Source organism: Dasypus novemcinctus, chromosome 24 (assembly GCF_030445035.2).
Source record: "Dasypus novemcinctus isolate mDasNov1 chromosome 24, mDasNov1.1.hap2, whole genome shotgun sequence".
NCBI classification, from domain to species: domain Eukaryota; kingdom Metazoa; phylum Chordata; class Mammalia; order Cingulata; family Dasypodidae; genus Dasypus; species Dasypus novemcinctus.
This window is the reverse complement of record NC_080696.1, coordinates 19,897,869-20,042,047: the sequence shown is the minus strand read 5'-3', so window position 1 is coordinate 20,042,047 and position 144,179 is coordinate 19,897,869. Positions and strand designations below refer to the sequence as shown.

Sequence of the window (144,179 nt, the reverse complement as noted above, 5' to 3'; positions counted from 1 at the left end):
AAGAAGGGACTAATATGTGAAAGTAAATATTAACAAGAAAATAAATAAACATAAAATTAGGTTTTAATGGAAATGAGGGACAAAAAAAGTAAAAGACAATGGCTAAATAGCAAAATGGCAGAAGACAGACCTGTACAATCAGTAGTGGCTCTAAATGTAAATGGATTAAACTCTACAGTCAAAAGATAGAAATTGGCAGAATGGATAAAAAAGTGTGTCCCAACTGTATGCTGCCTGCAAGAAACTTACCTTAAAGGCAAAGATTCATGTTGGTTGAGGGTGAAAGGATGGGAAAAATAACCAAAAGAGAGCTGAGGTAGCTATATTAATATTGGATAAAATTGACTTTAAGTCAAAAACAGTTACAAAGGACAAAGATGGTCATTACATACCGATAAGGGGGACAATTCAACAGGAAGGTGTAACAATTACAAATATATATGTACCTAACAGCAGAGCCCCAAATACATGAAGTGAATACTGACAGATTTGAAGGGAGAAACTGACAGTTCCATATTAATAATAAGAGGCTTTAACACTCTCAATAATGGGTAGAACATTTAGTCAGAAGATCAATAAGGAAGTACAGGACTTGAATGATACACTAAACCAACTAGACCTAACAGACATATATAGAATGCTGCACCCACTGAAAACAGAATGAACATGCTTCTCAAGTGCACATGAAAATCATTCTCCAGTATAGATCATATGTTGGTCACAAAACAAGTCTCAATAAATTAAAAAATATTGAAATTATACAATGTATTTTCTCTGACCACACTGGATAGAAGTTAGAAATAAATAACAGAGAGAGAAAGGGAAAATTCACAAATATGTGGAAATTAAACAACAAACTCTTAAGGAACCAATGGGTTAAAGAAGAAATTAGAGACAAAATTGGGAACCATCTTGAGTTAAATGAAAATGAAAATACAACATACCAAAATATTTGGGATGCAGCAGAAGCCATGCTGAGAGGGAAATTTATAGCTTGCATTTAAAAAAAGAATATTTCAAATCAGAGACCTAACCTCAAAACTGGAAGAACTAGAAAAAGAAGAGCACACTAAACCCAAAGCTAGCCAAAGGAAGGATATAACAAAGATTAGAAAAGAGATAAATGAAATAGAAAAAAAGAGAAGAGAAAAAATAAACAAAACCAAAAGTTGATTCTTTGAAAAGATCAATAAAATTAACAAACCTAACTAAACTGACAAATAAAAAAAGAGAAAGGATACAAATAATGAAAGTCAGAAATGAAAAGTGGAACATTTCAACCAACTCCACTGAAATCAAAAGGACTGTAAGTGAATACTATGTATAACTGTATACCAAAAAAATTAGATAAGCTATGAAATGGTCAAATTCTTAGAAACATACAAACTACCTACACTGACTCAAGAAAAAATAGTTCTTAACAAATCAATACCTAACAAAGAGATTGAATTAGTAATAAAAAACTTCACAACAAAGAAAAGCCCAAGACCAGATGGCTTCACAGATGAATTCTAACAAACATTCCAATAAGACTTAACAACATTTCTGCTCAAACCCTTTCAAAACATTGAAGAGGAGGGAACATTCCCTAAGTCATTCTACAAAGCCAACCTCATCCTCACACCAAAGCCAGATAAACATACTACAAGAAAACTACAGACTTAATATTGCTCATGAATATAGATGCAAAATCCTCAACAAAATACTAGCAAACCAAATTCAACAGCATATTAAATGAATTATACACCATGATCACATTTATCCCTGGCAAACAAGGGTAGGTCAACATGAGAAAATCAGTTAATGTAATGCACTATATTAACAGAATGAAGGGAAAAACCATATGATCATTTCAATTGATGTAGAAAAAGCATTTGAAAAAATACAGCAACATTTCTTGATGAAAACACTTAGAACACTAGCAAAAGAAGGAAATTAAAGAAGGCCAAAATAAATGGAAGGATATTCCATATTCATGAATAGCAAGACTAAATATAGTTAAGATATCAATGCTACCCAAAGAATTTATAGATTAAATGCAATCCTAATTAAAATTCCAACAGCCTTCTTTGCAGAAAAATAAAAGCCAATCATCAAATTTATATGGAAGAAGGGGCCTCAAATAGCTAGAGCCATCTTGAAAAAGAATAACGAAGTTGGAGAATTCACACCCAATCTTAAAACTTATTACAAAGCTACAATAATAAATATAAATAAATAAAATAAACACAAACACATACACAAAACCCAGCATGGTACTAGCACAAGGACAGACATGTAGCAAGGCTTAAGGGAATTCTTCGGACTGACAGAAATATACACTACAAAGTGAATCAAAAAAACATAAAGAAATAAAGACCTCTAGTAAAGGTAACCATATGGGTAATTATAAGGACCAGTAATATTGTATTATATTTTCAGTATGTAAAATGTCATATAAGTGGGAAGCAGATTCATCTCAACAGATAGAGTGCCCACTTACCACATGAGAGGCCCAGGGTTCAAACCCAGACCTCCTGACCCATGTGATAAGCTGACCCAAGTGCAGTGCTGATGCGCGTAAGGAGTGCCGTAAGGAGTGCCGTGCCATGCAGGGGTGTCCCCTGCAGAGGGGAGCCCCATGCGCAAGGAGTGCGCTCGATAAGGAGAGCCACCCAGTGCAAAAAAAGTGCAGCCTGCCCAGGAGTGGAGCCACAGACACGGAGAGCTGACGCAGCAAGATGACACAACAAAAAGAGACACAGATCCCAGTGCCACTGACAAGAATGTAAGTGGATACAGAAGAACACACAGCAAATGGACACAAAGAGCAGACAACTGGGAGGGGGGGGCGGGGAAGGGTAGAGAAATAAATAAAAAATAAATCTTTTTTTAAAATGTCATATAGGATCTAAAATGAAAACTCATAAAAAGTAATGGTAAATCTACGGTTTTGAATTTATGATGTATAAAGATATAATTTGTAACAAGTACAATGAAAAGGTGAAGGGACAAAGGAGTATAGATGACATTGCAATGATGGATACAGGCCATTATACATCTTGTCAAAACCTAAAAAAATTATATGGTGCAAAGTGTAACTCATAATGTAAACTACAGGCCATGGTTAGCAATACTTCAATATGTGTTCATCAATTGTAACAAATGTACCACACTAATGAAAGATGCTATTAATGGGGAAAAGGGTGGGAGGGGAAGGGAGTGAAGTATTTGGGAATCCCCTATAATTTCGATGCAAGAGCTATGTAATCTAAAGCTTCTTTAAAAATAATAATAAAATAAAATAAAGGACAGCATGAGGGATCCATGTGGTGATGGAATGTTCTGCATTCTCTTTGAATTAATGTCAATATCCTGGTTGTGAAATTATGTTATAGTTTTTCAAAATGTTTCTATTGGGGAAAACTGAGTAAAGGGTACCTGGGATATTTCTGGATTATTTCTTATAATTGTATGTGGTTCTACAATGATCTCAAAATAAAAAATTTGTTTGTAAAAAGAAAAAAGTAATGGTAAATCTATGGTTTTTGGACGTATGATGTACAAAGATATAATTTGTAACAAGTACAACAAAAAGGTAAAGGGACAGAGTTGTATAGAAACAATGTATGTGTATACTATTGAAGCTAAGGTGGTATTAAATGAAACATGACCATTACAAATTTAGGATGTTAGGAATTGGCCCATTGTAACCAAAAAAAATATATGAAAATTATATACAGGTAGAAATGAAAAAAGACTTAATATGGTACAAAAGAAAAAATCAGATACATATGAAAGTAGGCATTAGCAGAAGAATTGAGGATTAAAAAGGAATAATATTTACAAAGACCAAATAATAAAATGACAGAAGAAAGCTGTGCATTATCAGTAGTTGCTGTAAATGTAAATTGATTAAACTCTCCAGTCAAATGGCAGTTATTGGCAAAATGGATTTTGTTTCGTTCTGTTTTGTTTTTTGTCTTTATTTTTTTAATGTTACATTCAAAAAATGTGAGGTCCCCATATACCACCCCCCTTACCTGACTCCTCCCCCCATAACAACCACCTCCTTAATCATCATGAGACATTCATTGCATTTGGTGAATACATCTCTGAGCACCACTGCACCTCATGGTCAATGGTCCACACCATAGCCCACACTCTCCCACCACAGTCCACCCAGTGGGCCATGGGAGGACATACAATGTCCGGTTATTGTCCCTGCAGCACCACCCAGGACAACTCCAAGTCCTGAAAACACCCCCACATCACATCTCTTCCTCCCACTCCCTACCCACAGCAGCCACCATGGCCACTTTCTCAACACCAATGCCATATTTTCTTCAATTACTAATCACAATAGTTCATGAATAGAATATCAGTAAGTCCACTCTAATCCATACTCTATTCCTCCATCCTGTGGACCTTAGAATGGATGTGTCCACTCCACATCTACATCAAGAAGGGGCTTAGATTTCACATGGATGCTAGATGCAATTCTCCTGCTTTCAGTTGTAGGAACTCTTGGCTCCCTGGTGTGGTGGTTGACCTTCCTCACCTCCATGTTAGATGAGAGGGGTAAGTCCAATAAACCAGAATGTAGGAGTTGCAAGTCTGTTGAGGCTCAGGGCCTGGCTATTACATGGTCAGTCCAGAGATTTAGGTCCCCTGAGTATACACTAAACTCCAGCAACAACTAAAGTTCTGGTAAAAGTAACAGGAGAGACTTATGGACAAAGATCACATCTAAGTCTAGCTCCATCACACAAAAACATAATTTCCAAAGTAGGGGCCAACGGACATGGCACTGAAATCCATCTGCCATGCCAATAGAACCTGTGGGTCTCTGTAGCCCTTAGAAGAACCAGCACCTGGGGTTGTATCTACTTTATCTGTCTCTGGGACTCTGCTCAGGTGTGCATAAGGGCAACACCTCTGATAACCTCCTGGCTCTTTTTGGAGACTCATAGCCATATAAACACATTTGTCCTTTCCATTTCCTCCTTTTATTCAGGTCAAAAAGCATTTTTAACTCCTGGTATTATGTGTAGATTGAGATATTCTGCTGATCCGAGTTGACTCTTTTATTCAAGGTCATTTTCTAGTTACATCATCAGCTGGTACTTGGTAGTAATCCCTCAGCTCCAGGGAGGCTCATCCCCGGGAGTCATGTCCCATGCTGGGGGGAAGGCAACACATTTACATGCTGAGTTTGGCTTTGAGACTGGCCACATTTGAGCAACCCAGAGGCTCTCAGGAGGTAACTCCTAGGCACACTGCAGCTCTAGGCCTTGTTCTTATTTCAGGTGCATAGGCTCACAAGCATAATCATTAGTATCAAGGGCTCATTGCTGGACCTTCCCTCGTTTTTGGTCTTGCCATTGCACTTGGGGGATTGTTGCTGTTCCTTTAGGGACTGTGATAGAGCTCCCCTGGCTAGGAACTCAGCACTCCCTCAGTTGTTGGTTTTAATTGTAACAACTATGAAAATATCCAAACATTTTTATGTATCCTGGATATATGCCCTGGAGATCTCCCTGCCAACCATGTGTCCCCTGTCAATAACATCCCACACCAGTATTCATTCCCTGCCATTGTTGAACCTCTCTGTGACCCAAACTTCTTCAAAAGTGAAGCCCAATATATTACCAGGTTCCATTAATAGTAAAATGGAATGTAGTGATGAGTTTAAAGGTTAGATATAGAATGCATATTAATTTAGAAAAATTAAGATAAAAATAAATTGGGGTATCAAAAAATTTAAAAATGCAAAAGCTTTGTTTTTGATATTTTGCCTTCCATCGCTGCAATAAGTGTTGCCCTGTATGTAAATTGGCAAGGCAACTACTTCCATCTTTTCTTCAGTGTCTATAGCCTATCTTTTTCTTTTTTTCCTAATTATTAAGCTTATCTTCACAAAAGTTTTAGATCATAGTAATTCATATATACAAAGTACAGTACTCCCACATATCCAACATAAAACCCTTTTCCCTTCCACAGCAATAATCTTTTTACATATTCATACTATATTTACTGAAACTGATGTACAGATATTGAGACAATAGCTTTCAAACAAGGTAACATGTGGGTTTACATTGTGGTTTATATTTTAGACTGCACAATTTTCTAAATTTTTAGTTATCTTATGTTTTACATTATGATTTACATTTTAGCCTATCAGCCCCTATATATTTTTGGTGTAATTTAACATGTCTTATATCCATCCTTGCATAATCTTGTGGAACATTTCTATTACATTGGTTCCATCTATTCAATACCTCTTTCCCCCTCCCCTTAGGGCCCACAGTGACAGTCAATCTTCATTGCTTGAAGGGCCATGTTCAGAGATATTTGCAACAGTGTTGAGGGCTTGATATGCTCAATTGCCCTAATGCAGTGGGAGCCACCTTTTCTCTCGAGAGATACAATTTCCTCTATTTGAGAACATCAGTCCTCCCCAGGATGTGGGTATACCTTCACTCTCATCATATGGGTTTCTATCCAATGATATAATCCACTATGGCAAAATGAGCATCCACATATGAAATAAGTAAACCAAGTTGCCTCAGAGAGCTAGAGACTGGATGATAGGCTTAAAGGAAAATGGGAGGGTAGAGGAAGGATGTAAGCTGACACCTACATGGGTGAAATCTATGATAAGCTGGAGGTAAGTATTTGTACAAGGAAGGGATAAAACGGGGGAATAGGGTTACCTTTGGATGGGGCTTTGTGGGCTTGAGGGGGGCTAGGGATGGGAAGATGGGTAATATTGCCCAAGAAATTGGGGGGGGGGGAGGGCAACATACAAACATAGGAGATTGTCAGGTATTTGGTTGAGAGAACAATGCTGAGAAAAATTTTTTCAAAAATATAATAAGGAAGGTTACATGTCTAAGATGCTTAAAGGGGATAATCTGAGGCAAAATGGATCTTTTAAAAATAAATCATTACTAGAGACTCACTTTAAATTCAAAGTCCCAAGAAGGTTGAAAGTGAAAGAATAGAGAAAAATATACCATGAAAGAGTAATGAAAAAGGAAGTGGGACAGCTATACTAATATCAGATAAAATACTTTAAGTCAAAAACTGTTGCAAGGCACAAAGGAGGTCATTATACACTAATAAAGGGGTCAATTCAACAAGAACAAACAGCAATTATAAATATACATGCAACTCAAAATATATGACGCAAATATTCAGATTCAAAAGGAAAAATACATGACTCTACATTAATAGTAGGAGACTTTAATGGATAAACATCTGGATAAGGAAGAAGATGGATAAGGAAATAGAAGACATGAACAAGAGTATAAATCAACTAGACCTAACAGACATAAGTAGAACATTTCATCCAACAGCAGCAGAACACACACTCTTATCTCATGCATATGGGTCACTCTCCGGGACAGAACACATATTAGATCACAAAAAGTCTCAATAATTAAAAAAAAATACTGAAATCACACAATTTATCTTCTCTGACCACAATGGAATGAAGCTAGAAATCAATAACAGAGGGAGAACAGGAAAATTCATAAATATATGGAAACTAAATATGCACTTTTAAACAACCAATAAGTCAAAGGAGAAACCATAAGGGAAATTAGGAAATACCTTAAGGCAAATAAAAATGAAAACACAACATACTAAAATTTATGGGAAGTAGACAGTACAGTGCTGAAAGAGAAATTTATAGTTCTAAATACTTACATTTAAAAAGCAGGAAGAACTCAAATTAGAGATCTACCTACAACTGAAGGACCTAGAAAATGAAAAGCAAACTAAACCTACAGCTAGCTGAAAGAAGGAAATAGCAAAGAATAGGACAGAGATAAATGAAATAGAGAATAAAGAAACAATAGAGGATCAAGGAAACCTAAAGTTGGTTCCATGAAAAGATGAATAAAGTCAACAAACCATTAGCTAGAATGAAAAACAAAAAGGATGCAAATAACTAAAATCAGAAATGAAATGGAGGACATTACTATCAATCTCACAGAAATAAAAAGTACTCTAGGAGCATATATGAACAACTGCAAGCCAACAAATTAGATAACCTACATGAAATGGACAAATTGCTGGTAACATATAAACTACCTACACTGACTCAAGAAGAAATGGAAGAGCTCAACAGACCAAAAGCAGGTAAGAGACTGAATCAAAAACCCCCCAACAGAGAAAAGCCCAGGATGAGATGTCTTTAGTGGTGAATTCTACCAAACATTCCAAGATGAATAAATACCAATATTGCTCAGACTCTTCCAAAAAACTGAAGAGAAGGGAATACTCCCTAACTGATTCTATGAGGCCGATGTCACCCTTATATCAAAGCCAGATAAATATACCACAAGATAAGAAAATTACAGACCAATAGCATTTATGAATATAGATGCAAAAACCCTTAACAAAATACTAACAAACAGAATCTGACAGTGCATTTTAAAAATTATACAACGTGATTCAATGGGATTTATTCTATTAATTAATAAAATCAATTAATAGAGTGAAGGGGGAAAAAAACATGATCATTGACAAAATCTATTACCTTTTTTTGATAAAAACACTTAGAACACTAGATACAGAAGGAAACTTCCTCGGCATGATAAAGGGCATATGTGAAAAGCCCAGTTAACATCCTATTTAATGGTGAAAGACTGAAAGCTTTCCTTCTAAGATCAGGAACAAGACAAGGATGCCCACTCTCACCACATTATTCAGCATTGTACTGGAAATCCTTGCCAGAGTAAGAGGCAACAAAAAGAAATAAAAGGCATCCAAACTGGAAAGGAAGAAGTAAATCTTTCCCTACTTGCAGATGACATGATCCTATACATGGAAAATCCTGACAAGTTCACAACAAAATCACTAGAGCTAATAAACAAATTCAGCAAAGTGGTGGGGTACAAGATCAACACACAAAAATCAGTGATTTATAGATTCAATGCAATCCCAATCAAAATTACAATAGCCCTCCTTGCAGGAAAGGAAAAGAAAATGATCAAATTCGTATGGAAGGGAATGTGGCCCCAATTAGTCAAAACCATGTTGAAAGAGAATGAAGTAGGAGGATTCACTCTTCCCAATTTTAAAATTGATTACAAAGCTACAGTAATTTAAACAGTATGTGCTGGCCAAAGCATACACATATAGTCCAGTGGAGTTGAATGAAAAGTTCAGAAATAAACTTTCATATCTACGGTTAATTGATTTTTTTTCTCTTTTTTCCTTTTTTTTTTTTTTCTCCTATAGTCTCAAATAGAAGGAACAGAAGAGGCATGTGTAGAGACGTCACCACTGAGTCCAACTCTGTCACACTCAGCACAAATTCTGAAGTAGGGCCCACTGGCAAACTCCAGAGTTGTCTGCCATAATCATGGGACCTGGGTGTCTCCAGAGCCCTCAGGAGCTCCACTATTTGGGGTAGTATTTACTTTGGCAGTCTTTGAGACCCTGCTGAGACGTGCATTAGCATTACCTCTGGGATTACCTCCCAACTCACTTTGAAGTTTCTTAGCCATATAAATGCATTTGTCTTTACCTTTTCCCCCTTTTATTCAAGGCCTTTTTCCAGTTGCATCGCTAGTTGGTGCTTGGTAGTAATTTCTCGGTGTCAGGGAGCCTCATCCCTGTGAGTCATGTCCCACACTAGGGGGATGGTAATGCATTTGTATGCTGAGTTTGGCTTAGAGAGAGATCACATTTGAGCAACAGGGAGGCTCTCAGAAAGTAACTCTTAGGCACCTTACAACACTAAGCTAAATTGCAATTTCAAGAGCAAAGGCTCATAAGCATACCTGTCACTAATTGATTTCTGACAAGGGTGTGAAGTCAACTCAATGGAGAAAAAATAGAGCCTTCAACAAAGGGTGCTGGGAAGATTAGATTTTCAAATGGAAAAGACTGAATGTAGACCCCTACCTCACGTACAAAAATTAACTGAAGTAATGGATCACAGACCTAAACATAAGAACCAAGCCTATAAAACTTATAGAAGAAAACATAGGAAAGCACCTTCAGGACCTTGTGTTAGGTGATTTTTTAAAGACTTTATACCAAAATCATGAGCAACAAAAGAAAATTAGATAACTAGAACCTCATCAAGATTAAAAACAAGTCCATCAAAGAGCTTCATCATAAAATTAAAAAGACATTCTTTCTCCCAAAGAATGGGAGAAAATACTTGAAAAACACATATCTGATAAGGGTTTACTATCCAGAATATATAAAGAAATCCTACAATTCAACAACAAAAAGTCAAGCAACCTATTAAAACATAGGAAAAGACCTGAATAGGCATCTCTACAAAAAAAAAGATACACAAATGACAAAAAGCACATGAAAAGATGTTCAACATCATTAGTCATTAGGGAAAAGCAAATGAAATCCAAAATAAGATACTATTTCATACCCAGTAGAATGGCTACTATTTAAAAGAATGGAAACAAGTGTTGGAGAGTATATGGAGAAATAGGAGCACTAATTCACATTGGTTGGAATGTAGAATGGTACACCTGCTATGGAAAACAGTTTGGTAGTTCCACAGAAAGTTAAATATAGAATTACCATATGACCTAACAATCCCAATTCTTGGTAAAAACCTAAAAAAATTTAAAGCAGTGACTCAAACAAATATTTGTACACTGATGTTCATAGACACATTATACGTAATTGTCAAAAGATGGTGAGCTGGCCCACACAGAATGCTGGTCCATGCAGGAATGCAGCCCCTGTGTACGAGAGCTGCCCTGAGAGGGAATGTTGCTTCACACAGGGAAAGCTGCCTGACGCAGGAGTGCCAGCTGACATGGAGAACTGGTGCAGGAAGATGATGCAACAAGAGACACAGAGGAGAGAAAATAAGAAGATGTAGCAGAATAGGGGAGCTGAGGTGGCACAAGAGAGTAATCGCCTCTCTCCCACTCCAGAAGTTTCCAGGATCGGTTCCCAGAGCTGCCTAAAGAGAATAGAAGCAGACACAAGAATACATAGTGAATAGACACAGAGAACTGACAATGGGGTGGGGGGACTGGTGGAGAACATTTTTTAAAATCTTAAAAAAATTAATAAATATGTAAATGTATGTAATTCATCACCTTGACAGAATAAAGGAAAAACTACAAACATCTCGATCCATACATAAAAAGCATTTGACAAAATTCAATATCTATTCAAGATAAAAACTCTCAGCAAACTAGAAACAGAAGAAAACTTCATCAAACTGGAAAAGGGCACCTGCAAAAACTGTATAAATAAAATAGTACTTGATAGTGAAAGACTGAATGCTTTCCACCTGTTGTGATCTGGAAATGTATGTACTGCAGAAAGACATGTTCTTAAACTTCATTCCTGTGGGTGTGAATCCAATATAAGGAGGGCTTTCTGATGAGGTTTCTTCAGGTAAGTTGAGACCCGCCTCAATCAGAATGAGCCTTAATTCTATTACTGGAGTTCTTTTTAAGAGAATGAAATTCAGGGAAGCAGACTTGGCTCAATGGATAGGGCGTCCGCATACCACATGGGAGGCCCGTAGTTCAAACCCCGGCCTCCTTGACCCATGTGGAGTTGACACATGTGCAGTGCTGATGCACATAAGGAGTGCCCTGCCTCGCAGGGGTGTCCCCCGCATAGGGGAGCCCCACACGCAAGAAGTGTGCCCCGTAAGGAGAGCCGCCCAGCGCGAAAGAAAGTGCAGTCTGCCCAAGAATGGCACCACACACACGGAGAGCTGACACAGCAAGATAATGCAACAAAAAGAAACAGATTCCCGGTGCCACTGATAAGGACAGAAGCAGTCACAGAAGAACACGCAGGGAATGGACACAGAAAGCAGACAACTAGGGGGGGGAGGGGAAAGAAAGAAATAAAAAATAAATCTAAAAAAAAAAAAAAAAAATTCAGTCAGTCAGAGAAAAAGTCACAGAGGGAGTAGCCAGGAGCTGAACATCATTAGAACTCAGAAGAGAAGGGAGACAACCTTTTATGATGGTATGTATATTTGTTTTGTAAATTCACAACTTTTACTATACACTTATTGCTTATGTAAGTTCATGTATGAATAATACACTGTAACAAAATTTTATTTTAAAAATTGGGCAAAAGACTTGAATAGGCATTTTTCCAAAAAGGATTTTAAAAAATGCCTAAAAAGCACATGAAAAGATGCTCAACATCACTAGCTATTATGGAAATGCACATCAAAACTCTAATGAGATATCATTTCACACCCAGTAGAATACCTACTGTTAAAAAATAAAAGAAAATTGCAAGTAGGAATGTAAAGTGGTGAAGTTGCTGTGGAAGACAGTTTGTCAGTTCCTCAGGAAGCTAAATATAGAATTACGATATGATCTAGCAATCCTGCTACTAGGTGTATACCCAGAAGCACTGAAAGCAGGAACTCAAATAGATATTTTCCCACCAATGTTCACAGACATCACTGACAATTGCCAAAAGATGGAAGCAACCCAAGTGCCTATCAACCAATGAATGGATAAACAAAATGTGGTATATACATACAATGGAATATTATTCAGCTGTAAAAAAGGAATGAAGTTCTGATGCATGCAACAACATGGATGAACCTTGTGGCCATATGGAATGCTATCTAGCATTAAAAAGGAATGAAGTTCTGGTGGATGTGACAACGTGGATGAACCTAGAAATCATGTTGAGTAAAATAAACCAGACACAAGAAGATAAATATTTTATGGTCACTGATATGAACTAATCACATAAGCAAACTCATTGAGTTAGAATCTAGAATATAGGTTACTGGGATAAATTGGGGAGGTAGGGTAGAGATTGGGGAGCTGATGCTTATTTAGTGCAGAAATCCTATTTACTTGACTGTATTGGAATTGGATGGTGGTGATGATAGCCCATTATTGTAAGTGTATTTACAGTGTTGAATTATGTATGTGAATATGGTTGAAAGGGGGAGTTTTTGGGTCATGTATGTTACTAGAATGAAAGTTAGAAGATAAAACATGGATTGCATAACACAGTGATTCCTATTTTACACGATTATATTTAATAGTATAAATTTTACATGCTCTTTCATGAATTATAACAAATATATGACACTAATACAAGATGTTAATAATAGGATTATATATGGAGGAAAATACACCAAATGTAAACTATAGGCTATAGTTAATAGTACTATGTTAACATTCTTTCATCAATTGTAACAAAAGTACCACACTAGGGCAAAATGTTGATGATATGGGGGTCTATGGGAATGCTGTATTTTTTACGTGAGTTTTCTATAAACCTATAACTTCTCTAATTAAAATAATAATTTTAAAAAACATTATGCTAAGTGAAACAAACCAGACACAAAGTACTACATATTGCATGATTCCATTTATATAAAATGTAAATATAAATAAATCTATAGACACAAAACTGGATTAGTGGTTATGTAGGGCTGGGGAAGGATAGAGGAATTGAAAGGTGACTACTGAACGGTATTGGAATCTAAAACTCAGTAAAATAAAAATACCAAAATGGGAATGAGAAGCAGGAGGAACAAAATTATGCCAAATTTTTTGCTTAATAGAAGAGACATATATATAACATTTTCCTCTTGTCTCTGAAGATTGTTGACATAAAAGTTAAATAATGTTGAATTTAAAGCAGATTTAAGCCTTTTTGAGCACTGAAAAAGATAAATGAAAAATACACACAACATGCACTCACAGAACCATCTACAAATAGACAAAAAGAAATAAAAATAAAACCCAGAAAACAAAAAACAAAAGGACAGAAGACAAGATAGATCAATTATCATAATTATACTTAATTATAATAATTAAAAGACATTAAAAGAGAATTTTCTGATTCAGTAACAATAAGACACCAAAAGGCCAAAAGATCAGGCCAGGGTCTATCAGGCAAATTCAAAGAATAAGAAAGTAGGTATTGGAAAGCAGATGTGGCTTATCCAGTTGGATGCCTGCCTACCACATGGGAGGCCCTGGGTTTGGGTCCAGGTACTTCCTAATGAAGATGAACTGATGCCCGCACCCGCAATGAGCTAGAAGCCCACACCCACTGCAATTTAGCTTGACACTGCACCCCACTGCAACAAGCAGACACCTGAATAAGCAGATGCCACAAGCCAGTCGAAGCCACAGCCTGTGGGGAACAGATGTGGGAGGCCCCAAGTTCAGATCTTGATGCCTCCTGGAGAAGGCGAGCAAAGAATGAGAATTGGGGGGGGGGGATAAATTGAAACAGATAGATGATAGATAGATAGATAGATAGATAGATAGATAGATAGATAGATAGATAGATAGATAAAGTAAATTAATAAATCTCAAAAAAATAAAAAAATTTTAAAAGTAGGTGTACAATATTAATATCAAAGAGAGTGGAATTTAAGATAAACAGTAAATGAGCAAAGACTGTCAGAGCAGATAGAGTACAATTCAAATTAAATTATTTTCATGAACCTGTACTTTCTGAAAAGAATTGCATCAAAACAGATAAAATATATATATTTCTAGCTTCCATTTGCAAAAATAAATTCAAATTTTCATATGAACAACAGTGACAAAAGGTGGAATAGGAGTAGGGAAAGAATCTTTTAATAAGTTCTCCTTTACCTTTAATAGCTCAAGTAGGCAAAACATAACTATCATAGGTTAAAATTCCCTGGAAAAAGACTCTCAGAAAGATACTATATGCAAGAGGTTTACTGAGGAGTAATCTCAGGGACAACAGTTGTAAGGGAATGCAAGAGGTTTACTGAGGAGTAATCTCAGGGACAACAGTTGTAAGGGAATGGGAAAAGGAGAACTTGAACTGTATTGCAGTCACAACAAAGGCCTGTGCAGATCCTGCAAGAAACTCTGGAACTGGCAAGGCTCTGCAAAAAATTTTCCCTTTGAGGCAGTGAGTGCAGGCATTTGTATTCTCATCTATCAATCAGTCATTGACTGCAGACTGACCCCAGGGTGAAGCAGCTCTCTTCTACTGAAGACAATTTCTAGGGAGGGACTCAGCTCTGAGCAGCCAATATTCACTATGGTAACCAAGACTCTTATACTACTGTTCTCAACAAGGGGAGTGGGGTGGGGGAGGGGGGGCATAAGGGGGAGGGGAAGAAGGTGAAGGAGCCAGAATCACCTGAGGACCATTGGATCAGAATGGGAATGTGTAGAAGGTAGGAGAACTGGGCATAAATTCCCAAGGTTATTCTGATATGCTTCTTCCAAACCTGGTTGAAACTCTGAAACCAATCTGAATATCATTTAAAAGTTTGGTTTAAATTATATACATTATATGTTTTACTTTAAAAGCAGAATTCATCTTCACCAGCCTCTGTGGAATATTTATAAAATCCAATTGTATATTAGGTTACATAAAACATAGAAATACATTAAAAACATATTCTTTTACAGTGATGCATTAAAATAATCATAAATAATCATCAATCATAATAATATCATAAAACAAAAATTGGTAAAAAACATTTTTAAGCAGAGTCAAAAATAAAACTAAAGGTAAAAAATGCTAAATAGAAAAAGTTTTGACTATTAACAAAAGAGGTTCTAATAAGTAACAATCAGGGGGAAAAAAAGAACAAATGATATGAACAGGCAATTCAGAGAAATAAGAACTACTCAAGACTAAGAAACACATGGAAGATGTTTGGCTTCACTTAAAATTTGAAAATAAAACAATATTGGGAAGTGGATGTGGCTCAAGCAATTGGGCTCCCGTCTACCATACAGGCGGTCCAGGGTTTGATACCCAAGGCCTCCTGGTGAAGCAAGCTGGCCTGCATGATGAATTGGCCCATGAGAATTGGCCCACGTGGAGTACCGCCTCACACAGGAGTGCTGACCAACACTGCAAGATGACACAGCAAGATGACGCAACTAAAAGAGACACAGAGGAGAGACAATAAGAGACTTAGCAGACCAGGAAGCTGACAATAGGAGGAGGGGGGAGAAATAAATAAATAAATCTTTTTTAAAAAATCAACAGTATCAAGATACCATTTCACTTATCAGTTTGGAAAAGATTAAAATGATTGATAAAAACCATTATTGCCCATGAATGATGGGCAGTCCACTGCAGAGATGGGGAAAGAGACTCTAAATTGGACCATCTTCCTAGAGGTAGTTTGGCATTCGAATTAAAAATACATATACTTAGGGGAGCAGATATACCTCAAGTGGTTGAGCACCTGCTTCCCATATACAAGGTCCTGGGTTCAATCCCCAGTACCTCCTAAAAACAAACAAAGAAAAAGCCAGTTTTCATTGGGGAATGGATATAGCTCAGTGGCTGGGTACCGGTACCTGCTTCCCATGTACGAGGGTGTGGGTTCAATCCCTATTACTATTTAGCAGATGACTTGGCAATTCTACTTTTATGAATTTATCCCATCAGCTTTCTTTTCAGCTGAAATGCAATTTACAAATAGTAAAATTCACCCTTTCTAGTATGCAGTTGTGGGTTTTTTTTAAGATTTACTGTATTTATTTATTTCTCCTCACCCCTTGTTGTCTGCATTTGCTGTGTCTGTTTGTTGTGTGCTGGTCTTCTTTTTTTTAAGAGGCACTGGGGAACCGAACCTGGGACCTCCCATGTGCCTAATCACGTGAGCCACCTCCACTCCCTGCTTTGTTGTGTCTTTCATGTTTTCCTTTTTGTGTCTCTTGTTACATCATCTTGTTGCATCAGCTCACCATGCCAGCCTATTGCACCAGCCCATCATGCCACCTTGCTGTCTTGCTCATCTTCTTTAGGAGACACTGGGAACTGAACCTGGACCTCCCAGGCAGTAGGCAGAAGCTCAATCACTTGACCACATCTGCTTCCCTGGTATACAGTTTTCATAAACATATAGTCATAAAAGTCATATTATCATATAATACAGAACAGTTTCATTATCTTCTCACCCAAATTTCCTAATTTTAACTTTTTGTACTCAAACCATTCCCACTATTCCCTTAACCTTCCCTCTGCCTTGTTCTGTGTCACTATTGTATTGCCTTTTTCCAGAATGTTATATAACAGAATCATATAGGATATAATCCTTTTAGTCTGTCTTCTTTCACTTAGCAATATGTATTTGAGATTCATCTATGTTGTTGCATGTGTTCTTTTGTACAACAGTTTGTTTATATATTCCCCAGTTGAGGAATATTTCCAGTTTTTGACAAGTTATCTTTTTTCCTGTTTTGTTTTATGAATTGTGCATATCTAAGAATTGTTGCCTAGCCCAAGATTACAAAATTTTTCTCCTACATTTTCTTTTAGAAGTTTCATAGTTCTAGGTGTTACATTTAAGTCCCTGATGTATTTGGTGTTAATTTTTGCACAAGATGCATGGTATGAACCAAAGTTCATTTTATTGCATATGGTTGTTCACTTGTTCTAGTGTCATTTGTTGAAAAGACTATCCTTTCTCCATTGAATGGCTTCTGCATCTTTGTCAAAAAATATTGACAAGGTATATGTGGTTATATTTCTGGACTTTCTACTCTGTTCCATTGATCCATATGTCTATCTTTTCACCAATAGTGTGTTGCCTTGTTTTTAGTATGTCCTGAAATCAAGTAGTGTGTGTCCTTCCAACTCCATTCTTTTTTAAAAAAAATTGTTTTGGCTATTCTAGACCCTTTGCCTTTCTAAATGTTTAGAATAAGCTTGTCCCTTTCTACAAAAGTTCAACTGAGATTTGACTGAGACTGTATTGAATCAATTTGGGAAGAAATTATAATACCGAGTTTTCCAATCCATAAACACAGACCATCCCTCCATTTATTAAGTTCTTTGATCTCTTTCATCAGTGTTTTGTAGTCTTCAGGATACAGATCGTGCATATATTTTGTTATATTTATATTTAAGTATTGCCTTCTTGGGATATTATGAATGGTACCTTCTTAAAATTTCAATTTCCAACATTCACTGCTAGTTTATAGAAATATATTTGTTGTTTGTATATTGATCTTGCAGCTTATAACCTTGCTGAACTCACTGATCAGTTATAGTAGCTTTTTGAAGATTCTTACATAGACAATTTTATCATCTGCAAATATAGGCAGTTTTATTTCTCTAAGCCATATGCTTTTTTTTCTTGCCTTATTGCACTGGCTAGGACCTCCAGTACAATTTTGAAAGGGAGTGGTGAGAATGGACAACCTGGCCTTGTTCCCAATTCAAGAGAGAAAGTGTACAGTGTTTTATCATTAAGTTTGATGTTAGCTGCAGGTTTTTTGTAGATACCCTTTACCAAGTTGAGTAAGTTCCCATCTATTTATAGCTCTTCTGAGAGTTTTTAATCATGAATGGATGTCGAATTTTGCCAAATGCTCTCTCTCCATCTATTGAAGTGATTGCATGCTTTTTTCTCTTTAGTCTATTAATACGGAGATAAGCACATTGATAAATTTTTTTTTAAGGTACTAGGGTCAGGGATTGAACCCGGGGCCTCATACGTGGGAAGCCAATGCTTAACCATTGAGCTACACCAACTCTCCCAAATTGGTTTATTCATTTGTTTGCTTGTTTGGTTTTGCTTTTAGGAAGTACCAGGGATCGAACCCAGGACCTTGTACATGGAAAGCAGGTTCTCAACCACTTGAGCTACATCCACTCCCATTAATTTTTAAATATTAAACTAGCCTACTTGCTTATAATGTATTAAAAGGATTTAAAAAGAAGAACTAAAACTGCCCTTATTCACAAATATGATTGTGTGTGCAGAAAGTTCAAAATTATCTACAAATAAATTATTAACATTAATTAGTGAATTAGGAAAATTTCTGAATTTAAAGTATTTCTATACAACAATTTTTTAACAAATCAATTTATTGGTACATATTAATAAGTATGCAATTCATCCAAAGTGTACAATCAATGGTATTTGGTATAATAACAATGTTGGGCATGTATCACCTCAATCACCATTACAGCGTTTTCATTATTTCAAATGGAATATGAAATAATGAAAATTATTCATATTATTATTAATAATAATAAAAAAATCAAAATCACAAACAAGAAAATTCTTCACATGTCAATCTCTCTGGGATCCCTTGCTGTACATGCTGCTATTTCTGACTACTCCTGCACAGATATTAATTTATTAAATTTTATTGAAATATATTCATATACCATATAATCTCCCCAAAGTGTATAATCAGTGGCTTTTAGTATAATCACAATGTTGTGCATTCATCATCACAAAAATTTTAGAACAATTTTATTACTCCAATAAAAACTCCACACCCCTTAGCAGTCCTCCAGCCATAGAAAATCACTAGTCTAACATCGTCTTTATAAATTGATTTATATTATACAACTATTTTTATATATACCAGCAACAATTAGAAAATGAATCATTTTAATTATAACTTTTATAATTATATTTTAAATCATATTCCTAACAATGAATGTAACAAAAGATGTGTAACACCTTCACATAATAAACTATAAGATATTATTAAGTGACCTAAACAAATGTAGGAAAAAGTCATGTATATGGATTGGAAAATTCAACATCATAAATAAATCAATTCTTCCAAATTGATCTATAGAATCAATTCAGCTCCAAATAAAATCCCAACAAACTTTATTGTGGAAACTGACAAATTGATTCTAAACTTTACATGGAAATATATAGGGCCAAGAAAATAGCCAAGACAATCTTGAAGAAGAACAAAGCTGGAAGACTTAATTAGATGTGAAAATTTACTATAAAGTTGTAGTAAAATAAAACAGTGTGATATCAATGCATGAAATTGGACTAATGGGAAAGAACAGAATCTAGAAACAGACCCAAGCCTATATAGACATTTGATTAGTGACCAAGAAGGCATGGCAAAGTGGGTGGAGAAAGGATGGTCTTTCTAAGGTTCATTTTTACAAATCCATATTCATTAATAGAATTTGTCATGCTATATTATATAGAGCATAGCCTATCAGGGGGCAGAAACTGAATTTTACTCATATTCTATAATACCAGCTGTTAACACAAGTCCTGGCACAAAGTAGGTGCTATGTGGGATTACATGTCCAAAGAATGACTAGAACCCTGAGATATTATGTCCAAAGTCACATGTTTTAGGGGTTCCTGTATTCTTTCATTAATTGCTAACTAGGCAGTGATAAAGGGGGATGAGGGTAGGAGGATACTGTATCAATCAGTGATTTCTGAGCTTAATTCACCCGTAACACTACTGCAATTGCCACAACAAAAGAGAATACAACTGCCTCTTCTCATTTTTATACTCAAACTTCAGACCATATAACCCTTCTATGATTTCTTTCCCCTTTTAGTAATTTTTTTTTACCTACCAAAAATATGCTGGAGTAGAAGGGAAAGGAAAGAAGGCATCAGTAGTATAATTTGCTCTGCATCTCAGCTCTAGCTAAACAAGAATGTTCATTTTATAACTTCTCAGGGAACATGAGAAACAAAGTGTTCCAAAGCATGGGGAAAGCCCACAATGGAGTCATCTTTATCTTTTCAAGTAGGAAATTAATACTACGACTCTTCTTTCTGCAACTTATCACACACACACACACACACAGCCATCTTTCAGCTTCAGTGTGAGCACAATACCCATTATGTCGCAAAATGCAGAAGCAATTGTTCAGAAAGAAACAGATTTAGAAATAATCAATTTCTAAAATATACTTTAGATTAAAATGAAAAGCTAAGCAGAATTTACAGAGAAACCATTGTGAAGGTAATACACATATTGAAATTGGGGCCTTTTATATTTTTAAATTTTCAGTTTTCAGTTGCCAGTAGAGTTTCAGAATCTTTAGTATAGACAACATCCTACTCCTACTACCTACAGCCTTTCCCATGTTTTAAAGTACCATGCAATCTCATGCTGAAATCTGATTCACTAACCAAGAGGAATACATAATTATTCACCAGTATAGCAGTCCCTGAACAAGGCTTCATGATTTATTCAGACCTCTTGAAGGATAATAGAAACATTCTGATAGTGAATCAGATAAGAATATTTGATGTTGCCACATTATCTTATGAATATAGGCATAAACTAGAACGTGAAAGAGTAAAGTTGGAGTCATCACACTGTATTAACGTTTTAGACGTCTTTTCTTAGAAGCTATATCTGTTAATATCATGATTATACTTGTATAGCATTGTTTCATGTAGTATGTTTATTTCCATAGGAAACAAGACATAGTTCTCTTTCAATAATCAATGCATAAGTAAGTCAAATATAAGCTTGATAAGAGATTATGTAATAGAGTAGGTTCTATCAGGACTGTACAGTATTTGCTAAAATTTTTCTGAGTCCAGACCTGAGTGATTTAATTCCATTTGACAAGAAAAAAATATAGGGAAACAGATGTGGCTCAAGCAGTTGGGCATCTAATTGCCACATGGGAGGTCCCAGGTTCGGCTCCCAGTGCCTCATAAAGAAGACAAGCAAACAATGAGCTGACATGATGGGCTAGCATGGTGAGCTGGCACAACGAGATAGTGCAACAAGGAGACACAACAAGGAAACACAATGAGAGACACAGCAAGCAGCGAGCAGAGGTGGTTCAAACGATGGGAGGTCCTGGATTTGGTTCCCAGTGCCTCCTGAAAAAAGACGAGCAGACACCCACACAACAGACACAGAGAGCAGACTGCAAGTGCAAACAACAATGCCAGGGGGTGGGGAGAATAAATAAAATAAATCCTTGAAAAAAAAGAAAGAAAAAAATCTAATCCATGTTAATAGCACAACTCTTTTGGATTTCACTATTGGGTTTCTCATTTTAAGTATAGGAAGCCAGCATCTCTATTTTGATTTGAAGATGATTGCTCCTAATGTAAGTGAAAATTTGATCAACATTTTCCAGGAAAGCTGGACTAAGGGTTGTTACTTTCCTATTTTTAATTTTTGAGGTTTATATATTAGATTAGTTTTTAGTTCTCAATCCTATGAACTTGATCTAAGTGTGAAATTCCTGTTGATATCTCAGAAATCTCTGGTTTGGAATTTCAATAAGCAGAGAAACAGGATCAAAATGATGTATGCAGTGAAAGGTGCTTGAGTAATGCTTGAAAAAGGCGGCAAATTATTTGCACATAAAGAATTTTAAAAGGTGTAGTAGTATAAAAACAGTACAGAGTACTAACTCTCTAAAAACACATAACTTCAAATGGAATTCATAACTCAAGAACTTGGTATATGACAGTTTTTACAGAATGCAAAAATTAACCATATAGCATAGCATTAAATAGTGAAAACTAAGTAATATTTGATTCTTCAGGTCTCCCCAGGCAATCTTTCAGGTCTTCAAAATTAGTATTGGAGACTAATTTATCTCAGAACTAAATATGTTCACAAAGACGCATGTTAACTAATCTAAGTCAAGGAACCCACTGAAATCAAATGGTCATTTACACTCTCAACAAAACCCAGCACATCTAAGAAATTCTCCACTATGTCAGTTTCTACTTTGAAAGTGGTTTCCGAGAAAGATAGAAAATCTGAAAAGCAAGCAGTCAAGGGCAGTAACTGCTGCCTAAAGAAAAAAGAATAAAATTACTGAAATGATTGAGTGATTTCAGGGGGAAATGAGAAAATCACATATCGATGAATAGAATTTTCACAAAGGAAAATAGCCACAGTTTACCCAGGCCTTGATAACCACAATGATACTCAGCATTCTAGAAATAAATGTATTGCTGGCATTTGATTCACAGGACATTAGTAACTAAATCACCAAGTAATAGAAAACCTTGGAGAACTGAGGCATTATTGTTAGAGGAGTATAAGTACATCCATGTGGCAGAGGAAGTTATTTAAAATCTTTCTCAGCATAAACATCTGGACTATCAAGATGCCTCAGGTAAGGTGTGGTGATTTTGTTTTAAGGTGTCTTAAGGTGTTGGGTTGGTTCATTGTCTCAGCTGTTAACAACACAAATATCTTTGGGTATAAATAAACATTTGAGGGGAGTTAATTCTTTAACAGACCACTGCTCTACCTTTCAGTACTTGGAGGAACCAAGGATATGTAAAGGTATCTGCTTTGTGATTATAACAAGAATTCTGACTCCATTTTTTTGACATTTGACGTCTGTCAGCCTTTGAGCCTCATCCCTCCCTCTTCCCATCTGCCACACAACTGGTTAAGCTGATAAAAAATAGACTGAGTGCTTTTTACTTTGACACCAGGGGAAGATTCAAACCATGTAAGCATCTTCCCACACAAAGGAACTTTCACCCCCAGTCCCACTCTCTAACCACAGTGAAAATTCCCAGCCAGGCTCCTCTCCTCACTCTTACAAGCCATTTCAGACCCGGTTGATGGTGGTGGACTTGCTCTGTTCTCTCCAGAGACCTCAACAATGTAATAGATTAAACTTTTCATACCTTCTTGATGTGTATATGGCATCATCTTCTCAAAACCCTAAAAAAAGTTTGGGTGGGGGTCCATCCTGCTTCTGAAGAGTGGTTACAACAATAATTAACATATCACTATCGCCAAGCTTCTTTCGCCTTACACAGAAAAATCTAGGCCAATCAGTTAGTGGCTTAAAAATTATCAAGCTGGTATATATTTATGGTCAAGGCTGGACATTAAAGAATCATTCAACTTAAAGATAAGAGAATCACAGGTTTTACCTTTCATTCATTTATGAAATGTTTGGGGGCAATTGTGTGAACAACTGTGATGGTTTGAAGCTGTACATACCCCAAAAAAGTATGTCCTTAAAGTTAATCCTTTTCTGTGAGTGTGGACCTATTTTAGGTAGGATATTTTTTGTGAGAAGGATCTTAAGCTAAGATGCAGCATACCTCATTCAGGGTGGGTCTTAATCTTCTTAATGGAGTCCTTTATAAGAGAATGAAATTTAGAGAGAAAAAGCCATGAAAGCAAGAAGCTCAGAGTAACAAAACCTGGAAGAGAAGGGAGAGCCAGCATATGCTGCCATATGCCTTACAATGTGACAGAGGAATCCAGATCTCTGGTAGCCAGTCTTCAGGAAGAAAATATTGCCTCGAGCATTTTTCAGGTGCATGAAGATGTATGTACATTAATGTTCATGGGACTGTTGTTCACAACATCTGAAAATTGGAGCAACATGAACATCAGTCAATTAGGGTTTGGTGAGATACTCCATGTTATGATCATACAATGGCATTCCATGCAGCTGTGAATATTGACATAAATAAACAACAAAGTCTAAATTCTTTACAGTAGCACTCTATGTATCATCCCATGTAGGTAAAAATAATGCATAAAGTAGTTTAGCAGACCTCATACCAAATTTTAAAATGGCTGACTTTGGGGAGTTATGCCTTGGGAAAGAGTGCAAAATGAGGCATGACTAAATGCCCTTGGATCATTTGTACAGATGCCCCCCTGGAAGATTGAGATTGGAAAGGAAAATAGAGTGATAAAGCCTGCAGGTGAAATCAGCCTAGCCTCTGGTCCCTGCTGGCTGCTACTCCCAGTGCTGGACCATGTAGAGGATATAGGAAGAAGTCCCCAATTACAGTATTTCCTACAAATAAGGTATCATGAGCATGAGGAGGGTGGGTGACCTAACAGGAGGAGCTAGAGGCTTAAAACTCATTTTCATTCAGCACCACTCAGCTAGTTATTCCTGACTGTATTGCCTTCAGGAACAGGGAAGTGAAAGGGTCTGTTGTAATACTGGAGAGGTATTGTTAAAAAGTGCTCTGGGACTCTGTAAACCTCAAGGCTGGCTTAATGAGTTGTGCTCATTAAGCTCATTGTGCTTAATGAGGGAGTGGTAAGGAGGACTGCTCACTTTATTAGGGAGGGTGGAAAATGACAGCAAGGAAATGTCAAAGAGTGTTGAGACAGAGTCCCTTCAGAAGCACCTCCAACAAGGTGTTGATTGGAAGAGGAGAGGAAGGGGTTTGGGCAAACAAGAAACCACAGAGTATAGTGGAGGCAACCTGGAACCACCCTTGGCAAATGCAGTAATGGTCCTTATCTGCAGGCCCACCCCAACTTGCTGGAATCTGGTGCTTGTGGGTACATGGCAGAGTGGGAAGCAGCAGCAGTCCATATGTGACTATGCTCATCATGTGTCAGAACAGAGGTGAAAGTCTCCAAAGCCACAGAGAGCCAACCCAATGGGTAGCTTGAGAATAAGATTCACTGAGGAAGAGAACAGAATTGATCATGGATCCCCTGGATCAAGGTGAAAATTTTCTCTCATCCCTTTCCCCTCCACAGCCATAACAATCCCCAGGAAAGACTGACTTAGAACCCCAGACCCTGAAGATATGGGAAGGAGCACAGTTTCTAGTGCTTGGTGCACCATCCCTTCTCCCTGCAACCTCTGTCACCTCACCCAATAGAGACAAAATTTACCTACTGCTAAGTACGAAGTTGGAGAGACAAAATATCAGGATAGAATACAGGTCCTGCCAAAGGAACCAAAAAAGTCCAGTTTTGTTGTAGGTTGGGACAAGTAGGACCCCCATACCCCCCCTTTGTTTTTTAACTTTTTATTTTAAAATAATTTTAGACAGGACAGTTACAAAACTAATACAAACCCCATATAGAGACATACCTCTTTCTCCAGATACCGAGATCCTCCAATTTTAATTTCGTGCCACATGTGCTGTATCATTCTATCTATTCAACAGTCAACCCTATCTAGCCAACTATCTATTTATCAATCCGCTTTATGAATACCTGGAAGTAGGTTGTATACATCATGCTCCCTAGACACTTAACACTGACGTGGATACTTCCTAAGATCAAGGATATTGACTTATGTATCCACCTTAAGTGCAGTTATCAAGTTCAAGAAATTTAAGGGAATCTGTCCCCTGGCCCATATCTTGTTGCACACTCTACAACACAAACTTGGGCCAGGCAAGATGGAGTTAGATAAAAACAAAGAAATTTTTACTCTGAATTCAGGAAGCAACATCTCTACTTTCTCAGTAATATTTTATTCTTGAATATTTTTAAATGTTGAAACATCTTCTAGAAACTAGGAAGTAATAACGGGACAAGAGAAACTTGTGACAAGGTTAGCATACATGGTTACATTGTGATACCTGAAATATTTTCACACTGACAGGTTTAAACATGTTCATATTTTCATTTCATTTTACTGGCAACATAATTAGTTTCAAGATATAAGTAGTGAAAGTATTGATCCAAATATAATCTCTGTATTTTAGCTCTGAAATACAAAATATATATGTCAATGGCTCATAGTTGCCTAAGACATTAAATATGTATGCATGTATGTACATAAATATATATTTGTATACATACATACTAAAGAGCTCTGCTTTGTACTCTTTTGGCATGTCACAGCTTAAGTAGTGAAATGATGGCAGTGTTATGTCTTAACCACACTAATGAATTAAAATTTGTGAGATTTATAGACATACAGATAATGAAACACAAGAAAGTCCAGAAATTTTAGAAGCATAAATACATTGTCAATTGATTTTCAACCAAGATGAAAAGGCAGTTCAACAAATGCTGAAATAATTGAATATAGGAAGGAAAGAAGGGAGGGAGGGAGAAGAAAGGGAAGAAGGGAGGAAAGAAGTTAGATCCATACCTTCTTGCACCCTATACAAAAATTGACTAAAATGGATCATAGACCTAAGACGTAAAAACTTCAAATCTCTTAGAAAAAAGGATACAGGTGAATTTTGGGGGTTAAGGGAAATGTTCCTGATCTTGATTGTGGTGGTGGCTACATGACTATCGCATTTGTCAAAACTTGCAGTAGTGAACACTAAAAATGGGTGAATTTTAATATATGCAATTTATGGCTTAATAAAAATATTTTTAAAAGTATGTATTTGTATTAGGAAAGGATCAGTTTTCAAAAAACCTGTCAACTCTGCCACTAACCATAAAATGTGACTTGGACAAAAGCCTAAATTTTCTGGGCTTAGCTCTTTAATAAGCAAACTGAAGTCAAAATAAGTGGTTCCTGGGAAGCTGACTTGGTCCAGTGGTTAGGGCGTCCGTCTACCACTTGGGAGGTCCGTGGTTCAAACCCCGGGCCTCCTTGACCCGTGAGGAGCTGGCCCACACACTGCTGATGCACGCAAGGAGTGCCGTGCCATGCAGCGGTGTCCCTGCACAGGAGAGCCCCACGCACAAGGAGTGCACCCCGTAAGGAGAGCCACCCAGCACAAAAGAAAGTTCAGCCTGCCCAGGAATGGCGTCACACACATAGTGAGCTGACACACAAGATGACACAACAAAAGGAAACACAGATTCCCGTGCCGCTGACAACAACAGGAGCAGACAAAGAAGAATATGCAGCAAATGGACACAGAGAGCAGACAATGGGGGGGGGCGGGTTGGGGAGGGAAGGGGAGAGAAATAAATAAATAAATAAGTGGTTCCTGGAAGATGTAAAGTATATTCACAAAATATCTTGGATTGATTAGGATAAAGAAAATACTGAATTGGGAAGCAGATGTGGCTCAAGTTATTGAGCTCTCATCTACCATATAAGAGGTCCAGGGTTCAATTCCCAGGGTCTCCTGGTGAAGGCAAGCTGGCCCAAGCAGAGTGCTGGCCCGTACAGGGGTACTGGTCTGCACAGAGAGTTGACACAGCAAGATGATGCAACAAAAAGAGACACAGAGAAAAGACAATAAGAGACACAGCAGACCAGGGAGTTGAGGTGGCGCAAGAGACTGAGGAAGAGATGTTCCACTTAGGAAGGTCCCAGGATTGGTTCCTGGTGCTACCTAAAGAGAAGACGAGCAGACACAGAAGAACACACAGTGAATGGACACAGACAGGAGACAGCGAGCGCAAACAATGAGGGGGTGGGGGGAGAAATAAATACCTCTTAAAAAAAAGAAAATACTGAATTGCCTAAAATTCAGAAACCAGGAATTACATAAAATTCAGAAACATTTATTTATTTCAAAATGATGTTTCTTAAACCTTGAAAACAACTTTTAAAAGATTTGGTTTATTTTTCCAAACTTTGGACCATGAATATTTCTTCAAAATAAAACAATAAAGATGTAAACTAACCAAACAGGATCTTATCCTTTGCTTTTATCATTTAACAATAAAGTTTTTAGTGCAAAAGCAATGCAAAATAGCCATATTGTACACAAGATTTATGTTTTCAACAAGCTTGCTACATACAGCAGTTTCCTGGCAAGGGATATGAATTTTAAGACATCTTGAGCCTTTCTTTTCCCTGCACAAAAGTTCCTGCAGAAAGGGGAAGTAAGCCTCAAAGGATCTTGTGCCCCACAGGCACACCTGTGAGCAATGCCACTATAGCCCAGTACTACATCTACATACATATGCATCTTGCTATAAAGGAGTTCCAAGCCTAACCCTTACTGCAAACCTTAAATAGAGTTCAGGACATTGTAAATCAGTTTTCTCAAACACCATCACAATTATACATGGGTAAATGGATTTAAACTCTATTAGATAAAAATTTGGAAGAGAAGGACTTTTTCTCCTGGAGATTTAAAGGACACATTTCAGAGACTCAAAGAATGTCCATATTGGAAAGTAATTTCTCCTTTACTATAAATACCTGAGGAGTTGTCATTTAACTTCTGCTTTAACATACTAACCAAAGGGAACACAATATTTCATGTTCATGAAAAACTCAGTGGCATTCCCAAACCAGCTCCCAATTAAGAACAGATTTTCAAATTCATAGAGTACCACCTATATGTCCAACACTGTTCAATAATTTTGCTTGAAAGTTCTTATGTTGCATTAAGATCTGTCCACACAGAAATTTCATTAAAGGATCTTTTGTTATCAGAGAGGAAATTCATCCTCTCTTTCATGTTAGAATTCTCTATTTGAAAACAACTTAAATTTTCCACTTAAAAATTGTTAATAAGCCGATGATTCACAAAACAAAACAACAACAAAAAATAAAGCTCTTGAACAACCACACAAAATTCTATTGTCTAGTCAATAGTTTACTCAATGGCTACAAAATACTCAGCACATTTCAACTGTACCATGTAAAGAGCTTATAAGTTGTCACTCCCAACCTTATAACAAGCAAAAAGGGGAACAGACTGAAAAATCAGTGACTTTCTTTCGGCCCATTAGAGAACTGAGGAGGCAAGGCAAACCACCACCCTGAAATCTGCAGATGCAGATGAATCCAGAAAGTTAGAGCTAAGATCTACTTGACGGGAGCAGATACCACTAGAGCCAAAAACTAGTAGGAACATTTCAATGGTATATTTGATGAATTGCCGGATGCTTAGTGTGGACTAATTGTCTCGTTAGAATCTCTGGGGGCTGCAGTCTTAGGGATAGCCACACTTTTGTGGGTTTCACCTCTCAATTTTCATGGTAAAGAGCCAAGAAAGAACTCCTCAAGTCTCTGGCAAGGGGAGGGGGAAAAAAGCATTGTGAAATATACCCAGTAGCATCTTTCCAATGCCTACTCTCCACGGGGAAGGACTTTACCAGAGATTTATCTGACCTGGGGAAAGGGCATTTCTTCCTTTATCCTTCTTGCATCAGGAAAGAGGTGGAAGGGGCTATGAAACACTTGGGAAGATCACATCCAAGGACACAGGCCTACTAAAAGACTGAGATTTAATCATGGATTATAGAATACTTCCCCTCCCCCACACCTTAACCACCACATCAACAGAGCTCTAGTTTAATAACAGTGGATTACAACCAACAGATTTACAAGACAGAGACTCTTTAAGGAAAAACTCACACTAAAGGCCTATTTACCTCAGTTCTTTTATTGAATACATCATGTCAACTTTCAACAAAAAAATTATAAGACATGCTAAAAGATAAGAAAAACAATCTGAGGAGACAAAGCATCAGAACTAGACTCAGGTGTGATACAGATTTTGAAATTATCAAACAAGGAATTTAAAATAACTATGATTAATATATTAAGGGCACTAATGAAAAAAGAAAATATGCAAGAAGGCATGGGTAATGTAAGCAGAAATATGGGAACTCTAAGAAAGAATCAAAAGGAAATGCTAGAAATCAAAAACACTGTAACAGGAATGAAAATGTCTTTGATGAGCTCATCAGTAGACTGGACATGGGTTAAGAAAGAATCAATGAGCTTGAAGATATGTCAGCAGAAACGTCCCAAACTGAAATGCAAAGAGAAAATAGAATGAAGTGTAGAAAAACAGAACAGAATACCCAAGAACTGTTGACAATTTCAGGTAGGTAGGTAGGAAGGAAGAATGGAAAATAGGCAGATAGGCAGATAGATGATAGATAGATAGATAGATGATAGATAGAATAGAAGAAAGAAAGAAAGAAAGAAAGAAAGAAAGAAAGAAAGAAAGAAAGAAAGAAAGAAAGAAAGAAAGAAAGAAAGAAAGAAAGAAAGAAAGAAAGAAAGAAAGAAAGAAAGAAAGAAAGAAAGAAAGAAAGAAAGAAAGAAAGAAAGAAAGAGGGAGAGAAGGAGGGAGGGAGAGAGGGAGGGAGGAAAGAAGGGAGGGAGGCAGGGAGGAAGGGAAGCAGGCAGGCAAAGATGGCAAAATGTTAAAATTGGTGGATCTGGGTATCTGGGGTGGGGTGGGCATAGGTTCGAGTTCTCTGGATGGGTTTGTATCTTACGATTGTAACTGTCCTATAAGCTTGAAATTATTTCAAAATAAAGTTTAAAAATGGGAAAATATCTTGACACCTGGTAACCTACTATCCTATATACTGCTTAAGTTTGAAATTCAAACAAAATAGGACTAAACCTATTAAAGGGGGATAAGGGAGAGAGATGACTAAAACAACTCCTAGGTTTCTAGACCTGTCAGTCTATTTCATCACCTCTTGAACATCTTTCACATCTGTCCTTTCTTCTCCATTCCTATGGCTGCTGCTTTAGCTCAGACCCTCATCATTTCTTGTGTAGATTTTATAACAGCCTCCTAATTCGAAGTCCTGCTTCCAGTATTAGAATTCTGGAATTCATTCTCTATACTGATGCCAGTATGATTTTCTGAAATGTAAATCCAGTCTTCTTGTTCAATAGATAAAGTCCAAATTATTTAGCAGTGCATATAAGGCACCCCATGATCTGGTGCCTGCTTACTTTCCAGTCCCACCTCCCACTGATTCTCAATTTATATCCCATACTTCAGTTACACATAACAATTTGCCATTCCCTGAACATTTCTTGCTTTCTTGGGATTGACACATGGTAGACATTCACTAAATATTCATTGACTTAAATTGCTTCTGTGCCTTTAAACAGGCTCTTCTATCAGGAATATCATTCTCATCTTCTAACTCCCTGATCTATAAAATTCATCTCAAATACTTCATCAGCATGGTCACCTTCTTTGATCCTCCACAACCCACTTCCTCTCCTCAGACTGAGTTAGGGGCCTGAGATTCAGAAATTCATATTAATGAGTTTTTCTTTTTGAAATTTATAAATAATATTAAACTGCCACAGCCCTCTAACTCAGTTTTCTCATCTGTTTTAAAGAGCACATAGTACTTTTGTAAATAGAAGAACATTAAAGAGATACTAAAGTACTTATGTAATACCAAACTAGACAGGTAAAAAAATATTTTTAATGACTATATAGTATTGGTAAGAGATGTGAGTAGAAAAGGGCACATTATACACTGCTGACATAAATTGATATGGCCTTTTTGCAGAGCAATTTGGCAACCTCTGCCAAATTTATATTATACTTATCTTTTGATTCACTAATTTTACTTCTAGAAATCTATCCAATGGAAATATTTGTACCAAAACACAAAGGTCTGCACGTATGTTCACTGCAGCAATATTTGTAATAGAAAAAAAAGGAAACAGTCTAAATATTACTAAAACATCTCAATTTGAATTAGCCACATTTCAAGTGCACAACAGTAATATGTAGCTTATGGCTATTTTTTTTTTTTAAAGACTTATTTTTTATTTCTCTCTCCGCCCCATCCGTTCCCCCCCCCCCCGCCCCCCCGCATCTGCCTGTATTCTTGTCAGCTGCACCCGGAATCTGTGTCTCGTTTTGTTGCATCATCTTGCTGTGTCAGCTCTCCATGTGTGCAATGCCATTCTTGGACAGGCTGTGCTTTTTAATCATGGGGTGGCTTTCCTTTCGGGGCACACACTTTGTGTGTGGGACTCCTCTACACGGGGGACACCTGTGTGGCATGGCACTCCTTGTGTGCATCAGCGCTGCACGTGGGCCAGCTCCACATGGGTCAAGGAGGTCCTGGGTTTGAACCTTGGACCTCCCATGTGGCAGGAGGACGACCTATCCATTGAGCCAAATCCGCTTCCCATGGCTATTGTTTTAAGCAGGATAGCTCCAGAGCAGGGGTCAGAAACTATGGCCTGCAGGCCAAATCCTGTCCTGTATTTGTACGACTTAAGAACTAAGGATGGTTTCAAAGAATATATACATATCATAATGCCTGTATGTAAAAACAACTGTGAATGTATGTTCTAGATAAATAAAATTATAGAAAAATTTATACATATAGACATACTTAGAAAAACATATCTGTAAAGGCACACAGAAAAGACTTGATGATGATTACTTCTGAAGACTGGTGTGGGATTGGGTGTGTGTGAAGGCAATTTTCTTTTTACTCTAATAGGGGTTGACAAACACTTTCTGTAAAGTCAGGTAATATTTTAGGCTGTGGGCCATATGGTCTCTGTTGGTACTACTCAACTCTACTACAAAGGCATCAAGCAGCCATATATAAACAAGAAAAAAGTGTGGCTGTGTCCAAAAAATTTTATTTATGAGCGTTGAAATTTGACTTTCACATCATGTGCATGTGTCATGAAATGTAGTATTTATTTGAAAATTTTCAATCATTTAAAAATGTAAAAACCATTCTTAGTTCTTGAGTGGTACAAAAACAGGAGGACAGGATTAGGCCTGCAGGCCATAGTTTCTGACCCCTGCTCTGGAGCTATCCCGCTTAAAACAATAACCATAAGCTACATATTACTGCTGTGCACTTGAAATGTGGCTAATCCAAACTGAGATGTTCACAGAGTGAAAATTACCAAGATTTAATATTTTTAAAGTATACAATATCTCCTTAATAACTTTTATGTTTATCACATATTGAAATGGTAATTTTTTTTCAGTTGAATTCACTGTCAAGGTTGATCATACTTTAAGTTCTCTTCTATTACACCTATTAAATGAGATAAACACATAAAGCTCATGAAGGTGCCTAGCACATTAATAGATCAATAAATGTCAGTGGTTTTTTAACATTTTAGTCTAATCTCCACCTTACAAATGGAATGTGTTCTGAAAAATTCCTTCATAAATCAATTGTTTAGAATCTAGTATGCATTTTCTTTGAAACAATATAATTACATGCATATACATCCACACGCATATATAGAAAGACATATATAGACACACATAGATAAAGTTTCATTTCAAAGTACTGTTTCAAGGTCAGGACGTGGATGCCAAGAATAAGTTGCCTCTCTCTGTTAGAAAAGGGGTTCCTTGCCTAATTTCTAAAGCACCTACAACACTCTTAAATAATAACTTGGTAAACTCTTGGTTAATACAATTGTGTATGTTCATTCATTCCAGATCTTTTTGTTCTGGGAGATTATTAATATGGAAAGGAAAAAAACATAAGTAGGATAATATAATAATAAAATACCTTCATATATTTAAAGAGCTTTACGGGAAGGGACTAGACATAGTTTGTCATCACAGGGCTGAACTAGCACTAATACCTGCAAATTTAAGGTAACATATTTAGCTTCAGTACAAGGACTTTTAGTAACTAGACTATCCAAGAATGTTGTGGTTTTTATAGTTTTATGTGTTCTTTTATGCAGTGCATTCCTGAACTATCAGAAGGCTACAAACCTGGACCACATTATTCTGCTTCTTTCCCCCAAGAATTGAATTGAGCTGGTTTGGTGTTGAGGTCTCAAATTTTTGAGGAATTGCCTCTATAACAAATCTACTTTAAAAACTAAGGGGAGTAGATGTAACTCAAGTGGTTGAGTGCCTGTTTCCCATGTATAAGGTCCTGTGTTTGATCCTGGTACCTCCTAAAAACAAACCAAAAAAAACCCCAGTTCTCACTGGGGAGTGGATGTAGCTCAGTGGTTCAACACCTGCTTCCCATGTATAAGGTCCTGGGTTCAATCCCCAGTACCTCCTAAAACAAACAACAAAAGCAAACTAAGAACTCAATTTGCTATAGAGTTTATTAGGAACTTTATATCCATCCAGTGGTCACTATATGAAGACATCTCCCTCAATGCAATATTTCTCTTAGAGCAGAGGTTCTTAACCTTTTTTGTTCCACAGATCCCTTGGCCATTCAGGTGGCCTTACTAAGTCCACACTATACTATGTATTATTTAATAAATATATCATACCTGCACCAACACATCCCCATAAGAATAATGTTTTTTTGAATTTCAGTTCAAGCTCACAGACCCCTTGTTAAGAACCTGTGTTCTAGAGCTAAGTGTTAGGAAATGCTTATTTTCCTGTGGGAATTGATTTTTTTTCCTTCCTAAAAATAAAGAAAACGTAACTGGTTTTTTCATTTGATCACTAGGAATCTTTGAGCCAAGTTTGAGGTTCAACTACAGTAAGTTGGCAATCTTTGTAGCCTGCATTGTTGATGTTTTTTTTCACCCATGTCTTAACTCTCTACTTTTTGATAAACTCCTGATTTGTGAGGTCCTGATTCTTACTAAATGCTTAAAATAAACAAATGTATTTAAAAACTGCCTCATGTCTTTTACGAATCAAGGCAGAGAAATAATGAATGTATAATTAAGATTTTCTGCTTCACATAATTCCTGAGTATCTCCAAAAGCTACAAGACACATTTACAACTTACTTGCTTAAACACATGGAAAGGTGGTAATCTATATCTAGAAAGCTGAGGACAATTCCGGATTAGACAAGTATGAAATATGTTTGATTTTTATGAGTGTTTACCTTTATTCATTTATTGCTTATGTAGTTAAAGTAACTACATATAGATTGAATATACAAATGTTCTCCATTTCTCCTTTTGAGATGGCTATATAATAGACATCCCAATCTATTCCTTTATGATCCATGACCAATTAATCTCTTTGTGTCACATAAATATATTATTTTCCTGAGCAGAGCACTTAAGAAACGTAAGTACTAAACCTGGGTTTCATGTGAAAATGATTTCAGAGGGCACTGGAAACCCCAGGTTTCTCTTCAAACTTCTAATGTTTTTAAAAAGCATTTCCTAACCATTTCCACTACTCTTTTAATCTCTGCAAATCGTTGGTAAGAGCTGCATCAAGGCAGCCTTCTTCAATGATGCTCAGTCAAATATACACTACCACTGATTTTCCTAAAGAAAGACTGCATTTAAGAGAACCAGCTCTAGAAGAAATGATACACTAAACTATTGGTAGAAAAATGAAACTTCATATGTAAGATCTTTCAGACTATTTTGTTTATAATGATAAGCATATAATAATCAAATTATAAGACAATTTACTTATAAATCATTCCACTATCCAAATCCTAGAACTCATATACAGCATTCAACCTTAATATACCCTTCAGTTAAAGGTTTATTTATTCTACTGAAAAGTGAGATTTAAACAATTATAAATTAGGTCTCTTTTTTAACTGTACAAAAATTTTTTTACCTATTTCAGTTTACCATTTATTCGCATCATTAAATTGGTTTCATTTTTCTTGTTTTAGAACTTATTTTGGGTACATATGCTTTTTATTTTGGAAGAGGTGATTTAGCCCAAATGTTACATATTTCTTCTATTAGATTATTGTATATTTTAAAAGGCATACAACACACCTATGACAACTTGCTTTCATTTAACTAATTTTCCCAAACAATTCTCATTTCTCTGATTTGGCTTTTTGGTTGAATTTCAATAGCTTTTGAAATTTCTTTTCAGTATCATTCCTACATAATTTCCTCCACAGTGACAAAGTAAAAAAAGTTAAATCTAGTGGTTATTAGATTTATTAAAGAGCCAGATTCCATTATTAGTTTGCTTTACAAACTAGTATATTACAAACTAGATATTTGGGGGACAACAATTCATAATTTACAAGACCATTTAATAGGTTTGTTGTGGTTTAAGTTCTCATTTTATTATGTTTTTTGTTTTGCTTTGTTTTAAGAAAATGTTAAGACGTAAATTTTATCAGTCAAGTTCTCACGGGACTCACTGTCTGAATAAAACAGATTAACAAAATTATTTCATATTAAGGTTTTTAATGAAAATTATTGAACCAAAAACCAAATTGCTTAAAATCTACCAAAACTCATATTGATTCATGAGGTGAGCCCTAGTCTGTTTTTCCCTTCTAAGCACAATTCTCAGCCTAGAATTCAGACAGATAAAAATAAATATCTGTCAAAGATCCCATCAATATTACTAGTACACAGTAGGACCAAATTGGGCAATTATTCTCTAATTACATTACTTATAGTTATTTCTTCTAAAATGTATATTAGAAGTAAAACTTTATTACCAAATGCAACATTGGGTAAGTTGGTAATCAATTTACCAAAACCCCCAAAATAGGAGTTTCTCCTTCAAGAAAGTGATGGTAGTGAATAATACAATTACCTAGCTCAGGTATAAAGATGGATACATTCGTTGATAATTAACAATTGACAATTTATAAATGTAAGGTGATACACCTTTAAAGGGACTTGTAGGAGAGAAAAGACTACATTAAATTCACTGAACATTACAGATTTGGAAAAATCGAGGCCATGTGAGAACAAAGTTACAAAAGCATAGCATTTTAATTTTTAAAAAAGCTAGATGTATTCAGTCTAATCAGGTATGTGTGGAGACATGGTAGAACCTTTAGAACTAGCTTCTTACACAAAAATAATAAATGGAAATATGGTTTTGTTTAAAATTAAAAAGAGTCTTTTTCCCTATAAAAAGTGCAATTTAATGGCCTTCCAAAACTTGTAAAAAGCAATAATCTAAACATTTCAGAGATATTGTTTAATGGAAATGCCACTATATTCAGATACTAATATGCATACTCAGGAATAAATTTATTTGGAAATAAAAATCATATTTCAATATTGCTACTGTTTTCTCCATATCATACCCTTTAAAATTCTAATGAAAAAAAAACATAGAAAAATGTACATTTTTAGCTCAAGCTCAGCACCCTAGGGTGAGAAAATTGCTACGTATCTGTCAATTTTCATATTTTTACTCATTATACCTAATGTTATTCTCTACAATGACTGTAAAAACTAGTGTTACAACTAGGCCCTAGAAGGCACAGCTTCTAGTTAAATCTTTTTATAGGAACCACTCAATTGGGCCTCATTATTATGAAGATTTTAACAACAACATCTTCAACACCTATTATCTATTCTCACATTTTCCTAAGAATCATTTTAACTTAAAATGTATCTCTGAGCTGATTTCTTTGGTCAGAATTATCACTGGTCAGAAAACAGAAAAATATTTTCAAACTTAATATTTGAATCTCAAAAAAGGATGACAAAGACTTTTAAATGAGTAAATTGTAATTTTGTGCAGAAAATATTTATGAAAGCATTTTTGCGTCACGTAGAAATAACAAAGTCATATAAATATAAGTATAAAATTATCATAAGAGACTCAAAATAACTGAAATGAACATTTAAAACAAAAAGCTTTTAGGGGGATGAAAGAGAAATAATGAGACCCAGATTTCATGAACTGGTTAAATTACCAAAACTTTAAAAAAATAATTTAAATAACACTTTCATCTCTTTTGCAGTTTTGTTTCTTCTTTATAATCTCAAATTTAGCTACAAAATACTAGTGCCTGTGACATCTCTTTATTCCATCCCAAATGCAAAGTTGATATTTTAAAGCTACTTCCAGAAAATGGGAATTTTATTAAGCAAATCATATTTCACAAGTATTTTAAACTAACCACAAATGTAGCAAGGATCTCATTTCAAAAAAAACTTATATCCCCAAGTATAAGGCAGGAAGTTACATTTTCAAATATAGGTTGTCTTTATGAGGGGATTCAGAACACATTAGAAATCTGTCATCCTAGAAAAACAACAACATTTCCCTCTAAGCACCAACTGGAACTCCACTCCAAATTGGGTATGTCAGAAAAGGTTTCTCTGCTCCTCTCAGGCCCCTTTCTCTGAAGCTGTGTCTGACAAGAGCAAATCCCAACTCTGGGGAAGACTCCCAGAGTTCAGAAATTTTTTGCCAAATAATTTTGGCCCTAGGGTTAACACACACAGCAGAGATTGTCAGTAAATAACACATTTTGTCAGAGAGCCAAGTGATCCTACTGGAAAGCACCATATACCTGGGATCTATGAATCATTTGTCTAGGAAAATTTTCTGTGTCTGCCACAGCCTATTTATTAAGTCTTCAATGTTATGTCTGATATGTAAAACTAAAAAAAAAAAAAAAAACCACCTAAACTCTGAAAAAAGGTTCAGAACACTATATACAGCATGTTATCCCTAGTGTATAAAATAGAAGATGCTTCAAGATAACTAGCCCAGAAGAAACAGGTAACATTGATTGTCTCTGAGAAGGGTAGCTGGGAGGCTGGAAGGCTGGAAGAGGGAGGGACATTTCTTTCACTGAATTCCCTTTGGTAGTATTTGCATTTTTTGTAGAGTGTATCATTTTTAAGGAAAACAAAAGCCCAACAATAAAAAATTCCTGAGAAATACATTTCCTGTGAAACCAATTTTCTCAATCGTAGTTAAGAATCTACTGAGTATAATTCCCATATGTAATTTAGGCAGACAATAATCTGACGAAAGGAATTTGATGAAAAGCTTCAAAGGAATATCAATTGGATTGTTTTAATTTGTGCCTGCACGTAAATGTATATAACCATCCTCCCAGACCACAACTATTTTCAGAACCTTCTACATACATCCACATAGTAATTTCAGGATTTGGGCATGTGGTCTCTAGATCGTGAAACAAATAACAGATCGGGAGAAATGCTGAAATTGTGGGTTTTTTCCCCTCCAGAACTGTTCACCACCAATGAAGGAGTACTATTTAGTATATGAAGTTCCTAAGCAATCAGAAAGGGGCTCTCTGCAGAGAAACTCCAAACATGACAAAGTGCTCTTTTATCTCAAGATAGGAGCCTTCCAGATGTAAATGCACTTGTAACACGACCCAATACAATTGAAAAACAAAATAAGCAACAACTCGTTGTATAATCACTTCACGTGAATTGCGATACAAAGTTCTGTGGATAAAATTACATGAGATGAAATACATAGCTTGAACACAGAGCAAATAATAATCATCTGGAAAAATTATAATTATATACACATTTTCAGTTTGGATAACTAATCAATATGGAGATTATGATCATGGGTTTCATTTTTTTTTAATTGTTTGAACTTGAAAAATAAGATGTAATAAATAAAATGTAATATCAAGTGACTTTTCCACCCATAGATATTATAATACAACTATTTTCACTTACCCTGTGGTTTGACGAAACTTCGAAATGCAAGGCTTTCTACTATTTTTTTACATACGCAAATAAGTACATTTAACAATACAATTGTAATTGAACAAAAATCTTAAAAGCCAAGCTGCAGTTTTTAGAAGGATCCCAGCAACCGCTTAAATACATATAGAAATTCTCCTTGTGTGTTGTTAGTCAAAAAAAAAAGAAAGAAAAAAAAGTAGGTAGTGCCAGTGCAGGTAAGGCTGAAGGTTGAAGTAGCACAAGTGTTTCAAGTTCATGAAAGACCTGTAAAAGTAGCATCATGTTAAAACTGTAATACTAGTCTTGCTAAGTCAAAAACTGGTGTCTGCAAACAATTCATTAAACTTGCATTTTATTCTTTTAGTATTTAAAAATACTACTCTACAAAGTTGCCTGTTTATCACTTCCCTCCAAAAAGGGAGGGGGGCAAGTTCTTTAGCAAACTACACAGAAATGGACAAAACAGTGATTAAAAGAATAAGAGCAAAACCACGGAGGACATTCCAACCAAAGGGCTGAAGCGAAATAGGAAAAGGAGTAACACTGTCCTTGCCTTCAAGACATCATTTTTAAACACATCCTTTTCTTCCTTTCCTAAAACCAGTAAAACTTTGCTTAAGAAAGCACTCTCCTTATTTTTCTTTCTCCTGCCACTAGTCTCCAGGAAAACGTAAAAATTATATATTTTCTTCCAATTACCTTTTTACTGCAAGATTGTTTCCAAAATTTAGTCAATATGCTTTACAAACTACTTTTGTCTTATTCTTTGCCTTGTTGAGTATTTGGTGGAGTTCACAATGTCTAAATTCTTCCTGCTTGTGAATATAAATTTGCAAACTTTTAAAAACATCTGTCTATCGATGGTTTTGTATTTTTTCAAGAGAAACTACCATTTTCTTTCTATTTCTGTATCTAATTCATATTTCTTGAACAGGTTAGACTTGTCCAGCAACAAAAAGACCCATGGTAAAGAGCTAGAAATGTTTTGGATTTTCAAGGATATTTTCTCTCTCTTCTGTCTGATCACCATAGCGATAGAAAAATGAACCCCAAGATGATTTTTAAAGGAAAGGAGAGGAAAGAGGCAGACTGGGGAGGAGTGGAAAGGAGTGAGAAGGAGAGGGAAGGAGACGAAAGGAAGAGCAGAAGTTAGGAATAAAGGAAGGGAGGGAGGGAGACATTGGAAAGGAAAAGGAAAGCAGTAAAGAACTTTACAGGTACAAACTGAACAAAAAAACATTTTAGCAAATAAAAAGGCACTCTTTCCCAAGTTCAACTTCCACTCCCATAAAGTAAAAGCAGAATACTTACGAGTTAGCATCTGAGTATTTGAGAGTGTCTCTGTATATGTGTTTTCTCTCTTCTTTGGATTTGGATACTTTGAGCTAATTTGGAAGTGCCCGTTTGGTTGCCCACAAAATGATACTTAAGGGTCTAAAGATGCATAAATTAGGAAACGTTACAATGGGAGAGAACGGTCATTGTACCTCTTCTCTTTAGGCGCTCTTAGGACCCAAGAGCCTTTTTTTTTTTTTTTTTTTTCTTTAACGCTTTAGATGATGGACCGAATGCGGGGTTTGTAGCTGGAGAGGGTTAACCCTGCAAACCACCACTCCCGACTTGGCAGCACTGCTCCCCCTCCCCAATTATACTGGACCTTGGGTCGGAGTCACTTCAGGAATACTGGAGTAGGGATGGGGAAAGCGCGGAGTCCTCCACTCTAAGCCTAGACGCCGGCCTCCGAGTTTCTTATTAGTGGGGCTCGAGGGCTAGGGCAACTGCCTGGGACAGACGAGGGAAGGATGGAGGAAGCAAAGGGGAGTGAGCTTTTCAAGAAAAACCCAACTGCCCCCTTTACCTTTTTCGCCTCCATTATGGGGAGGAAGGGGGGGCCGAGAGAAAAAGATGTCAATGACCATTGTTTGCTCGTTTGGGATGTTGCTCCGCCCCCCGAGTCTGTCGTAAATCTGGCGCCGGACTAAAATAAACCCCAGATCCCACAGCTCGGGGGGCTTGCCGCGCCGCCGACACCTCGTCACAGGCGCTGCCGCCGCGGCCGAGGTGGCGGCGACGAGCGGCCGCCGCGTCCCGCCCGCGCCCGCCCCGGGCCCCCCTACCTGGCCGTCCGCCGAGCCATGTCGTTGAGCCCCAAGCACACGACGCCCTTCTCCGTGTCCGACATCCTGAGCCCCATCGAGGAGACCTACAAGAAGTTCGGCGGCGCCATGGACGGCGCGCCGCCCGGCCTGGGGGCGCCCCTGGGGGCCGCGGCCGCCGCCGCCGCCTACCGCGCGCCGCCGCCCGGCCCCTCCTCGCAGGCGGCGGCCGTGGCGGGCATGCAGCCGCCGCACGCCATGGCGGGCCACAACGCGGCGGCGGCGGCGGCAGCGGCGGCGGCGGCGGCGGCGGCGGCCGCCACCTACCACATGCCGCCGGGCGTCTCGCAGTTCCCGCACGGCGCCATGGGCGGCTACTGCAACGGCGGCCTGGGCAACATGGGCGAGCTGCCCGCCTACCCAGACGGCATGCGGGGCGGCGCGGCCGCGGCCACCGGCTGGTACGGCGCCAACCCGGACCCGCGCTACTCGTCAAGTGAGCGGGGCCGGCGGGCGGCGCGGGCTTTTCCCGCCTCAACCCGGAGCGCGCGAGGGGAGGAAGCGGGCCCGGGACCTCGACCCGGGGCTCGCTGGGCGTGTCAGGACCCCGGCGCGCGAGGGGTGTTGGGGTCCGGGGGCGCGAGGAGTCCTGGGCTCCTGGGCGCGCGGGGCGTCCTGGGACGCGAACCGAGGTGCGCGGGGGCTGCTGGGACCCGGCCCGTCGCGGGTGTGAAAAGAGCCGAAGGGCGGGCGCGGACTCCCGGCCGCCCCGGCGCTCACCGGTCGCCTCCCTCCCCGTTTGGGCCCCCTCCCCAGTCTCTAGGTTCATGGGGCCGTCGGCGGGCGTGAACGTGGCCGGCATGGGGTCGCTGACGGGCATCGCGGACGCCGCCAAGTCGCTGGCGCCGCTACACGCGGCCGCGGCGGCGCCGCGAAGGAAGCGCCGCGTGCTCTTCTCGCAAGCGCAGGTCTACGAGCTGGAGCGGCGCTTCAAGCAGCAGAAGTACCTGTCGGCGCCCGAGCGCGAGCACCTGGCCAGCATGATCCACCTGACGCCGACGCAGGTGAAGATCTGGTTCCAGAACCACCGCTACAAGATGAAGCGGCAGGCCAAGGACAAGGCGGCGCAGCAGCTGCAGCAGGAAGGCGGCCTGGGCCCGCCGCCGCCCCCGCCGTCGCCGCGCCGTGTGGCGGTGCCCGTGCTGGTCAAGGACGGCAAGCCGTGCCAGAACGGCGCGGGCACGCCGACGCCCGGCCCCGCAGGCCCGCAGCCGCCAGCCCCGACGCCGGCGCCCGAGCTCGAGGAGCTGTCGCCCAGCCCGCCGGCGCTGCACGGCCCGGGGAGCGGCCTGGCGGCCCTGGACGCAGCCGCCGGAGACTACGGCGGCGGCGTGCTGGGCGCCAACCTGCTCTATGGCAGGACGTGGTGACCGCGCGGGGACCCCGGGGCGGGGTCCTACCAGCGGCGCGAAGGGTCCGCGAGGAACTGCGAGAACAGATGGGGAGACGTGCGGAAAGCGACTTGTGTACGTGGTGATCCAGAGCGAACCTGCCACGGAGAGGGGCGTCCTGGGAACCTGAACCTCGGGGTGGGAGACAGCCACAGCCCAAGGGCCGAGGCTTTGAACTGCCGACTGCTCATTCCAGAATTTCTTACATTATGCGGAGAGCTGGCTGAGCCCACGTCCACCACGTTCCTAACCAAAGCTCTTAGAGTTTTAAAAGTTGGAAACTTTGTTGGTGTTTGTAGCTCTGAATATCAACCCAGCTTTAACAATGAATCCTTTTGGAAGTGGAACTTATCTTGGAAGATTGATTTTCGAAGGGTCCCCTCTTAAGTGCAATTTCATTAATGTTTGATTGAAAGTAAATTGAATCGTAGCTCAAGGTTGATCATGCACATAGCGACATTATTGCCATTTAGGTAATAAAAAAATGGGACAAAAGAACCAAAATACTGGTTATATGGGTTGACATAGCTTTTTAAATTTAATGCTAATTTCAAAATGTTTTGATGACTATTTGGCAAATGAGTGTTTGTATATTGCCCTAAGAGAATTTTTTTCCTAAGTTGTTGTTCATCATAGGGAAGAAGGTTTGTAAACTACCTTTTTTATGGAAACTGGTCTCCCAAAATCAACCGAGAAATTAAATACATTCCATCCTTCTGTAGACATGTAATTTACTCTCACTGAGAGATTTTCTTGTTTGAATTTGAATATCTGATACAGTAATAGGCAAGCAAGTAAAATTGCTAAAATCGACATCAGTTTTTTTAATCTGTTTGAAAGCACAGTCAGGAAGAAGAAAGAATAAGATGATTTATTAAATTGTAATCAGGATGTAAAGAACAGTAACTAAAATGCACATAAATTCCACTCATATTTAGAACTTAACGGGGACTGCACACCGATTTTGTTGGTGTTTTATTGTACAAACAATGTATTTACTCTTTAATATGTCAATTTATATTTCCTATGTTTCAAATCAATATTTAAATATAACTTAAAAGAACCTTAAGGTTTTTTTTTTCCTAAAAGTCAAGTGGCCATTTATTTTTCATTATAGGTGTGTGTGTGTGTTTTATTATTACACTAGTTGGCAAGATGTGACAATACAGCTCAGTTTACTAATGATTTAAATAATAGGTATTGAAGTGAAAATACTAAAAGGGAGCTGAAGAAAGTGAGCTCATAAAATTATGAAATTAAAGAAATAGCATGGATGAAGGGTGAATTATAAATGATCCAAACAAATAAGTTACTAGAAACCCCAAACCTTTTACATTTATGGTTTCAAAATTACAGTTTAGAAACAGTTTAGAAATGAAACATTTCTCTTCACTGAATATTTTTCTAAAAGTGCAAACTGAACCCTTAGGAAGGTGTTTTAGAAATTAAACATTCAATTTCTCTTAACTATATTATTTAATGGTAAATGTGTTATAAAAATAACTCGTTCCTTTGTAGGGAGAGGAAGGAATCTTAATTTAAAAAAGCAAGGGGGTTGCCTTTTACCAAGGGGGCTATAAATGTATTTTGGGGAAATGAGATATACTTTTTAAAACATTTTGCATAAGAAGAAAAATGGGGCAGAAAATAGTATGAAAATGATGTAATACTTCTACAGAATATTCTCTCAATTTGGATTTTTACATATAAATGGGATTGACTTTAGAAATGTTAACCAAGCCAGCATGCTTCTCTCTTAATGGTGTCCCCAACTTCAAAAATGCTTGTTTATGTTGATTTGATTTCACTGTAGTAGTACCAGAATTCTGAAATTTTACTTCTTGAAAATGTGTTCTAAAAATCCACTTGGATTGCAGTAAGGTTTTTTGTTTGTTTTTGTTTTTACAGCCCAATGCTAAGAAAGCAATAATAGCTCGTGGGTGAAGGGCTCCAGGTAACATATTTAAAGAAAATGAATCCTCTTGGACATTTTTCTTGATAATTTATTTGCAGAACAAAGATCTCCTGGACTGATGAATGCTATAAACAATAATATGTGCTCACTAAATAGAAACAATCTTCTTTATATAATATTTTCTCAAAGCGTATTTGGTATAGGCATATTTTTTTCCCCTTTCAACATTCCGTTAAATAGTGGAGGACCTAAGCCAGAAATAATTGCTGCAGAGGGCTTAACATTCTACACTCAGAGAAGTACTGAGTTTGTATGTGTATATCCTAATGATATGAAAAGGTTTTGATTCCTGAAACACGAAAATAGAAAATGTTTTTACTACAAAATTCCAGGTTCTGTTCATGCAAAATAAGGGCTTTCTCCTTTTCTTTTTTCTGCTTTTGCTATTAGTGTTTTGCAGATCTTTTATAAAAACACAAACAGTCTGACTAGGTGAAACTCATTAACTGAAGAGGAGGGATAAGTGTCTTCACAAACCACAAGGAGGACTGGCCGTAGGGTCTGAGTGGAACAAAGCCCCTCAAAGTTTACCAGGAGAGGCCACAGCAAAACTCGGTTTCAGAAATGCCAGTTCTGCAGATGTGATGTTTTCCTAACTGTTTTTGAGGTTTTGCAACAATCTAATTTATCTTTTCCAACTGAGGAGTGGAAACCAAAACCCAGAGTCAAAGTTGCAGAGAGGAACAGCAATGATTCCAGGTACTTTCTGTAATCTGTATTGGGATGTAAATGGAAGTATGTGTGTGTGTGTATATATACATGTGTGTGTGATTTTGAAGGATGCTTTGTATATGGGAGGGTGGAGGTGTAACCCAATTGTCTTCTATTTAAGGCTTTGCTTAGAACTAAAACCTAATGGCTAAAACAAGTAGTCAATCTTACTTCTAACAACACAGATGTTGTGTTCAAACTCTGTTCTGCTAGCAACTGTTTACTTTCAATTTAAAGTAAACCGGAGATTCAATCCTTTTCACTAAAAGCAAGCACCTTCCATAGACTTGCTTTGTTAACTGCGTTGAAGTCTGATTATTTAGACTTTCAGAATAAATTTGTGAACCATAATTATACATAGAAAAGACCCATCGATATTTGTGCATTGGAGAAAGTAACGCATTATGTAGTGGCAACAGAATTTTCAGACACAGTTGAAAACATGCATGATATTCTCTGGCTGTGTAACATAATTAAATTCTGTGGATGAAACACCACGTGTTAACTGATCCCAGTGTACTGAAACACTGCTATTTCCCATCCCAATACCCAGTGGGACAGGTGCTAGGATAGATTTTATAAAAATAAATTAACAGCCTTTTACTGTTAGTGAAAATGTGAGCATCTGGGGATGATTCAAAGAAGATGCCCAGACTGGGAATACACGCATCCATTCAAGAATTCACTCTGTCCCGTAAGTATTGAGATAATTTTGTGATCTCAAGATTGCTTTTATTTTATTATTTTAATGTTTAGAAGTAATAGAAACTTCTCGGCGAGGTTTTGGTTTGGTTTCTTCTTTTTGCTTTAGAATGTTTGTCTGCAATTGTATGAAATGCCTTTTATTTCAGTTTTTAAAATTCCTTGTAACCTCATTTCAGTGATTATTTGGGTCACTACTAATAAAAGTTTAACCACTAAATTCGCCTAAATCTAAATTGTGCAAACTGTTTCACAGTTGACCGTTTCCATTTCACACACAAAAATTAAAAGCTTGTTTTCTCTTGGCCCTCATTCTCTAAATAAGGAAAAATAAGCAACACAGGCATTCAAGTTGACCCGGAGTGGAGGAAAAATCTATCGAGAATGGGCTATTTGTCTTATTAGTTGGTTGTCCTTCCTCCTTGGTTTGCTACAGAGCAGTCGGTCGCCAGGAATAAAGCCGGACGAGATCTCGGCTCCCTTCCCCTTTTGGGGTGGGTAGGAAGAGACGACGGCCCAGGGGTTTGGGGTCAGGCTGCCACTCTGCCATCTGGGAGTGGGGAATCCGGGTTGAGCTTCGGAGAATGCACAGCTACTAGATGTCTGAGTATAGCTAAATTAGATTGCAGTCAGACTTCAGAACGTGAAACAGCAGCCTCGGAAGGAGGAACGTTTCGCTGTTTTTTCAGGTTCGGTGTTGGCATGCGTTGAGAAGCTGAGTCTGGGCAGGTTGAGAAGCTGCAGCGCTGCATCCAGGGACCCGAGAGACGACGGCACGACGCTGCGGGCTGGGCCCGGCGGCGCCGAGACGCGCAACCATCCCAGGGCCGGAGGTCGGAGCTTCCCCGCGCCCACCCTGCTCGTCGCCTCCCCCTCGCTGGGCTTTCGGGCCCGGACACGCGCCCTCCCCTCCCCCGGGCTCCAGGGGCCGAGCGCTTCCTGATCCCCGGAGGGAAGCTGTGGCCCGGCGCCCAGCACCGAGGCTCAGCACCCCGCGCGGCGCCCTAGGCCCGCAGCTCTCGCCGCCGCGCCCCGCCCCGCCCAGGCTGCGGAGCCGCTGCGCCCCGGGGCCCTGGGGCCCACGGACCCCGCCCCGTCAGGTCGAGGCACACCCGACCTCCAAAGCGGTCACGAAATACGCGAGCTCCGGACCCCAGTCCCGCCCGGCGCGCCTTGACCCGCCGCGTCCTCACGCTAAAATGAACTTATCAGTTATTACACCCAAATTGCCTTTGTAACGCTAAATGGTAATCTAACACCTGTATATAGGCGGCTTTGTGGTTAACCAAGTACTTTAACATACATTAACTCATTTGATCTTTCGAGGGAAGACAACTACTCATTAAGAGTCATTAACGCCACAATACAGTTGGCGCTGTTTCCAGGTGCTGAGATTTTTAAAATATCTTATGAAACCCCGTAAATGTGCCCTATTTAAAGATAACATAATGGAGTACAATTACTTAAAATTGGCTCTTTATTTTTTTACATCAGAATATTGAAAACAGTATGTATAGCTTTTAATAGAAATTTCTATTTCAAGCTAAAACATTTACTTGTTTATGTAGGACATTTCTCTGGAAGATGAAAAAGATACAGAGAAGGAATGATAGGAAGCAAGGGTGAAGGAACAGAGCCCTGAAGTGAGGGTTCAGTTACCTGGCAAGGCAGTCATAATTTCAAAACAATTTAAGCATTCATGGCAGCATGGAAAAGTCAAGCCAAAAAAACAAACTGTTATAGACAGTTTCATGATAACACAAAACAAAACAAAAGGTCTGAGAAAATATAAAGGATAGATGTGTGGGTTTGGGGTACTTTATGAAGCAATACACAAAGACATTTATGTCCTTGGAATTTACAATACTTTATTTAAGGTGGCTGTACATTAGTATTCAGAGGACAAACTATAGAGAAATTTTAACAGCAGAAGGCATTTATCACTTTGACGTGAAGTTAAGGTAATATATAATGTGTTAATTTCTAGAGGAGAGAGGATCTCAACAGTAAAGGACCCTGCTCTAGCTACTCACCCATCACTTAGAATGAACGCAATAGCTTCAAAGTAACTTCCCATTCAAGGTTAATGATAGGATTTTTCCCATGTTGACTAAGATCACCAATTATGCCTTAGCTGAATATTAAAGGAAAAATGTCCTACACCAGAGCACAGTAAACCTTTACATACAATCATAGACTAGGATGGAAAAATGAAAGCAGTGTGTCTAAATGTGCTCTGACAATCAAATGAGAATGCAAAGCAAACTGCTATGTGAACTCCAAATATAAATCTAAGGAATCATGGTATGCTTAATGGAAAAAAAAAAAAGTGCAAATTGAAATCTATTATGAAATAATGGAAAACATACGGTAAAGAATGTAGACTAATTAGCTGTAAGTTAAAACTTTCAACTTTTTCTTAAAGATTTAAAACAAGTCCTTAAAACTACAGCACAAGTATACATGAAATTTATGAAAATGTAAATAACTTATCATAAAGATTTTATAGTTAGCCAAATCAGTAGCTCACAAACACATATTAAAAAAAAATAAAAGCTTTTGTTGGGTTGTCTCACTGATTATATCCTCTTAAAAATCTCTCTCTTCATTGATCTGCTTTTGACATTAACTGTAGAAATGAATTATCTGTAAAAGCTGATTTTTAAAAAAGCATACTTGGTCAAGATTTTAAAGTTGAAACACTATTTAAAAATAAAAAATTGAAAAACAGAACACAAGAGACCAGAGAGTAAAAATTTTAACTTTTTTTTTTTTTTACTAAAGTCCAGAAATTTTTATAAGACAAGTACATTAATGAAATGTTTCCAAAGAAATACTGAACATATACACTCCAGTTGGCTGAGGGCTCCAGCACAAGAGGTCATACCTAATTCTTGTCATTAAAAATCATCATCAATCTTAGATGATCTAGAATACACTGTGTTTTGAAATCCACAGCTGGTTTGATTTTTAACCATAATGAAAAGCCAGTACCCCTACTTCATCAAATGTTTTACAAGCAATAAATTCAGATCCACTGTGTTATGCAACACATATCTTTGAAAGGAAACATAAAACAGTGAGATCAGATCAGTAGAAATATACACATTAAAAAGAAATACACAAAGTACTGTGATTTTATTAAAAACTACTACTTGAGAAAGAAATCTCCTTTCCACAAATAGCATAAAACTGTAGAACGATGAAAAGGATTTGGGAAGGCTTTACAAAAGCCTAATTCCAATTGTATCTTCCTGAGGGTGGTGGCAAAGGGTATTTCCTTCCATCTCTCGGATATCCCTGAAAATAAATGGGAAAAAAAAAAGTTTATTTTCTGGTTTAACACACCTGCAAAGAAATTAATTTTCTCTGTGGAAAAATACACGAGAAAGAAGCTAAATATGTCTTAAAAGTACAGCACATGGAAGGGTCTCCATAAGGAAGCAGTTTGATCCAAAGCTTGTTACAATACTTGTTTCAAAGCTGGACACTTGCACAAAAGCCACCACTGAAAACTGATCAAATAAAACACTCTTTAACAACCACTTAAAAATCTCCAAAAATGCACACGAATGAAATATAGTTACATGTTTTGTGCAAACAACATGTATAGAGAACAGTGATTCTCAATCTTCCCCACCATTCCCATCAGTAATTCAAGTCACATGATGGTAAGGTGCCCACATCCTATTTAGACATATTACACTAGGAAAGTGACTCTGCTTAACCAAGGCAAGAGCTTGCTAAGCTATGGCCTAATGAGCAGTTAATTGTAAGGGTTTTTTATTTAGCAATACACAGTAACACACTAGGTTATTACATAATTACTGGTGACATTTATAACATATTGCAGTATGCTGGCAAATAACAATTCTGTATACAACACAAGATGAATGTGTCAGCCCTCCCATCATAATTCCCTTCCTAGGCCTCTAGGGTTCTACAATGGACCCCCTTCCCACCCCTATTTTGCCACTCAGAGTATTAAAATAATTTAAATTATAATATGAATATGTGCAGACTCAAAGGTCACAATGTAGGCTAAGACCTTGTTTACTTAGATAAACTTCACTAAAACTATAGCAAAGTCATAATTCTGTTTTTAACAACACATTTGTAATTTAACAATGCTTCAAAAATTGATTCAATACAAAGTATCTCAGTGAAAAAGAGACTGAGAGAAAAAGACATATATATTTCTAAAAACTCCTGAAAGAATTATTAAATTTACCAATTGATTTATATCTTCTAAAGTAAATAAGGATTTTATTTCCCACAACAGCAGAGTTCCTTTAAGGGATGTTTTCTTCCTCTGAAGGAGGCATAAGATACAATGAGCTGGGGGGTGGGGTGGGGGGTCAGCAGTCCAGAGCAGTCAAAGCCCCTTCCCAGCACTGTTGCTAAACAGGATGAAGTTCAGGGTTTCAGTTTCTGACTTAGAAAATACAATGACTGGACTCACATTCCCCAAGGTTTCTTCCAGCTACGAATATGTCATCATTTAAAAAAAAAAAACTCATTATTTAAACTGCCTAGTCTCATCTCAACTCTAGTGGCATAAACAGTTTCAATCTAGTGGTAGGATTTTTAGAGCTCTCAGGTTAACAATATTGAAATCAAAATTCTATGAGCTTCTTTTAAAGAACTATAACAAAAATCCTCTTAAAACATATTAATTGCAATTAAGGCAACTATTTTCTTCCAAGGTGGACAGAGATTTTCAAGAACACACTAAGAAGGTGTAGAAAAGATTTTCCTTAACTACCAGAAGAAAGGACAGAATTAGGGATCTTACATAAAGGCAAATATCAAAGTTAGAAAATTAGCATGCAAAACACTGCAAAGAGGCCTGTAGGCAACACCAGGTAAGTGATTTAAAAGACACTTCACATCACTGCAGGCGCCAAACTCCATGACCACCACACGGAATCACAGCAATCCAATCCTGTTCTCTGGCAAGTATTCAATTAAAGTGCAAGGAAATAGTAGTCAGGTTGTCAAGTTGCTGGGGGAAATTCAGTCAAATAGATCTTGGTTTAAATGGCGCTAAAACTGGATGCTATAAAGAGAAGGAAATGAACTAAATGCATTCAATGGTATAGTTGCTTAAATTTGGTAGAAAAACATGTGGAAAATGACCAAATAGATTTCTTCTATGAGGGATGTCACCTGAATCAAGAGTGGAGATTTCTAAGATTAATAAAGACAACAGCTGAAAAGATAGATTCTTACTTTCAGCTTTCAGGAAATTATCATCTATTCTGGGGAACCAAGTTTCTATTAAAACAAAAGAATACTATCCTTAAACGGAAGAAACACATGTTTTGGTTACTGACTGTATTTGTGCTAAGTGTCACTGACTGCCATGATGTAAAGGGCTTTTGGGGTGCAAACTCTCCAGGATCTTCAAGGTATATCTATTTATGGTGAGGCAGGTACTTACCCTACACACATTTTTAGTAATGGACCAAAGTTCAGCTGAGCTACTATCTCAATATCTTACCTATAAATGTTTGTAAGGAAGTGCAGGGTCCCAAGAAGCAAGCTTAAGTACAAAATGAGCTTTTCATTCCACGACTGCACTTTATATTATTACCTGTCTCCCTCCACGATCATCACGTCTGGGTGGATACCCACCAGGTCCGGCTAGAAGCTGGTACTGGTTTGGCTGGAAGGCTGCATTTTGGGTTTGGAGCATACGGTTCCACGGGAGCAGAGGTTCAGCTCCAGGACCTCTGTGGAAAAGCATCGTGTATGCATTAGAAGTCAAGCCTGTTATACAACAAAAAGCCTGAAATTGGCTGGTATCATCTCCAAATTTTAGGACAATCCAATTTGTCCAGAATTGTCATAGGGGTTAGATACATAGTATCAGAACAGATTTTATGACTCTGATATCCAGGGTAATGTCTCCTATGTCCAGTAAGCTACATGTTTTGTGAAATACCACAGCATCTGTTTAAAAAGGGTGTTTAAACTCAGTTTAGAAGGCCTGATTTCTAACAATTTGGCTATTTTCAATTGTGAATTTTCCTTCTTAGTCACTTAAAGATTTGGACCTAAGATAACCAAGTGGGCTACATTTAAGATGCTGTCTATACAAAGAGTAAACATGTACAACATAGGAGAATGAGGCTTTATTTTCTAAAATGTCCAGACTCGTTCTTGGAGTCCATTCTTTCTAGTTAATTGCAGGTTGCAAATGAATTCTTACTGCTGAGTATTTTGAATCCAGGGTAGGGGACTTGGCTGTTTTTTCCCATCCATTATTCTGCTCAATATGTCAGAAGGTCTGATCGGGAGGAAACCTTTTCAAGTTCTATTGATGCAGCTTTCAATTGACCACGGTGACCTAGCAACATGAGCACTAATTGGCATGGGCTGACTGGCATTTGGTATACAGTTTACATGGGAACACAGATTCAACAGCTATTATAACCCAGTTTGCTGTCCCAGATTACTCGTCCAGAGAAATGTTTTAATTGTCTTCAAGTGCCTATTTTAACTTTGCAGATACAAAGCAACAGGTTTAATGTATTAAACCATAAGTTAATTAAAAACCATCCCATAAACAACGTAGCAAAGTTATTATCTTCTAAAGCAATCACAATTTAAGATATAACTTTCTCCTAGAGGCGTTTTTCTTAATTTCCATTTTATAGAAGAGTCATTACAAAGAATAAATGGAGGCAAATTTTTTTCCAGTATATTTTAACGACTTTGGCTCATTAAAGGTCAGGAAAGACTGCAATAAAATTTAAAATTTGCTGAAGTATTAACAAGCTGGTTTTAGTTACAGCCATTATCAGCATACCAATTTCACTACCTAGGTCTTAGAGTAAAAAAAAGCCAGGGAACAGATGTGGCTTAAGCTGTTGAGCACCTGCCTCCCACACAAGAGATCCTGGGTTTGGTTTCTGGTGCCTCCAAAACACCCAAAAACAAACAACAAGCAAAAACAAATGAAAAAAAACAAGTCAGGGAAGCCAATGCGGCTCAGTGGTTGAGCACTGGCTTCCCATATACAAGGTCCCCAGTTCAATCCCTGGCCTCTAGTTACATCAAAAAAAAAAAAAAAAAAAAAAAAGCCCCAAAGTTGGGTTCATTGGGTAATGCATTCTTCTCAAAGCTATTCAAGCCCAAATCCATCCTACCACCCCTCAATCTCCTCCCTTCAATTGGAGCTTGCTCTTTTCTAAAACAAAAACAAAAAACACACGCACAAGGTAATTATTTCTGTGTGATGATTTGACGAACAGTTCTCTGAAGAACTCTAGAGAGGTCAATGCTGTTCTTCAGTGGCTCAACCAGAGCTCTAATAATGTTACTGTAAGTGATTCAAACAAAGTTAAATATATGTATCTCAGAAAGAAAATGCATATATATATATAAAAGTATTTTAATTATTTGGGGTTATTTCTATAAATACTATTTTAGCAAGAATGCCTCATTTGTTTTAGCAAGAATAGCTCCATCTGAGGAGACAGGAATGGGCCTTTGCAGTCCCTGAAGGAGTGAGAGGTTAAGGTTGTGCTGTGACCAAGCAGGCTCATCAAAACTGGCGCCATTAACACAAAACTGAAATGCCAAAAATGCAACTCTTTTGTGGTATTAACTGATCAGTTTTTATTTTCGGTTTTATAATCATCAAACTCACTCAACTGAGTTTCAGGAATATCTGCTGGTATCAACAATACACATTATAAAAGTGATCTGAAAATGTTTTATGTCATAAAAATGGGTTAGGAACAGAGTTGCAGTTTAAAAACTGTTCTTTTCTCATGATTACTTAGGTTTTTGATTTTCCAAAACCTAAGATTTTCCAAGACTGACCATAATACCTGTAAGTTAAAAAATAAATGGTCCCTCTGCATATGGCTGGAAAAGAGAAGCCTCCACTGGCAAGAACACAGACAATGGAACAGAACTCCAGTGACCGAGAAAGCTTTGAGAGCCAGCCATCTCTGATTAGTCCTACCAATATTCTTAAACACTTTGTGTGGGGCGAACTTTGTGTGGGGCGAACTTTGTGTGGGGGTGAAGGAGGGAGCAGAAAGTGCTTCTTCTGAAATGTTCAATCAAATGAATGTTCAATCAAATGCATGTATGGACTATAAATACTATCATAGAGTAGGAAATAACAGGGTTCTCAACCAAATACTCGAAAAGGTACAGTGCACAAGTACTGAAAGCAAATCTGGCCCTAGTAAGAATACAACTACTTACTAGTTGTGACATCTCAGCAAAGTCGATATGGCTTACGGTAACATATAGTTTCTCCTCCATATCTTGTAAGGTCTGAATAGCTGGACTGACAAATGCCACAGAACTGAGTGATATAATACATTTGTTTATTTGCTAAAAGACTAATGGAAAATTTTAGGATAAATGAACTCAAATCTTGTTTTTCTTATTAAGAAAACAGTATATTTCTTAAATGACCATGACTCACAACTAATTAGAATTCTCTATGCTCCACAGTTAACTTCTGCTTAAAGGAGTGATTTTAAGTATCTAATTAAAGCTAAACTAACCCTCCCCCAACTCCCAAACTTGTCCCTAATCTGTTGGGTTCAAAAAGTCAGTCAGGTTAATACCAATACTCAGCTAGGGCAGAATAAGAATAACAAAATGACAGGTGTCAGGGCAAGGGAAGAGACAATGACAAAGATCTTAGGAAAACTTTTAATGTGTACAGAGGGAAGGAAAGGAAAATAGCCATTGGGGTTGAAGAAAAAGAGTCCTCAGAAGCAGGAAGGAGATCCTTCATTTCCTTTGTTTTCCCTAAGGTTTTACTATATATATTATGCTCAGAGAAAGATTCTGATAAGTTTTGTTTAAGTGAAAAGTTTCTTAGGAAAGGTATGGAAGACTGACCTCAGGGAAGCTACTGAACTTATGCAGGTCAATTTCCTCATCTGTAAAAATGTAAAATAACAGTATCTACTTCAAAGGTCGATGGAGGGAATAAATGAAGTTATGTTCATAAGAGCACTTTAGCACAGTGCTGACACTTGGTTAGCAGACAATAAATGTTGACCATTATTAACAAAGGAGAAAAGCGAGCAACAAGATGGGGAAAGAAAGTCTTAGAACCACACTTGACAAAAGTGATGCATAAAGTTATTTAATCAAATCTGGTGGTGCATAATTTAGGAAAAATTTAGCTCTTACTCATTTAATTGCTGTTTCAACATGGGGCTACTCTGAGGATAATGAAATAACTTTAGGGCTTTGAGCATTTATATTGAAAACAAAACATAAATACAGGCATTGCCAGTCATATTAAATTCGAAACATGGTTTACACTAAGTAGTGGATACTATTAATAAACATTTAAATAAAATGATTCATCTTCTTGTAGAAAACAACAAAATGAAGTTTTGGAGTCCAAAAATTTCAGAATTTTCTTAAAAGAGGAGCAGTGTTTATAACCCTGCTTATGAAAGAAAGTTAATTCATTTCAGAACATATCAGAGACTGCTAAAATGGCAGAGGAGAAGGGAACAAAACAGATTAGAACTGGGAAGGAAAAAAAGGAAGTCTTACTATGATGGGGTTCAATTCATTTTAGCATTTACTGATGCTGGCAAAACCAGCATGAAATGAGACATTCTAAAGCTGTCTTTTAAAAATTATTCTACAGATGTTAATGTAATTATTCATAACACGCCTAGCTGTCCTGTCATGTAGAGTCCATCTGACTTATGAGCATACAACTTATCAATGAAGGAACACATGTAAAACATCCCTTATTATTAAACCATGTCACATTCTTTCTATTCCATGGTACTTATTAGACTGCAGATCCCATAATCCTCTTCTGAGTCCCTTCTGCATTTAATTCAGTTCAGTCTTAAGTAGTTAAAGAAACTGTTTTCAGTGGCAACTAATAACTACTGACCTACAGTGACACTGCCCTACAATAGGCTTGTCAGCCCTGAAAAAGTTGTACCAAAGAAGCTGATTAGGACTTCAAGAGGTTTGTAGCAAGAATCAATGGTTGGTCTGTACTAATGCTGCACCACCAGCACAGAAATGATAAAAGTGAAACACCATTAGTTATGCCTCATTAAGCTGCACAATCCTTCTAAAAAGAAATTTGTTTAGCCTGTCCAAAACCTAATATAGTTTTAAGCTTTCTGTGTTACATTTTTCAGGGCACCTCAAAAGTGTTAATAAAATAAAGGCCAAGAGCCAAGAAAAGTAGGAAGGTCTATAAACATGAGTCTCTTAATTCAAAGTGTTAAGCATCTATTTTCCTAAAGGATAGGTACAAGAGAAATTGGGGTGGAGGGTGGGGGTGAGCACCAAGTATTTCAAACTATGGAGATTTAAGTTTCTAAAAATTCAATAAACCCCAAATGATGAGGTAGGGAAATGTCTGAAAATCATGTTTGCTTTAATATTACCTGTCAAATCTTTGCTGCTGGAAAAGGGGAGGAGGGCCTCGCCAGGAGTCCTGGGGCCTCATATCTGGAAAAGAAACAGGGAAGGTATAAACAGGGTTTTTTGTTTTTGTTTTAAAGTAATCACAATGCAGCTATCAACCACCCCCCCATGTTATTATTACACTTTCACATTTCTGTGTATGCATTCATATATTTTACATTTATATTTTAAATACTATGCAAAAGGAAGGATTTAAATTTTTTCCATTAATATGAAAAGAATGAATAGAAACCTTAATAAAGATCCTGAAACTTTTCTCTGAAACATGTAAACTGGAAAGGAGTGCTGACTTATCCAGCTCTCATGACTTCAAGTGGAAGCACATTCTCTTTCCAACAAAGGCCAGGAAGACATGTTAATGAAGGGACCACCCACTTTTCTATTGTTCTCTGATAGCCAAACCTCCCCTTAACACAAAGCTGAACTAGCAACATTACCTAACTACAAGAAACAATTAAATGGGTACTGTTCTTCCAAATAAATGGACTGGTACAAACAGGCTGGAAGAGCACCCAACCAAGAGCACTGGCAAAGGGGGCCAGCGCCCCCAGGAGTCTGGTGCACCCTACCCTCCCAGCACCTTGGTTGCCCTTCAGCAGGGGCTGAGTGTGACCTCATCTAAACAGCTAGTTCCAGAAGTAGTCTAATAAGTTCACTGCGTGAGGAGTAACCTCCTCCCAGACTCCCAAGACACAAGGACAACAAGGCTTACCATAATGTATTCAGGCTCACATTTTAATGGAAACACAAACTAGAAACATCCTTTTCAAAATTACTTTCTTAAAGGAAAGAAGAAATGAAAGCTTATCTCTGGTTAGAAACAAACAAACAAAAAGCAAATCTGGGTTATTTACAATTGTTTTTAAAAAGCAGAATTGTGCTTTTAAAAAAACCCACAAAGGAGACCATGGAAAAACAAGGCTGCACACATCTGGTTGCTCAAAATGCCTCCCAGAAAACGCCTGGCTCTTGCTCCGGGCTCCCTTCCCATGGTCTCACAGTAGAAAGGGTGCTGGCCTGCAGAAGGCCTTCCACAAGTGGACAAGCCACCCATGCTAGAGCCATGTGGCCAGCCCAACACACACTCACCCAGGGGCCCACATCTACCCCCTTCCTGGCTCTGCGGCCACTGCACCTGCTCTTTGGTCCCCAGCCTGCTCCCACCCTCCTCCCCGCTGCCTACAGGAGCATGCTTCCAAGCAGAATCCAATTTTGAAGTGAAAGGAGGGGTTCAGCTTTAATGGAGTCAAATGGTTTTCTTTATCTTTTAAAAATCAGATCAGGGAAGCGGACTTGGCCCAGTGGTTAGGGTGTCCGTCTACCACATGGGAGTTCCGCAGTTCAAACCCCAGGCCTCCTTGACCCGTGTGCAGCTGGCCCATGCACAGTGCTGGTGCGCGCAAGGAGTGCCCTGTCAAGTAGGGGTGTCCCCCGCGTAGGGAGCCCCACGTGCAAGGAGTGTGCCCCATTAGGAGAGCCGCCCAGTGCGAAAGAAAGTGCAGCCTGCCCAGGAATGGTGCCGCCCACACAGAGAGCTGACACAACAAGATGATGCAACAAAAACAAACACAGATTCCCGTGCCGCTGACAACACAAGCGGACAAAAGAGCACGCAGCAAAAAGACACAGAGAACAGACAACTGGGGCCTGGGGTGGAAGGGGAAATAAATAAATCTTAAAAAAAAAATCAGATCACAGGTGGTCAAACCAAGTAAAAGGCTGAGGTTTCTTGCTCCTGCAGATCTTCAGACCTGTAACAGGTATTCAAAATGCAAGTGGAATCTTAGGAAGCTAGATGCCACAGTTCACCCAAAAATGGGGATGAAAATCCCCTATTCCAGCCCTAAAATAACTTTTTATTACTACTACAAACTATACGCTATCAGGAAAATCGTAATATGATTAGAAGAGGTAAAACCAGAAATGCATGCAAGAATAGCAATCATTTCATCAGTATAGCTTATTTCTACTGAAACATTTAAGATACATTTATAAATATACTACATTAGTGTCAATGATTTATGAGAATGTAATTTACTGATAGTAAAAACCAGCATTTAAGTCACTTTTTCTGATAATTTGTTTGTTAAACTTGAAGTCCAATGGTTTATTCAGATCATATAAAAATTATTTTAGTAAGAACTGATTAAATGTTTCTAGAAGTATTTTAATGCCTTTCTATAAACAAAATTAGCTAATCTAACAAAAGTCAAAAGAAATTCACAAATTTCACTCAGACCCTATCTAGTTCTATATTTCGCATGCCCCAGAACCACAGTGGTCGCCCTGGAAACATACCCTTTTCAGCAAGAAGACTTAATTCTATGGTTCTGGTTCCATATTGTCTCTTTATACATGGTATAACCCAGAATACACACTGTCCTTGGTACTTAAAAAGCTCCCACCCTGGATCCCTACTAAATTTAAAATCGAATGGAGTGCTTGCTTCGGCAGCACATATACTAAAATTGGAACGATACAGAGAAGATTAGCATGGCCCCTGCACAAGGATGACACGCAAATTCGTGAAGCGTTCCATATTTTTCTTGGATTTTAAATGCGTGAAATAAACTTTACATTAAACTTGAAAAAAAAAATCGAATGGAGATGATTAAAATAAAAAGACACATCTATATTAAGAGAAACCTCCTGAAGCACTTTTTCTAATGCTTTTTTACAAATAAAGGCCAGAAAAGTGTATATTTTCTCTTAGAAATAGTATAAAAGGATGGAAATTTCCCATCGCAATCAGTAATACATATCATTAGAACCAAACATGCTACATGTTAAACACAACAATTGCTCTAAGTAGAACTTGAATGTAAAGTTCATTAAGCATAATGCTTTTTGTAGAAAAAGGGGAGTCCTATCCAACAGTCTACCTGTATTCCTGGAAGTGTCTGGAAAAGTGGCAAAAGTCCCTATTTCATCAATTCCAGAACATCAGATGCTTGCTTCCCCTCTTTACTGCATTCAACTATTTTTTGCCTCCAGAAGAACTGTTTTTCTCACATAAGCTCAGTACATACAACAAATCATAATTTTGTGTTAAGACCTAAGCAAATTTTCTAGGATTTTTTCCCCCTTAATTCTGTCACACCTTGCCTTCAAAAGTGTGTGTGTGGGGGGGAAAGGATCAAAGGCTACCTTTCAACAAATCTCTTCATATGTGCCTCTGAGCAATATATATAGCCTCTTAAGTATTCATAAAGCAGAAATATTTCCTGGCTTTATAAATAATGAAGTAGAAGGTAAAACAAACTTATTATCATTCATTTGTATGACTCTAACAGAAGAAGATCTATCCGAGAGAGAAAAAAATTCTGAGGTAGTGAATTGCACTTCAGAAAGATATAGGTGAAAGTAAAAATGACAGTTAATGTTTTTCCTTTGGTTTTAAAAACTTTTCCCTATCTAGAACACTAAGGCCATGTAAACCAAGGCCTCTCTAATAGCTCAAGTGACAATTTACCTAATCAGTGTGGCAATCACAGAGAAGACTTCATGTTTACTGATTGCATTAATCAAAAAATCACTTTTCAAATGCAGCTAATTGACAAGTTTATGGAATGAAATAAAAAGAAGTCACATATCAGGTTCTGTGGGTTACAGAAACCAAATGTTTTATTCACACTGAGTACTCCAGGGCTGCACTTGACTCCAACAAGTTAGCAGAACCTGGACAATTACTCATAAACCAAAAACGGACACATCAAAGACAAATCAAAGACCAACAGTAAGGAATACCCACAGCAGACACTTGACAGAGTTAACAGTTTGACCAAACATCTTTCCTTCTTGAGTATAATTTTATACCATATGAAGAAACTAGGTATGATACTAAAGACATTTTTAAAGACTGATTAAATGGATGAGACCTCAATTTTACTACAACCCTGTATTTCTGACCAAATCTTAAAGTTCAAAATTCTATAAAAAGAGGGAAAGCTGATCTAAAATGGTAATAGTACTTACTATGTGGCAGGCACGGTTTTAAGTGTTTAACAATGTAAACTCATTTAATCTGGTAATAGTTCTATGAGGTAGTATTCTCTGTACCATTTTAGAGATGAGGAACCTAAGGCACTGATATAAACCTGCCCAAGCAATTCCACTTCTAGGTATACATCCCAAAGAAATGGACTCAAACAGATACTTGTGTGCAAACATTCATAGCAGAATTATTCACAATAGCCAACAGGCAGAAACAACCCAATTGTCCATCAACAGAAGAGTAGATAGACAAAATGTGGGCTATACATACACTGGAGTATAAATCAGCCATAAAAAGAAATGATGTTCTGATACAAGCTTAAACACGGGTGAACCTTGAAAACAACTATGCTGGGTAAAACAAGCCAGACACAAAAGGAGAGACATTGTATGATTCCACTTACGAAATATTTAGAGTAAGCAAATTATTATTATAGAGAAAAAAAGTAGATTAGATGTTACCAGGGGCTAGGGGGAAAGGGAGTAGGGAATTACTGCTTAAGGAAGACAAGAATTTCTGTTGGGATGATGAAAAAATTTTGATAATGGATGGGGTTATTGGCAGCATAAAGTTGTAAATAAAATGAATGCCACTGAATTGTACTGTTAGAAATGGTTCAAATGGCAAACTGATGTTACCCCCCCAAAAAAACAGAAACAAAAACAAAACCTGTCCAAGGCCACGTAGCTGGTAAAGGGCAGAGTGAAAGCCATGCGATCATGTGCTCTAAACCACTACAGTGCACTTTCTCCAAGTTTCACACACACTTATGCGTTTGGCAGAGGCAACACTTCATGTTATTTTATTTCAGAAGAACCAGAGGAGAACCACCAGCGATTTCTGTGCTTCTCAATCAGGAGGACTGGCAATTTAAGAGTTTCAAGAGGGCAGGATTAGGGATTTGAAAACTTACTTTCAACATTTCAAGAAAGTGTAGGATGGACATTGTTACATGCATCTAATTAAGACAGGAAGGAAAAATAAACAGTACTTAACACACGGTCTTTGGGGAGTAAGTATCTTGACAAACATGGCATTCATATAAGGAGAAAATAAGAAAAGGGCTTGGTTAAACCATGTGTACCATGACTCTTTTTAAAAGGATACTTTTACTCAAAAACAATTTAGTATTCAAAAGAAAACATAAATAGAAGGGGTCAGATAAAAATTATAACACAACATAAATAGTGATACAGATAGATAAGAATGAATCATTCTAAAAGCAGATCTAAAAAAAAAAAATTCTCCAGTACATTATGGGCAGGGAATACTTTCTATATAAATATGAAACCTAGAGATCACAGGAGACTACAAACTACATATGCCAGGAAAGTCTTAACAATAAACTAAAAGAAAATGAAAATCAAATCAAACGTTGACTTATGTGTAAAGAGTACTGGGGAAAACATCAGAGAACATGAGATGTCCTTAGCCTGGCTTATCCTATAACTGTGACCAATTTGCAATAAATACTCTAGATCAGATCAATTTTTTACCCTACAGATCTCCTACAAAAGGATCAGGGAATGAGTTATGAAATGACATGGATGCTTTTAGGATGTCCAACCTCTTAACCCAAGCGTCTCAAGGTTGTCATAACCAAGGACAAATAAAATTCATTAACCTATCCAAATCTTTCTTAAACTGCCTGGTTTATATGCTGATGACTCCCAAATTTCTCTCTACAACCCTGTCCTCTCCTGAGCAAGTAACCAGACCCATATTTCTAAGTATCAGCAGATGACTTGAACATCTTTCAGACACTTTAACCCCAACAAAAATCAAACTTGTTATGCTCTTCTATATTCCTAAACTCTCTTGGGTTTCCAAATTCTGTTACAGGCCTCATTAGTCACCCAGGTGTCCACAGTAGACATATGAGACTCATCTTGATTCTCCTCTCTCCTTCACTTGGTACATTCAATTACCCAGCCTTACAAGCCCTTCCCTTTCCATCTTCTCGACTTTCAATCTTCTTTGCCAGACTAATTCAGACCTTCATTATCTCTCCCTAACTATAACAACAGCCAAGTCTGTTCCACAATCAACAGAGCCCGTGGTTCCAGAAAGAAGTAATTGGTTCCCTCTTATGTTTAAGAAGCTTTCAAAAGCTCTTAAAAAGAGAAAGACTTACACGCAAATTAATAAATCAGCAATGGAAGAGAATAGGCAATTTATGAAAGAAAAACTGGTCAGAAAAGTATGATCAAAGCAGTGATTTAAAAAAATTTTAAAACAAAGATAAATTATTCTTTGCTTATCAAATTAGAAAGAACTTTTATAAAATGATAATACCTGGTAGGCATTAAGCTATCAAGACTTTCTCAAATGCTGCTGCAAGAAGTGTGAATTGTTATCATCTTATCTTGTGGGCAATGTTCTATCAGTCAAAAGCCTAGGAATTCAGGAAACTTTTTTTAGCAATTATCATTTTTGGAAATTCAGCCTCAAGTAGAAGAAATAAATTTTTAAAAGACTGCTAGAAAAATTCTATGTGTTTGAAAAGTAATGCAATATACTGCTAAATAATTCATAAGTACAAAATAAAATACAACAAAAATCGGAAAATATTATGAACTCAAAGGTAACAAAATGTAACACAAAGTGTGGGATAAGCAAAGGTTGTGATTAGAGAGAAATCTATAGCAATGAAATGCATATATTAAAAAGAAAGACTGCAAACAAATGACCTAAGTCTCCATCTCAAGAAATTAGAATAGCATTTTAATCCTAAAGAAAGTCAAAGGGAATAATGAAGACAGACAAAAGCAGAAATCAATTAAACAGAAAATAAGCACATAATGGGGGACAAAGCCAAAAGTTATTTCTTTTAAAAAAAAAATTAAATAGGCCCCAGTAAGACTAATCAAGGGGGAAGGGGGGGAGGGGGCAGACCATAAATGATATATATGAGGAATTAATTTTTTGTTATTAATCAATGGAATTTTACTAGTTTAAAATTCATTTTAAAATAGAAGTGACAAAACATTCAAAAGCAGAAGAGAGTAACACAATGAAAAGTAGATCTTTCTCATCCCTTATCTCCAGTCTCCCTCCCTCGAGGGCTATCACTTATGTTTCTTGTACTCTTCCACAAATTTTTTGTGCATGTAGGAACATATGTGAGAAGCAGATCTGGCTCAACTGATAGAGCATCCACCTACCACATGGGACGTCCAGGGTTCAAACCCAGGGCCTCCTGACCCGTGTGGTGAGCTGGCCCACGTGCAATGCTGACGCACACAAGGAGTGCAAGGAGTGCACCCCTCAAGGAGAGCCGCCTCACACGAAAAAAGCGCAGCCTGCCCAAGAGTGGTGCCACACACACAGAGAGCTGATGCAGCAAGATGACACAACAACAACAAAAAAGAGACAGGTTCCCAGTGCTGCTGACAAGAATGCAAGCGGACAAAGATGAACACATGAGAACACAAGGACACAGAGAGAAGACAATGTGGGGGGAAGAGGTGAGAAATAAATAAAAAATAAATCTTTAAAAAAAAAAAAAGAACATAAGTGCATTTCCAGAAATTTCTCTGTTATTGAAGATTATACGTTTTCAAATTAAGACAGAATCTCTTACATTAGTCTTCTATTTAGGAAGTTCCTTGTCATAAAATTAGATGAATCAGTTATTATTTAAGCCTCGCATGCTGTAAAGGTTAAATGATGATAATGCAAATACTGTATAATACAATAAAAATAACTGAATGTAACACATAATTGAGTGAACTCTCTCCATAAAAATTGTGAACCTAGATAAACTCAAGGTAAGTCCAAAGCCTGGCTCCCCCTGTGCTGTACCTTTGCAGGCCCATCCCCCTTGTTTTTCTGGGCAGTAGCAGAAGTGAATTGACTGCTGCACGTTGACTCCAATAGGCTGTTCCCTCCTTCTGGGACTTTGTTTCATACCCCCCATCGCTTCCTCTGTATGTTTTCCATCACCCATCCCCTAGCCTCATGTTATCCCTGAGTTTCTTGAGTGCAAAGACCCTATAGCTCTAGGGTTTAGCAGGGACTGGCACTCAATAAGCATGTGTTAAGTTTAACTTGAAAACTGACATTTTTTCCCCTTTTTACTGTGGTAAAATATACGGTTGGTAAAGAAACATTTTAAAGTGAAAAATTCTGTGTCATCAAGTACACTGACAATATTGTATAACTTAAACCACTATTTCTAGAACATTTTCATCATCCTAAATAGAAACTCATCCTCATTAAGCAGTAACTATTTCCTCCTCCAACCATGTCTTAGTAGTAATTACTATTCTGTTTTTGGGCTTTATAAATTTGTTTATTCTAACTATTTCATACAAGAGGAATCATACGGGAAACGGACTTTGGCCCAGCGGTTAGGGCGTCCGTCTACCATATGGGAGGTCCGCGGTTCAAACCCCGGGCCTCCTTGACCCGTGTGGAGCTGGCCATGCGCAGCGCTGATGCGCGCAAGGAGTGCCGTGCCACGCAAGGGTGTCCCCCGCGTGGGGGAGCCCCACGCGCAAGGAGTGCGCCCGTGAGGAGAGCCGCCCAGCGTGAAAAGAAAGTGCAGCCTGCCAGGAATGGCGCCGCCCACACTTCCTGTGCCGCTGACGACAACAGAAGCGGACAAAGAAACAAAAGCAGACGAAGAAACAAGACGCAACAAATAGACACCAAGAACAGACAACCAGGGGAGGGGGGGAAATTAAATAAATAAATAAATCTTAAAAAAAAAAAAAAAAGAGGAATCATACAATATTTTTCCTTTTGTGTCTAGCTTATTACACTCAACCTGATTCAACGTGATGTTGTCAAGGTTCATCTATGTTGTCCTACATACCAGCACTTCATACTTTTTTATGGCTGAATAATATTCTATTATATATATGTACTACATTTTGTTTATCCATTCATCTGCTCATGAACACTTGGGTTGCTTCCATTATCAGGAATTAATTTCGTAGTCATACATATTAAAAAGATATATACCAATGTCCATGGCAGCATTATTCACAAAAGATAATAGATGGAAACAACCCAAATGTACATCAACAGAAGAAAGGATAAATAAAATACAGTTTATACACACAATGGAATACCATTCAGCTGTAAAAAGAAATAAAGTTCTGACATATGCTACCACATGGATGAACCGTGAAGATATCACATTGAGTTAAATAAGACAGACACAAAAGGACAATGTATGACTTCACTAATTTTTTAAAAAAACATGTTAAGAGGATATTATGAACAACTTCTGGAGATAAATTTGTATACTCAGAATAAAAGGATATATTCCTACAAAAAAGCAGCTTACCAAAACCAATACCAGAAGTGACCAAAAAAAAACAAAAAAACAAAAAAACACAACAAACCCAATATCCTCCACCTCTTAAAGAATTTGAACTGTAATTAAAAACCTCATATGGGAACAAGATATGGCTCAAGCAACTGAGCTCCTGCCTACTACCATGGGAGGTCCTGGGTTCAGTTCCCGGTGCCTCCTAAAGATGAGCAAGACAGCAAGCTAACATGATGGCCCAGCATGGCAAGCTGATGCAACAAACTGATGCAACAAGAGACACAAGGAGGAAAACATAATGAGAGATACAACAAAGCAGGTGGCAGAAGTGGCTCAAACAATCAGGTACCTCCCTCCTACATGGGAAGTCCCAGGTTCGGTTCCCAGCACCTCCTAAAAAAGGAAGATGAGCACATAGCAAACAGATGACACTGAGCTCAAACAATGAGGGGAGGAGGAGAAATATGTAAATAAAATAAATCTTAAAAACAAACCACAACCTCCTCATAAGCCTATCTCACCACTCACTTCCTCTAAACATTAAGAAATGAGAACAATCTTAAAACAACATTTACAAAGAACAGAAATGTAGGAAACACTTTTTAATTTGCTTTATGAGGTCAAAAAATCCTTATCCCCAAAACTGAAAAGAAGGTTACAAATTATGTTTTCATACTACATATGGAAAAGTCCCCCACGAAATATTGGCAGATAGTATATAGGGACCTAGAAAAAGGATGTCACATCACACCAAATTAGGCATATTCCAGGACTTCCAAGTTGTTTTACATTCGAAAATCAATTGATGTACTTCATCATGCAACAGAATAAAGGAAAAAAACCACCTCAACAGGTGCAGGAAAAGTTTTTGGTAAAACTTAATACCCATAGAAACAAGGAATAGAAGGTAACTTGGCCCAATGAATAGGGCATCCGCCTACCACATGGGAGGTCCGTGGTCCAAACCCCGGGCCTCCTTGACCCGTGTGGAGCTGGCCCGTGTGCAGTGCCGATGTGTGCAAGGAGTGCTGTGCTGCACTGGGGTGTCCCCCACGTAGGGGAGCCCCACGCACAAGGAGTTTGCCCCGTAAGGAGAGCCGCCCAGCGCAAAAGAAAGTGCAGCCTGCCCAGGAATGGTGCCGCACACATGGAGAGCTGACACAAGATAACACAACAAAAAGAAACACAGATTCCCGGTGCCACTGATAAGGATAGAAGTGGTCAGAGAAGAACACACAGCGAATGGACACGAGAGCAGACAACTGGGGGCGGGGGTTGGGCAATAAATAAATAAATAAATATTTAAAGAAAATAAAAAGACACATTTATATTACATACACACGCCAAAAAACACACACAAATGTTCACAGTAGCACTATCCCAGCAGCCCCAAAGTGAAAACCAATCCAAATGTTATCACTACAGGATGGATAAATAAACAATATATTCATATATTGGGAAACTATATAACAAAGAGACAACAGACTTTGCTACATGCAATAACACAGTTAAATCTCAACTAAAGAAGGCAAAACCGTAAAAGGTTAATAGGGTAAGAATCTATTACATGAACATAAGAAAAAAAAAAAAACCCAGACAAAACCAATCTATGACTTGAAGTCAGAGTGGTTTCCTATAAGGGGTGGGGACATGAGGCGAGGGCTTCAGGGGTGCTGATTATTTTCTATTTCTTGATCTGAGTGGTAGTTACATGAGTATGCTTTCATAAAAATTCATTTTATATGAATGACTTGTACATGATGACCTGGCACCTCATCTGTATTACATTTCAATAAAAAGTTTATGTAAAAAGGTATATAATCACATTTTCAAAAATTGCATATAGAGTGCTCACTTCGGCAGCACATATACTAAAACTGGAACGATACAGAGAAGATTACCATGGCCCCTGCGCAAGAATGACATGCAAATTCGTGAAGCGTTTCATATTTTTGCCGCTGACGACAACAGAAGTGGACAAAGAAACAAGACGCAGCAAATGGACACAGAGAACAGACAACCGGGAGGGGGATTAAATAAATAAATAAATCTTTTTTTTTAAAAATTGCATATAGAAAAAGTGATGAAACAGAAAAATGTTAACACACTGCTTTTTTCAGGATGGTGGAATTTTTGAGGTCTTTTTATGTTTCACTGCTATTTGCCATATTTTATTTATTTAATGTATATTGCGATTAAAATACAGTAAAAATTCATAAAAAATACAAAAACAAAAATCTATTTCCCTACCCTCATGATCTGTTCCATTTGAGCTCCAGGTTTTGTTTCAGTTATTCTAAACTTAATACCACCCTACTACGTGGCATATACTTCAAGCTCAATATTTTCTCTAAGCCTTGAATATCCCAAATTCTCTACTGAAGGCTCAATTTAAATATCATGTCTTGCTGATTTTTTTCCTTAAACTTCTTCACTCCCCATCACTCTATCTTTGAAAAGCTGTTAAATATAATCAGCCCCAGCACTAATCATGAGGTGACTCCATGTTTAAAAGTCACCAGGCAGAAAGTACCATTTGCTTTTTGAGATAAGCCAATAACTACACTTTATAAAACATACCATCCAATTTTTAATGATTTAATTAAAAAAAAAATTCTAACTGGAATAGGTTCTAGCCAAAGATTCTTTGTAAGTATAAACAAATTACATCTAATAAGAGCTACAACAATGGCAAACGAGTTGTTTACCCAAAGTAATAAAAGGGGAGCAAGGACCCCACTCTATGAAATAAATTAAATGCACAGACACTAATGAACAAAGAAGGCAGACCAAAAAGTACAGAATGAGAGGCCCCTGAGGGTGTGAAACTCTCCCTATCTGGTGACCCTGAAAAACAAAAAGACTTTTTGGCTTCTTTCCTTCTTTTATGTTGGGGCAGAATCCTGCAGGCAGGAAGCGAAAGACTGCAGGACAGGGTGCTCAGGTTTACAAGAACCTCACACTAAGTGATTTTCTGGGAGAGGAGCCATGGCTTTTACAGATTCTCATTTGGGTCTCTGATTCCGTGAAAGTTAAGACCTAACTCAGTGAGGGTGATGTTTCCTGAAGAGTGGTATGTGTACCACAGGTGGACTATAAGGTGTGATGTGGGAGGTCTGGGAATAAGCTCTTTAAATTGATAGTTATGTATTTATTTTGATGTGTATTTGAAAAAAATAGAACAATCACATAAATTTATGACATAATTTTATAAAAGGGAAGGATTTAAAAAGATATAAAGTTAAGTGACTGTCTGGATGATACCCAGAACGACTGTGTTGTGAGTCACCAGTGACTGGTTCTGGAAACTGGCAACCCAGAAGAGAGGGTGCTGGTAATGGACAGCACATGTTTTTACCTGTTACTCGAATCTCCTTTCAGATCTCTGAAATCTGACTCAGTAAGACCACCTCAGAAATTCCTCACAAACATCATCTTGAGAAATACTGGCTAAACTAACAAGAATTTATACCTGGCTCCGGCATTTTCCATCTCCATTTTTTTTTTCCTCCTTATTTAGAGACTGTAGTACCATTAAAAAAAAAAAAAAAAGAAGTGATAAGGAATGTGTCAATAAATAGCTGGCTTGAAAAATAAGCTACAGATACTTCTGCTATTTACTGGTAAAATCTCAGGACATAGATACCTCTTTCAAAGTGATAAGACTCTCCTGTTTTATGTGGTACAGCTTGATATTGCTTATATGGAAATACCATGAAATGCTATTTGTTAAATCTTGTGAGGAAAGCAGCTACACCACTGCAAGAAGCAGATACCCACAAAGGCCTTTAAACTCTTACTGCCGCCTGTGCTTCACTCAAGACAATAAAACTGCCAAAGTCCAGAGTTTTCACCATAGAGTCTAACCATTTCATTCAAAGTCATTAAGACAGCAAAGCCACACTGTGGCAGAGAGAGAGAAGGTAACATTGAAATCCGAGGACACTGAGAGAATAAGACTTTTAGAAGCAACTTCTTAGGTATGTTTGGAAAATGTGGGCTTCAGGTTAAAAAAAAAGGGGGGGGGAGTTGTAGCTTAATTAGCATCAAACAGTGCTAGGGGCAGAGTAGGTATTTGTTAAACATTTCCCAACAGTGATCACTTTAATCTGGTACTTTCTTTAATGACTTCAACTCTGGGTTAAAAAGAGTTCTGAGGGTTCTCCGCAAGACTATTTTCCTTTTTCAATGAATTTTTATGAAACACTTCAAACATTCAGGAAAAGATTTTAAATATGACATCCAGATTTTTTTTTTTTAAATCAGCATTTTGCCAGCCACGTGGTTTCTTCTCCCCCATGCTATCCCTGTCTGGGTTGGCCAGCAAACAGACAATTAGGAGTGGGAGAAGGAAAAGCTACATGAAGAAAAGTGGTTTTGAGAACTTGGCACATGACTCACTTGATAAACAGGCATAGCAAAGGAAACTAAAAGAATAACAAGAAATTAATGAAAAATCTAAGAAGTCTAACACTCCCTTTGCCACTGCAACTCAAATGCCATGTAATTATTCTCATGGTTAACATTTCTCACAGTTTTAAGGGGTCAGGGAAAGGCCGAGGTCTTTACTGGGCCATGGGATTAAATGTATATTCCTACCAAAAACCATGCCTGCCTTCATCTAGTAGTACTGAGATACAATTTGGATCCAGAGTGACTCTATACTTACTGCAACTGATAGAACTGTCCAATATTACTTGTGTTAATGGAAGAAACAGCAATCAATTCCACATACATCTTTCTGCATACACTTGACTCAGAAGCAGATTTAAAAGTGAACATAAGGAAGAAACCCATTTCATCTTATTCAATCAACTATATACAGTCAGGATAAAAATATATGAAAAATTTTACAAAAAAATATTCTCTTACAACTATTCTAAATCTTTTTTAACCCTACTACCTCTGCCACTAACACAATAAAATCATTTTAAGCAATGAAGATTAGAAATTAATTTTTGTTGCAGTACTTAATTCAGTGTATAAAGTAAGCAACTGGTAAAAACTTACTTGACATCAGTTTTGGAATCTGGGCTTGTCCTCTCAACAATGGCCTGTATAAGTTTCCATGGTAAGTCGCAGGTGGTGGTGCAGCATTGCTGTAAACGCCAGTTCCTGAGCCTCTTGGCATAACGTGACTGCAAGAGGATCACCCCCCCACCGGATAAAGATTATATATAGATAAATCCATCACAATACAACTGAGACAAATTACACAAGTGACAAAATGCTAGTAGCTGTCTCTTTACTAGAAGACTTAATTAATATAACTCAAAGTAAGAAATTTTATAATTAACAAAGTTCAAAACTATACACAGAGCAGTAATGATGTCCAATGTGCCAAGACTGCTAATTAAGGACCATTTAAATATTTACTAAGAATTTCATACCAAAAACAATTTGAGCCTAATTTTCCTTGTCTGCATTATATCTGCATTATATTTCACTCTACACAACTACTGTACATCTTACTGTTTTCAAATTACTATATTCAACATTTCCCTATAGCTTTCTTTAGTTTTCATAACCATAATGGTACATGTACATATTCAACATTTTGATGTCTCTTATTTTATTAAACCAGTTCCCTCACTTAGCACATTTAAGATATTTCATATTTTTGCTATTACAGCTGACTGTGCACTAGACATATTTGGCCATATAACTTTATACTACTCTAAAATTATTTCCTCAAAATAAATTCCAAGAAGTGGGAATTTGAGTCAAAGTATATTCAAAACTCTTAGAGACAGTGCTATGTTACTTTCCAAAATAGTTGATATAGCAAAAAGGTATCTTAAGACAGTCTGACTACCTTAAATTTGCATTTCTATAAAATTTATTAGCCCACATTGCTTTCTAGATCTTAAAATTTTTCTACGGCTTGAATATACCTATTTAAGAATTATCGTTATTATTTCCAAGTCTGCTGCTCTTTTGATCCAGCTTTACCTGTTATTGTTTCTAAGTGCCCTCTCTATATACAGTCCCCTCAATAGCTAGGAAAAAGACAACTCAAAAGCTAATATGGACAAAGGCTCAAAAACAGAAAAAAACAGGAGAGAAAATACAAATGACAATAATAAAAGATATTTAATCTCAATAGGCAGAGAAATAGAAACTGAAACAGCAATGAAATACCATGTTAAAGCACTGCATAAACAAAATTTCAAGAGACTGGTTTGGGGTATTTATGTATTAGTTAACACATGAAACAGTAAAGTGAATATTCTGCTCCTTAGAAATAACTAGCTGAATGAATCGTAGTAACATTTCTTTAAGAAAGAAAATAAGGTAACTCTCATTTAACCCATAAAGAAACATTGAAGTCATTAAAGTACCTTTAAAAAATTATCTTTTGATCCTTTAAATATTTGTGGTATACTCACTGCTTTGTGGGATGATTCAGAAATAACAAATATACAAAGGGAAAGAACCCAATGACTCACCCCAAAGTCCTGAATGCTGCCTGATCCAGGTGGACAGGCCGCCGGTCACGGTTAAAGCCAAGCTGCGGCTTCCATTGCCTTCCATTGCTGGATTTTTCCCAGTCACTAGGTTTCAGTACTGGTGCTGGTTTTCTGACCATTGAAAATACAACAATTTGGTTTTAAGGATCATGTCATATAAGACTAGACTGCTTATATTTTACAAGTTGTACTGTTGTTACCTTGCTCCTGGAAGCATTACGGCTTTAAAAACGTAATCTTCAGCAAATTGTGGGTCTTTAAAATTAATACTGGAAGAGAACAATAAATAATTCAATGATATTTATTATTAGCTCTTATCAGCTTCAGCTTAGCTAACATGTAAAGTGAGGTTCTTTTCATATTTAATCAAGATAACTAAAATTCAAAAGTCATCTCCAAAAATTATTTTAGGCAATGGCATTTACTAATTGCCTAAATAGCTTCCCTCATAAAACTGCTGCTAATTCCTAGAACAAAGGCTGTGTATAACTTTCTCTGTAGGAAAAACCATGTTCTAAGCTAACTGCGGGTGATCACTGAGAAATAAAAGACATTGCCCCAGCTCTTGACAAATTTCAATACAATAATGGAGATAGGTCAAAGATATTTACAACAACAAAGTTAAAAACGCCTTTTTTTTTAAATCCATGGCAGAAATTCTCTCTCCCCTAGCATCTCAACGAGGAGGAGTTCTCTGTGGTTTTATTTTGTTCTGTTTTTGGAGGTACTGGGAATTGAACCTGGGACCTTGTACACTTGAAGCAAGTATTCAATCACTGACCTACACCTGCTCCACAAGGATTGGTTCTTGTTGTAATAAAGAAAAGATTCATGCACCAAGAAAAATATTTTAAAAACAATTTGTGAAAAGTATACAAATGGCTAAGAAATCTAGGAAAACAAAAACCAACTAAACTTCCCCAGTTGGAACCCTGTACCCTGCTCTCCTATTACACACCTCCTGGATAATAAAACAAGCCTGATTTGAAAACAACGCAAAGGCCAATTTTATATAAGGTTTAAGCTCAGACTCTTAATAGAAGCCAGGTCAAGCTTTCTTCTGGCAGACTGTGTGTGTGTGTGTGTGTGTATGTGTTTGTGCACGTATGCGTACATGTCCCTATCTCAAAGCCTGATGAAGAGGCAAGTCTGACACAACAAAGCCTTTATGAGAACTCTGGACATATGCCAGATTTATACTTAAGGATGCTCCTAACATCATTATTCATAATGTTGAAAACCTGTAAAACTAAAGTGCATGAAAAATAGTGAACTGGTTAAACAAACTATGGTTCTTCCTAAAAACAGAATCCTCAGATGACACTTTGAAAAATCTAGTAACAGAATACTTAGCAACATGGGAAATTACATATATATAACAAACTAGATGTACAATCATCAAAACATTATCAGTGATTTTCTCTGTATGATCATTTTTTTTCCTTCTTTGTGTTCTTTTTATATTTTCAAATATCATCCAATGATTATTATGGATTATAGTTGCAATCAGTTATAAAAAGTTAGGTTTTATTGGAATGGTTGATACTTTTAGATAGCTACTTTTTTTCTTTTCAAACAATGCCACTCTAAACAAATAGGGTCCACCTGTTTACAGACATTTTCACTGCAGTAGGATTTAACTATATATTTTAAGTATACAGAAACAGCTTCTTATTAAAAAAATAACTACAAGCTCAAGAACAGCTGAGCAATGCTTCATTTACTCAATCTCTTCCTCTTACAACCTACTCTCCACCAGCAACTGTTTTTACCTCAAATCTATATTGGGCAAGGTGGTACAGGGGAGGGCAAGATAGGACAAGCAGTGACCTAAGGGTTAAAAGGGTAATTGAGAAAACAACAGTTAAGTATTTGGGTTGGTTAGGGCTTTGCAAATACAAAGCAAAAAGAGAAAATCGGTAGTAAGGCAAGAAGGCAAGTGGTAGAGCAGAGCTTTTCAGCATTTTCCTAATAAGAGTGCTCACTGCATACATGGTATCATGGTGAAAGGGCTGTGCCAAGCACTGACCAGGCATCAAGCCTTCTCCCCTTCCAATTAGGAAAATAAGTGCTTAATCATAGTTTTGTGGGGAAGGAGGCAGAAAATGCAATGATGGGCACAGAAAAGATGCTGAATCAAAGCCTGTGTGTATACAACCTGCCTGTCTTTAAGAGTGTAGGTTAACCGTGTGGAGCTGGTCCATGCACTGCGCTGATGCTTGCAAGGGGTGCCCTGCCATGCAGAGGTGTCCCCCACCTAGGGAAGCCTCATGCGGAAGGAGTACGCCCCGTAAGGAGAGCCACCCAGTGCCAAAGAAAGTGCAGCCTGCCCAGGAATGGTGCCGCACACATGGAGAACTGACACACAAGACGACACAACAAAAAGAAACACAGATTCCCGTGCCGCTGACAAGAGAAGCGGACAAAGAAGACACAGCAAAATAGACACAGAGAACAGACAACTGGGGTTGGGGGGGGAAGGGGAGAGAAATAAATGAATAAATAAATAAATCTTTAAAAAAAAAAAAAGAGTATAGGATAAAAGGAGAGCATCATCCAAGTGGACCTTGAAGGGCAGGAATGGTTACCAGGCTGGCAGAGGAAAAAATTGGAACCAAGACATGGACCAAAGAGTAACTGGTCAGTGTAATTGGACCAACTCTTCTTAAAGGAGATGAGAGAGAGTTAAGTCTTACAAAAAGTGTTTTCAGTGACTATGTTCTCAGTTCTTCCAAGGAACAACCAGAGCTAGAACCATTCTAGATGCATGGTCAACAAATTGATTCATGATATACAACAAAGGCCTTAAGACCTCAAGGCTCAATTCTCTTCATTTTTCGTTAACTCTCACCTTGCCCAGATGAGAAGAGTGGGTTCAAATGAAAAAGTATGCCAACAGAATATGGGGAGGGAGAGAGGCTGGTTGAACTGGGTTACAGTAGTGGGCGGCTTGTTCTGACCACAATATGAAGCCATTTCGAGTTGTCAATGGGGGAGTAAAGTGATCAACGCTGCATTTCAAAAGGATTAATCCTGCAGCAGTGTGTACAACAGCAGAGGGAGAGATCAATAAGGAGGTTGTTATCAAATTAGTCAAGGCAAGATCCATCCTCATGAGTTGGAGGTGGGAATGTTGGGTAAGCAATTAGAACCTGGGTAAGCAATCAATTGGTTCAGGCCAGGGTTAGCGATAAAGAGTTGCAAGTAATGCACAGAAAAAGTTGAAATTGAGAAAACAGATGAGAGTCAAGGTAACACAGCCAGAGAGAAGAGAAAAATGGTTGCAGGAATACTCTTCCTGGAGGTCAACGGTTATAAAAAGAAGTTAATAAGAGAGCTGAAATTAATGTTTGGGGGTTGGAGGGAAGGAATCATTTATTTTTTAAATGTGCAGTTTATTATATATCAATTATTCCTCAACAAAACTTTTTGAAATTCTGTAATTCATGTTCATGCTCTGAAAGGGAAATTTCCAAGCCAATAGAAAAACAATCTCCAAGATGCCCCTACTTCCTCTCAGAGTAGATACTCAACAAAGATGGTACAAACCATTCAGAGAGAGAAAGGGAGTACTGAAAATAAATTTGTGAGTCCCTACTGGAAAGGGATAAAGATTATGACATCAAAGGTTAAAGCATTCTTTTCCCTGGATATTTAAAACAATGTGAAGATACATTCTCACCTAAAGTTAAGTTAGGCTAAAGCAAAACTCAACTGTATTTTGCCAATGTTAAAATACCAGCCACATCTTTAACAAACCTCTAAAAAGTAAAACAGGCAAAAAGGCCAAAAAAAAGGTAAACAGGTAAACAAAGAGATGAGGCAGGAACCAATTAGTTACCTCAAAGGGTAACTCTTTATATCAACTATTTTAATCCAAACTTTCCTTCACGTTTTTTCCTTGTATACATAATTTAAATTCTTACAGGTAAATATTTAAAGGCGGAAAATACAAACTACCCACTGACCAATTTCTACCATCAGAAACATCAGAAACAAAAGGGATTAATTGTTAAGAGTTTCTGGGGAGGGAAAACACTGAGATAAGGACAGGAGCACCTTCAGCCTTTGGTAAGTACAGAGAGAAAAACAAGTTGATAGAGAGCCTATGGATACAACCGGCTACTCAGCTGAGGGAAAAGGATTTAACTTTACACTGCCTCATCTAATTCGGTAAACAGGAGAGAGGCGCTTAATTAAAAAGACATTAATGTTCTAAGGACATTACACATGAATGAATATAAAATTCATTTGCATGTATATATTTTTATATAAAATACAAAATTAAATGGCATACAATTTCTGTGTCCAGGGCAGAAGTTGCCCTCAGAAGTCTACTTCTGTGTCCTGTAGCTTCTTCAGCAAAAGCCTCTACCCATCAGACAGCTGAGCCCGGAGAATTAGGATGATCTCCTATTATCCTAATCACCTGACTGTCTTTCTAAATACTCCAAGGCCAAAAGAAATAAAAACCCAAAACCTAAGCATGGCTGAAAATAAGGAAACTGAACAGAGCTTTCATTTGTATCACACAAGTAGCACTTTAAACACTACTGGTAAGAGGAAATACTATAGTAAAGTCTCAACAGGATAGGAATGGAATACACAATATCTTTTAATGATTCAATTCACTTTAAGAATTATCCTTAGAAATGCTACTTTAAGTACTATTATTGTTTGAGAGTGCTGGCACACTTCACGAAGAAAGCAAAAAACTCCAGAACATTGAGTTTCATTTTCATTCTAACTTTCCCTGATACAGACCATAGCAAATGCTTAATCAGCATACCAATGCCAACTGTTCTTGCAGGGAAAATTTCATGATTTATATACCTGGCATTTTAAAACACTTAGAAGAGTTTACAGGACTTAAGATGTCTTTCTGACATTCTACCAGAAGATAACCAGTTCAGTGTCCTGTAAAGCATTATGGGCAGCAAAAAGTTAAACCCTCCTGAGTTTTTTCCACCATCAAGTTTGTTACCAAGCATGTACTTCTCTTCCTTCAGATTTCTGAGTTTGAGATATCTGCTTGCCAACCATTAGCCTTACAAACATTTAGTAATGGTTACATAAAATTCATTTTTTAAAAAATCCATCAGCACACATGTTCACACTTTTAACAATCTCCTTGATGAGCTAAAATATCCTGTCCCTTGCCTGATTGCAAAAGTGAAGATGAAGTTTGAGAAACACTCCTCTGGAGAAGGCTATGGCAAACACTGGTTCCAATTCTATGAACAACTGAGCTTCTGTAAGGGTTTAGAACTACGCAAACAATGTGAGAGCAAAAGAAAAACCTAACAATGCTACTGCTAAAAATAACCCATAAAAATTATCTAAATTGTAAATTATGTTTTAGAGGCAAAGAAAAGCAATGAAGGGTAGGCTACAGGCAGGCCAAGAAAAGGGAAGAGCATACCAAGCAACGGGGAAGAAAGTGCAGCGGTTAATGGGCTCTGAGGGGACCAGCATGGAGAGCCAGGAAGTGTCCTGGTGGAACCACAGGCATTTGGACCAAGAGCTATGGCTCTGCCAAATTATGACAGGCTTTGAGAAAGTAAAGGAGTATAATTTCACCTGCGCTAGAGTAACCAAAGATTTCTGAGGGGCAGTGATGTTTAAGATTAGGCTTATATCATACGCTACTAGACTCAGTGGGAAGTAAACTGGAATCAAGGAAATCAACTGGGAGATCACTCCAGTAATTCACGGGACCACAGACAGTCTCAGTGGAGAGGCTAGAGATGAAAACATATTTGGAAAGCAGAATAAATAAAAATATTCCAGAACAGTATAGAAAAGAGGGAGTAATGAAGAGTGAGAAGCTGAAGCACATAATGGGCTCTTAATCTTAAACCCAGGGGACTTGGGAAAAGAGGAGGCTGGGGTCAGACATGGGGGTCCTGGAAGGAAAACTGGTGATGGGGTTAGGACAAAGGTATCTGTTTTGGAACCCTGAGCTGCAAGAGTGTGTATTTGTGTATATACCTCTTCAGATGAGTAGAAAACTATACCACTTCACAGGAGATAATTTTTCTTTAATTTTAAAATCACATGCAGAAGGTTTTATATATTTAAAATCAATAAATAAGTATTCTAAAAATACTATGCTTAAGCAAATTACACTGGTAGAGGAAGACTAGGATGATGAAAATTAAGGAAGATCTCTCAGTCTATTCAAAAGTAAGCGATTACTTTGTTGAATGATTTCTGGAATCCGAACTGAAAAGTATATAGGATCTCCTAGGTCACAGCTGGCTATATTCTTCAAGAGCCCTTCTATGAACTTAAGACATTTCAATAACCTCCATAATATACTTTCTCAGCACTACAGATAAGACCAAAGGCAATGGGAAGTACCCACCTGAACTCAAGGAACTACTTCTCAAACATTTAATGCAATACTTGGTAGATCCAAGTAGACAAGGAAAAACAATGCCAAGAGTCAAAATAGAGTAAAGTAACTAGTAACTCGCCCTGAAGGATGCATTTTCAGATTTTTGTCTATAAAAGCAAATAAAGCATTGGAATGTGCACTAGAAGTCTTGAAACAAACCGCTGTCATAAATGAGAACAAAAGAAACATGTGACAATCCAAAGAGAGAACTGGTAGACTGAAGTAGTATGACACACTATCGCAAGCCAGGGACCATGAGTGGAATAAACTACTTTTATTCTAAACAGATGACATCTTGCATTGTTTTTACAGAAAAGAAAATGCTGTCATCACTGAAGAAATTAAGTATACCTAAGTTTTCTAGATAACAGAACTTAGTCCTTTTATGTTTATAATTGTTGATAAAAACTTATACATATTCATTCTGTGTATCACATCTTAACTAAAGTACATTAAATGATATTTTTGTTTTTAAACTCTGCAGGGCAAGAATTATAAAGACAATTAAAATAATCTGTTAATATACAGTGAAACTGTGTTGGCCTCTGTGTTATAGAGGTTTGTTTGCCCCTATCCAGAAAACTGCTTTTTTTTTTAAACTTACTTTATTTTTATTGCTGACACTATTATAGATATTTAGAAAGACCACAACCATATTTACGAACTAAAAGCCTGTGCACAGAAACAAGATGAAGAAAATATATCAAGATGTAAATCACAGTCTTTGGCTGGTGAAAACATGGGTGTTTCTCTCCCTCATTTCTGCAACTTCTAAGTTTCTATAATGAACGTGCACTGTGTTTATAATGGAAATATGTACAACAAAGGTGAAACTCCTACTTTCTACCTTCCACTCTTCTAATCCAGGAAGAATGAGAAATTGTTGGGGAAACCAGAAAACAGATAAGCAAGCTTGTTTAATCAGAACCCTGAATAATATACATAATCCAAAGTCCAGAGACTGCTCAGAGGTCTGCTATAGCAGGGCTCTCCACTTTCAAAGCACTGCTGAAATAATGGCTGCCATTTCCGTATGAATTGGAGGTCTTTTCTAATGTTTTTATAAGTTCAGTGCTGTGCTCTGGGTAAATATAATGAATTTTGGAAAACTTACCTGATTGCAACATTCTGTGTCAGATCCCGTAACATGGGGACAGGCGAACATACTATTCTGAAGAGAAACAGAAGTATCACTTATTTATAAATTATATCCTTTCCAGTAAGTCAAAGTAAGATGCTGCTATGTTAGGTTTTTTAGAGTACCAAGAACTCTCTCACAAACTGTCACTGGGATTATAGAATAACCACTTTGGAAAACTTTCTGATACTGCCTAGAAAGTTGAAGATAGATGTCTTCTATGATCAGCAATTCTATTCCTGGATATATACCCAAGAGCAGCAATTCTTCAAACTCTGGTCTGAAGACCCCTTTTTCACTTGTGAGGACTCCAAAGAGCTTTTGTTTATGTTGGTTATATCTATCAATATTTACCTAATATGACAAATCTATTACAAGTTAACATCAATGTTATGAAAAATTATATTTTCCAAAACAAAACAAAAATGAGAAGTGTCATTGTTTTGATTTTTTGCAAATCTCTTTAGTATCTGACTTAATCTCTTTTTTTAAACATTTATTTTTTCCCTCCCCTCCCCTGCTGTTTCTGCTGTGTCCATTCACTGTGTGATCTTGTGTACCTATTTCTCTTTTTGTCTTCTTTTCTCATCTTTCTCCTCTAGGATTCAAAAGGATTTCATCCTGGAGACCTCTGATGTGGAGAGAGGTTCCCTGTCAATTGTGCCACCTCAGTTCCTGGTCTCTGCTGCACTTCAATTTTATCCTCCCTTTCATCTCTCTTTTGTTGTGTCATCATCTTTCTACATGACTCACTTGTGTGGGCACTGGCTCACCACACGGGCACTCGTGTGGGCACTCAGCTCACCACGTGGGCACTGGCTCACTGTGCAGGCACACTTTCTCCTCTTCTCTTTCACCAGGAGACCCCAAAGGTTGAACCTGGGTCCTCCCATATGGTAGGCGGAGGCCTTATCACTTGAGCTACATCTGCTTCCCTTAATATCTCTTTTAATAGGTAGATTCTGAACTGGTCTCGAGAGATCATCCTTCGTTTACCCTCTGGAAAATACCACGGTATACTCCAAAAAGGGAATGAGAATGTCAAATAACATCTTAAGATTAATGTGAGAACTGCTCTGATCATATAGATCCCAACAGGATTTCACGGACCCCTTCCCTCAGGGCTCCCTAGACCATACTTTGAGAACCAATGCCCTGGAGACATTTCTTCAAGAATGCACCAGGACACATGTTCAATAATGCTCATAGCAGTATTGTTCAGAACAACCCTAACATGGAAACAACCTAATATTCATCAATAGCAAAACAGATAGTGATTAGTGATAAATCTATACCCCAGAATAGAATAGAATAGTATTTGAAAATAAAAACGAACAAACTATTTCTTGCATCAACATTAATAAATCTCACAAACAGTACTGAGTGATAGAAACCAGACACAGAAGAATATATTCAATATGATTCCATTTATACGAAGTTCAAAAACAGGCAAAACCAAACTGTACAGTTTAGAGACACATACACAAGTGGTAAAACCATAAAGAAAAGCACAGTCACCACAAAAACCAGGAGAGTAGTTTGCTCTAGGGGGAAAGGGCCAGGCAGACTCTGCTTCCTGACCTGGGTGGTGGTTCCATGAATGGCTAATCCCCTTATAACTATTTCTGAAATTTGCGGGGCTGACAGGTCAGGAGTTTGGTGGCTTGCCAGTGGGCCCTATTTTGGTATTTATGCTCCCCAGTGTGACAGATTTGGACTCAGTTGTGTTTTCCCTACACATGGCTCTTTTGCCCCTTCTATTTGAACTCATAGTTAGTACTAGAGTTGATAAGGTGTATGTCTAAGAGACTTAAATCTTTGGGCTGCCCATGTGCGCGCTGGGCCCTGAATCTCCAAGGAGTTGCAATATCTACTCTCCAGTTCATTGGATTCATCCAGGACAACAAGGAGATGATGATGGCAATGACCAACCCAAGAAACAAAGACAGTCTGCAAATGCAAGCAGGATAGTCCCATCCATCTGCCCCATGGGATCTAAGCCCCATCTCAATTAGAAGTGAAGTGGGCAACACCATCCCAGAATCTCAGGATTGCGGAATGAACAATGGACTAGGGTAGATTATTGGTATTCTACTAAAGACTTATTGTGATTCTAGCAATGGAAGAGCTTTTATCATTGATGGGGAGTGGGAAAAGGAAGTGTAATATGAGGGCATTTTCAGGGGTCAGCCGGCATATAAGCAGTATGACGATTTAAGTCTCTGGGACATACATTTAATGGGTATAGTGCTAATTACAGGTTCAAATAAAAAGGACAGAAGAACAATGTGTAGGGAAATTATAAATTAGTCTAATTCTGATACATTGGGGAGAAAGGCTATCCCATATATTCCAAGTAAGGCCCACAAACAGGACAACAATTTCCTGGGGCTGTCTGCCCTGCCTATAGTGTCTAGATGTCTCTACAGTTCTCATTCTTGAGGGATTGTTTATTGTGACACTCAATGAGATCTTCCTGAGACATGCATAAGTGTAACCTCTGGAATGACCTCCTGACTTACTTCGTAATCTCTTAGCTATAAAAACTCATTTGTATTTAATATTTTCCCCTTTTGGTCTAGGTCTTTTCCCAAATACATCACTAGCTGGTACCTGGTAATAATCCCTCAGCGCCAGGGAGGCTCATTCTCTTAGCCTGCATTTTTGAAATTCAATCTTGCTGGATATAAGATACTTGGCTTGCAATTTTTCTCTCTTAGTATCTTAAATATATCATCCCACTGCCTGATTGCCTCCATGGTTTCTGATGACAAATCAGCATTTAATCTTATTGGGAATCCCTTGTATGTGATGCATCACTTTTCTCTTGCTGCTTTCCGAATTCTATGTCTTTGGCATCTGACATTCTGATTGGTATGAATTTTGGAGTAGGTGTGTTCAGATTTATTTGGATGGGATTATGTTGTGCTTCTTGGACATGCATATCAATGTCCATTAATAGGGTTGGGAAATCTTCAGCCATTATTTCTTCAGATATTTCTTCTGCCCATTTTCCCTTCTCTCCTCGTTCTGGGACACCCATGACACATATGTTTGCATACCTCTTGTGGTCATTTAGTTCCCTGAGACCCTGTTCAATTTTTTCCATTCTGTTGTACGTTTGCTTTCAGAGGCCATGTCTTCAAGCTCACTGATCCTTTCTTCTGTCTCTTCAAATCTATTATATGCCTCCAGTGTATTTTTAATTTCATTTATTGTACTCCAAAATGTGTCCATCAATTTTAACAAATGTATCACACTAATAAAGGATAATGTTAATGTGGGAAAAGGTGGGAAAGGTAGGGAGTGGGGTATATGGGAATCCCTTATACTTTTTAATGTAACGTTTATGTAATCTAAGTATCTTTATTAAAAAAAAAAAAAAAACTGATTTATAAAAAGTTTTGACTACACAAATTGCCTGAAAGGGTTTAGGGACAACACCTATCCCTGCCCTCCACACACACACCAAGGCTCCATGAAGAAGGTGATACAACAACTACATTGAAGAGCCAGGCTTTGAACACACTTCTTTTTAAAGTTGAATATGTTGTTTGTCTTAATCATAAATTACTAGGAAATAAAATGTTTAGAGAGCAAGAGAAACATGCTAATTAAACTTCTTTCCAATCACCTCACTATACACGAATGCTTACTGATTTGGAAGAATAGCCTCTTCATCCAAAGAAAACTTTCCTTGAATTCCATGACACAGTTCAGGTGGTATGTTCACTGCCTGTGTAAAAAACGTATTCCTGATTAACTAGTGAAATAATAAATGACACTGTCTGAAAACACTTCATGATGAAAGAAAACCCATACCTCTGTAGAACCTGTCTGGTACAGCTCCAAAACGAAGTCATGGAGTGAGTGAGACTTCCCCACAAACAAGACATCCCCTCCAAGACTGTTTCTTCTAGCTGAGTAAAAAGAAAGAATGGAACAAGACCTACATATCAAACAATTATATATGAAAGATCAACTTTTATGAGAATAAACAAGGGAAAAGCACCCAAATTTTAAAAATTAAATTATTAAGTCTACTGAAAAGAATTTAAAAGTGATAGAACTACATGTTTGATACAACTAAATGTGCAATATGCCTTTGTTTCAGAGAAAATCAGTTATTAAAAAACCATATCATGGAAAGGTATCAGAATTAAGCATTAAAAGGTAAGGAATTAGGTCTTTTGTGAGAATAAGAAATATATATATTTTTTCCTTTTTTTGTCTGCTTATTATTATAATTATTACTGGAATAATGAAAATGCTCTATAAAAAACTGAAGTGATGAATGCACAACAATGTGACTATTATACCAAATACCACTCATGTAAACTTTAGACTGATTATATACTTTATTAATATGTATCAACAAAATTGATTTGTCTAAACAAAAAGAAATATATAAACATTCTCTGAGGAAATACAAACTATATCAACTAATGGCCAAGATTATTCTAAAAAGTTGACAGAGAAATTATTTCTACAGGTTTATTATACTGATATTAAATAAATTTTCCAAAGGAGTTCAGCTTTGCAATTTCCCAATATGTATTATCTAAATGTAGGTACTATTGACAAAACACTACATTTTTGTGCAAAATCACATCTCAAGTTAGCACTCTGAGGACAAATGCTTTTTTTTACCTCTAATCTTCCAAGAAAAGTTATTATTTGAGGGAAGGAGATAGGACAGAAAGGAGATGGGGAATATGAATAACACCCTCCTAATACAAAAGCACACACTTTTGTATATGTCATATACGAATTTTTTAAAAAAAGAATATTCCTGAAGTGTTGCTTTTTAATAAATTTAACACACTAGTTTAAAAATTGTATTTAATCACTTATGATTATATATAATCATAAGTGCTTATTTTACAGAAAATAAATTAAAAAGCAAAGTAAACTTTTGATGTTATAAAGAAGTAAAATTACTCTTTCTGCCCCATTTATAGTAAATTTGACAAACTGGGGAGAGGAGAATACACACACACAGGTCTAATTTTATTTAGAAATGTAAAGTCCACATCACAGACTTAAATGTTGACCAAGTAGAAGTGTAATTCTTACTCTCTTCTGGAGTGAGGTCAGGGTATACCTCTTCTAGGGCAGCTCGAAGCCTTCGCTCATCCACAAATGGTAGCAGAGCAACACCTGGGCAAAAAAACATACACCAATCACTCCAGCTATTAGGATCACCTAAATTCCAACTTTTCATTGATTCAAATACAGATCCTAATAAATACCTCTTCTCATGTAAAAAATATTTTGGAACTGAAGTCTTCTGCCTCACTTAGCTAAAACTCAGATATAATTATTTCCCACATAGCAGCAGAAAAAAATTGCATGTATTTTCCATTTTTATAATAAAATGGTTCATACGGAAAACCATGTTATTGAATCTTAACTCTGGTAAAATTTAAAAATTAAACAGTTGCCACTGGACACCAGTCTATGTTCTCATATGGGGGTATCCTCAGGCAAGTTAGTTAATCTTTCTAAGGCTTGAGTCTGTCATTTAACCTAAGAACTAATTTTCTTCTTTTGTAAAATGAAGGCACTCAACTAAAATACTTGGGAAGGTCTCTTCCAGCTCAAAACGCGCATAGTACTGTTCACATCTTAAATCCTGCTAATTTTTTTTTTACAAAAAATCTTTGGCAGCTTGCTTAAATAACTTTGGGAACAGGTAGAACAGAAGCTATTCATTTCTCTGGCTGACAATGATCCTCTAGAGTGTGCTGGAAGTAAGGTCACTGCTTTATGTGGACTGATGTGCATAATTTCCAAAGAAATATATGTCAGTAATACAGTATCTATTACTAGAAAAATACGCAAAGTTGTTGAAGCAGATGTACATTCTTCTGTATATGGTATAAATTGCATGTTTGCAAAATAAAGATTTTAAGATCAACAGCAAAGACAAATGCGAAATAGAGCTAAATAATTTTGAAACTATTACCACTCAAAACCACTGTATTTGTGATTAATCCCTTAAAAATTATGAGAAATGAAAAGGTTCCCAAAATAATCTTTAGTTATTTAGCTACCATATTTTCAAAGTTAGGAAACATCTTACTTTTACTACCAAGTAGAAGAATACATGAACTTTTAAAGTTAAAAAGAAAGTAAGTTCTAATTGGGACATTTGTGATAACATGGATGAGTCTTGAAGACGTTATACTAAGTTAAGTAAGCCAGACACAGAAGGTCAAATATTGCATGGTCTCATTAATAAGAACTAAATACAAATAATAAACACATGGAATTAAACCTAGAGTATAGGTTATTAGGAGATAAGAGGAGGGTTGAGAAGAACTATGGATGCTTAATTATATAGAAGTTTTAACTGTGAAAGTGTGGAGATGGATAGAGTTGTTAGTAACACATTATAGTGAATAGCTACTGGTTTATAAATAGGATTGTGGCTGACAATGGTAGTCTAGGGAAGTAAATGTCAATAGAAGAAAGTTGAAGAATAATCTAGGGACTGAATAACACAGTGAATCCAGAGGCAGTTGAGAATTGTGGTTAACAGTACAAATGCAAGAGAGTCCTCCTGTGAGCTAGAGCAGATGTATATCACTATTACAGGGTGATGGGAATATTGGAGAAGCATGGGAATACTACAACTGGTGTGACCTATAGATTGTGGTTAACAGCAATACCATTAATATTCTTGTATAAATGCCAAAGGTGTACTGTGTTGACAACGGAGGTGTATGGAAAAAGTGTGCCAAATGTACACTATGGACCATGATTGGCGGTAACAGTCTGATGATAACTGTCTCATAGTCTGTAACAAATGTTCCACCAGGGTGTGGAGTTGTATAGGAAATCTACACATCTGTACAATTGTTTTGCAAGTTCACAGTATCTGTAACAAAAATATATTCTAAAAAAATAGTATGGGTTGGGGGAAAAATACACCAAATATAAGATAAGGACTATAGTTGGTGATAATATTTTGATGATGCTCTTGCATAGTTTGTAACTTCACAACAATGCAAAGAGCTGGTGGAGGGTGATGTATGAGACCCCTGTATGATGTTATGTATGTTTACTTTGTAAGTTCACAATCTTTACTACACACTTATTGCTTATGCGTGTTCATGTATGAATAATATACTTCAATTAAAAAAAAAAAAAGGAAACTAGGTTCTAGTGTGAATTTGGAAGGGCCTAAAGAGGTTATTTCAAGGATATTAGTATCTATCACCTAAGTCAAGCTATTTCAATTACTGGTGAACACTTACATGGAAAAAACTTAGGGAGCTGCTTAAATTTTATTTAATAATACACTTAGAGAAATACGTCAGTGAGAAACGATAGCATTATCTCACTTGTTTTCTACCTATTAGGTTTAGGATCTAAGAAAATAATCTACAAAATAAAGACTGTCCTACAAAACGAGCTCCAGAAGCTAAATTCCATCAGTAAGCAACTTGCAGTGCTATGGACAGCAATAAAGTTACAAATCAGCCCTACTGGCCAGGGTAGAAAGGAATGCCTCATAGCCGATGTGATAATGAGGGTGCTTGAGAGTTAACAGTAAAACCAAAATTAGCAGCTACCCTTTTCTGTGCTCTTACTATGCCACACACATTATCTCATTTAATCCTGTCAACAACATAAGAATATAGCCCAATCAGAAATATTACTTAGGTAGTAAACCCAGTCCTTTCAAATGTGAACTCTCTGGGTCCAGATCTTGGGTCTGTGACTGTGTGATTTTGATCAGATTAAACTGTTTATGTATATACAACATTGCTATTATTACATATATGGCTGAAAGTCACAAACATGGACTAAATATTGGAAAATACCCAGGTATATGAAAATGTGCTGAGTCCAGGCAAGGACTTAACTAAGTATTATCATTATTTTCACCAAGTAAATTTTAAAAAGATAAAGGGGAACAACTATACTTCCTAACAGCACTAAATTTTACCACAAGAAAGGTGTGCTCTTGCTATAGAGCCTAATAAATGAAAATATTTATATGAAATATATTAAAATATTGAAAGGTCTGACCTGATTGGTTAACCAGTTCAGCATGCTGCTAAGGAATTATTCTACCATCTAAATAATGAGTTATTAATATTAACAAATAACTCACCCAAAGCAATGCTACAATCCAAACTACTAGAAGTGCTTAATATTACTCAGTATGTTCTGTATTATATGATGTCAAATATAGAGTATTCACAGATTTAGAGTCAATGTACCTTAATCTTGGAAAACTACTTTTTTTTTTAATTAATGCATTGAACATTAAGTGGCATGCACCCACAGTTCTCACTTTTTTTTTCCCTAAAGATTTATTTATTTTTCACTGTGTGTTCTGTGTCTGCTTGCATTCTTGTCACGCGGCACTAGGAAACTATGTCACTCTTTTTGTTGCATCACCTTGCTGCGTCAGCTCTCTGTGTGTGTAGCACCACTCCTGGGCAGGCTGCACTTTTCTCGCATGAGGTAGCTCTCCTTGCAGGGTGTAATTCTTGCGCATGGGGCACCTCTATGTAGGGGACACCCCTGCATGGCATGGCACTCCTCACGTGGCAGCACTGCACATGGGCCAACTTACCACATGGGTCAGGAGGCCCTGGGTATTGAACCCTGGACCCTCCATATGGTAACCACTTCTCTGGAAAACTATTCTTAAAGACTGAAAAATATTTCCCTTATAAGATTTATTCGTATGTCTTTTTGCCTTAACTTTTGCCTATGGACTTCATTAAGAAATAGTCAAATATTACCAAAAAGGGGAAAAAACATTCTACAAAACTTAATGTAAGTTTTTTTATTTTCACATTTCAAACCCCTTCCTCTGTTTCTGAATATGTACTGCCAAGAAATTGAGGGACGCAGATGTGGTTCAACTGATAGAGCATCCAACTACCATATGGAGGGTCCAGGGTTCTATACCCAGGGCCTCCTGGCCCATGTGGTGGGCTGGCCTATGCAAAGTGCTGTTGCATGCAAGGAGTGCCGGTGCCACGCAGGGGCTCCCCACCGCAGGGGAGCCCTACGCACAAAGAGTGCGCCCGGCAAAGAGAGGCACCCCACGTGAAAAAAGTGCAGCCCACCCAAGTGTGGCGCCACACAGACGGAGAGCTGACACAGCAAGATGATGCAACAAAAAAAAGAGACGCAGTTTCCCAGTGCTGATAATACAAGCGCACAGAAGAACACACAGCGAACGGATGCAGAGAGCAGACAACAGGGCGGAAAGGGAGAGAAATAAATGAAATAAATCTTAAAAGAAAAAAAAGTTGACTAATGTGCTGAATGCAGTGCTGTCCTGTCTCAGCAATGGACAGAGGCTGGCATCAGAATCCAGTACCCTGATGCGCCTCTATTATCATTTACCAAATGGTTATTCAACAATTCTACAGAGATGCTTTGCCTTGGAATGAGATCAAATTTCAGTATACCTCTACTCTACAGTTATTTCTCCTAAGTTATGCTGAAAACACCCTTAGTATTAGAATGATTTATAATACAATGATCTAGTTGACAAGTCATCCTCACATAACCTTACATATTTACTTACTAAACACTTAAAGATTCTAAGAACTTTATAAACATTAACTCTTATGAACTTTATTAACATGCCAAGGCCTCAAAACAACACTCCAAGTATTGCTGTTATTCTCATTTTATAGAAAGGGAAATTGAGGCACACAGAGAAACTGAGTAGGTCGGCCAGGCTCACATAGCTGCTAGGCACTGAGCTATTTGCTGTGCTGATGAGCAGATCCAGAGACACAGGAGGAGGCAGTGACCGGGCTGATCACAGTAGCTCAGCCTGGTACACCAGACAGAAAACCTGTTTTCTAAGTGAGCAGCAGTACAGAGAACGAGGGAACCCCACTCTCAGAGAAAAAACATTCACAAGGGAGAAAACAATAACATTCATAAAAATGTCCACAGAAGGGAACATCTGGCTCAGGTGACACTTAAAGCCACTTCAATATGACTAAGAAAATCCTGACGGGAAGCGGACTTGGCCCAGTGGATAGGGCGTCCGTCTACCACATGGGAAGTCCGCGGTTCAAACCCTGGGCCTCCTTGACCCGTGTGGAGCTGGCCCACACGTAGCGCTGATGCGCGCAAGAAGTGCCGTGCCACGTAGGGGTGTCCCCTGCGTAGGGGAGCCCCATGTGCAAGGAGTGCGCCCCATAAGGAGAGCCGCCCAGTGTGAAAGAAAGTTCAGCCTGCCCAAGAATGGCACCACATACATGGAGAGCTGACACACAAGATGACAACAAAAAGAAAGACAAATTCCCATGCCGCTGACAACAAAAGAAGAGGACAAAGAAGAACAGGCAGCAAATGGCCACAGAGAGCAGACAACCGGGGGGAGAGGGGGTTGGAGGGGAAAATGTAGAGAAATAAATTTTTTAAAAAAATTTAAAAAGAAAAAAGAAAATCCTGGCCACTCCCACGTAGAGTTCTCTCTTCCACTCTTTCCCATCTTGTCCACTCCAGAATTTTCCCACTTGCTTCCCTTATCATTGGCTGGCCTGTGATTTGTGCTAACTACAGAACAGCAAATGCCTGGTTCATTGACATTCAGGTTTACATAGATTGCTAATCCCTACCTAAATAATGTCTACAGACCACCTATTTTTCAAGTTGACAGATGACTTAAAGAAGTCTGATGCGCTTATTAAAAAATGGTGATGAGAGCAATCAGACCTATTTAAATCTTAAGTATGCCAATGACAACACACAGTAAGCCCTAAAAAGGCAATAATATTTTCACATTTATAACTTAATCTGATGACAAGCCCATTTTTAAAAGATTAAGTCAGCAACTAAAGTAGAATGGTGTCTTTAAATTGCAACAATTCAGACATTAAATTTTGAAACATTTTAAATCAAATATACAGAGAATTCCTTTTTTCTAATTACATTAAATAATTGAGATATACTGTCCTGATATACAAATATACTGAAGACCAAAAATGCTGCTTAACTTTGCATAAACTCCTTATAGGAAGGAAACAAAAATCTAAGGAGAGTATCCCAGTATAGAGTGGAACCCCTGAATTACTCAGTTTCTCATCCTAAGTATCAAATCATGTCTTCCAAAGGATACAAACTATAAATCAAGCCTGAGAAAACCTGTTTAATCTGTAAAGTGTTAATCCCATCTTCCTGCAAAAGAATCATAAAGCTTTTACTACATTTTGACCTTTAAAATCAAATATTAGACCACAATTTAAACAAAGCCTCAGAAATAGTCTTTACTGTTTTAACTCTTGCAAATTCTCCCATGCCTTCTTTCCAAGTATGTTAAAACATCCTCTGCAAAAGCACCTTCAAAAATTTGAGGGAAGACTGTAGTAAGATAGGTAGAGTAGGAAGCTCCAGAAATCAGTCCATCTACCAAAACAACTAACTACTAAACTGGGAGAAACTGTCTGAATCACCTATTTTGAAATAATGGAACACCGTGCAGCACCAGGATGAAGCTGGTAAACTGCAGTAAATGCCAGTGAATTTCACCTGTGAGCAGGAGCTATCACCCCCTATCCCTCAACTGCTTGGCAGGCAGCAGCAAGATCTGCAGCCCACCTGGGTGTCTGCTGCAGCTTGCCAGTACAAGGGTGGGCTATAAAGACTCAGTCCTCCAAAATCCCAGCTGTGTGATCGGATTGCTAATCACTGTTTCTGATCACCCACTTCAGTTTGCAGAGGGGCAAGCTCTCAGAGAGGCCACTGTTCCATCCCTTCAGGCAAAAGCCACAGAGAAGTCTTAAAGAGGCAGTACCTTTCACACACACACCCTTTCTGTGTCCATTCTCCATTTGGAAACAGAGTTTGAAAAAGTCACAAATTGATGGTTCCAATTCTCACAACGACAAAACCAGCAATCCCAGAGGAGAGGTAGAAACTAGATTTTCAGAATTCTAACAATATAATACTCCGAATGTCCAGTTCTCAACAAACAATTACAAAGCACAAAGAGATTCAGGAGAGTATGGACCATTCACAGGAAAAAAAAAAATTGCCAGAAACCATCCCTGAGAAAGGTCATAGAAAGGAACTACTAGGCAAAGACTTTAAATAAACTGTTATGTGTTTAATGAGCTAAAGGAATCCACATACAAAGAACTAAAGAAAATTAAGAAAATATTCTCTAAACAAAATAAAGGAATAGAAATTATTTTAAAAAGTCTCTCCACATCAAAAGTTCCCAGGATCGAATCCCTGTGAATTCAAGAAGAGAAAGGGGGAAAAAAAAAAAAGAAACAGAAACAGGAGATCAACATGGCAAATGGACACAGACAGCATAAACAGCAGAGCAGGGGGATGGGGAAGGGGAAGGGAAGAAAGAAAAAGAAATTATAAAAAACTAAACAGGAATTTTGGAGCTGCAAAATACAGTAATTAAAATGAAAAAACTCATGAGATGGATTCAAGAGCAGATATGAATAGGCAGAAAAAAGGATTAACAAACTTGAAGACAAGAAAACTGAAATTCTCCACTGTGAGGAGTAGAAAGAAAAAATATAAAGAAAAATCAACAGAGACTGAGGGATCTGTGGGACACCATGAAATATACCAATAAAGGCATACTTCATTTTATTGCACTTCGCTTTACTATGCTTCAGAGATAATGCGTTTTTTACAGATTGAAGGTTTGTGGCAATCCTGCTTCAAGCAAGTCTATTGCCATCATTTTCCCAAAAGCATGTGCTCACTTCATGTCTGTGTCTCATTTTGGTAATTCATGCAACATTTCAAACCTTTTCATTATTGTTATAAAAAAACAAAACAAAAGGAAAAAAAAACCCTGAAGGAACTGGTGCTTGATCTGCTTTGGCCCTCCATCAAGAATTTTACAAAGGCACAGAAGCACACCCTGGAGCTGGAGTATCTACAGCAGAGAAAGGGGACAATGCCTGGCATGGTCAGATACATCACACCCACCCAGGCCCCCTGCCTTCCCGACCTCCCCAGCCAAGTCAACACTCCAGGGAGCCAGATGCTGGTCAACCAGGCAACAGGACAGATCCAAGGACCTTCTCAGAGGCTGGCCTTTCCATTTATGTAGGGCCCAAAGAAGCAAGGAAACCATTATTGGCATCTGAATATTTGTCTTTGGGACAAGGGACGGCTTCACAGTCCAGACTTTTCTAGAAGACTCACAGAACAAAAGCAAGGAATTGCTGATTTTGGAAGGCCGGTGCTAAGGAGAGGCATATTCTTCTTCTTCTTTTTTTTTTTTTTTAATTTATGAACTAATGTAATTACTCCAGTATGCTCTTGTACCTGTGTTGGTGTTTTTCTTCAAGATCTTGTGGTAGGTGGTAGTTTCTTGGGTCTTACACCCAAAGCACAAGCAACAAAAGAAAAATAAACAGGACCTCCTCAAAATTAAATACTTTTATACCTCAAAGGTCAAAAGGCAGCTAACACAGTGGGAGAAAATATTTGAAAATCATATATCTGATAAGGGTTATATCCATGATATACAGAGAGATTATAAAACGACAAATGACTTGATTAAAAAATGGGCAAGAGATCTGAATAGACATTTGTCCAAAGAAGAAATACAAATAGTGAAAAAACACAGGAAAAAATGTTAACCATCTCTAGTGATTAAGGAAACACAAATCAAAACTACAATGAGATATCATTTCACACTTATTAAACGGCCACTATAACAAAGTCAGAAAACTGTAAATGCTGGAGAGAATGTGGAGACAGGAATCCTTATTCACTGTTGGTAGGAATGCAGAATGGTACAACCACTGTAGAGGACTGTTTGGCAGTTACTAAAGAAACTGAATATAGATTTTCCATGTCACCCGTCAATAACACTCCAGGTATATACCGAAAAGAACTGAGAGCAGTGATACAAACAGACATCTGCACACTGATTTTCACAGCAGCATTATTCATAATTGTCAAAAGATTAAACAATCCAGGTGTCCATCAACTAATGAATGGATATACAAATTGTGGGGTACATACATGATGGAATATTATGCAGTTGTAAGAAGAAATGAAGTTATGAAGCATATGACAATATGGATGAACCTGGAGAACATTATATTGAGTGAAGAAAGCCAGACAAATACTATATGATTACGCTACTGTGAACTAAATATATCGTGTAATCTCATGGAGTTAATAACCAGAATACAGATCATCAGAAAATAGAATGAGGTTAGAGAATAGAAAGCTGAGGGTTAATCCATGCAGAATTGGTAAAAAGGTTGTTTGTAAGTATTTGGAAATGAACAGAAATGGTGAAAGCACACCACAGTGCTTGTAATTAGCAGTGCTATTATATTTGTATGACAGTGGTTGAAATCAAAGTCTAAGGTTACATATATTACTAGAAGGAATGCTAAAAAATGTAACACAGGACTGTAAGCATAATGAAACTTCATATAAAATATGAATATGGGTAATTCTGTATATATGACTGTTTTTCTTTGAAACTGAACAAATGTACATGGTAATGATACTAGATGTTAATAAGGCAAAAAACAAAACAAAACATTATGCTAACTGAAAGCTACCAGACACAAAGTACTATATATTGCATGATCCCATTTATATAAAATGTAAATATAAATCAATACATAAAGATGGAAGTAGATTAGTGGTTATGTAGGGTTAGGGGAGGATAGAGGGATTGAGAGGTAACTGCTAAGGCATGTGGAGTTTTTCTTTTTAGAATAATGAAAGTGTTCTAAAAATTTTTGTGGGGATGAATGCACAATATTGCAATTATATTAAAAGCCACTGATTGTGCACTTTGGATGGATTGTATGGTATGTGAATATATCTCAATAAAACTGTTTAAAAAAAGTGCTGTGAACATTGTTGAAATGACAACAAAGGATTTAGAATAGTCCATAAACATAACTGATAAAGCAGCAGCAGGGTTTAACAGGAAATTTTGAAGGAAGTTCTACTGTGGGTGAGTAAACTGCTATCAAAAAGCATCATAGGGGAGGAGATGTAGCTCATCAAGTGGTTGAATGCCTGCTTCCCATATACGAGGTCCTGGGTTCAATCCCTGGTACCTTACAAAGGAATCTTTTGTGCCGGGAAGAGTCAATTTTGTGGCAAACTTCACTGCTGTCTTATTTTAAGAAATTACCACCCAACATTTAGGAACCACTATCCTGATCAATCATCAGTCATCAACACTGAGACAAGACCCTCTACTAGTAAGAACATTATGACTCACTGAAGGCTCAGATGATTATTAATATTGCTTAGCAATAATGTTTTTTAATTAAGGTATGTATATATAAATTTTTAAAACAATTCTATTGTATACTTCATAGACTACAGTATAGTATAAACATACATTTCATATGCACTGGGGATCCAAAAAATTCTTACAACTTGCTTTATTGTTGAGTCTGGAACCAAACCTGCAATATCTCCGCGATATGCCTATATACCCATCATTGCAGTCCAGAAAGACATAAGAGAAAAAAAAGCAGAAAAAGCATTTAAAGAAATAATGGCAGAAAACTTCCCAATCTGATGAAAGTCATGAATATACATATTCAGGAAGCTCAAGGGACCTCTAAGCAAAACAGTACACGAGACACCTTAGAGAGAAACGGTCAAAGACCAATGGCAAGAGAGGATTTTAGAAAGCTGCAAGAGACAAGCAACTTGTCATATACAAGGGATTAAAAAAAGAGAGAGAGACGGGAAGCAGATTTGGCTTAACTGATAGAGCATTCACCTACCATATGGGAGGCCCATGGTTCAAACCCAGGGCCTCCTGACCCCTGTGGTAAGCTGGCCCATGCGCAGTGCTGATGCGCGCAAGGAGTGCCATGCCACGAAGAGATGTCCCCACATAGGAAAGCCCTATGTGCAAGGAGCACGTCCCTCAAGGAGAGCCGCACCATGTGAAAAAAGCACAGCCTGCCCAGGAGTGGCACCACACACATGGAAGAGCTGATACAGCAAGATGATGCAGCAAAAAGAGACACAGATTCCCAGTGCTGATTACAAGAATACAAGTGGACAAAGAAGAACACACAGCAAATGGGCACAGAGAGCAAACAATGGGGGGGGGGGGTGGAAGGGGAAAGAAATATAAAAAAAAAACTTCAAAAAAAAAGAGAAAGAGAATAATTAAAATCAGAAATGAAAATGGCGACATAACTACCAATCTCAACAGAAATGAGATTACATAAACAGTTATACACCAACAAATCAGAAAACCTGGATGAAACGGTCAAATTCCTTGAAACACACAAATTACCTAATCTGATATAAGAAGAGGAAACATCAGCAGACCTATCAAAACTAAAGAGATTGAATCAGTAATAAAAAACCTCCCAACAAAGCAAAGGCCAGGACCAAATGGTTTCACTGCTGAATTCTACCAAACATTTAAAGAAGATTTAGCACTAATCCTTCTCAGATTCTTCCAAGATATAGAAAAGAGATTACTTCCTAATCCTAATACATTCTATGAGGACATCACAGGAAAAGACTATTAACAGGCAGCTGCTGTGGAAAACAGTTTGGTGGTTCCTCAACTTTAAACAAAGAATTACCATATGACCTGGCAATTCCATTCCTAGGTATATACCCAAAAAGCATTGGAAGCAGGGATTCAGACATATATTTGTACACCAATACGCATCACAGCATTATTCACAGTAGTCAAAAGGTGAAAGTAACCCAAATGACCATCAATAAATGAATGAACAAAATATAATATAGCCATAAAATGGAACAGTATTAAGCAGTAAAAAGTGAAATACTGTTGGTACATGTTACAACATGTATGCACCCTGAAGATATTTTGTTGAATGAAAACAGTCAGATACAAAAGGACAAATATTATATGATTTCTCTTATATGAAACACTTAGGATAAGCAAATTTATCATACAGAAAGATAGAATAGTGATTATCATGGGTTGGGGGGATGGAATAAAGAGTTATTTCTAAATGAGTATGAGGTTTGGTTTCAGATGATGAAAACAGTCTAGAAACAGATCGTGGTGAATGTTACATAGTACTGTCAAAGTACTTAACGCCAAAGAATTTTCCACTCAAAACCACTAAAATGGTTTTTTATGTTAGGCATATTTTACCACAATCAAAAGTAATGTTAAATATTTTAGAAAGAAATAAGACAGCATTATTAAATTCAAGAAATAACTCAACACCCCAATCCTTCAACAATATATGGCCACAGACCACGACACATATGTAACCCCATGGTATGCATTCCCATTATCATTCTGTGAAAATAATAAAGAATTTGTTACTGTGTTAACCAAAAGTCACCTCTATAGTTTTTCAAAATAATGATTTTTCCATTTGTAGATTATTAATACTCCTTTGCCCCACAATTCTGAGTCATTATATTAGTCATCTGCACCAAGGGGAATAATCACGGAATACAATAGTTTTACCAAACATGATTATCCTAGGAAAATACAGAATGGAAGATTTGTTAAATGGGGGCTTTGATGTGAAACAAGAGTTGGCTTACTGTGTAAGAGTTCTTTATTATGTTATATATTCAATCATTACCACACAAAATTTTGAGTGGTAAATAATCACTTAAATTTAGCACTAATTTTCAGGAAACAGATGTGGCTCAACCAACTCGGCTCCCATCTACCATATAGGAGGTCCAGGGTTCAATGCCCAGGACCGCCTGGTGAGGGCAAGCTGGCCCACATGGTGAGCTGGTCCACACAGAGTGCCAGCCCACGCAGGAATCCCACCCCGCGTAGAAGTGCCACCCTATGTGGGTATGCCACCCAGTGCAGGAAAGCTGTCCCACACAGGAGTGCTGGCTGATGCGGAGAGCAGGCGCAGCAAGATAACGCAACAAGAGACACATAGAAGAGAAAATAAGAAAACGTAGCAGAACAGGGAGTTGAGGTGGCGCAAGAGAGTAATTGCCTCTCTCCCACTACGGAAGGTCCCAGGATTGGTTCCTGGAGCCGCCTAATGAGAATACAGGCAGACACAGAAGAACAAACAGCAAATGGACACAGAGTAGACAATGGGGGGCAAGGGGAGGGGAATAAATTTAAAAAATAAATAAATCTTTTTAAAAATTTTAGTACTAGTTTAATATTGCCATTCAGCACCCCTTTAAAAGAAGTTAATGAGCTACTGACTGAACAGAGTAAGACATATCAATTAATCGCAAAGGAGACAAAGATATAATGGTTATCTGTTTCAACCCAATTTACTGTTCATCATTATGTTACTATTAAACTTAAGATTGTTAATCTCAGACTAGTGGAAAAAAACAAATTTTTCTCACATAATTCTTAAAATATTCATCTTCCAGAGAAAATTCTTACATTACATAAATCATATTTTTTCACTATTTTATCAAAATGATGAAATTATTTTAAACAAAAGGAATCACATCTAAATTTTACCTTGCCATGCATATTTCTTCCCATTCAAATCAATAGCAAAATCTTCAGGGTAGAAGTCAATTATACTAGAATCCTACATCAGGGAGAAAAGTAAGAATTAAAACAAATAAAAGCTACACATCTCTGTTATAAAGGAACTGATACAACTTTCATTCAAGACTTGATGAGAAAAAGAAGTGGACTCCTTTTAAGAAGTGTCATTAGATATGAGGTCATTAATCCCAGCCCTAGTAAAATAAAATTATCAATTTTATTTTAAAAACTAAAAAAGATAAAGCATTATTACAGAATTTTAGAACTAGCAACTGTGGGCCTAAGGTATGTAGTCAGAGAAGTATCTCCTTACTAGTAATTCCTACTTCCCAGCTAGTCTCGTGCCTTCTAGCCAACACACAAATAAGCTGAGGTGATCTCAAGCAAGCCAGTCTTCTAAGCTCTGGTAGCCACCATAGGTGGCTAAATAAATACAGGTACACTAAGAATAATGTGGCTATTAAAGAATTTCCTCAAAACAGAAATCAATTTTATTTACAAGGGTAGGGTACTGACAGCCAAAGAAAGCAAGAAAAACAAACAAAAAACAATGTAGTGAAAAACATACAGAACTCAAACACTTGAACTGTTTCTGCCCTTCATTGTTTCAACTATGAGATGCATGCAAAAGCAATCATGACTAATGCTTGTGAAATGAAGAACAAAAACCCAGTTTCCAATACACTGCAAAGGCTAAGAGACTCACTGGATCACTCATGAGCTTCCGCCATGAGGGAGGTAGAAAGTTACCACTTGCAGCTGGGAAAACTCCCATAAGTTGTTCCAGTGGTTTAAACTACAAAAAAGGAAAAAGTTAAAGATAAGATGCAATTTTCATCCAGGCCAAAATTCTATATTTTATTACTAAATAATCGACTTACTGGTTTTGTGCCCTTCTCAAAATCTGAAGGCATATCTGCAATACCTTCAAAGTCTGAAGCAAATGGTGCGTAATGGAATGGATAATACCATTTCCAGGAAGCACAGCCCTAGAATCACGAAAAACAAGCAAACAGCAACAAAAATAAAAACTGGTATCAATGATGGATACAGAGGGGAAAAAAACAACAAAAATAAAATATTACAGGAATTCGATTTATAAAATACATGACCTCTGGTATATCTTCAATATATTACGATTTTTCCATGAGTCCTAAAAGTTGCTTTGATTAAATTTGAACTTTTCATTTCATACCAATGATTCCCTGATTTAAAAAATACTACAAAGCATCTTTAACAATTAGTACTTAATGTCAAATGCTTTCTGTTCACAAACACAATTTTGGAAAGATTTTTATCCTTAAAATGTATTTGGTGACATTTCTTTCCCAACTCTACAGCTGCCATCATCAAATAAACCCAAGAGCAGTTAGAGCTGACACTGAGCATGCAGGTGGTTAGGGACATCACTGGAGCAGTGGTTGAGGATAAAAGAGCCAAAAGTTTTTGTTTTACAATTCCCTACTATATTTTCGTGGGTCAACTTTCTCTTAACTCTAAATAGTTTTGAATAAATGCCCCCAAAATAAAACAAAACCAAGTTCCATTCATAAAAAAGAGAAAGTATTCATGAAACATGTTTTGATTCTGTGTCTGATGAATTAAAGTCTTGAGAGTAGGAGTAAAGCTTGCAAATAGAGTATTTACAAACGATATTTAATACACTGCATTACTTTCTACTTAAGAGAAAAATTCTATCTATTCCCAGGTCACATGAAACTTACCTTGCTTTGCTCTCAGAGCACGAAACAAGATATTAACTATCAGTGTTACAATCCCCAATATGTCTACCTAATCTCTCACTCATCTGACATCTCAATTATCAAAAGGTTTAAGTCAGATACAGATTATTCCAATTACAATGCACTCATGTAACATCATGACATTATATGGAGGAGACAGGCATTATTCAAATTCTTACTAGTACTTTCTAGGCTTTGTTCTTTGTTCAGCCACTTAGTGACTATCAATTAGTACCAGGACATTTTTTTATTTCAATGTAAAAAACACTAAACATTATCGTTCTAAAGACAAAGTACAACCATCTACTCAGTATCGAAATCCCTTGACGCAACAAAATTACCTTTATTTATATATTAATATCTAAAGAACTTCAAAGGCTTTAACAAACATTTTTTAAGGTAATGGATTTCTGACTAGGAAGCGTTAAAAAACTGAGTCTGGGTTTTATTTCAGGATATAACTCAATAATATGCATTATTATAGAAATTACTATCTTTCTAAAATGATTTGCTAGAGATTTAGAGGAAAATATTCTTTCTGTACCTGGTAATAATATCGAAGAACCCAACAGAGCCCTTCAACATAAGACTGCACAACTTTACGACGGAATTTCTCATCAGCTGCATCAACATCAAATTTGTTCTTATAGTATCGCTGTTTCCAACCAGCTTCCCATAATCTAAAAAACAGGCAAGACAAGTTTATGTTCAATTAATAAACGTTCATTAATTGAATATCCTCTATCACCCAAATCAACTTATAGTTAATATTCAGGTGCAACACAAACGAGTTAAATATTAATGCTAATGCACATTCATCTAAATTTCTAAAGTCTTCTTTCAAAGGATTATCAATTCAAAATAAACATCAAAAATCCAAACATTGATTCTAGTAAGATTATAAAACTACATTAAAAAAAGAGAGAGAAGGAATAACCATTTATTAAAGTAAATATAGGACACTGATCAATTCTAACACTGTTTTACATGTTTTCTGGTTGTGGAATAATTCTAAAACTCCATTTTAAGATTCAAATCCTAAAAATATTTTATATAGCTCACGTTCCTCACCTTGTTAAAATGTCTGCATTTAAACTATACCAAAAAAGTCAGTTAAACTAAAGAGAAAAAATATGCATAGATTTAAAAAAAAAAAAAAAGGTTAAAAATGACTCAGAATAATCAAGGAACTAGGGAGAAATTCTGAGTACATCTACTTTCCCTACTCTTGGACCTTATACCTTCTTTCAGCTAGGAGCTGTTGATTGCTTAAGGGAAGGGGGACTGCATATGTGTATGTATGTGGGAGTGTATATCTAATCATGTTCTGGAAAAATATAGAAGCATAAAAATATAATTAAATGATCACTTATCATTGAAAATACAATGACAGCAAACATATTTTTACCCAAAGTATAAAGTTTTTTTTCAAACACCCATTCTCTAAAAAATAGAAATATTTTATTTAAGGAACACGAAGAAACCAACAACACTTGAAAAAAGATAAAGGACAAATGAAGAACATCAAGGTGATTCTCCATTAAGGATTATTTTCCACCATGTGCCAGATCTTATATTGCTGTTTTACAGAAAATTTTCATGAAATATATGCTAAGAGCGCCAAGAGTTCTTGGTAGAAGCATGTCTACCTTGACTATCCTCGGCACCAGGAATAAACAATAAAATACTCAACAAATCAAAGCAGAGGATAAAGACTCAAGGTAGATCAGGTAAATGTTAAATCACTGAGCCAAGGATCTCAGAACCTAATATCAAAGAATGTTAGAAAAATGCAGAACTGTGCACGGCACTTGTGAAATTTCTAATCACCAATACAACCATATACCTTCTACATTCTTTAAAAGAGTGAGCTTTGGTCAACTATTATCTTCTGATTAACTCAAAGTATGTCATTTTCCCAAATTCTTAATTAGCTGCATTGGACTGAGATTGTTTGCCTTCTGCACTTGGAGCCTAGGGTTCAAATGTGGATTTAATTATGAAAGGCTGTTAACTTATCATATAATCACTGATCCTACACTTCTGAATCAATTAAGAATCAAGAGTTTCCTCTTAAAATTTTAAGTACTCAACTAAAGAGAAATTCATTGTTATTAAATATAACTGTGTATATGCAAAGTTTGTGGATTTTTAAAAATATACATATTTATTTCTTAATAGAATGACTTATATATTTCATTTTTAGGAAGAATCTTTTCAAGCGAGAGGATTAGAGCAAACTATACTATATTAAGTGTTCAAGTGTAACCAAACTTTCCGAGTTAAGCAGCTTGAAAATGTAATCTCAAAAGAGTAATATTCAAATCACAAAGTAAGCTAAACACCTCACGTCTAGTCTACTACTTGGTCCCAGAGGGAAAAATAGCTTGGACGACAAAAACCTGCATGCATACTAATCTAGATACTTAGGTTTAACTGCTATAGCTTATTATCTCTCTGGAATTTAGTGACTATTCTAACTCTCCACATTAATTACTGGTGGATAAAAAGATCAGAACAAGCATTTGAAGGCACTGCTGCTCTAAGTTAAATAGCATTAATTAGACTACATCTATTTCAGCAATTCGCTAACAAAGTGCTTCCCAAAAAAATGACTTTACCTGACATTATCCTCTGGCTCAGGTTCACTGTCACTGTCTTCTGCTTTTCGCTTAATTCCTCCTATTGGAGACGGGGAGCCATCAGAAGTGAAACTTGTATTAGGAGATATTGAAGGACTCTGCAAACAATTATGACATTATTGGAGAAGGATTTAATTATCCATTTTACATATGACATTATATCCAACTGCCATTATCTCCCATGCTTCACAGCAACACATTTTTTAAGCTATTAAGTAAATTTGGTTAATATATAAGAGGCACATACCCCTCCTCAAACTTATTTACATAACCACTTCATACCCTCTCAAAAGTGTAATAAAGTCCTAAACTTCCTATGTTTAAACTCAAAAGAATTTCAACATTATGGTATAAGTAGATTTAGGGAAAAAAAAATTCATTTTGTAGATTTTTTAAATTACAGGACTTGAATACTTCTCTCCCTCATGTTATGAATTCACAATCATTTCCCATCCATCAAATAAAGTTGCTGGGGTGGGGGGGGAGTGGGATGGGGTGGAATATGCTGGTAAGAAGGCAGTTAATTGGTTAGTGTTCAACCTCATACAACCACTGTAGAAAAGCAAGTTTAATGACACTCTACCAGCTAACTGTTAAATTATTTTATACCTACTCTTTCAGAATTTAATGTACAAATAAAAATCCATTAGTCATCTTAGAAAAATGCAGACTTATCATTATTTTCAAAGATTTAGATGACACCCTAAATTCAGTTATTATCTTCTTGTGGTACCTAACTCAACACAGCAGTGGCCTGAAGTATTTAATATTTAACATAAACCTCTAAAAAAAAAAAAATATTTCGCAAAAGCTAAATGACTAAAAATATTGTAAAAGGGGCAGAAAACATTTTCAAAATGTTTTCCTTCAGTTAGCAAGGGTATATTAGATATTCAAGTAAACAGAAATACTTTGAAATTGAAAACAGTGATTTCCTTAAAATTATTAGAAATTTCTCTTATAGCCAAAGGCTATATTAATGACACTATAACTAAAACTTCAGCATGAGATAGTTCATACCATAGGCCAAGAAGAGTTAAAACGAAGCAAAATTGTATTTCACAGAGCTTAGAGCAGTCTCCTTCTAAAAACCTTAATTTTCTTCATAATATCATATATAGTCAATACCCTCAAAACAAACAAAAAAACACTCAAAGTGCACTTGGAAAATGAGGTCGTTATTTTTTAATGAGATCCGTCTGAAATAGCAACTCCAAACTTTACTGGCCACATGGCCTTGGGCAATTACTTAACATGATGAGCTTAAAATTCAGATGGCAATGCTCTATCTCCTCCAGGTTACTGCAAAGATCAAATGAAACAATGTGTGGGAAAGATGAAACCTGTCCACTCTGGTTAACCACCTCACAAGTCATCACTGGTATTTTTTAAACCCTACCCTAATCCATTTGGATTAAGTTATAATGATGACATTTCTAACAATCATGAAAGCACAGAGAAGTTGTGTAAAATGTAACCTTTCCCATACTGATTTTTTTTTAAATTTATTTATTGAAATATATTGATTCTTGACTAACAAAATTTAAACTCCATTTTTAGATAAGAAAAGAATCCACTTTCAAGGAAAAAAAAAAAAAGAGGTTTTTTGCCCTATACTGATAAATCTCTCCCTATTTCTTTTTAAAAAATTTTCTCCAATCAGACATAGTTTATTAAAAGTGAGGATGACCCCAGATATATGAAGCCATACTTCAGAATGCAAAATTTCAAAGCATATTTATGAGGAAACAGAAGCTATCTAATCAAACATTACCAATGGTGACCAGCAGTACAGACTAGTCAAGTACTGGAAATGAACATGCCTAACCAGTTCAGAAAACAAAACTTCCAGGATTCCCTTTAAGTGAACTGGTAATCTGGCTTCATGAATTCCTTAACTTTTGAAACATTTTAAGGGAAAAATCCCACAGTACAAAGATTTCAATTTTATACCCTTCTCTATATATAAATATATAAAGAGTTACATCAAGAGGGATAGAGATAGGATCAAATAAGGAACCTAATGTAATATCTCCCTATTGCTACTCCAAGGACAGGCATTATTAATCAATAGTGGATCTAGTCCAGTGGAACCTGAACAGAGTCTTTCAATCCTTCTCAAAGCAATCACAGACAGCAAAGGTTAGAACTATGTACCTCCTTAAGATTAAAAAAAGAGCATTCTATCATCAGCATGGTTGTTTGCAGATACTAGTCAGGCTCAGTTCTGCTTTGTGGGGACTGTAGACACCATAATCTTGAATGCTGGGCATGACCCTTTTCTCTTTTACTCAGGTATCTCACTGCAACCCCTATCCCTGACCTTCATTCCCCACTGTTAGGAGTGTAAGGTACAAAACAAGAAAGCAAAATCAAAGGTAACAAAAAAACACACAACAGAAACTCAGACTACTGCTTTCAGGATATTCGACATTGCAATTCCCAAATTCCAAATCTAAGGTCCTAAAACTTCTAGGTATGAATTTATATGACTATAAATTGAATGAGTCTCCTGATGTGATTGCCCTGTAATAAGGGATAAGAGCAGCAACAGAGTATTTATTAGAATAAACCAAAAAAAGTTTATAATCTAACATACCATTCTGTCCTCTACTATCCTCTCTCAGGTCTACTAGCCTGAAATAAGCAAATGGCTTATCTTGTTTGTGCATATTAGTAGCCTATTCTATCCTCCCTTCCCCTGCCATGTGCCCCGAGCTCATGACCTGTTGGACAGAGTACAGTCTTGCTGGCTGGGTTGATTTGCTTCTGGACTTTGGATTGCAATGTTCAAATAAGGAGGGATACCACATGAGACAAATCTATTTAGTTCCTGAGTTTCAAATAGGGAACAACCAGAGTTTGAATAGTGAAGGCTATCTTAAAATATTTATTTGGATCTATTCTATGCCTGAGTCAGAGAAGGAGAATTTAGGCAGTTAGAAATACTTGGATTTGATAGATTGAGGAATACATTTTGCAAAATGCCCTGACTGACCCCTGGAAGGCAAGGGAAACAAGGCAGCAAAAGCTACCTTACTCCCCTTTGCTCCAGCTGTGAGACATCTGGATGTCCCACTCAAGGTTCTAGCACCTTCCACCAACCAGTATCTGTGAATGAAGAAGGAGGCAGAGACAGCCAATGTGGCCCATTTGCTTTATAGAACACTGAAGTCACTTAGCTTCCTCTACATTTACATGCAGCTAGATATCTAGACACACTTTTCTTTCACATCATTTAGTTATTTTTTTATTGATAAAGATGGCTATGACAGAATTATCAATGGCTTAAGGCAGAAAAAAAATTGAGAAAAACAAAAGAACAAAACCATTTCAGGTTAAAGCAATAAAAATGACACACAGCAAACTGCAAGAGGCAGCTGGTATTCACCAATTTCTTCAATGCCACACAAAGGTAAACCACTTACAGAGTTATTCTGCATTCTCATTTCATAGGCTGCTTGTCTTGGATTACTGGCTACTTGAGAACCTGGTGAATTTCTTGAGCCCAAGGCTTGAGGGGTTAATATTCCACTAGGAGTGAAAGCTGGTTGATCTCTCTAACAGAAACAGAAATAAATATAGAAATTAAAATAAAATCACAACAAAATAGTTAGGCAGCATGAGGAAGAGAGGGCCATGGAATGCAGTCCTCACTTTATAACTACTTAACTATCAAACCCATTAAAGACCAAATGGATTTCCAGTAACATTATAGGGCTGCTTATATATTTTGATTTGATGGCAACTTATACTGTGTAAAAACAGTCTGTAGTATTTAGTAACTCTGCCTTAAAAGTACAAATCATATAATCATATCTTTTCAAGTCTCATTAGGCTAATACATTATGTTTACACTGAATTTCAGAAAATGTTCAAGACACAGTTTTAGGGAAATAAAAATATTTATTTACCCTTCACACCTTGCTAAATTTAACTCTTTATTTCCAAATAAATTAGAACTATGGTTATAGTTATCACATGGCTGGCTGATAAAAATAGATATTGACTGAAATATATAAGGCAGAAATGACATCTGCCACTCCCAATCTCAGTGGTTCTTAACCTACATGCAACAATAAATAACTCTACTTTTCTTCCATCTGGGTTCCTGAAACTGTTCAATTCTAATAAACAATAATAATTAAAGGTAGATGTTAAATTCCATGAGTTTAAAAACCAGTATGGGGAATGCGGATGTGGCTCAGGCAGCTGAGCGCTTGTGCCTCCCACATGGGAGGTCCCAAGTTAGATTCCCAGTGCCTCCTAAAGAAAAAACAAACAGACAACAAGCAAAAAAACAAGCAAACAAGGAGCGCAAACAACAAGCAAAAACAAGTAAAAACAGTGAGCAAAGAGACGAGGAAGCCACTGGGGGTAGGGGTAGGAACAGCAGGGAACAATAAAACACTGTTTAAAGAAACTAAGTGGACAGATGGGGTATTCCTGGATTGGAAAAGCTAACATTGTTTAAGATGACAATATTCCCAAAAGCAATATGCAGATTCAACATAATCCTTTTAAGAATCCCAAAAGCATTTTTGGCAGAAATGTAAAAACCCATCCTAAAATTCATATGCAATTTCAAGCGACCACAAATAAAGAGAATACTCTTGAAAAAGAACAAAGTTGGAAGACTTACACTTTCTAATTTCAAACTTATTACAAAGTTACAGTAATCAAAACAATGTGGTACTGGCACAAAGATACAAACCAATGGAACAGAAATGAAAGTCAAGAAATAAACCTTCATTATCTAAGGTCAATTGATTTTCCACAAGGGTGTCAAGTCCATTCAATGAAGAAAAAACAAGTCTCTTCAAAAACCGGTGCTGGTAAAGCTACATATACATATGCAAAAGAATGAAATATGATCCTTACCTCACATCATATATAAAAATTTATCAATGACCTAAATATAAGAGCTAAAACTATGAAATTCTCAAGAAAAAAACACAAGGGCAAATCTTTAAAACCCTGGATTTGGCAAATGGTTTTTAAAATATGACACCAAAAGCTAGGCAATAGAAGAAAAAAATAAACTGTACTTTATTAAAATTAAAAACTACTGTGTATCAAAGGGCATAAGTGAGTGAAAAGATAACCTACAGAGTGGGAGAAGAGAGTTGGAAATCATATATCTGATAAGAGTTTAATATCCACAACATATTAAGAATTCCTACAACTCAACAACAAAAGACAAACTACCCAATTTTAAAATGGGTCAAGGATCCAAATAGGCATATCTCCAAAGAAGATAAACAAAACCAAGAAAATTTTTGAAATTTTAAAAAAAGAAACAATACAAAACAAAACAAAGAAGATATACAAATGGCCAATAAATAGATGAAAAGATGCTCATTACAATTAGCCATTAGAGAAATGCAAATCAAAACCACCATGAGAAACCACTTCATACCCACTAGGATGGCTATACTCAAAAATTAAAACAAAAAAACAGAAAATAGCAAGTGTTGACAAAGATGTGGAGTAACTGGAGCTCTTGTACAGCTCTTGGGAATGTAAAATGGTACAACCATTATGGAAAACAGTTGGCACACACAAAGAATTTCCCTATGACCTAGCCAGTTCTACTCTTAGACATACACCCAAAAGAAATCAAAACAGGGACTCAAACTGATGCTTGTACACAAATGTTCACAGCAACATTACTCACAATAGCTAAAAGGCAGAAGCAATGCAAGTGTTCACCAACAGATGAATGGATAAACTGTGGTATATAATTAATGGAATAATATTCCACCATAAGAAGGTGTGAAGTTCTGATACATGCTACAGCATAGATGAACCTTGAAAATATTATGCTGAGTGAAATAAGCCAGACACAAAGGGACAATATCGTATAATTCATTTATATGAAATAGCTAAAAGAGGCAAATTCATAAAAACCAAAAGCAAATTAGAGATGACCAGGGGATGGGGAGAGGGAACTGGGGAGTTACTGCTTAATGGGTGCAGAGTTTCTGTTTGGCATAATAAAAAGTTTTGGAAATAGATAGTGGTGATGACTGTGCAACACTGTGAGTGTAATTAATGCCAAAGAAATTATACATGTAAGAAAAGTTAAAATGGCAAATTTGATGTTATATATATTTTACAACAATTAAAAGGGGGAGGGAGGCTCTGGACTGGGCAAAACCCATTAAGAAAGACAAGAAAAAACAAAATGAAAGCATGTATGTGACTATTAAGCATAAGAAATTAAGTAAGACAACAAAGATCACAGGTAAAAAGCCCTACAATTAAGAGGAAGAATTCCCCAAATTGTACTATGAGCAGAAAAAAAAAAGAGGGGCCTTGTGGAAAAGGTAAGATCTGAGACAAATTGTAAAGACTGGAGGTACCAAATGAAGGCAACTCTGATTCAGGCACAACATGGTGCATTTAGAAGACAGCAGAGAAAAAGCTGGATGGCTAGAATTAGACTGGATCACAGGCACTCTAAATGCCACGCTAAAGAATTACAACTGGATTCTAAGAGGAACTGGAGTCAGCAGTGACTTCAGAACAGAGAAACAACAAAGTTCACAATGTGGCATGTCCTAGGAAGATTAATATGACAAAGATGCAGAAATAAGACCGAGTGCATTAACTTATAACAGGATACAAAGGTTGACTGATCTTATTACAAAACAGTATCTAATTGTTGTAAAACACTTAAGTATCTAAGTGCCACACACCCCATCCCCGCTCCCCCAAGTGTATCCTTCCAGACTCTACGCCTTAGAAAGAACTTCAAAACCAACACCAACACTGCCTCTCCAGTAAGAATGCAGCCAGGTGGGTGTGTATGGCCCTGACCATCTCCTACTGGATAAGGAATAAAGCTACTGTAATGAGCTTCTTCCTCCCAAACTGTAAAGGTATACTACTATCAGTGTTAAGAAATTAATGAAAACTCACCTTCATTCTTTTTCTTTTTTCTTTCTGTCGTCTTCTAAAACTGTCCTAAAAGTATAAAATCCACATATTCTGTCAAATAATTACACAAAAATGTCAGAATCATTACCAGGTATGATTCGAGAAACAATTTAAGTTTTAAATGCAAACCCCAGAAAACTAAGTACACATTATTAACCAGGGAACAGACTAGATGTTCAAAGTGCTGCTTATGAAACCTTGAAATAGGTAAGGAACATTCCAGATTGAGTTTAGATATAATATAATCTTTCCACTTAATTTTTTTCAGATTGTTTTTGACATCATGTTAGAAGAGAATGCAAAAGACCCTGATTCTACCCTGGAGCAAATATGAACAGGTCAAAATAAAACAAACAATTTTTTAGTTTTAGTTGAACATGGTTAATAACTAGGATGCCAATTTTTCAAAAAATTAACATAGTTTAATAATGAGACTCTGTTACCGAAAAAGGGCTTAGGCAGTCCCCAACTTTGCAGCATGCATGGCACAAAAGGGAAAGACAGAAGTGGAGCTCTCTGTAAACACTGCCTCCAGCTTGTAAAAATACAGTCTCATGAAAGAAAGGAAGGAAATTCAGATGTGTGCACCTCTTACTCTGGGCCAACTTCATGTACAGGAAAGGGCCCATTCAACATTGATTGACTGATTCTTCCCTCTACTCATTTTAAAATTGCAGCCATGATTTCAATAGGACAGGACTTTCAACTGATTTTGCTCTCCACCAACTGGGTAATTCAAAGGCTTCCCTTGCCACAGGATAAACCCCCACCTCCTACCCCCATGTTCAGATTTTCCCAAGTATCCAAGCACTGAAACAATAGCTAGGGTGGGCATGGCTGCTGCTGTGGCCTAAAACAGACACCAGAGGTAACTGTACTGATCATCATTCTACTCTAGCTGCGCTTCTCTCTTCCTTCCTAGTTACTACTGGCAACCGAAATCCGTGCTTTCTGCCAGGAAAGGGGCTTAGCATTGGATTGATCAATCTGCTTTTCCATACATGGGGCCCAGGTGATGAACTACTTTGAGCTTCTGCAATTTGAACATTACCTATTTCTTTCATCAAGCTTTTGGTCCTCCTACCTTCAAAGACACTTCTCAGACTTAGGTCACTAATGACCTCTAGACTGTGAAATCCTTTATAGTCAGTTTTTGGTCCTTATCTGGCTATGATTCTTCCCTCCTTGAAACACGCTCTTCATTTGGTTTTCAGGACATGACACTCACGCAATTCCCTTTCCTCCCCTCTTGTACCCATGGTTTTTCAACTCTTCAACTTCTTAATGTTGCTGTGCTTCTGGACCCAGTAAGGGCACCCACCTGTCTAGTCCTGTAGGAGTGTCCACGTGGTCTCATGGCTTTAAACACCATCTATCATTGAAAATTCTCCCATTCTGACATCCCCATCAGGATGTCTCAAATTTAACATGCCCAAAATGGAATTCCCACCCCCACCTTTGTATCTACCACAGTCTTTCTAATCACAGTTACCCTGACCATTCTTCAAGTGTTCAAATGCCATGCCTTGCAATCATTCTTGACACCTATCCTTCCCTCAAACCCCGCATTTAATCCATCAGCCAATTCCAGTGACTGTACCTTTAAAACATGTTTGGAATCCAACTACCTCTTACCATCTCCATGGCCACTGTTCTGGCTTCCCTTGGATTACTGCAAACAAGCTTCCTAATTGGGCTTACTGCTTCCATTTCTGCCTCTGTACAGTTATTCTCAACATGGCAACCAGTCATCTTTTTAAAATATGTGTCAGATTGTGTCATGCTTCTGCTCAAAATCCTTCACGAATGCAGAATGAAAGAGCTAAAGTCGTTATAATGATCTACAGCATCCCACCAGATCTGGCCCTTCATCATCCTTCCAACCTCATTTCTTATAATTTCTCCTCCCTCCTCTGCTCCTGTTCCACTGGCTCGATTGTTCTGAGAACATGCTGGGTGTACTCCTGCCTGAGTCTTCGTACTGGCTATTCCCTCTGTCATGCAAACATCGGCATGGTTTAATCATTCACGTCCTTCAGTTCTTTACTCAAATGTCATGTGATAGCCAGGCCTTCCCTGGTTGTCTTTTTTCGATTTGCAACCTTCCAGTCTCCACCTTCCCAGACATTTCCTCACTGGCTTTCATTTTCTTCATAACACTTATTCTCTAAAACACTGCATAGTCTACTTGGTCTATTCCTTACTTCCCCCATGAGAATATAAGCTCCATGAGGGCAGGAATCTTTCTTTGTATTGTGCTTTGCTATATCATATCACTAACACTCAGAACATCACTTAGCACAGTGGTGAACACTTTATAAACATCTGCTGAATGAATGAACATTTGTAAGTCAAAAGGCAACTATCAAAGCTTGCAAAATAAAAAGCATCACATTTCTGGCCTTTGTTTTCCACTCAATTTCTATAATAAATACCACATATTCCTTTCCCTTTGTTTCGCTGGGCTGTTAAACCTATTTCTGAAAGTAGCAGTCACAAACAAGCATATTAGAGGACACTGGGATGGACCTCACTAATCTTTCATCTTTTTTGGGCTACAAACTTCCTTGGAAATCTGTCAAAAGCCATGAACACATGCCCATTTCCCAGAAAAATTCGTAAGACCAGCAAAAAGGATCCCAACTTAAAAATGCCCTCCTCCACAAGACCAGCCAGAAACCATATTAATTAAATCAGAAACTCTATGGCATCTGTGAAATAGCATCTTTCCCCTGCAATGCCAAGTATCACCAACAGTTATAGGTAAAGAGCCTGCTAAAGCCAAATGAAAGGACTATGTTCTAAAACAAGATTTTTTCCACCAGGCGGTACACAGCATGTATGATTTCTGGTTAGGTGTTAACTGGCAGCCAAGTAAAGTGAAGTCACTGTAATTGTTGAAAACTTGGTTAAAAATGGTTGTTCTGATAGACATTTTGTACCCCAGACAAAATTAGTTCTGTAATCTGAATTTTAAATGTGAAACATCTTACCACCACAGAAAAAATTTACCAAGTACCAAAGCTTTTTGAGAGAATGATTACAGTTAATTCACTGTGTTACAAAAACAGGAGCCCAAAGTTCTGAAAAAAAGATCACTAGCCACACTGTAAGAAGTTGATGAAAATATAAAATCTTGTAAGACACAGTAACGTGCTTTACTCTGTGAGATCATGTAGCCATGTAGCATCCTTGTTATATTGCTATCTGCTCTAACTTCCCAAGTGACTTTGTATTGGAAGCTACTACCCCCAGGCTGTTGCCCCTCCATTCCAGCAGAAGCCCTGGGAATTAGGAACCCCTGGCCTGTCTGCCTCACCCTGAGGGCTCAGGCAACACTGTGTGCAGATGAGTTCTTGCCTAGTTAGGGATTCCCTACCACCTCCCATCTTTCTAGAACTGGCTCCTCTTTCTCTGATTCTTCAATGTCCACATCTGGAGGATCTGTCGAGGTGTTTCATATCATACAGTCTCCCAGGGCCTGTGAGTTCACTCTCACTGTGTCAAGGTACCACCCATCTGCTAAAGCTTCTCAAATCTCATTTCAAAAGACCTCTGCCCGAAGCTCTGAACACTTCCATCTAACTGCTTAATGAACATTTCTCCTCTCAGGTGACCAAGAGCTTCTCAAACTAAACACCTCCAAAAGGAAACTCAAGTTCTACCTTGCCTCACCCCAACCTGCTCCTCCCCTAGTACTTATTATCTCAGTGCATGACACCAGCAAAATCCCAATTGCCCAAGCCAGAAACCTGGGCTTCTCAACTATGCACTCCCCCATGACATGTGATATGGGATCAACTTCCAAGTGCTTGGTCATTTTCTTCTTTTATGTTTGAATTTACCCTTTCACAGATCTTACACATTCTTCCAATCTTCTGCTTGGCTGATGCAATCCAACCAAGATCCCCTAGCCTCTATTAGCAGAGTACTAGTTCCTAGGTCTTAACCTGTCTCCCAGGCACAAGTATTTCCTAAAAAACATGGTAGCCTATATAGTTCAATCCCAGCATTCTTCTAGCCTTGGAACCCTCATTTCATATCCTACTTGCCAGACAGGTGTTTCGGTTTATACCCTAATTAAGATTATGAAGAGAGAAAAGAATTACAATGCAACTCAAACAGTGGGCAAAAGATAATCACAACCTTTAAAAAAATCAAAGAGCTGGCCACTCACAATTACATTAGTGTTTAATACACGGTAATGGTATGACAATGCACTCAAAGAGGTTAAAGTACAATCACAGGATCATCATAGCCTATTAGAGACAGGAGCAATTTTAGCTACTGCAATAGAAACACTTTACCTCATCATCCTTTCTCTTTTTAAAAATGCTATCCTCAACTTCACCAACTGCTAACATGATCATCTGTACTCTTTGCAGATTGACATAACCACTTTCTGTAAGGTAACCCTGTAAGTGATAAAATACATGTAAAATGACCTTCTTATAAAAGCAAATACTTCTGTTTTGAAATTATTCAAGAGTGAACTTACCCCAGTTTTGTGTACCACATTTTTGTATATGTTAACCAAACGGTCAATTGCACCTTCCCTGCCACCAGGAGACAAACATTATGCATTAGGACCAGTATGCACTGTAAAGTCCAGAAGGTTGAAACAACAGTTTAGAAAACCACCCAAATAAACTTACCTAATCTCTAGAGATGGCAAGTGAGGAAGGAAGTCATTTCCCACAAAAAAGCACATGAAGACCCAGTCATCAATGCTCCTCTCGACATCAAATGTGAATGGCAGGCTGGCCATGGTGAGTTCTCTTTCCAAATACTACAATGAAAAAAGAATGCTGCTGTTAAAATTATCCAAAGGTACCTTCCTTTATACACTGCCCGTCCCAGTGATTACTCCTGCATACCTCACGAAGAACATTGAGCCGAAGGAAGATAAACTCTCCTTCTGCACAAGGGAGACTATCTGCAAGTTCATCATGCTGCAAGAAATGGAGTGAAGATTAAACAAGTCTACTTTAAACCCTATGATTTTTTCCAACCAACCAATTTTAAATGCTTTGCCCTGAAGCAAGAGTCATTTTAATATTAAGTATTAAATTTAAAAGAAGGCATCAAACTAAAATCATTCTTAGCTCATGAGCAAAATCTGAACGGCCATAATTTGCCACCCCCAACTTACAATCTAATCAACATTATCATTGTAATGAATATACCTCTAGACCAGGAGTTCTTAACCTTTTTTGTTCCATGGATCCTTTGCCAGTCAGGTTAAAACCACGGAACCCGAATTAAGTGCACACTATACTATTACTTAATATATCACACTTGCACCAACACGTCCCCACAAGACTAATGTTTTTTTGAATTTCAATTCAAGTTCCTGGACCCCTGGTCAAGAATCCTGGCTGTAGACCCTTCTCTGTGAATATGTGTGCACAGATAAAGATATACTACCTTTAATTTACTGCAAAGCTGAAATTGTATAGTATATTTCTTCTCTACTTTACTTATTCAACTACATCTTTGAAAGAGGCACATATTCTTAAAGCATAGAAATGCCTTTTAAGTCTGAATATAATAAAGTAAATCCAAAACACATAGAAACTGGGAATAACTTAAATATGAAAGAGTTTAATATGTTTGATTTATAGCTCCTTTTAAGAAAAGTAATCATTTCAAATATATGCACATAAATTGCGTGCTATGGGCATTATCTACAAGACCTAAGCCTTGTGGATATAGCCTATATCAGGAATAACAGAAAACGTAGAAACTGGAAAGGATGAGTGTGGGCATGCTTTGAATACAAGTTAACTTTAAAGTGTTTTCAAAGATATATCTCTGCAAGGCATTAACAGAGCAAGCAGGTAAAAATCTGTCTTGTCAACCAAAACCTTCTCTTTTACCCTTTTAAAAACAAGGCCAACTGCCACCTCAAAGTTCTTACCTTTCCTTTCTTTTCTCTTGGCAAACCTTCACAGTCCTTGACCTCATGTCCAAATTGATTACAAAGACCACATGGTTTGGGTTTGTTTGGTTTGAATTCTTCTCTAATAATGGTAAAGTTGGGTTCGTGTGTAGCAAGGCCAAGCATAATGAGATCAGCTATCAATGAACAATGACAAAAACACTGAGCAGTGAGCACTTTGAGAGGATCCTTACCAGAACCAAAGTACTACAGGCACCAACATAAAGGAAAGCCCAAATGAGCACACACAGTCCACAAAGCCCAAAAGCCAAAAACTTCCCAGCAGTTCTCAGCCAACAAGCCCTTCAGATATGTGGACCTAGAGCACAGACTACCACTCAGGATTAAACACCTGGAAAATTCTCTACTTTAAAAGTATATGTAGCTAGACTTAAAGTGTGAAGAGTATAATAAAAATTTAAAGGTAGGAGAACATTAGTCACAGATTAAACAGGAACTCAATATTAGTTAGGTCCTCTTCAAACATAAAATAAGCAAGGCATTTCAGAATTTCCAAACTGTGAATAATCCATTCCTATATGCCCTCACCTTGCTACAGTTTAATCCCAGAGACATCAAATCCCCAAAGAAGAAACTTACCATCTGCTCCACATAAACAATGATGAGTATTTGGGTCATGGTCAGGCTGGGCTATAGAGGGAGAGGGAGAGGGGAAAAAAAAAAAAAATATATATATATATATATATATATATATCTTTTTTATACAAACAAATATCATATCTTAACAAATACATTTTCTATTCAAAGGCTTTTCTTCTTTTTGATAGAACACATAATCAAATATTTATGTTACTTTTACCTCTTTGTCTTCTGATGTAATCCATGATTTTATGTTCTCCTTCACCAGGAGCACTAGCATCTGATAAAATAACCTATTAAAAAAGTTTAATACTTTCAGTTTATTCCCCATTTTCTACAGGTACAAAAATCAACAGAATTGAAAAGCGTAAGATAAGTTAATGACATAATTCTACTAAGACAGTGATAATAATTAGAAATTTTCCTGAACAAAGCATATGTATTTGTGTGTGTTATGTATGCTAAACACCAAATCTATTTCACTGATTAACTTACTACGTGGTAAGGAAAAGAATGAAATGCCCGGGTCAGATTTAGCCATTAGAAAAACTGATAATTTCACAACTTTCTACCATTCTCACTATTACCCTAAGGATATAACCCCAAACATATAAGCCCCAAGAGTCATTAATAAAAGAGACCATATATACTATTTACCATATCTAACCAATAGGGAAACAAACTTAGGAAATTAAAATGACATAAAAGTTAATTTAAATTTAACTTAAATACTTAAGAAAGTATGGCCACTTTTTGTTTTATAAGCCAATCCCAGCCTTGTTCTTTTGTGATTTCTAAAACCAGAAATGTTCATTTAAAGATTACCTTCATTTATACATATATATATACACACACAAATATTTTTTAATTACAGATTCCATTTTATGGGTTCATAGTGAACTAAGAGGAGAAAATTGGCACTGACAGAAAATTCAGCCATCACTGATGTTTAAATCCTGGCCATGCTCTAGAAGCTTTTCTTTCCTTTGACAGTCAGCCAGCATTTTATGATTGGAAGAAAGGATAAATATTGATCAGTCATATCAAAGTAGAGCCTCAAATAATCACCCTAATCTTTCTAAAATATCAAAATGTGAAACTTACTGTCAAATGTTTCCACCCAGGGTCATTATTTAAACGATCAGCTATGTAATAGCGAAGGCATTTAGCAAGATTGTCCATAAACTCAGTTCCCTAAAATGACAGAAGGAAATAAATTAACCTATTATTTAAGAGTTAGCAATAGCTAGCAAAGTGTAAGACTACTTACAGGTGTAATACAGTTACTGTCAAATCTTTCTTTTATTTCTTCTGGAGGAAGAAAGCCACCTAGAGAAAAGAGACAATGCTTTGTTCTCTCCATAAACAGAGAGGTAAATTACTGGATAGTAAGCCACAGCAACAACGAAAGGTTCAAATTCAAAAGAAAAAGAAGTGTTGTTGTCACTTGAGGAACCATATACTGCCCTTTGGAAGAAAATAAGATCTGCCCCCCCCCAATTCAAGTTGATTCAAGACTTTACAGATGGTCTATTACAGATACTTTGCATTACATAGAAAATTATGAAGTTCTTCCTAATTCCCTTGGTAGCAGAACACATAAATACACATACACACATATAGGGGATAGGGGTTTTCATTTTTCTAACAATTCTTAAGATAAAAGTACCTTACAAAAATTAAATTAGGGAAACGGACTTTGGCCCAGTGGTTAGGGCGCCCGTCTACCATATGGGAGGTCCGCGGTTCAAACCCCGGGCCTCCTTGACCCGTGTGGAGCTGGCCCATGCGCAGTGCTGATGCGTGCAAGGAGTGCCGTGCCACACAGGGGTGTCCCCCGCGTGGGGGAGTCCCATGGGCAAGGAGTGCGCCCGTGAGGAAAGCCGCCCAGCGTGAAAAGAAAGTGCAGCCTGCCCAGGAATGGCACCGCCCACACTTCCCATGCCGCTGAGGACAACAGAAGCGGACAAAGAAACAAGACGCAGCAAATAGACACCAAGAACAGACAACCAGGGGAGGGGGAGAAATTAAATAAATAAATCTTTAAAAAAAATAAATTAAATTAAAACCCTGAGTTTATCACAGATTTATATGATGACACAAAATTATCACTAGAAGAATATAGAAATACTATTTTTCCTCTATAGCACTAATTAGTTTCTTCTCAAGAAACAAATATACTTCATAAAAACTTCAAGACAGACAATATTCTTAAAACCAGACATTCTGTTATAAGCACAAACAGGTTTTAGAAACTCAAGTACAGCTGAGTCTAAAGTAACTATTTGCACACTTTCAGCAAATTAAAACATAAAATAAAGCAATTTAGTGTACCTGCAGGCCCGAGCTGACTACTCTATGGCATCTTTTTTTCACCTGTCAAAGGCAATTATTCTGAGCCAATAAATTGTGGCTTCCCTGGTCTATTACATTGCCTTATGTGGCAGAATACCAAACAGATCTCCCTGCTTCACCCATGGCCCACCTCACACACAAGGCAACATTTTTAAAGGAACTGAAGGATTCCATGAACTAGTTACCTTTATTAGAGAGTAAGAATTTTGCTTGAATACTCTGGGATCCTCATTAAAGTAAAACCTCACCTATTTGTAAGAAAAAAATTGCCACCCTCCCCTTCTGAACAAGTATTTTAAAAAGTCCACTACTTCAAGATGCATGTTCTTTACCTTTTGCCAGTATTTCCTCCCTGACTCGCTGCTTCTCGACTGCTGCTTCCATTCCTTCTTTTGATGCTCTGAACCTCCTTGAACGCTGCTGGTTCATTTTAGCACGTGGAGCCTAAAAACATGGATTTCATATTCACATACTACTACTCGAAATACAAATACATCTGAACATTATTCTGAATCAGTCTTTCTTATCAAAGTAGTACACTAGAAAGGAAGATAATCTTTTCATTTGACAGTAGAACCTAATTTAAATTTGCTTTAACAACCTGAAAGCTAAGCTCGACCAAATGAATGCGTGACATGACAAATGGACAGTCACCCTCTAAAGCCATGGCACTTAACACTAAAGGCCCAAGGCCTTACACCAGCTCCGCCAGGCCACATGATGCTTTGAGGCACCAAGAGAAAAAGAGCCCTGCAGTCAATGATTCAGCCAACATGGGGTAAGTAATTAATACAGAACAGGGATCAGGAAAACCTTGCCTCTGTCCATGTACTGAGAAGGAAGGATGGTCTCCGAATGGGATGTGATTGAGGATGAAGCTGTCACAAGGCCCCATAAGAGCAACAGAAAAATATTCCTTCTAGACCTATAGGACTTTGATGCCCTTCTATTTTGTATTCCCTACAAGAAGGCTCATAATTATCACCCTGTCTTTTCAATTAAGTAGAGAGAGCAGTTAGAAAAGGAGCTAAGTTTTTAACCATAATTTTAAATCTTTCCAACCAAATGTAATTTAAATCACTGAGTAAGTATGAATGACATGACCTGGCCTGTAAGGCTTTGGAAGTTAGGGATCTTAGTTTTGGGGTTGGGAAGGACCCTAAAATATCATATCTATATCTAAATATAAGTAATTCTACATCCTCCTTTAAAAGTTCCCTTTCTTACAAAACAAGACCATCTAACCGAGCCCTCTCAAGTATCAAATCCTATGATCTATATGTAGACTTTAAAAAATAATGGCAACTGACATTAACAAAAAATGTGTGTAGATAAATGCACGTATACATGCACATGCAAATATGAATGCATTTTATACTTGATCTAGCAGCAAGGGCACAAGAGAGTAAAGTTAAAGATTTCCTTAAAGAAATTTAGCTCTAAGACAGACATATTCCTATTCTCTTTATTCTTTATTCCTCTGTAAATGCAACTCAGGAAATCATCAGGTAGACAGCATTTTTCACTGAGTAAATACAAGTTAATCTTCTTGGACCCGAAGTTTTCTGGATTTTCTAAATCATTACATTAGCCCCAAGGATACACTAAATCTAAAAGAAAGAATTTATTTGCATATGGCTAAATAAGCTGAGGGTTATAATTCACCTTAATTTTTCTTAAACCCTGATATATTGTTTGCTGGTCATTTATAACCTAGACTACTGGATAGTATCATAGGCTATTAGTTTCTCCTCATGTCATTTTGATGACTACTCACTGGCCACAGAATGAAATCCAGACTCCTGAGTATGGGTCAGGCTTTCCTCAAGCTGTCACTCTAGTACCTTTTTAATCCAAACCACCTGCTCTTGCCCAAAAAGTATCCGTGTGGTCAAAGGCATGGAAGGGGCATTTTAGCAGGCACACCTGAAAAACTGAAGAAAGTTCCCCTTTTCTATCCTGTCTACTCATCCCACGCCATTGCCCAACCATCTCCAAAATTATTCCTCATGCTTCAAGAAATGGGACAAAGTCACCTCCTTACCTCTCAACTCCCCTAGTAGCACTAATCCTCTCTTCCCTGAACACATTGCATGTGTTCTCTAGTGTCCATAAAGTCTGTAAATGACTAAACTCACTTCTTTATCTCTGTCTCCCTCTCATTCATGGGAAGCCCTTCAAAAGTAACGGTAGTTACTAATCTAGCATCTCACCTGGTATAAAATAGGGACCCCAAAAAAGTTTTTTTTTTTTTTTAACAAATAAAGGCTGAGGTTTCCCTCAAAGTCACCAAGTCAACAATTTTCATTATCTTGCTGATTTCCATCTAGACCCTGGGAACACAGCTAAAACAAAAAAGGAGGTGTCCAAGTTAATTATTTTAGCACTTACCACTCCATCTATTGCCATGTAGAGAAGTCGTCTTGGTCTTACAATATTGAAAAGTCTGTCGATGTACTCAAAAATTGCAACCATCATTTCATCCTCATTTTTTGGTGCTGGTCTATAGTGACAAGCAAAGGATGTAATACAATACAGTACTTCCTTTGTGAGTTGTGGTTATCAGTGACAAAAAAGGGTTACATACTTGTCCTCAGGATGAGTACAGGGATGGATGATTCCATTCATATCCAAATACAGGTTATCAAACTCCACATCATTTGGATTAGGTTTACTGGCATCAACTGGAATCTTTACACCATTGCATTCTTTTGGCTATGAAGAAGTGGTAATATTAGTTTGATTGTTCAGGTCTAAAAATGACAGATTCTAGGCTTAATGCAAACCTGTGTTTTGTTTTTGAACTGGAAATAAGACATCTTAAGAAATCTTTAAATTATAAGGTAAGAAGTTATAGTACTCCTTTTTTAAAAAAATCTGATGCAGATATTTCATTTGTAGAATGTGAAGAGCTTCCAACACAACAAGTTAATCTTCATTAGGAGAGGGAAATTTATAAAATTCCCAAGTCATTCAGTTGTCCGGGTGAGAGACCATGGGAATCATCATAGAATTCTCTTCCCTCACACTGACATCAATAAGTCGTGTCAACTTAACCTAAAAAGTGCCTTTCCACTTCAGCTCTTCTCATTCCCACTACCATAACCAAAATCAGGTCATCACCTCTTACCTACAAGATCAGAACAGCCTTTTTATGGGGTTCCACTTCCAGACTCCCACCTCCAGCCCACCCTCCATATTGTCAGAGTTATCTTGTTAAAACACAAATGTGTTTTAACATCTAGATTTCACCTCACTTTTTCCAACAATTCCCACAGCAGGCCCAACCCAATAAGCCTGGACCCTGAATGCTCTCCTGTCTTGCCACAGTATCATTCAGGCCTACCCAGTCTCCGGTAAACTCCTGGAAAACAGTTTCTCATCTCTCAATGCCTTTGCAAGCTGCTTCTCCTCTCAGAATGCCTTCCTCCTCCTGCCCACCCCACTTTGTGAAATCTTATTAATCTTCCAGAGTCTAGATGCCATTCTAACACTTTGTGCACATTTCCCAAGCAATTAGCTGATTCTCCTTTCGCATGTTTTTAGAATTTTGCTTATTCACATGTACCACTTCAATTTTATAATTAATTTGTCTTTCTAACTCAACTACACTGTTAAGTTCTTCAAAAGGTAAGGACTGTGCCTTATTCACTCCTGGGGGCACTTAATCATATTTTTATAAACGAACATTTCCTTTGTCTTCTTCCAGAACTTCAGCAAAAGATAAAATGAAGTCAGCTTTTTACTGTTATCAATAGTAAAAATCTCTTTAAAATAAGTTTCCAAAACAAACACATGACATCATTTGTAACAGCAAAAACTATAAACTTAAAACTCAATCATGTACATGTTATATTATGAATGAACCTCAAGAACACTGTATTAAGTCAGGGTTCTTGACCTTTTTTGTTCCACAGACCCTTTTGCAAGTCAGTTGAAAACCATGGACCCCTTACTAAGTGCACACTATTCTGTGTATTATTTAATAAATATATCACACCTGCACCAACATGTCCTCACAAGAATAATGTTCTTTTCAATTTCAGTTCAAGTTCATGGACCCCTTGTTAAGAACCACTTTGTTAGCTGGCCGGGGTTAAGTCCAATAATTCAGAGGGTAGGAGCTGCAAGTCTGCTGAGGCTCAGGGCCTGATTGTCACATAGACAGTCTAGAGATTCAGGTCTCCTGAGTATATACCAACCCAGTGCCAACCACAGGTCCAGTAAAAGTGACAGAAGAGGCATGTGTAGAAAGGTCACATTTGAGTCCAACGCCATCACACTCAAGAACATAAACTCCAAAGTACGGCCAACTGACATGGCACTGAACTCCAGAGTAATGTGCCATGACCATAGAACCTGTGGATCTCTGTAGCCCTCAGGAGAACCAGTACTTTGGGTTGGACTTACCCTGGCCAGCTAACAGGGAGGTGAAGAAGGCCAACCACCACACCGGGGAGCCAAGAGTGCCTACAACTGAAAGCAAGGGAATTGCATCCATCAACCATGTGGAATCTAAGCCCCCTCTCAATATAGAGGCAGAGTGGACATAATCATCCCAGGGTGCACAGGATGGAGGAATAGAAGATCAGAGTGGACTTACTGATATTCTACTATGGAACTATTGTGATTACTAATGGAAGAAATTATAGCATTGATGTGGAGAAAGTGGCCACGGTAGCTGCTGAGAGTAGGGAGTGGGAAGAAGAGATATGATGTGGGGGTATTTTCAGGACTTGGAGTTGTCCTGGGTGGTACTGCAGGGACAGATGCTGGACATTGTATGTTCTGCTATGGCCCACTGGGTAGACTGGGGGTGAGTGTAAACTACAATGTAAACCATTATCCATGTGGTGCAGTAGTGCTCCAAAATGTATTCACCAAATGCAATGAATGTCTCATGATGATGAAAGAGGTTGTTGATGTGGGAGGAGTGGGGTGAGAGGGGTGGGGGGTATATGGGGACCTCTTATATTTTCTGAATGTAACATTTAAGAAAAAATAAAGAGAGAAAAAAATATATAATAAAAAAAAGAACCCCTTTGTTAAGTGAAAGAAGCCAGCCACAAAGACCACAGGTTACACAACCCCATTTATATGAACTGTCTATAATAGAGAAAATTGAGATGGAATGAAGTCCAATGGATGCAGGCTGGGGGTAGGGAAGGAGTGGGGGACATGGGGAGTAAGGCTAATAGGTACATTTCTTTTGGAGGTGATGAAATGTTCTTAAATTATATAGTGGTGAGGTTTGCACAACTCTGTAAATATGCCAAAAGCCACTAAATTATATACTTTAAATGCATGAACTTTATGGCATATCCATTATATCTCAATAAAACCATAAAAAAGAAATAAAAACCAAAGGCTCACTTAATTAGAACAAAAAGCCCATCAGAAAGAGAATGGTTTAACAAACTGTAGTATATCAATACACTAGAATGCCAGATAAAAATGAGAGTCAGAGAACTCAGTGCTGGATGGACACAAATACATTGCTGAGCCTAAATAGCAAGCTGCAGAAGAAAGCATACAGTTTATCATTTACAGAAAGTTTAAAATATATAGAAAACAATAAGTGTGCAAGGACACAAACTTCTGCACTTGAAGCATAGAGAAAAGCTAGGGAAAGTAAATACCAATTTCTGAATAGTGGCTGCCTTTCAGAGGGAAGGAAGGGCATATTACTGGGGCTTCAATTTGTTTTTATAATTGGGGGAAAGGATATCAAAAGGACTCAAAGGACAAATGACAGAGAAGAAGCTGCTAGACTATGTTCTGAACATTCATGCTGTAAATCGAGAAAAAGGAGCTTGATCATCAACAGTTAAGTGAGATAAGTGGCAAGGAGATCAGGGGGGTCAATTCTTGAAGGTACAGAAGGTACAGAAGAAGGTAAGTTGATGACCCCTGAACAAAAATGAAAGCAAACTCTATGAAGGCAGGAGGCTCTGCCTCTATATCACCTCTACACCCCAAAGTCTACCATCTTCCTTTCTCCTCCCCCATACTCAGGAGAATCAGACCCACTTTTTTCATGTCCCCCTGGAGCCAGATTATAAATATTTTAGACCTGTGGGCCATCTGAAAGGAGCCATAAATAATATGTAAATGAATGGGTATGGCTGTTTTCCAATAAAAGGTGCAGCTCTTCAAAGAATGCTATCTGTAGCTGAACGTGGATTTCAAATTTAGTATGGTAAAAAAAAAAAAGTATGACTGCCCCGATTAAGATGGCACAGTGAGAAGCTTCAGGGCTCCATTCCCCTATTGAAGATTTGAACCGCCACCAAGAACTGTCAGAAACATCTTTCTCAAAGCTCCAAAAACAGTTAAAGGGCTGCACTAACAGGGTGCAGTAATACTGAGTCATGAAAAAAGCTACCCAAAAGCAGTAGGATCTCGTGGTCCGCTATCATGGCCCCTCACCAGGGAGCCAACGTAATTCCTGTGCACATAATGGTAATTTATATGTCTGTCCCAATCTGTTTGGTGATGCCCTGAGTATCTTGCCATCCCAGACCTTGCTCTGCATATGGAAGGAGGCACATGGAGCTCTCCTATAGAATGCAATGGGTGAGCAGTCAAATCATGCTGCCTGGGGAAAGGGATTGCTGGCTGTAGGACATACAGCATGGTGCCAGGGGCAGTGAGGAAATGGTTTCCTAGGGAAGAGAGGACATGAGGAACCCAAAATGAGGGGACTTCCTAGGGCCATGCAGTATGCCTAAAACAAGAGGCATGGGTACAAAGGATCAGTGAGGCCATGGCTGGTCCAAACTCACTGTATGGTAATCCCTGAGGCAAGGTCAATCTGCAAAAATTGGGAAAGGTATTTTCTTTCATTCCTCCTCCTCCTCCTCCTCCTTCTTTGTTAACTTCTGGCAATCAAGGAAAGCTCTGTCATATTAAGACTAGCTGGATACAAGCTTAAGGAACAGACACCTCAGAGTGAAAATTCCAGAGATAACATTAAAATATCAAAATCTCCAAGGTTCAACAAAAGATTACAAAATAGGAAACAATGGCCCAGGCAAAGGAGAAAATTAATGCATTAGAAATGATCAATGAGGAAGACCAGACCTGGGAGAGATTAAAGACTTCAGAGCTGAAAGAAAAAAATGAAGAAAAGTCAACATCGCCTATATGCACTAGTAGAGTTCCAGAAAAAGAAACAGAGAAGGGGCAGAGAAACTATTCAAGAAATAATGGCTACATCTTCCCAAATTTAACAATATATGAATATACACATCTCAAAAAACTCCAAACAGGATACAACCAAATAGATTCAAACAGCAACATATAATAAAACTGTCCACTGCCAAAGATAAAAGAGAGGATACCGAAAGCCTCACAAGAAAAGCATTGCACCACTGTACAAGGGAGTCTCAATAAGATTAAATGTCAATTTCTCATTGCAAACCACGGAGGCAAGAAACCAATGAGATAACATTTAAAGTGCTGAAGGCAAGACACTGCCACCCAAGAATTCTATATCTGGTAAAACTGTCTTTCAAAAATGAGGGAGAGATTAAAGACATTCCCAAGTAAATAAAAACTCAGGGACTTCATCACCACTAGACCAGCCCTACCTGAAATGGTAGTGAGAATTCTGCAGGTTGAAAGGAACCCCATGAAGAATTAAAGATCCCCAGTGAAGGTAACAACATGTGTAAAACAGAAATGTTAGTATTATTGTATTTTTCATTTGTAACTCCACTTTACTTCCTTTAGGATTTAAAAGGCAAATGCATAAAATATATCAGTGGTTTTGGACTCACAATATTCAAACATAATCTGTGGCAAAAACTACATGGGGAGAGTAGAGAGGTATAGAGACATAGTTTGTATATACTAATGCAATTAAGTTGATAGCAAAGTATACAAAACTGTTACAAACTTAGAATGTTAAATTTAAACCTCATAATTACTACAAAGAAAATAATGGAAAATAAGCAAACTCACAGAGACAAAAAGTAGAGTGCAGGCTGCCAGAGATGAGGGACAGGGAGAACAGGAAGTTAATGTATAATGGGTGTAGGGTTTCTGTTTAGAGAAACAAAAAAAAGTTTCAGTAATGCAAAGTGGTAAGGGGGCTGGGCATCGCTGGCGCCGGTGCAGTCAAGATGGAGGAGTGTGTGTGCACGGGGGCCTTGCCCCTGGCGAATTGTGGATGACTGTGGTGGGGCTTTCACGATGGGTACCATAGGTGGTGGTATCTTTCAAGCTATCAAAGGTTTTCGCAATTCTCCAGTGGGAGTAAACCACAGACTACAAGGGAGTTTGGCAGCTATTAAAACCAGGGCTCCACAGTTGGGAGGTAGCTTTCAGTTTGGGGAGGTCTCTTTTCTATGATTGACTGCAGTATGGTTCAAGTCAGAGGGAAAGAAGATCCCTGGAACTCCATCACAACTGGTGCCTTAACAGGAGCCATACTGGCAGCAAGAAATGGACCAGTGGCGATGGTTGGATCAGCCACAATGGGTGGTATTCTCCTAGCTTTAATTGAAGGAGCTGGTATCTTGTTGACAAGGTTTGCCTCTGCGCAGTTTCCCAATGGTCCTCAGTTTGTTGACGACCCCTCCCAGTTGCCTTCAACTCAGTTACCATCCTCACCTTTTGGAGACTATCGACAATATCAGTAAGACTGGTGCTTCAGAATTTCTTTAAAAGAATGAGCTGTATTTCAAGGAAGATTTTGGAAGACCAAATTACAGTTTTAAAACCATAGGTGGGACAACTATGGCCAAATAGGCTATGAAGACTCATTTAGAACTTTTTTCCTATTTAAAGGAACAAGGGAGGGGTGGGGAATTTAAAAGATAATGCATTTATTTATTCACATTTGAATTGCATTTGTGATAAAAATAAATGTCTGATATCATAAAAGGGAAATCTAATAAGTGCTTAGAAAATGAAGGAGCAAAAGGCCAGTAACAGTGAAACATGACTATCATTTCCATGGGGACTCCTCTGCTTGGTTTTGAGTGTCCTGTTATTCAAACAATAAAAAACTCCTGGAACTTGCTGTTTCTTTTAAGATAAGTTGTAGAATTCTACTGTTTCATCCTTGAACATTGCAAATAATGCAAAGTCCATTCAAAACTGTGTTTTATAGTTAGTACCTCACTTCACTTGAAGTGAATTGTGTGTGAGAAGAATTAAGCAGTCAACATGCATCATTTCTAGAATAAAGGGTGTAGTAAAATATTCTTTACTTTGAAAGTAAGATATGTAATGTCCTGGTTTTGTATATGTTGGCTACAAAGCTATTACCTTTAAGATGCTGTGCTTTCATTCCTGATTATCAGAAACCTCACCAGAAACAACTTGTTTCCAACATATCTGATTCTATATGAGAAGAATTCATAGAGGGTACAATTGTCATTAGAAAAGTTTGATATTTATTTCGTGCTTGAAAATAAAATACATGCTGTTTAAAAAAAAAAAATGGTAAGGGTACCTCAATACTATGAATGTGATTAATCCCACTAAAAGGTATGCTTCAAAATGGTTGAGATAGGAAAGTTTATGTTGTATGTATGTTCCCACAATTTAAAGAAGAAAAAAAAAAAAGAACGAGCAACTACAGAGACAATGACAATTAAATACAAAGCATGACCCTGGATAGGATCTAGCAAGGGAGGAAAAAAACTCAAAAGAACAGTACTGGGACATATGAAAAAAATTGGAATATAAACTACAAACTTTATATTAATGTTAAATTTTTTTAACTTGAATACTACACTTAAGGTGGTTACTTATAAGTGAATATCCTTGTTCTTAGGACATGTACATGGCAGTACTAAGTGTTCAAGGTACAGGATGTATAAAACATATCTAAGTGTCAGAAAATGCATGGACTGAGAGACAGATGTTATGCTGGAGTTCTCTGAATGGAGTTTGCATTATTTTTATAGCTGTCCTGTAAATTTGAAAGTATTTCAAAATAAAATGTTAAAAAAAGATAGTATGTATAAGGGGTGATAAGTAGGTCATAATTTTAAGAAATGAGCTGTAGACATTCCCAGTAAGAAAACTGAACATAAAGTACTGCAGATATGTTTGTGTAGAATTTCTCTCTTCAAGAGAAGATTTTGATGCCCAACAAAGGCTCTACATCTCACTCCTCAAAATCCATGCCAAATATAGCGCAAACATGTCTCCTGTTGGGTTAGAGATACTTAGTCAAAGGATGAACTGAAACGAGAACCATTCTGAACCCTAAAACCAATTTATTTCAAGAATGTCTCGTAATCTGATTCTCCAGATGACAGACTGAGCACACATTACAAACGCCCATTCCTATCCCAAAAGCCATTTGAAAAAAAAAAAAAAAATTCCCTAACCAGAGAGCATAGAAGCTTGGCTAGGAAGAGGAGCAGAGAGTCCTGCCTAATTGGTAATTCTCTAGAGGAACAGGGAACACCCCTACCCAGGAGGCTAGCAGCCAAGGGGGTTCTGCCTAGCAGGAAGCCCACTCCTCCTCCAGTACATGGACAACAGAATGGTATATATGTAACCAAACCGGCAGTTGGGGAAATATCCTATCTGTGTACAAAGATGTCAAGACATCAAAATAAAGAATATATTTAAAGAAGTAGAGATAAAACAGATATGCAAATAGTGATATCTGTACAAAAACACACTCCACAGATTTTGACGTAAACACATGAAACACTATTCCAGTCAGTCAAAACTTTATAAAGTTTCCTGGTTCCTCAAACATGGGATACTACTAATGTCAGTAATAGCAAAGTAAATGCAACTCTGTTTCAACCTACACAATTTAAACAGCAACATTAGAAAATCATGCCTTGAGGTTCCACTTTAATGAGACTACCCAATTGTTGGAAGCAAGATACCAAAGCTACTCAGTATTGGATTTCCCTTAAAGCAGCTAGGATAGGACTGACGGTCATATAACTACTAGAAAGGAAAAAAAACCTGCAAAATTTAAATATTTTGAGGATAAATGGTCACAAGGCTAATGAATATTTCAAATTACATTATTTTGGTTGAAAATGTCAGTGCATTAAGTTCTTGATGCAGTTGGCAATTAGGACATTTTAATATTTGTGGGTGATTAGTATTTTTTCAAGGTATGTGTGTCAGTTCTTCATTTTTGTAGTGTTAGTTAACAAGGACTAACAATTGACACTAACAATTACTGGGTACTTAAAATGAAACAGGTACTGATCTAAAGACTTTTACTCATGGATTATTTTGTTTTGTTCTCCTAACAATCCTGGAAAGAACAGTATCCCATTTACAAATGAGAACACACACTTAAAGGGGTTAAATGACTTTTCCAAGGTCACATCAAAATTTGGGTTTTGAACCCTGTATTCTGACTTCAGAAATGTACTCTTAACCACTACATTAAACTTATTAATTGCAATTTCACTAGATTCAACATGTACTTACTGAATATCTATAATGTGTGTCAAGGATTACAACTGATGCTATGGAAGCTATAAAATATGCAAGATGTGTGAAATTGATTCTCACTCTCCAGAACATAAAATCCTATTGGAGAAAACAGAGTATAGGTACAGGGACCAGCAACCCCCTTGTTCACTGTTACCCTCCCTGCCTATAATAAAAAAGTACTTCATGAAATGTGAAGGAAAAAGTCAATTCTACAGTATACAGTATTACCAAGAGTTAGGCTTAAAGACAGTCCCACTTTTACTTGGACATATAAACTACTGCAAATTAAGTTACCAAATGAAATTCTGAAGTCAGATTTGAATAATAGTTGCCATTTACCAAGTGCTTCTGTGTCAAGCACTGTTTTTAAGCACTTAACTTATACAAACAGAAAACAGCAACAAAACACTTAAAACTAACTATACAAATAACCATATTAAATGTAAATGTTCCAAACACTTCAGTTAAATGTCAGAGAAGTCTCTATGAATATAAAAGGATCTAAGTTATGCAAAATATGTTCCTTTACAACAAGAGAAATTAGAAATAACAGAAAAGGGATCTGGAAAATCCCTCCCCCTTCCCCCCAAATATCTGAAAATGAAATGTATCTTCTAAATAACCAATGAGCCAAAGAAAAAATCAAAGGGAAAATTAGTATTTTGAATGGAAAGAAAATGAAAAAACATGTTAATAGTTATGGAAGGCAGTTTCAGCAGTACCTAGGGGGAAATTTACAGCACTCAATGCCCATACAGAAAAGAAGAAATACCTTAAACCAATAACCTCAAAGAAGAGCAAACTAAGCCCAAAGTGAACACAGGTAAGAAAATAATAAAAAAAAATAGGACATAAATCAATGCCATAGAAAGCAGAAAAGCAATAAAGAAAAAGCAATAAAACTAAAAGCCAGTTCTGAGATGAGTCTACCCAAATGATTGATGGGGGGTAGAGGGGTGGGAGGGATTGTCAGTATCAGAAATGAAGAGGTGACACCACAACAGATTCAAAAGCTATTAAAAGGATAATAAGAAAATACAATGCACAACTTAATGTCAACAAATTCAACTCTTTCAAGGAAATGGACAAAATCCTTCAAAGACAGAAAAGATAAAAATCTTATTCAAAAAGAAACAGCCTGAATAGTACTATATCTATTAAAGAAAATGAACCTATAGCTAAAAACCTTCCCACAAAGAAAACTCCAGGTCAAGAAGGCTTCAAGGCAGCAACGGATTTGGCTCAACTGATAGAGAGTCCGTCTACCACATGGGAGGTCCAGAGTTCAATCCCAGGGCCTCCTGACCCGTGTGGTGAGCTGGCCCACATGTAGTACTAGTGTGCTCAAGGAGTGCCATGCCACACAGGGGTGCTCCTCACATAGGGGAGTCCCATGTGCAAGGAGTACACCCTGCAAGGAGATCCGCCCCACACAAGAAAAAGCGCAGCCTGCCCAGGAGTGGGGCCGTACACACAGAGAGCTGACACAGCAAGATGACGCAACAAAAAAAGGCACAAATTCCCAATGCCACTAACAAGAATACAAGCAGACACAGAAGAACACACAGCAAATGGACACAGAGAGCAGACAATTGGGAGGGGGGGGATAAATAAAAAATAAATAAATAAATCTTAAAAAAAAAAAGGCAGCTTCAAGGATGAATTCTACCAAACATTTAAGGAAAAAAACAATACTAATTCTACTCAAACTCTTTCTGAAAACTGAAAAGGGTACACTCATTCTATGAGTCAAAACTACTCTGATACCAACCTTATACAAAGACATTATAAGAAAACTAAAGACAACTATTCCTCCTGAACATAGAGGTAAAAATTCTCAAGATAACTTTAGCAAACTGAATCCAACAATAAACAAAAAGTATATAATACATCAAGACCAAGTAGAGTTTATCCCAGGAATGCAAGGTGGGTTTAACATGAAAAAAATCAATGTAATTTGCCATATTAAAAGACTAAGAAGAGAAACCATAGAAGGAACTAAAGCTATAAAACACCTAGAGAAAACACTTGACTTTGGCAAAGATTTCATAAATACAACAAAAACATGGAGAAATATAAAAGGAAAAATAAATGACTTTATTAAAATGAAAAACTTTTGCTCTTCAACACACTGATAAGGAATTAAAAGTATAAGTCACAAATTAAGTGAAAATATTTGAAAAATACATATCCAAAAAGAATGAAAGAGGACCCCTATTCTCTCCCTATACAAGCATCAACTCCAAATGGATCAAAAACCTAAGCATAAAAGCCAGGACCATAAAACTCCTAGAAGATAATATAAGGAAACATCTAAAAGACCTTGTGGTAGGTGTGTGTGCGTGGGGGGGAGGGGGGGTCTTAAACTTACACCCAAAGCAAGAGCAACAAAAGGAAAAATAGATAAATATGACCTCTTCAAAATTAGACACTTCCGCGCTTCAAAGGACTTTATGAAGAGGGTAAAAAGGCAGCCTACTCAATGGCAGAAAATATTTGGAAATCACACATCCAAATAGGGTCTAATATCCATGACATATAAAGAGATCCTACAACTCAACAAAAAGACAATCATTCAATTAAAAAATGGGCAAAAGACTTTAATAGAGATTTGTCCAAAGAAGAAATATAAATGGTGAAAACACACGACAAAAATGTTCAACATCACTATTAGGGAAATGCAAATTAATGATGAGATATCATTCACACCTACTAGAATGGCCACTATTAAAAAAAAAAAACCAGAAAACTACCAAGTAGGAAAGGATGTAGAGAGATAGGAACACTAATTCACTGTTAGTGGGAATGTAGAACTGTACAGGCACTACGGAGGGCTGTTCGATGGTTCCTAAGGAAGTTAGATACAGATCGACCATGTGACCCGGCAATAACACTCCTAGGTATATACCAAGAAGAATTTACAGCAATGACATGAACAGAAAACTGCACACCAATTTTCACAGCAACATTATTCACAACTGCCAAAAGATGAACAACCCAGGTGTCCATTAACTGATGGATAAACAAATTGTGGTATATACACGATACATTATTCAACTGTAAGAAGAAATGAAGTTGTGAAGCCTATCACAACATGGATGAAGCTGGAGGACATTATGTTGAGTAAAGCAAGCCAGGCACAAAAGGACAAATACTGTATGATTTTGCTATTATGAACTAAATAGAGTAAACAAATTCACTAGGTCAATAACTAGAATATAAGTCACCAGAGAATAGAATGTGGTTAGAGAATGGAAAGCTGAGGTTTAATCTGTGCAGAATGTGTAAAAAGTTGTTTGGAAATGAATAGAAATGGGGAAAGCATATCATAGGATTTTTAATTAGTAGATGGGATATGACAGTCGGGTTTTTTTTTGGTGTTGTTATTGGAATAATGAAAATGCTCGAATATTGACTGAAGTGATGAATGCACAACTCTGTGATCATACCAAATGCCACTGATTGTACACTTTAGATCAGGGGTTCTTAAAGCTTTTTTGTTCCACAAACCTCTTTGTCAGTCAGGTGAAAACCAGGACCCCTTACTAAGTTCACACTATACTGTGTATTTTTTAATAAGTGTATCACACCCACACCAACACATCCCCACAAGAATGTTTTTTTGAATTTCAATTAATATTCACAAACCCCTTTTTAAGAACCTCTGCTTTAGACAAATTACATGGTTTATGAACAAAAAAATAATAATAAGATGGGTTGGGGGGAAAATACACCAAAAGCAAGTAATGGACTATAGTTAGCAATATTTTGATGGAACTGTTTCATAATTTGCTACAAATGTTTCACAACAATGCAAAGTATTTGTGGTGGGGTGACCACAATGGGAGCCCTATATGATGTTATGCCTGTTTGTTTGTTTTTGTTTTTTTAAGATTTACTTTATTCCCCGCCTCCCCTCCCCATTCCTCCCATTGTCGGCTGTGTCCATTCGCTGTGCTTTCTTCTGTCTCTGCTTGTATTCTCATCAGGCGGCTCTGGGAACCGATCCTGGGACCTTCCGGAGTGGGAGAGAGGCGATTATTCTCTTGCGCCACCTCAACTCTCTGTTCTGCTGTGTCTTCTTATCATCTTTCCTCTGTGTCTCTTGTTGCGTCATCTTGTTGCGCCAGCTCTCCCCATGAGACTGCATTCCCACATGGGCTAGCACTTTGCGTGGGCCAGCTTGCCCTCACCAGGAGGCCCTGGGCATCGAACCCTGGACCTCTTATATGGTAGATGGGAGCCACATTCATTTCCCTGCATGTTTGTTTTGTAAGTTGACAACTTATACTATACACTTACTGTTTATGTATGTTCAAGTATGAATGATATACTTCAATAAATTTTACAATGGGGGGAAAAAAAACTCTGGTCAATATATAAGAATGTCCTTAGCTAATAATGTAAGCAGTGCTTTTAGAAGATAATCTATCTTTAATTTATCATTAAATATAAGATATAAATTTAAAAAAAAAAAGCAGACAGAAGATTTGAACAGACACTTCACCAAAGAAGACATATGGAAAAAAGCAATGAAAAGATGGGTCAACATCATCTGCCCTTAGGGAAGGGCAAATTTAAACTACAATGAGATAAAACTGCACTAGAATTGTTAAAACTAAAAAGACTAAGAAAACAAAATGCTGGTGATAAAATGGAGCAAGTGGAACACTGGTACATTGCTGGTGGGAATATAAAATGACATAACCACTTTGGTTGTTTTTCCTTTTTAAGTAATCACACACCTACCATACAGTGCAACCATTTTATTACAAGGTATTGTCCCTAAAGAAAGCGTGTGTGAACACAAAAACTTGTGTCAACTGTTCACAGAAGCTTTTTTGTAACAGTCAAAACCAGAAACAATCCAAACTGTCAATCAGGTGAATGGATAAACAGAATGTGCCATATCCAAAAGACTTAACAGACATTTGTCCAAAGAAGAAATACAAAATGGCAAAAGAACACATGAAGAAATGTGCAACAGCACTAATGATTAGGGAAATGCAATTCAAAACTACAATAAGTTATCATTTCCCACCTATCAGAATGGCCACTATTAAAAAGACAGAGAACTACAAGTGTTGGAGAGGATGTGGGAAAAGTAGGAACACTTATACAATTCGGTGGGAATGCACAATGGTATAGCCACTGGGGAGGACTGTTTCACAGTTCCTAAAGAAGCTGAATATAGATTTGCCATATGATTCTGCAACACCACTAAAGAACTGAGAGCAATGACACAAACAGACATCTGCACACTGATGTTCATAGCAGCATTATTCACAATTGCCAAATGTTGGAAACAACCCAGTTGTCCATCAACAGATAAATGGACAAACTGTGGTCTAGTCACACGATGGAATATTACCCAGCTGTATGAAGAAATAAAGTTGTATAGCATTTTTGTATCTGGCTCCACTAAGCCAGATACAAAAGGACTAATACTGTATGATTGGTATTACTATGAACCAAATATATTGTGTAACACACTGCATTATTTTTTAAAAAGTACAGGTATCCAGTACATTTGAGAAAAAAAAAGGGGGGGGGGGGCGCATATCCATACCAAAAAAAAATTTATAGGTATCCAGGACATTTGAGAAATGTTAAAAAAAAAAAAAAAGGGCCATATCTATACCATAGAATATTATTCAAAAATAAACAGTGAGGTTTGGGGGGTATATGGGGAACCTCATTTTTTTTAATGTAACATTTTAAAAAAATAGAGAGTGAAAAATAATATAAAATAAAAATTTCTGAAAATAAGAATTTTTAAAAAAGTGAACTACTGACACGTGCAACATGTATCCCAATTCAAAATATTTATGTTGAGTGAAGTAGCCAAGTTTTTTAAAAAAGTACATAGTGCGTAATTCCCTTTATATGAAACTCTAGTAAATGTCAAGTAATCTATTGATTACTTAAGTCAGAAAGCAAATCAGTGACTGACTAAGAATAGGGACAGGAAAGGGCAGAAGGAATGTTTTAGGTGTGTTCATTATTTTGTTTGTGGTGATGGTTTTATGTATGTATACATATTTTAATACTTAAAAATAAGTGCAGTATATATCAATTATACCTCAATAAAGCTGCAAAAGGGAAAGAGAAAAGAAAAATAAATTTACCTAGGAAGACTAGTATCCAGATATCCAGAGTTTGGGGAGGAGAGGAAATAATCCACGCTAAGTCTTACTGGGCAGATATCCCCTGGATGTGATGGTTTGCTTCTCCCTTGCTGCTCTCTCAGAATAGTCTCTTTATCTTTGATGTCTGACATTCTGGGTAGTATGTGTATTGGAGTAGGTTTGTTTGGATTTATTCTGACTAGGGCACGGTTTGCTTCTTAGACATGTAAGTTCATTTCTTTTGTGAGAGGTGGGAAATTTTCATCTATTATTTCCTCAAATACTCTTTCTTCCCATTTTCCCTTTTCTTCTCCTTCTAGAGCTCCCATGTCATGTATGTTGTTGCATTTCATGTCATCACTCAACTCCCTGAGGCTTTGCTCAATTTTTTCCCTTCTTTTCTCTCTTCAATTTCAGCTGTTCTGTCTTCAGTATCATTTATTCTTTCTTCTACTGTTTCACATCTGCTGTTTTATGGTTCTAATATGCTTTTGATCTCACCTATGTCTTTCCTTCCCATGAGCTCTGTTACTTTTCTATTCAGGATATCAAATTCTTCTTTGTGCTTACTCAAAGTCTTCTTGATGATGTTTATCTCTTTAACCATATTGTCTTTCAACTCATTAATATGATTTTGGAAATTTGTGTGCACATCATTAATTAGCTCTCTCAAATCCTGTCGCTTCTGGGGCTTTGATATATTTCTTTTCTTAGGCCGTGTCTTCCATTTTCTTAGTATGGCTCTAGCAATTTTTTGCTGATGTCTAGGCATCTGATTAGGATGGTAGTTTTACTCAGATACTTAATTTCTTTCTCTTTTGTAGGGATTTAGTGGGGGAAGGCTGTTTGTTACTGCTGTTCTTTGATTCTTGGTTCGACCTGGGTCATTAGAATTGTCCCTGTTAGTTGCTCAATACTAGTTCTGGACCCAGTAATGGGTTTCAGACCTGCCTCCTCAGGTCTTGGGGAGGGAGGCTATAAAGACCAGAAAAAGCCTCTCTTACTTATTTTTAATTTTCTCAAGTGTACTCCCTTAGTCTGCCAGCAGATGGCACTCTTTGGCAGTCCTCTTAGTTCAATGGTTGTATTGTGTTTGCTGCAACATTTACTGGATCAAAGTGAAAGAGGTTCCTGCCTGGAGGCTAAGAGCCTCGTAATTCAAACTTTCTCAGAGATACTTCTCCAGCCTTTTCTGCCAGCCCCCTTCCTTTTGCTGGGTTGAAAATAATTCCACTCTCCTCCCTATTGTCAACCATCAGTCCTGGTTAATCGAGAAAGGGACTGGGAGACTCAGGATCTCTTCAGCCCCCTCCTGGCTCCTCAGGCAAACAATGGTGTGACCCCACCTGGTCTGACCCCGGCTCTTGGGACACAAAATACCAAATGTGTGCATCAAAAGCTGAGTTAGCCTTAGGCTGTGTCATTCTCTCCAGTCTTTCCTGGGGTGGTGGATCCTGGAGGCCCCTTTGTCTATAACTGGCTCAGAGATTTGAGGATTCAAAAGTGTCTTCAGTGTGGGGGAAGGCACTAGCAGGAGCAGTCACTGATTTCAATTCACAGTTCTCTGTCCTCAGGATTCCCCTCCTTTGTCCCTCCCGTTTCTGGGTGGTATCGACCTTCTCTGACGTCCTAAACCCTAGAAGATCTTTCCCCAGGCCTTCTCAGCCTGTCCTCTAGCTATTTTTCTGGCAGAGAAGAGAGTCCTGTGTCTTTATAGTTCGCCACCTTCCCGAAGTCGAAAAAATCAAAAGTAAACAAAAATTCAACAAGCATTCCCTAGAACTGAAGAACACAATCTCCAGATTCAAAGAGTTGACCAAGTACTGATTTAAGATGAATTTAAACTAAAATTTTAAAAAATCTATACCTAGATACATAATCATCAAAGTTTACACTATCAAATACAAAAAAATTTTCAGAAAGAAAAATCAACCAACCACAGAAAAATGAAAGCAGCAGACGAGTATAGAAATTAAGAACATGGCCTTCCTGGTTTAGACACTGGCTCTGACATTTATTAGCTGAATGACTTTTCTGTGCCTCAGTTTTCTCATCTGTATTAATAAGGGCAAGGAAGAGGAGTAGAGGGGAGAGGAACGTGAAGATGAAGTCTCCCTCAGTGGTTGTTACAAGGATTTAATAAATTAATATTAATATCTTTGAACAGTGCCAGTGCCTAGTACATGGTAAACACTACATAGTGTTCCTTAAATAAGTAAATCACATTAACATTCAAATTGTCATCAACAATCAAAACAGTGCTTTCAAAATAATTTTCAAACTCAAATTTTTTACCCAGATAAGGATCAGTCATGTGTACAATGGTAGAATGGAAACATTTCTGGGCCTGCAGTGACAGAGAAAACTCACCTCCCACATCCTATTCCTTAAGAATTCAATTGAGAATAAAAAGCAAGGAAATTAAAGCCATAAAAAATGATCGTCCAGAAAACAGTATTCCTCACTGAAGAAAGGAATAAAAATTGTCCATTTTGCAGTAAGCCCACAGAAAAACCAAGTGTGACTAGAACAGAAATAAAGAAGGCCCCAAGAAGTAATCTCCAAGAAGAATGAAGACTTGATACAATACCAGATATAAGGGGAGAGTGGAGTGTGTCAAAAAAATGTAACAGGGAAAAAAAGAAGACACCACCATGAAAAAGAGGCAAGCAGTAAAAGAAAAGAAACAGAATCACTGTTCACAACCTGAATCTGCACAGTGACAATCACCAACAATACTATCTGATTTTTCAGCTTTTAAAACAAACCTGTGTAGCCAAAGCCCTGACAATTTGTTATGGAGGCCAACAATACAAAAGTACAGCTGACAAACTTAGGGTGGAGAGTAAAGGCCAACAGGGGTAGAAAAGCTAATCTAGAACCTTAGAAAAATAATAAGTCAAGGGATACTTTATACAGACGATGGAATAATTAGTAAAGGCATATTACTTTAACAATTTTACCAGTAGAAAAAAATAGTGACTTATTGTGTAGAGTGGGGTGGGGACTGAGTGACTAAATCATCTCCAGATATAGCTAGAATTCGGACAGACAGGTCTAAAACCAATAAATCAGGTCTAAGCATGACATTTCAGAGTAAAACCAAAACAGTTAAAAGTGGTTCTCTCTGGGGAGGAGAAATGGAAGTAGAATGGGAAGGGGATCAAGGAACTGCTGCTTTTTATTTTACGTGCAAGTTTCAAGTAAAGCTTAAGAAAATTTGGTAAAAGTAATTCCAATTTACGGCACAACATTGAATTCGGACAGAAATAATAATTATCCAAAAGTCTACGTATATTATAACAAGCTAACGACAAAAAGTTTAAATGTATCCAGGAACCCTGAAAATTTCAACAAGTAATGCTGTCCCATCAGTCTGGGCACGTAGAGAACGGGGGAACTTATCGATAAGAGTTTTTATCCGGTCCCGGACTTTTCTAAGGTGCTGCTTTCAGCTTCAGATCTAACAAGAGCAACAAATGGCCTCTCACACTAGGGGAAAACCTTCAGGCTTGGATAGCAAACAAAAAGCTCGCCGCGGGCGAGTACTTTACAAGGTTGTTAAAAGAGGGATCCGCGTATCCCTACCCGGCTAACTCAGCCGGCCGGGAGTACGGCTCCACAGGTTTGGAGCCTCTTCCAGAGACCCCAAAACGCACGGTCCCGGGAGGAAACAAAGCCATGGGCGGAGCCTTCCGGTCCTGAGAGAACACGGGTAAGGGAGGAGGCCCTCTGCCCCCTCTCGGCCTTCGGCCCGCACAGTCGGCTCTCCCGGACCCCTAATCCGAGTGCCTGCATTAACCACGTGTAGGCTTGCGGCTCCCCGCCGAGCCCGCAGGGCGTCCCAGCGGCAGGCGAGCGGCGCCGGGACTCGAGGGCCGCGGCCTAGACGCTTCGGCGCCCCGCTCCAGAGTGGCGTCCGCCCGGCGTCTCCTTACCTTCTCCTCCACGCAGTTGACAATGATGGACGGGTACTTGCGACTGAGCCAGCGAAAGAAAGCTGGGACTCCCATAGCGGTAGCCCAGCTGGAGGCGGTGGCCCAGCCCGCGGACGAACGTAACCAGAGAGACAAGCAGGAACGAAGGCCGCGGGCACCCGCACTTCCTCCCACGTGCTCGCCGGAGACCGGAAGTGACGTCACGACATCGCCGCCGGGGAAGCCGGGAAGGAGATATTGCTGGGTGAATGATTCGCTGATGTTTGCAGGCTGTCGGAGGTGGGGTCTGGCGAAAGCCGGGAGGTGAGGACTGGGGTTGACCTCGCTCGGTGCGCTGGCTCTCCGTGGCCCAGTTCCGGAGCCCTGCGCTGCTGAGCCCGAGCAGGTCTGAGACTCTGGAGGTCCTCCGGGAGATCGTTCCCGAGTGCTCGTGCTGTCTTGGGGGCCAAATCCCCGCGCTCTGCATGCCTCCGGTGATCAACTACTTCCCCTTTGTTCACCTCTTCTTTGAAAGAGCCTGTCTAATTTCACTCTCCTTCCTTCTCACCCATCTCACTCCAGTGTAAAGTCAAAACATACAAACTCATTAGTTGTTACCTCTACTTCCTGGTTCATCTCGTCTTTGTGTCACAGTACCTACTCGATTATGAAAAGGAACCTTTTTTGGAATTCTACATTAATGATGGCTGGTTTGCATAAGTAACTCATTTGTACTAGCTACAGAATGAAATCTAATCAATACTTAGTACCCAACACAACTTTCCAGCTACACTTGTGATTATAAAATGTTTGCTAAAACCACTTAGCAGCATTTTTTGAGCGCATAAAATGCGATAAGAGATTGTCATTTAATCGTCACTTGAACTTTCTAGGGATACTGATATCACATCCTCATGTAGCATGAGAAAACCTAATTGTTGAGGGGTTAAGTCAATTCCTTTTTCACACAGTTTGTGTTTCAGTCCATGTAAAGATAATTTAATCTCCTGTGTTTGCACTAAATCGAAACTTTTATCCTTTGTTTTCTGATGACTTCGAATGTACTTTCCTCAGCATATGAGAGGAGAGGTCGGGAAGAGGAGGTATTTAGGTCCATTTGCTCAAGCCTGGAAGTCTCTCTTCCTGGAATCCCCTCTTGGCTTGACAAATCCTATTCAATCCTAAAGGCTCACCTCAAGAGGCCTCTGAAAGTACTTCCCTGTGCTTCTCAGCAGGCAATATTCATTGCCCCCTCCTAATGTCACTTTCTGTAAACTACTGGTGAGGAAATTAGGTGGTTATCCCACATTTTACATAAACCGTAACTATTCCAGAGTATTATGTTGCGGTGAAGTACCTTATTTTTCCTGGAATCTGGCCCTCCTCATCAATTATTTGGTTTCCCTGGGAGGTACTGTGTTCGTACAGGAACATGTACATACACACACATCATAGTCATTGGATGCAGGCATGGGCAGCTAGCAGAGACCTTGCCTAGCACTCTTAAACTCTGAACCAGAATGTAAGAAAGCCCCTCCCATATGGTTAAAAGATGAGAATTGGGATTTGTTGCCAGTCCTCAATGAAAGAGAAGTAGATTTAAGTCCCAGGTTCAGGTGGTTTTTGAGGTCTAGCTAAATCTCACTTTTCCTGCAGTTTGATTGGTAAACCTGTCCTTTGATTCCATGAAACAAATTCTCCTTTTGAGCCAAGCTATGGTTTCCTCTTGCAAAGGAAAGAGTCCTAACAGTAAAAACAAGTATCAGAATTTGGAGATTGCACAACTCATGTATTTTCCCTTTGTGGTTCTTTTCTCCTAGGGTTCACATGAAAATGAACAGGAGACTGTGAAAGGGCACTTCACATGAGAATTTCCCTCTTCTCGGGTCATCGGCTTCCATTATGCCCTGGCCATGCAGAACTTCTTTGTTCATCCGTGGCTCTGAATGAGCTTTACCGACTACGGAACTGCACATCGAATAATTTTTTTAATGCAATTTGTAGCTAACACTCTTTGCTACTATCTGACTTAAGCTGGACTCTTATTGCTATTCAACAATTTTTTATTGAATTTTTACAAATTATATAAAACTCCTCCTAACAGCTGTTTTGACATTTGAAATACTCCAAGATTCTGCCCACTTTAGTCTCAGTTGATAATCTCTCCTTTTTCTTTAAGTAGATTATTTTTAAAACATCCTAACTGGTTTATCTACCATATTTTCCCTCATTTTCTCCCACCTCTCCCCTACCCACTCCTGTCATACACACTATCAGACTGATAATCCTAAAACATAGTTCAAACCATGAGTCCTGAACCCAGGACTAATTAATCCCTTAATTAGTCATGCAAAGCATTCCATAATATGACCTCCACCTATGCCCTTCCTGGGCTGCCAGTGAGGTTAGGATATATTAGAGAGAGAGATAGCAATCTGTATACATAGAATAGGGCTTATCTTTTATTGTAACATTGTAAATAAATATTCTAAAGTACTGGCTAAATAAAGTGCTACTTATAGGCCCTAGTCTAGTCGTAGAGTAACTACCCCCAAATTTAAATGCTTCCATGTAAACCTCTCAAATCTGGTTTGTAAATGTGAAGGTTTTTTTAACTTTCCAGATTTGCTATAGAAACCAAAGAACTTTTCAGGGGAATTAAAATTAGGTAAGTATAAGGAGAAATGGATATTAAAACATGAAATACCAGATATGTGAAGTTGTCAAACATCTTTCTGTTTGAAAATGCTTTTCTCTTAGCATTTATTACTCGGATTTACCTGAAAACTTCCAGGAAAATACCTGGCCTCTTATTTTCCCTTCTAATCCTGTAAAAACTCTTCAGTTTAGAATTGACCACTAGCTTACAAGCTCTTTGAGGGTACGGAGTATGTCTTATTCTCTTTTGGGTCTCCTAATAATTAGCAACAATATTACACATAAGAAGTCTTGAGATGAACCTGACTTATTGAATTTAGTATGATTCTCTATTCTAGACCTTCAAACCAAATTGCATGATTGATGGTTTTTGTGTGCTCTTGCATATGCCCTAGATGGAATGGTGGGATACATCAAACAGCTTAGAGCGATGGAAAGAGGTAGAGGACATATTACTACCACGTAGCTGGCACCTGAATTTCACTTAGGAAAATATTTTAATAAAGGATCCAGTTAGAAGGTGTCATCCTCCCCCCAGGTCTGGATACTGATACAGCTTTGCTTAAAAGAGTTTTTCCTCAGATAAAGGGAGAGTGAAAGGGGCAGGAGGATACGGGCTAAATGATGCCTCCCTGTGCCCACTGTCTTCAGTAAAGTCCACCAGATTCAGGCGCAGTGTGGTGGTTTTGTTGTAGAAATAGAAGAGAATGAGTCTCATGTTGGCGTCACTGTGCTCTAGAATCCCAGGGCTGGGCCACAAAGCAGGACTCAAAGAAGAGGAAGGAAGTGAGTATTTATGAGCATGTGAAATTAGCAGGAATATTAAATGGGGCTTTGAGTTTCTGCAGACTGGGAACCAGGATTTTTAAGACATTTTTACCTAGACTTCACAGTGGGAGAGGAAGGTCCCCTACCTGATACCATTATATTAATGTGAGGAATAACATGAAATATATAGAATATATAGTAACCAGAATGTTTGTAAACATTGATTAATTCATTTTTAAGCCCCATTACCATTGTAGTTACCATAGAAAAGAATCTTCGAAAAAATGTTGCCTACTCTTGGGCCCTGGATTACCAGGTACTTCCTTTCCCTCTTTATCCTTACAAAATTCACTGTGAATGCCCTGGGTTTTTAAAACAATAATTTGATTTACTTGCAGATCGTCACTTGCAGGTTAGCTATTTCAAGTGAGATAAGCCTCCAGTTACCTTGCTTCTCATTCTTACTCAGTTTTT

At 37.7% G+C, this 144,179-nt stretch overlaps 2 protein-coding genes, 2 non-coding genes and 1 pseudogene across 4 annotated transcripts; 4 read left to right on the top strand and 1 right to left on the bottom strand.

Moving 5' to 3' along the window:
- The first annotated feature begins 41,584 nt into the window (after positions 1–41,584).
- On the top strand, positions 41,585–42,975 carry NKX2-4 (NK2 homeobox 4). Its single transcript, XM_058287422.2, has 2 exons — positions 41,585–42,041; positions 42,362–42,975. The coding sequence occupies exons 1-2, from the start codon at positions 41,585–41,587 to the stop codon at positions 42,973–42,975; spliced, it is 1,071 nt and encodes a 356-aa protein (XP_058143405.1).
- A 4,868-nt stretch (positions 42,976–47,843) lies between these two features.
- Positions 47,844–140,501, bottom strand: XRN2 (5'-3' exoribonuclease 2). Its single transcript, XM_004447759.4, has 30 exons — positions 140,301–140,501; positions 121,389–121,516; positions 121,193–121,304; positions 119,134–119,245; positions 117,717–117,775; positions 117,551–117,640; positions 116,667–116,739; positions 116,447–116,497; positions 115,826–115,983; positions 114,783–114,857; positions 114,561–114,694; positions 114,404–114,461; positions 114,213–114,320; positions 109,888–109,932; positions 106,392–106,523; positions 102,943–103,061; positions 100,866–101,001; positions 99,461–99,568; positions 99,286–99,375; positions 98,547–98,619; positions 85,196–85,279; positions 83,942–84,039; positions 83,776–83,855; positions 80,096–80,152; positions 72,782–72,850; positions 72,561–72,692; positions 71,122–71,249; positions 56,797–56,860; positions 51,981–52,119; positions 47,844–49,684 (listed from the first exon to the last, which is right to left on the bottom strand). The coding sequence occupies exons 1-30, from the start codon at positions 140,373–140,375 to the stop codon at positions 49,619–49,621; spliced, it is 2,853 nt and encodes a 950-aa protein (XP_004447816.1). The 5' UTR covers positions 140,376–140,501; the 3' UTR covers positions 47,844–49,618.
- LOC111764871 (U6 spliceosomal RNA) lies at positions 59,275–59,381 on the top strand. The gene has a single exon (XR_002797369.1). It is a non-coding gene; the product is annotated as a U6 spliceosomal RNA (small nuclear RNA).
- LOC111764872 (U6 spliceosomal RNA) lies at positions 67,959–68,065 on the top strand. The gene has a single exon (XR_002797371.1). It is a non-coding gene; the product is annotated as a U6 spliceosomal RNA (small nuclear RNA).
- LOC139437548 (mitochondrial import inner membrane translocase subunit Tim17-A pseudogene) lies at positions 125,826–127,787 on the top strand (annotated as a pseudogene).
- Positions 140,502–144,179: the final 3,678 nt, after the last annotated feature.

What these genes read in the sequence shown, in the direction of transcription:
- NKX2-4 (XM_058287422.2), top strand. Translation starts at nt 41,585, where the DNA reads ATGTCGTTGAGCCCCAAGCACACGACGCCCTTCTCCGTGTCCGACATC. An exon ending in GGACCCGCGCTACTCGTCAA is followed by an intron (nt 42,042 to 42,361) that starts GTGAGCGGGGCC and finishes CCCCCTCCCCAG; the next exon opens with TCTCTAGGTTCATGGGGCCG.
- XRN2 (XM_004447759.4), bottom strand. Translation starts at nt 140,375, where the DNA reads ATGGGAGTCCCAGCTTTCTTTCGCTGGCTCAGTCGCAAGTACCCGTCC. An exon ending in TCAACTGCGTGGAGGAGAAG is followed by an intron (nt 121,517 to 140,300) that starts GTAAGGAGACGC and finishes ACTTCTTCATAG; the next exon opens with CCAAAAGAATGCAATGGTGT. An exon ending in ACAGTAACTGTATTACACCT is followed by an intron (nt 117,641 to 117,716) that starts GTAAGTAGTCTT and finishes CTGTCATTTTAG; the next exon opens with GGAACTGAGTTTATGGACAA.